This window comes from Taudactylus pleione, unplaced genomic scaffold (assembly GCF_031769625.1).
Source record: "Taudactylus pleione unplaced genomic scaffold, aTauple2 ptg000199l, whole genome shotgun sequence".
In the NCBI taxonomy this organism is placed as follows: domain Eukaryota; kingdom Metazoa; phylum Chordata; class Amphibia; order Anura; family Myobatrachidae; genus Taudactylus; species Taudactylus pleione.
In genome coordinates, this window is record NW_028284601.1 from 3,472,629 (window position 1) to 3,578,906 (window position 106,278).

General features: G+C 45.5%; 2 protein-coding genes across 5 annotated transcripts; both read left to right on the forward strand.

The window, feature by feature from the left end:
- The first annotated feature begins 16,238 nt into the window (after nucleotides 1–16,238).
- Nucleotides 16,239–56,380, forward strand: LOC148518712 (galectin-4-like). Of its 3 annotated transcripts, none has more exons than XM_088477165.1 (11): nucleotides 16,239–16,844; nucleotides 20,998–21,141; nucleotides 26,317–26,405; nucleotides 27,179–27,383; nucleotides 27,497–27,616; nucleotides 30,274–30,309; nucleotides 30,439–30,471; nucleotides 34,212–34,238; nucleotides 34,564–34,652; nucleotides 43,147–43,309; nucleotides 56,091–56,380. In XM_088477165.1, the coding sequence occupies exons 2-11, from the start codon at nucleotides 21,097–21,099 to the stop codon at nucleotides 56,235–56,237; spliced, it is 954 nt and encodes a 317-aa protein (XP_088333291.1). In that variant the 5' UTR covers nucleotides 16,239–16,844; nucleotides 20,998–21,096; the 3' UTR covers nucleotides 56,238–56,380. The 3 variants fall into 3 exon arrangements, with proteins under 3 accessions (XP_088333291.1, XP_088333292.1, XP_088333293.1); XM_088477166.1 differs by lacking the exon at nucleotides 16,239–16,844 and adding an exon at nucleotides 19,082–19,092; XM_088477167.1 differs by lacking the exons at nucleotides 16,239–16,844; nucleotides 20,998–21,141 and adding an exon at nucleotides 22,080–23,261.
- Nucleotides 56,381–67,084: 10,704 nt separating this feature from the next.
- On the forward strand, nucleotides 67,085–90,329 carry LOC148518713 (galectin-4-like). Of its 2 annotated transcripts, none has more exons than XM_088477169.1 (10): nucleotides 67,085–67,129; nucleotides 71,821–71,909; nucleotides 76,246–76,453; nucleotides 76,760–76,888; nucleotides 78,524–78,559; nucleotides 78,684–78,716; nucleotides 80,852–80,878; nucleotides 81,058–81,146; nucleotides 85,928–86,090; nucleotides 90,183–90,329. In XM_088477169.1, the coding sequence occupies exons 1-10, from the start codon at nucleotides 67,085–67,087 to the stop codon at nucleotides 90,327–90,329; spliced, it is 966 nt and encodes a 321-aa protein (XP_088333295.1). The 2 variants fall into 2 exon arrangements, with proteins under 2 accessions (XP_088333295.1, XP_088333294.1); XM_088477168.1 differs by having other exon boundaries at nucleotides 76,760–76,879.
- The last annotated feature ends 15,949 nt before the right edge of the window (nucleotides 90,330–106,278 follow it).

The following is a 106,278-nucleotide window of genomic DNA, read 5'->3' on the forward strand; positions in this document are numbered from 1 at the left end:
GGTTGTTGTGGTTCTAACCAGGGACAGACCTCGTTCACATAGTGGCTCTGACCCAGGTAATTCCCGGGTCGGGCCGTTTACGCTACACGTGGGTGCAGTGTTAACTTTTCTGACGGCGCTTAGCGATGACATCATCTCCAAGCCTCGGCAGAAATGTATAATAATCGCTGATTTACAAAGTATAATAATCTCAGATCTACAAAACGACGCTTCTGTGGATCCATATTACTTGCTCAAAGAACATATTATAACAATAGTATAAAACATGATTTTATACAATCCGCAAACCAATAATAGTAAAAGCAATATTTTGGTGGCAATAATCATGATAAATGAAAACGAAAAGTATCTTGCTCCAGCCATGATAAATTAAAGCTAAAAGTACTTTAAGTTACAACCCATATACAGACCATATAATCAGTAATGTAGTCCCAAGCCGTCCATAGAAAGGGTTTTGGGTAATCTATACAGAGGACGTTTTATTTCAAGGGAAGTCTGACTTCATATGGGTAGATTTAATGCTTGCATTTGATGCCCATTCTATTGTCCGCATTCTGTCATTGACCTTCCAGCAATCTCACACTGCAAAATGCTTCCTAATAAGTACGTTTTTAGTTCGGAAATAAAAGAATCCTGCCTTGTGAATAGTAAATGCTGATGCGTTTCATAGGGCATCCTCATATTAATTTGAACCACAAACATAGTTGCCCCCAGTGGGTACAGGCAGTGGTACACGTATAAGATTATTCAAGCACATAATGGATTTACGTTGGGGAGATTCAGCTGAGTATACACAACCCTAATACCAGTGGGGTCCTCTCTAGCTTATTTCACCGTTTGCCTATTGCATGAATCATCTGTAAAACAAATATAGGTTTGCTCAGAAGTCTGATGGTGCGGCCGATGTCCGATCAACGGTGCACCTTTGTACGCACCACAGCTTATTATAGCTTCAGCTGGTGACTCTCCCATGACCCTCTCTCCAGAACCAGCCGCTACATGTATAGTGATGCCGCCCTGTCGCCAGCCAGAAACATCCGACTCTGAAACACCCACTAACAGTGTTTTTATTGCTATATATACTCCACATAAATACATGAAAGCCACTGAAGTTATTCGCATGACCATCTAAAACCGTTCCAGATCTGTCTACTACAAAAAAGTAGTTCCACGGTGCTTTACCATCACTACTTAGCTGTTAATTACAGCACCTCTATACATATTCCGTTGCAGTTTAAGCTGCAATAAATCTTTAATACTATTTAATTTATGAACTGTTATGTTAACGTTATTAGATGATTATCTGCTCATGTAGCAAATATTAAGTTTTTCTTCAGTTGTAGCCTTTTAGGTCCAGATCTGTAATAAATGTTGCTAGAGCATATCTGCATACACTTCACTTTTATCTGTGTAGATGGGAGCTTCTGCTTGTCCTCAATTTTGAACAGACGTGTTTCATCTCTACATGAGGGGCCTGCTCGCAAGCTTATAAACTATAGGGGAATAAGCATGGATTCACAAGTGCTACATATTGCACATTGGCCCAGCCAAATTGCAGAGGTTCTTGGTGGGCTGTATGATCCAGTCACACAACAATGTTGGCCTGGGGTCAGTGGAATGTGTGAGTGCAGTAAGACAGCATATGTAAATTTTTGTGTGGACTGTATAGAGGGGATGCAATTGGGTAGGATATCTTATGCAGGTTATGTGGGTGGGTCTGGAATATGACAAGGTGAGTTTTCAGGGAACACTTGAATGTTTGGAGACTAGAGGAAAGTCTTATTGTGTTTGGAGAGCATTCCACAGAGTGTGTGCAATCCAGAAATGTCCTATAACCGTGAATGGGAGCAGATAATGAGTGTGGATGAGAGACGCAGATCTTGTGCAGAGAGCAGAGGGGTCTATCTTGGAGAAATTTTGAGATAAGAAAAGAGATTTGTTGGTGTGGCTTGGTTGATAGCCGTATTCATTTTGATAGCTCCATTTCATGTTTTTAAAGTAATTCTTTAATAGCGCTCCATAAAATCCCTTGGCATGGGTAAATAGTGGGAGGACATATGAGATCATCATGGAACAGTTCTAGTTCCCCTGCAGGTTTTGTACCTTTCCGACAAGCCTTCCATTACTTGTCCATTGTCTGAAAGTATTGCTGTAATAGAACAACATAATATGGCTAATGGTCTATACTGTATGTAAGTAATGTCCGGCTGCTGTAGCCTTTATTCGAATTTATGTATTCAAATGAATTACAGACTTGGGCCCTCATTCAGAGCCGTACGCTCTGAGCAGAGCGCACGCTTTGAATGAGGGCCGCCCTCCATGAAAATGGAGCGTCCTCCTGGACGCTCGTATAGCTGTGGGTCACCACCCACAGGCTATACGAGCGTGCATTTTGATGGCCGCGATGGTCGTGACCATCGCGACCATCGAATCTGCGTGCCGGAGCCTGCGGTTGAGGTTTTCAACCGCAAGCTCCGGAGTGATTTTGGCTCTATCAGAGCCAAAATCACTCCCACTGACATCACTAGTGATGTCAGTGGGCCGGCTTCTGACGGGAGGCGTTCCCGTGGGAACGCCCCCGGCACGCCTACCAAAGGGGGCGTGCTGTCAATCAACATCGACAGCACGCCCCCTTTGATCAGACACAACGAGCGAATGACTTTCCTTTGCTCGTCGCGTCTGGCGCATGCGCACGACGGAGCTCCCTCCGTCGTGCGCATGCTCAGTCCAGAACATCGACCCACTTGCGAGCGGACAGCCGCTCGCGAGTGGGTCTGAATCAGGCCCTTGGTCCTTTAAATGTCTGTATGGCCATGTGTATTATGGACTCCATTTTCTTGGAGTATATAACTAACCTAGTCACCATTTTGTTGGGGATTTTTTTTACTTAGGGAGTTATGGGCTCCATTTTTCTGGAGTCCTTCTCAAAGATGTAATGGATACTTCGTCAGAGGCCATCTTCTATAAATCAATACTGCCATAAATCGGGAAAAATTTTAAAATCTATATATACTATAAAACAATTATTTCTATTAAAAAATCCAACATCCAGGTCTAATATATATCAACCATGGTCCGATATTTATAATGAAATAAAACTGTGCACGCAAATTAATATTGAGATAAGATACATAAAAAAATGATGATAGAATATACTTTGAGGTAGACCACAGAATAAAAATAAATTAATTCCCAGAATATATAGTAATCCATTGTGAACCTTTCACTTCAACAATATATATTAAAGAAATTGGGCTATTTCATATCCCTCATTATGACCATTAGGTACTAATGTATTAAATTCGTAGATCCAGAACATCTCCCTTTGTGCCAGCATTTTCAACAAATCATCTCCTCTAAAGGGGGGTATCCACTAGACGATAAAGTTGAACGATTGAACGATAATGACAAAATCGTTCGATAATCGTTCAAACATCGTTTGAACATCGTTTGCAAATCGTGCAGTAATTGTTTCTAACGATGTACGATGCGCGCTCCCGCTGGTCGTTTGATCGTCTCCTCCATCGACTGAACATGCAGGTCAATTTCACTTGATTGCTTACAAATCGGTTACACATCGTTTACACATCGTTTACACATCGTTCATGCTGAACGATCAAACGATGAACCACTGTCTGCCCACTATAGCTGAAAGCTCTCAATTACAGATTAAAACAACATAGTTTATTGTTAGATCTTTTGCAAATCCTTTGCAAATTGTTCAGAGTGGAAGATCATATTTCAAGGGAAACTTCAAGGGAAAATCGTTAAGAGGTTGGACAGGGATAAAATCGTCTAGTGGATGCCCCCCATAGACCCAGAGTGACATGCTCAATGGCTTTGAATGAAAAGCTGTCTATAGATGAATTATGAACATCAGAAAAGTGTCTGGAGAGGGGATGACTTTCTACTTTGTTTTTGATATTGCGCAGATGGTCTTGAATTCTCAACTTCAATAACCTTTTTGTTTTCCCTATATACTTTAATTTACAACCACATTCTATCATGTATACGACCGACGTAGTAGTGCAGTTAGTAAACTGTTTCAGTTTATACTCTTTTGTATAATCCGAGTTAGAAAAGGTTCTGCGATTAGGGTTCACATATTTGCATAAGTTGCAGTGTCCACATTTGTAGGAACCCACACACTTGGGCATAATATGTCTATTGGGCTCACTCCTCTGTTTTAGTCTACTGGGGGCCAGAATCTCCTTCAGATTCCTCGCTTTTTTAAACAACAGCGGGTTTAGTTGGTAATATATCTCCTAAAATTGGATCCATCTTTAGAATATTCCAGTGTTTCGAAATTGTTTTCTTAATCTTTGCTATTGAATTGTGTGATGAACGGAATAAATTCTTCCTTCTTTCTTGGCTCCTCAGTTCTAGCTACTAGTAGTTCTTATCTATTTTTTTGTTCACTTTTGGATAGTGCTTGTTTTAGGATGGTTTCTAGATAACCTCTCTCTCTGAAACGATCCGTATATATTTCCACTTGCTCTTAGTAGGTTGCTCTTAGTAGGTATCATCTTTCCAACAGTTCAGCTTAATTCGATAGAACTGGGAGTAAGGCATATTATTTTTCCATGATTTAGCATGCCCACTTCTATAATGAAGAGAATAACATCATTGTATCCTTTCCCGGCTTCTGTATCTACTAAGCGGGAGGTACCTCCTACTGTGGATGCTCATGTGACTCATTTAATCAGAAATGCTACATTGCCTATTCCGTCAGCATCTTCCCTGAAGGATTCCATGGACAGAAAAATTGAAGCATGTCTTAAAACAATATTTTCAAGATCTGGAGCTGTAACTCGTCCAGCTATGGCTGGAGCCTGGGTACCCAAAGCTGTTGAAGAATGGATGGAAGCGTTGGAAGATTCTCTACCAAATGCTAATGATGTATATCTTCCACATACGAGAAGCGGCTTCCTATCTGGGAGGAGCTGCTGTAGATCCTGGAATTTTAACTTCTAAAGCATCAGCAGCTTCAATAGTGGCATGCAGGGCTCTTTGGTTAAGATCCTGGAAAGCTGATACAGGATCAGAGAAGGCGCTGGAAGTTTTACAGTTCAATGGAAAAGTACTTTTTGGAGCAGAGTTGGATAAAATTATAACTACTCTGGCGGCTTCAAAGTCAGAAGGTCTGCCATCTACGGCGACTATAAAGTCTAGGCAAGTTTCTTTTCGGTCCTTCCATCCTCAGGGATAAGCAAGGAACAGCCTTCCTCTAAGATGTCTAGTTTTCGCAAAATGTCAAGGCGACAAACTAAGAGGTCTGGCCCGGCAAGACGTCAAGCTTCCAAACTGGACGACAAATCCCCGGCCTGATGGGGCATGCCTCCTCCTGGGGGATCCCAGGGTAGGAGGCCGACTTCTTCAGTTTGCGGATTGTTGGCGTCAAACAACAACAGATGCCTGGGTTCGAGAAGTGGTCTGTCAGGGGTATGCCCTCACTTTCAGGAGGCATCCTCCCCAGAATTTTTTCTGCACAGATCCTCCATCAGATACAGTCAAGGCTTTGGCCCTTCAGGAAGCTATTCACTCCCTGCTGCAGGTGGGGGTAATAATCCCAGTTCCTGTGTCGCAACAGGGAAGCGGTTATTATTCCAATCTATTTCTGGTTCAGAAACCGAATAGGGCTTATTGCCCTATACTGAATTTAAAAACCCTCAACAGGTTTATCCATGTACCCAAGTTTGTATGGAAACTCTCCGATAAATTATTTTGTTAATGGAGCCAGGGGATTACATGGTTTCCCAGGACACACAGGATACATATCGGCATGTTCCTATTATACCATCCCACCAGCAATATTTACGGTTTGCTGTCCTTCTGCAACATTACCAATTTCAGGATTTACCCTTTGGCCTATCTACGGCTCCCCGGGTATTTACCAAAATAATGGCAGTCATGACGGCCTATCTCAGGCATCAGGGAGTCAGAATTCTGCCATACCTGGATGACCTTCTGATATTGGCGCAGACTCCGATTGTTTTATAAAACCATCTTCAACTGACCCATAGCCTGCTTACAAAAAGCACATCTGGATCATCAATTGGAAGAAATCACTTTCTCCAACACAGCAGATGGTACATCTGGCAGCTCTTCTGGATTCTCGGGCACAGACGGTGTTTCTGCCATAGGACAAAAAGTGGCCCTAGCGTTGCGGATACGCAAGCGAAGGGTATCCATTTTGCAATGCAGGTCCTGGGATCAATGGTATCCACCTTAACATGGTGGGGTATGCTCAGTTCCATTCCAGGCCTCTGCAAAGATAGATTCTTTCCAAGTGGAACGGACAGTATCATCTAATAAGGTCCCAGAGGATCCTTCTTACTGCAGAGGTTCATCACTCCCTCCTGTGGTGGCATTCTGGATTCCAAATTAGGTGCTTCTCACCACAGATGCCAGTCTTCGCGGATGGGGAGCAGTGACAGGTCATCACACCTTTCGGGGAAGATGGACAAATCCGGAAACTTGTCATGGCACAGGACCTGTTCCAGAGAAAGCCAGTCCAGATCCAGTCTGACAATGTGGCAACAGTGGTCTACCTCAATCATCAGGGAGGCACAAGAAGTTATGCAGCCATGAAAGAAGTGACAAGGGTTCTGATTTGTGCAGAACGTCATCTTCCGACCATCTCGGCAATATTCATACCGGGAGTACTCAATTGGGAAGCAGACTTCTTAAGTCGCCCGGACATACATGCCGGAGAGTGGTCTCTCCATCCGGGAGTGTTTCAGCTCCTGGTAAACAAATGTAGTCTACCAGAGAGAGATCTCATGGTGTCACGTCAGAACGGCAAGGTCCCCAGGTACGGGTCCAGGTCCAGAGACCCATCAGCAGCCTTCGTGGACACACTGGCAGTAAGATGGGACTTCAAACTGGGAGATCTCTGACCTCATCTCCCTACTTCCAAGAGTTCTCAGGAAATTCAAGCGGGAAGGCGGAACAGTAATACTGATGGCTCCAGCTTGGCCCAGACATCATTGGTTAACCAACATACAGAATATGTCAATACACAGTCCGTATCCTCTTCCTTTATGGCAGGATCTGCTAACACAGGGTCCCTGCCAGCATCCGGACTTACCTCGTCTGGCTTTGACGCCATGGCTCGTGAATCTTCCATCCTAAGAGCGAAGGGTTTTTCCAGTTCTGTCATTCAAACGATGCTTAGGGCACGAAAGCCTGCCTCTGCCTGCATCTATTACAGAGTTTGGCATTCTTTTGTCAATGGTGTTCCCATAGGAAGTATGATCCTAAGGTGTTTAAGATTTCCAGGGTACTGGCTTCTCTCCAGGCAGGTTTAGACCGTGGTCTCTGTCTGGCCACTTTGAGAGTGCAGGTTTCTGCACTGTCAGTCTGGTTCCAGAGGAAGATTGCCTCATTACGAGATGTTAGAATTTTTTTCCATGGAGTTCTGCGAGTTCAGCCTCCTTTTGTTCCCCCGGTAGCACCGAGGGATTTATCCTTGGTTCTTGAAGGGCTAGAAGCTCCCCCATTTGAACATCTGGATTCTGTAGATTTGAAATGGTAGACAGCGAAGACACTTTTTCTCCTTGCTATTTCTTCTGCATGCAGAGTCTCTGATTTGGCAGTGCTTTCTTGTCGCTCCCCAATTTTGATTTTTTACCAGTATAAAGCTGTTCTTAGGTCACTTTCCTAAGGTAGTGTCCCGTTTTCATGTGAATGAAGAAATTGTAGTTTCAGTTTTTCAGCCTCCAGATCTTTCTGTAGGTGAAGCCTCCCTGGATGTAGTTCGCGCTCTCCGTATTTATGTGGAGCATACAAATTCTGTTAGAAAATCAGATGCTCTTTTTGTATTATATGCAGTGGCGTAACTAGGGGGGGTCGGGCAGGGTGCGTGCCCTGGGCGCCGTGGGGCCGGTGGCGTGGGGGGGGCGCCGCTGGCCACAGTTTGGCCCGCCCCAGTTAGCCACCAGTGTAGCGCCGACCGCAATGAGTGCGGTCAGCGCTACACATTTACACAGGACCGGCGCTAGTCTTCCAGCACCGGTCCTGTGCTCAACAGCTGAGCCCGTTCCCTCCCCCTGAGCACTTGCCCAATAGCGCCAGGAGGCGGGCTCAGGCCGTGCATAACACGCATCGCCGCCAGCGCTGACGGAGATGTGTGTGTTAAACAGCAGCCAATGAGAGTCAGATAGACTCTCATTGACTGCCGCAGCACCCACTGCAAGAGCCGGGCTTCCGTCCGGCTCCTGCAGTGGGCAATGGGACAGACGTCATGACGTCTCTCCCATAATGCTGAGCACGCCAGCCTGGGAGGACTGGCGGGCGGCGGCGGAAGCGGTGTCGCGGACCGGCGCAGCAGCAGCATGGATTCAGGGAAGTATATTTTTATATATATATTTTTTAAACCTGTCTGCACTACTGGGGCACAATGGGGGAGGGGGGTGGCTACTACTGGAGGGACCTCTACTGGGGGTGGGGGCACAACGGGGGAGGGGGGTGGCTACTACTGGGGGGACCTCTACTGGGGGTGGGGGCACAACAGGGGAGGGGTGGCTACTACTGGGGGCACCATTATTGGGAGGACCTCTACTGGGGGCACTTAATCGGGAGGGGGAACCTCTACTGGGGACTACTACTTGGGGTTGGGGAACTACCACTGGGGGCATTATAAAAGGGGCCTACTACTAGAGGCACTGCACTCGGGTGACCACTACTGGGGGCAATAATAGGAAGGACCATTACAGGGGGCACTGGATAGGGGGGATCACTACTGGGTGCCTGCATAAGGGGGACCACTACTGGGAAAACTGCATGGGGGGGACTACTGCTGAGGGCACTATATAAAGGGCACTGCATAGGGGGGGGACTACTACTGGGGGCACTATATAAAGGGCACTGCATAAGGGGAAACCGCTACTGGGCGCACTGCATTGTGGGGACTGCTACTGGGGGCACTGCATAAGGGGGAACACTAAATGGGGCACTGCATTTGGGGGGCCACTACTGGGGGTACTGAGTAAGGGGAACTAATTGGGGGCTGTATAAGGGGGACCACTACTGGGGATACTGTATAAGGGGCACTACTATGGGCCTGCATAAGAGGGACCGCAACTGCATACTGGGGGTACTGTATAAGGGGTACTACTGGGGTTAAGGTGCATATGGATAGGAATGTTCAGCGTGAAAATAAAGGGGTGTGTCATGTTGACACGCCCCATTTGTAAGTGACCACGCCCATTTTTTTTTGCCGCAAGCGCACATTGGGCCCTGGGGTCCAAATACCCTAGTTATGCCACTGATTATATGGTTTCACAAACGAGGATGGCCAGCTAACAAACAGACTCTGGCGAGATGGTTACGTATGACTATATCTCAGATATACACACAGGTTATCTCCCTGTCCCAAGCACAGTGACAGCACATTCTACTCGGTCTGTAGGGCCATCGTGAGCATTTAGTCGTGGTGCCTCCACTGAACAGTTGTGTAAGGCAGCTACGTGGTCTTCTGTCCACACTTTTCTTAGGTTCTATGCCTTTGATACTTTTGCCTCTAGGATGCTATCTTTGGGCGACGAGTTCTCCTTTCTGCTCAGGAGCATCCCCCACCCTAGGGGAACTGCCTTAGGACATCCCCATGGTATCCTTGTGGATCCCTATGGACCCTGAACAAGAAAATTAGAGTTATGGTAGACTTACTTAGATAACTCCTTTTCTTCGAGGTCCACAGGACACCCACCCTGATGCACCTGGCAGCATGGGTAACGTTTTTTTCTTTCGGTCATGGATTCCTTCATTTTGTATAAGAGTGTTTCTGGTGTACGATTGCTCTTCCTTCTCCTGCCTTGAGGCTTGTTAACTCAACTGAAGGCCTGTGGCTAGGGGTGGGGTATATATATGGAGGAGGACCCGAGGCATGCTGGAAGCTGAAGATTTATCTGTTTGGTGCCTGAATCTCTCCAACCATAATATCCCCATGGTATCCCTGTGGACCCTAGGGACCTCAAAGAAAAGAAGTCATCTAGGTAAGTCTACCATAACTCTAATTTTCATCAACCTTGTATGTCGCTGCTGTTGTATGTATTGCAAGGATATTAAATTGTTTATCAACAGTATTGAGAAGCTAATTATTTGTTCTAGCTAATCTACAGTTCTGCTGCCCTACCCCAGTCCTATTGGGGTCCATTAGCAACAAAGGTTGGATACACACTAGAGCGATATAGGCGCCATATGTCTTTTTCAGGCAAATTCAAACGACATGTCGTGCAGGTCGCACAATGTGTACGACCGATTGTGCGCTACCACAGGTTGTATAGGACATCTTCTGGTTGGCAGTGCGGTATGGTCAATCAGAATATATTGTGTAGGACCCCATGATTCTGGATGCGGCCACTGAAGATATAGCATACTGTCGCATGCTATATCATTCAGTGTGTACGGCGACAGCAATGTCGTTCTGTCCGTCGGCCTGGAAACACATTGTTCTGAGATGTAGCCGGCCAAAGTATTATGGTGCGTATACAGGGGATGATCGATAACAATATCATTGTCCAATCTCCCGGGTGTGCTAGACGATCAATATCGATCATCCAGCACACCACCAATTCACCAACGACTATAGCGATCCGCGATCAACGATCGCAGGTCCCTATAGTAACCTGGTCAATATTGACCAGGTTGGCCTGCATGCACAGTCGATGGACAATATCGATATCGTCCATACATGCCCGCGCATCGCAGGTTGTTGGGCACCGAAAAATGAACGATATGATAGATATCGTTCATATCGTCCATTTTATTCGTACCTTGTGTATGCACCATTCACGGCCCCCACTGACAGGTCTATGTTCTTATAGTATATTTGCTGTTGCAGATATAGCTAATCCTATTGTTACCTGCTGGTGATAGGTAGGTAGATAGATATATCTATATATCTATATGTGTCTGCAAAGCTTGGGAGAGATGAAGACTGGAGTTGGGAGTTGACAGTTTGGATTTTGCTGTTGTCATACGAGATGTCTCGTGTACGTGGAGATGGTACGTTGTGGTACAGTTGTTCTCGTTTATAGATCACGTGTCATTCATCAGTTATATTTTGCACAGCTCAGTACTGGGCATGTTTATTACAGGGGATTTCCCTGCCTCTCCCCACTGATAAGTTTGTTTATTAGTAACTGATTTTACAACCCACATCCATACAGTACACCTAAGCAGCTATACAGTAATTACTATGTGGTCAAAGGGAACAGGAGCTTATCACCTGTGCGTTCTCTCCTTCAAGCCATCAGGTCTCCTAGGAATTCACAGCAGTACTAACATGAGAGTGACGTGAATCCTGCATAGTTTCCCTACCAGAGGGTAGGGGATAGACCTGTTGTGTTGGCATTATGTGCTGATTAGTGAAGGTTGCAGCTTATTGCTCTCTCAGCATTTGTGAGTGTACGTACATGTCCTATTAAAATGGTAGCGCCACTTAAGAACAGGACTTGGGCCTATTTATGGAATTTACCACCTGCGAAAATCATGCGTAGCAGCAGTCTCTGCATGATCTACCTACCTCAGCTATTTACCAAAAGCTGGAGTTATTGCAGATGTCGCCTGCTTTCAGCTAGGAAACGCAGGTTACCACAGTCCTCATTATTTTGTTTTAATGAGAGCTTCAGTCTTCTCCAATTATTAGGCTCTAAAAAGACCCCCCCCCATAGCTAACGCCATCTTGTTAACTATGGGCCCCTATTTTTCCAGAGTGGGACCCTCTTGCATGTACTGCTGGAACTCCTTGCTGGTGGTGTTAGACTGCTGGTGACGGGGAGAAAACTACAGATTGATAAATAGGTGAGAAAAAAAAAATCCATACAATATTCGGCGATGTAAAATAACTTTTCTCGGGACGCACTGTCATCCTTCATAAATAGACCCCTAAATCTCATATTGAAATGGAATAAATATATTTGCTCTTGGAAGTATTGGTGATGGTTTTAGCTTTTTGTGTTTTTCTTGTTGCTGTTGTTTTGGCTTTCTTATTGATGGGAATGACTGGGGTGGGATTTAAAGGCACACTAACCCTATTTTATTATAATGTTACTCGCGAACTTCTTGCCCAATCTGTGATGTTATCTTATGTAAACAGCCCATTTCATGCACCGCCATAGCTGTTGTCGTTTCAAATAACTGATCCTCTTATACTAAAGCTTTCCACCTCCGATCTGCATATGTTCCTGTCCCTGCATTTAAAATAGGTAGTTCTCACGCTCTCCCACTAAGGGTTGCATACACATGCAGTTTGTGGTCTTTAGCAAACATAGGGCTTCATTCATTATGAATTGCATCTGCGATTGCAATGGCGGTTACGCACACAGTCTCACTGCGATAGTATGCTAATCCATTGCGATTGCTATGCTGACATAACACAACATAAGGGCATACTTGCCAACTCTCCCTCATTGTCAGGGGGACTCCCTGAAATAGTAGCAAATCTCCCTGACTCCCTGAAGAGTCTAGCAATCTCCCTGATTGCACCTTACCCCCATATTAAGTAGCTGTTATATATATAAAAAAAGATATATACATTCAAATGGGATAATTAGTATAATTTCCCTGCATTGGTTATAAGTAGAGATATGCGCCGACCACAGTGTTTTTTTAATCTGGATCTCCCCTGGTTTTGGATCTGGATTGGTTTTGCCAAAACCTCACCTCCGTGTTTTGTTTTTGTGTTTTGGATCTGGATTTTTTTCTTAAAAAAATTAAAAAAAGCTAAAAATCACATAAAATGGGCCTTTTTTTGTTCCTACAGTATTAATTTTGACGACCTCACAGCTCACAATATTGATTTGTTCATCTAGTTTAGGCCCAAAATTTGCACCAAGATAGCTGGCTGACTAAGCTAAGCTGCAGCAGTGGGCGGCACAAACACATGGCAGTTCAACTTCAAACATGGCACATCAGGAAACACTTTTATTATTCAAGAGAGGCCTGAGGGAGTTGGAGTATGTATGTAGATGAAGGCAGGGCAGGGATAGGAAGGGTTGATTGGTAGTAAATTTTAATTTAGTTTTTTGATTCCAAAGAAAATTTATGAGTGAGAAGGGGAGGGGAGGAGGCATTTACAAAAAAAATGTGATACAGTACATTTACATCAGTCCTAGCCACAGAAGAATCCTTGAGCATGGCTGCTGCTGCTGGGAGTTGATTTTCTCATCCCAGAAGGGGACCAGGAAGAGTGCTTTCTAAAAAAAAACCTAAACAATTGACTTAAATAATGCTTTGCAAACCTTCTATAAAGGCATTTCCCAACCTGTACAGGGACATAAAAAAACATAGTTAGTTAGTGGCCTCAAAGTGCCACTTAACCAGCACAGATATGTGGACAAGTGTAAGATCTATGATTTAAGGACAGGGCTAGCCAACCCTGGTCCTCAAGAGCTACCAACAGTGCATGTTTTCCAGGCCTCACAGAATCAAAACTAAAATAATTAACTTCATCTGTGGATCTTTCTAAATATTTTGGTGAGTAATGAGTACACCTGTGCACCAGCTCGGTCATCTGGAAAACATGAGCTCTCGAGGACCGAGGTTAGCTACCCCTGATTTAAGGCCTTAAGTTGTGTCTTTCTTGAGAATCCTGTGCATGCTTCTGCAGCTAGGAGTGGATTTTCATCCCAGAAGGGGACCATGAAGAGTTCTTCCAAAAAACAATTGACAAATAATCTTTTGCAAACCTTCTGCAAAAACATTTTCCAACCTGTACTGGGACATTAAAAAAATCAGATTTAGTTAGTGGCCTTCAAACTGCCATTGTTCCCACTGTCCACTTAACCATATGAGATATGTGAACAAGTGTAACAGAGCATTAAATGCAACATTTCAGATTTAAGGTTTAAATCTTATGTTGTGTCTTTCTTGGGAATTCTATCTTGAGCTCCATGCCTGCTTGCTGGGAGTGGATTTTTTTCATCCCAGAAGGGGACCAGGAAGCGTGCTTTCCAAAAATAAATAAACAATTAACTTAAATAATCCTTTGCAAACCTTCTGTTCTGTAAAGGAATTTCCCAACCTATACAGGGGCATTAAAAAAAACAGTTAGTTAGTGGCCTTCAAATTTCCATTGTTCCCACTGTCCACTTCTTAGATATGTGAATATAATGTTAGAATGTAGAAGGCCAAAAATTGGGTGGACCACACATGGCTGTTTGATCAACCATGGCGACTGGATTAGTGTCATAAGGAAGAGGAGGCTGCAAACTGGGTGTCATGTTATGAGTTGGCCATATGGGGTATGTTGCTGTTAAGGGATCAGGCTGGTTATCATTATAATTTATCAGTGGACACATTATTATTATTATTATTATTATTATTATTATTATTATTATTATAGTTGTTATTTTGGGTTGCCATCTCCTGAAGGGTGTTTACCAACAGACAGAGACTACATTATCAAGACCTGGTCCCCCCAGTGGATGTAGTCTGGGAGGTAGCAGAATAACAAAAGCCTCCATGTTGTCTGTGCTTACTATTCCGTATTTCAGTTTTGATTCAGGTAGGAATAAAGGCCCTCATTCAGAGCCGTACGCTCTGAGCAGAGCGCACGCTCTGAATGAGGGCCGGGCTCCATTTTCATGGAGCGTCCTCCTGGACGCTCGCATAGCTGTGGGTCACCACCCACAGGCTATACGAGCGTGCTTTGTGATGGGCGCGATGGTCGAGACCATCGCGACCATCGAAATTGCGAGCCGGAGCCTGCGGTTGAGGTTTTCAACCGCAAGCTCCGGAGTGATTTTGGCTCTATCAGAGCCAAAATCACTCCCACTGACATCACTAGTGATGTCAGTGGGCCGGCTTCTGACGGGAGGCGTTCCCGTGGGAACGCCCCCGTCAGGGAGGCATGCCCCCGGCACGCCCACCAAAGGGGGCGTGCTGTCAATCAACATTGACAGCACGCCCCCTTTGATCAGACACAACGAGCGAAGGACTTTCCTTCGCTCGTCGCGTCTGGCGCATGCGCACGACGGAGCTCCCTCCGTCGTGCGCATGCTAGGTCCATAACATCGACCCACTTGCGAGCGGACAGCCGCTCGCGAGTGGGTCTGAATCAGGCCCAAAGTCGGCTACAGAACACAGTGACAGAATCACTGGATGTCTTAGTGCATTCAGGCCAAACACGATCCATGAATTCCCAGACAGATTCCGGGCAGATGAATCCTTTGCTTGTAATAATCTTTGGTAATTCCTGGCAGGTGTTAAAGCCAGACACTTTGAAGCCTGTAACTTTGAACTGCTTTATAGAAAACATGTGAATGAAACCTTTCCACACTGCAGAACATGATGGAGAAATCCCTTGAAGTTCAGCACCTAGAGCATCTTTTTTCATTTTCTCTGAGGCCTCTCCTGACTGTGAAGAAAGATTCTCCACACTGTAGTCTTCCATTGTGACTTTTTAATGGTGATTTCAATGTTGTCCACTGGCTGAGATCCATCTCATCTGAGGGTTGGGTTTTCCCCTTGCAAATGAGATAATTCACATCCAGATGGTGACTCTTATGTTTAGCCATGGTGTCAGTCTCTCTTTTGGCAGAATTTTCACAATCTTGGTCTTGGGGGCACCATGATGAATCAGACAGATCCTCCACGGTAAACATCTGATCTGGTGTTGTATCTATTTCTATTAAACCTTTGTGTGTGAGTTTAGTCATCTGCCACTTGTGGTGGAGCTCTTTTTCTGCTTTCTAAATGATCTCCAGACACAACGTAAAACTTAAACCTTAAAATGAAAAGTTGCATTTAATGCTCTGTTCCGCTTGGTCTAATAACACACTATAACCTACTAGACTTATAATCTTTGCTTTTGTTTAAATTTTTGAATAGAACAGTTTTAGAATTTAGGATGTCTATTCTATATAGGTATGTAAATAAATATAGGCTTTAGTTTTTTAGAGCATATAACTTTATAAGCTGTTAGGATAACATTTCTGCTGTGTTTAAGATAAAAAAAACGACTTTTTGTAACCCAATAATTTAAAAAACAAAGTTTTAATTGCAATATTCATGCAGCCCCTTGACAAACAGCAGCACAGCACCCCTGCGCAGCTATGCCAATGACAGGTGTGGCTAACATGCACACAATAAAATTGTTTATTTATTATTTTGGGCAGCAGTCCCTCGACAGACAGGAGCACAGCACCCCTGCGTACCTATGCCGATAACAGTGACAGCCAGGTGTGGCTGACATGCACACAATAAAAATTATTTATTATTTTGGGCAGCAGCCCCTCGACAGAGAGGAGCACAGCACCCCTGCACACCTACTCCGATGACAGTGACAGCCAGGTGTGGCTAATACGCACACAAAAAGAATTTGACAAAAAAATACAATATTTTTTTATTTTTTTCAGCTCCAGAACTTGGGCCCAGAGCACAGATTGATCACGACTGGAGCCGGGCAGCACTAGGTTGCAACTTGCGCTGCTGGCTGGATCTTCTGCTGTTAAGCCTAACACGCAACGCACGCACACTGAAAATTATTACACAATAAGACACTTTTATTGTTTTGGTTTATTTTGACCATTTTTTTTTTTTTTGTTAGAGTCCAGAACTTGGGCCCAGATGGACGCAGCAGAGCCCAGATGTATTCTGCACCAGCCCAGGCGGACACAGCAGACAGCACAGCAGCACCACCAGCCCAGGACACAGCAGACAGCACCAGCCCAGAATGGATCAGCAGTACACCAGCCCAGGACACAGCAGATAGCACAATACCAAACAACAGCAGCAACTCTCCCAGCCCTACACTACACACCCTCCCTGTTCAGTCTCCACAGCCGGAGTGAAATGGTGTCCGTCGCGTGGTCCCTATAGACTACATTGATCATAGAGACGTAAGCTCGCGAACCACGAGATTTCCGACTCTATGGTTTTGCCTCGGTTTTGAGATCCGAGTCAGGCGGGAAACCCCGAGCCTGCTTGGATCCAACTCGGAACTGCTAAATTCGTGGGTGTTCGGATTTCCGAAATCCGAACCCGCTCATCTCTAGCTCTAAGGCACAATGATCCCTATAGCTACATGCATTTTCTGAAAAGTATCAATGTTTTTTTTATCAACACATAGATCTTACTAACTGCTTTGGGGCTCATTTACATTTGGATGTAAGTAAATTTTATGACACGCCCACTTTAACGTACGCTCATAGGTGTTGCTTTCACAATCTACCTGAAAAGCTTTTCCAAAAGTAGGCAAGTATGTATAAGGGCATCCACTTTACATTACACACATCCGTAAATCTTAGAAAGACTGCGAAACCATTGGTAACATCGCAGCCTCACGCACACTTGCACAAGCTCTGGCCTTACTCAGGAATTGCTAACTTCATCGCACGCTATGAGGCCTCGGGCTGCGTATGGCATCGCAGTGGATAATTTCTGCATGCCGACCACCCTGTCACCTCCTACGAACGGCACTACCTGTCAATCACTCTGCGATGAGTCTGCGTAGTCACTGCGATCACAGTGGCCGGTTCGCGCACACGCACTGCGGTGCATGCGCAGAATGCAACAATCGGCTAATTGCGTGCGTAATCGTAGTTGCGATCGGTAGTGAATCAGGCCCAGAGTTCTTAGTCCTGCCTTATCAAAATCCAATGGTTTGCAAATAAATATTGATAGGGGAGATTGATTGTTTTGGGCTGATAGGCAATCTTTAGTGTGTTAGTCTGCGTGCAACACAAAGCTGGAATATGGCAATTGCTGTCCCTACCCTAGATGCAGAATGTTTCCTCTAACCTTTGATTTTATTACTTTATTGTCACTTGCTTGTAAACCTGTAAATATTACATTCCAAGCAATGGTTTTCCTATAATCATGTCCTTTAAAAAGTTTGCAAACACTCTGGGACTTACTATACAATTTTCTGTCAGATATCTGTTCAATCTGGTTGGTTGGGATGAAAACCTGGTAATTTATGGGAGCAAATGACAGCCGATCATATGGTTTTAAACACTGAAAAAAAGGACAAAATAAATTGTTCAAATTGGTTAATTTTGTGTGTTTTAACCAATTTATCTGAACAACCATTTTTGGTTATTTTCCAGTGTTTGTGCGCAAATGGACGACTGTCATTTGCTCCCATACATTGACAGGTTTTCATTCCAACCAGCCAGATTGGACAGATAATTGTATAGTGGATGCCCAGCTTTAGAGAAGGATAGGAGTTTGTATCATGTAAGACTATGTATTAAGGCAAATACAGAGGAAAAAAGGCACCTCACGCAGCCATCTATTGGCGGGAGAGAGAGATGGGCGGCGTTAAACTGGCCACACATCTAGAGATTATCTGTCCAACCAGCCAACTAGTTGATTGGTTGGATTGAAAATCTGGTAAGGGATGAAAGCAAATGACAATCAGCAATTTGCTCCCAATTGCCGGAAAATGGACAAAAACTGTTGCTTGAACAAATTGTTTAGATCAAACATTTAACAAACTTATCTGATGACCATTTTCATCTGTTTTCTGGCATTTAGGAGCAAATTGCTAATCATCATTTACTCCCATGCGTTACCAGATTTCCATTCCAACCAATCAACTAGTTTGCTGGTTGGACAGATAATCTTTGGATGTGTGGCCAGCTTTAGGATGCACACTAATGAGATAAATCAGTACCACGTGAAATACAGTATGCACTGTTGCCTCCCATCTTCGCTGTGCTAAATTATCTGCCAAATGTGGGTGCCGAAGGTCAATAATGCTCCGTTTTATGAGATAGTTGTGTTGCTTGTAGTAATAAAATATTATTCGTGAACCTTTTCTGCTCCAGAAACAGACCATAAATTACTATCATGCCTTTTTAGTGGCTTGCCCTACGTGACATTATGGGCCTGATGCAAAGATGTCATCTGTATGTGCTAACATATTGCATGCACAGTAATAATAGTGTATGTGCACCCATATAAAGAGTAGTACGCATCTTGCAGCGCACCCGCCTCCCCAATCCATACGCTTGGTATGCTACTCGCCATGATCATCAGTGCCGACTTGCACCAGCCTATACGTCATATGCCTGGAAACTACAGACGTCCAACCATGTGAAGCCCACAGCAGTGCTGAATATGCCCACGCTGAGCTTTGCCTATGTAAGAATGCCTCCTTATCTTCCATAATCATACGTGGAGATACAAAATGCACACAACGATTCATCGTATTCACTTGCGTGCATTTGTACTAGTGGGAAAATACGCTCTGAAAATGGGTGAATGGATGATTAACTCTGTGTCAGGCCCTAGGTGTCTGTTACTGCATATTATTTCCAACATGTCTAAAGGATTCTTCACCAAAAGTCACGACATAGCTGTGATTAACAGAAGAGAAACCATTAGTCTTGCATAAGATTTAGGGGTCTATTTACTAAGCAGTGTTAGGAGACAGAGTGAAAAGTGATAAGGTTCCAGCCAATCAGCTCCCAACTGTCATTTTTCAAACACAGCCTGTGAGATGACAGTTAGGAGCTGATTGGCTGGCACCTAATCACTTTCTTATCACTTTTCACTCTGTCTCCTAACACTGCTTAGTAAATACACCCCTAATAACGTTATGAACATAATTACTCCTACTCACTGTAGGCAGCCATTTTGTGGGCTAAACCATAATGTTGGGCCAGTGGTGTCAATTTGCAGGTCCCACCATAAGTTAAAAGGATGATGCTCAGAATAAACTAAAAAATGTGTTTTGGGTGAATTATGTGTGGAAAAAATAATATTATTATTATTATTATTATCCTTTATTTATATGGCGCCACAAAGGTTCCGCAGCGCCTTACACAGTACATAAATGAGCACACAAGAAAAACAGTTAATAGTAATACAAAACAATGCAGGACAAGGACAAGGTTATAAACTCAGCTGCAAAACACAAGCAGCAGGACATGAGCAACCAGGTGGTAGGTGCCATTGTAGGGAGTTAGGAGTAAATTATACTATAAGTAGGGGGAGGAGAAGCACGTGAGGATGAAGATCTCTCAAACCTGTGCTCTTCTGGTCCCACAACTTGGCAGACTCCATGCTTGTAGCGTTGTCAGAGCTTCTCGGTCATCCGAATGGGATATTACCATGGGGAGGAGCATTGACAACAGCACTGTCAGGCTCAGCCAGGAGAGAGGATCCCTCATTTAATCTCTCTACAATTCCGACAAGATTTCCCAGTCTGTTTCCTTCCTGTCACTTTGTGATAATAGCTGAGTGTTCTATTTATATTTAGGGGTAAATTTACTAAAGTCAGAGTTTTTAGAAGTGAGTTTTAAAAGTGATATTGCCCATAGCAACCAATCAGACTCTACTTAACATCATAGTTGCCGACTTTCTGGCTGCTCCTTCTGGGAGGAAGCAGCCAGATCGGCAGGGCAGCGGGGGGGCGTGGCCGAAAAAGGGGGCGTGTCCGGACGGGTGCATGACATTTGTAGGCGTCACGGGGCGGGGTCACGCGATCGCGTCATTTTGGCCCCGCCCTCGCTACACAATGCCGATAATACAGGCATTGTGAGGCAGGGGGCGGGGCCAAAATGACGCGAATCGCGTCACTGGCTGCCCTCGCAGCGGGGGTTAGCAGTACATTGCGGGGGATATCGGGGGGATCGGCGGCCACCGGGAGGCTTGCCTGCCTTTCCGGGGGGGCGGGAGCTGCACCCGATTATCGGGAGGCTCCCGCCCAAATCGGGAGGGTAGGCAACCCTGCTTAACATTTAGCTAGCACCTTCTAGAAAATAATAGTTAGAATCTGATTGGTTGCTATGGGCAGCATTACTTTTAAAACTCAATTCTAAAAACTCTCACTTTAGTAAATTTACCCCTTAGACTTTTCTGTAGGGCTTGCCACAGCGGGGCCCTATAATATATACAGTATATATATATATATATATATATATATATATATATATATATATATACATATATATATATATATATATATATATATATATATATATATGCGCCCTGTCGGACATTTACAAAGGTTCTGCACTTTAATGACTCCATTCTTGTGTACAGGACAAAGGTTGCCATACCCACATTACGGAAGTGTATAAAAGGCAATTGCTGTGTGTACAAAGCACTTCTACCAGTGGATGTGACCAGGAGGCAGCAGACATGGCATTTGTTTCAGCTGTGGGCTACCAGCCAGTCTACAACCCGGTAAGTGCCAGCTTCCCCTTTCTGTCCATGAGATGCACTCTCCACTACGTCACCCTGCTTTTCTCTTACTAGCTTATCATAGGGAAACCACACTTATCAGTGGAGATGACAAGGTTCCTACTGATAAAGCTATTTATAATCTATATGTTTTAACCTATGACAATTAGACATTCCCCATACCTCTTATCTCAGTACATGATGGCCCCTAGATTATGTCCGGAAATTCATTGGAAGAATGTTCATAAGGACATTTCTGCAAACTGTCATTTTTCTGAGGGGAAATTTATTAAATAGATTAAACTGTATATAGCAGTTAGGCACAAGATGCAGCGTTCTGTCACCAGTCATGAAATGCGTTCAGTTGTATTTCCTCCATCATACACTTGTGCTGTTTGTTATTGCAGACAAAGAACAGCGCAGTAACTGTATATAATCATATAGGGAAACGTTACACAGACAGCTACAGCAACCGTCGCTGATTTACCTTACTGAGAGTTTTTATAGCGTTTTCCAGGCAGAAAAGAAAAATCACTAGGGGGCATATGTATCAAAGTTTGATGTGAGATAAAATTGTGAGATATATATCACCAACCAATCAGCTCCTAACCAGAGCCGTAATTAGACTTTTTGGTGCCCTGTGCCAGAAAGAGTATTGGCGCCCCCTCATTTTTCAAAGGGACATAATGCACCCAAAAAGGGCTATGGCTTCATGGGGAAGGACCAGGGAAGAGATAGGAGAGGCCAGGAGATGCTGGGGATGAAATAAGAGGAAGCTACAAGCAAGAATGATAATAAACAGAAATTTGACAGGCCCAAACAGCGCCCCCTGCCCTGTGGAGGCCCTGTGCGATGGCACCGGCCGCACTACTCTAGCTACGGCCCTGCTCCTAACTATCATTTTTTTAAACACAGCCTGCAAAATATAAGTTAGAAGCTGATTGGTTGGTGATATACTGTATATTTCACAATTTTATCTCACACCAAACTTTGATACATATGCCCCTAAATCCCTTCCTAATAGTGACCCTGCCCCTCATTGTACTCAGCACTCACATTTAGGGGCTAATTTATCATTAAATATTTGCGGCTTATTCCTTGAAAACACCCATTTTCGGGGGCTAACAGCAAATATTTAGTATCACCCCCATGCATGAAGGAGGGATGGCAGCAGATATCTCCAATTCCTGCTGCAATCCTTCCATTCCCGCTGGCAGCCGCAGACCCCCATAGGATTTTTTTTCGGGGGATGGGATGCTGCCATTAGCCTGTTGTAGCCCATGAGCTACACTTCGCATTATTAGCCGGCAGAGTTCCCTCTGAACCCTCCCCGGCAATGGCGGCCACGCAGTAGCCCTGACAGCACTCTGGGCACATCGCAGGGACGGACTCTTTTTAAAGTTCCTGTCCCTGCAGGTGCTGGATAATACATTCCAGCGCTATGATGGCATCTTGCAATGCAATCATGGGTGGTCATATAATGCCTAGATCGCAAATGTGATCATTAATTAAACTCAGCTATCTCCATAGCAGGGAGTATCCAGCTGGTAATCCGTTTCTCTGTGTTGGATCTGCCCTGCTTCAGAGATATCTGAACAAAACAGCACTGACGCTGATGTACAGAGGTCCTGGCTATATGCAAGTGCCCGGGTCCTGCTATGTATAGTGAATGGTGATTAGTGAGGTTCCCCAGGAAGTGGCTGCACCCAAGGACTGCTATTGGAAAGGAAAGGATCAATTTCAAAAGTGCTGGCTATGCAGAGATCCATTTCCACTTGCTCACATAGGGGTTGAGGCAGAGCTTTACCCAATTAGGCTACCATTGCACCCCCCCTTCCCCCACTCAACCTATGTGCGAGCGCCACATAACCACCCAGTTACTCCATTTCAGTCACAAGTGGAGGTGCCACTCAAACAGGCAGGGCCGGATTAAGGGGGGGGCGACCGGGGCCCCCACCACTAGAGCACGGCACGCTGACAGTGACAGAACAATTTCCCCTGCTAGTGTGGCCGATGTGGGGGCGGAGCCAATACGACAAGCCCTGCCCCATATGATCAGCGAATTGCGGGATTTCAGCGCGAGTGGGCGGATCCTAATCAAGGGAACCACAGCTGTATAAAATGTAAGTGTATGTGTACTGGTTTATTGTTTATATATGTGTATGTATGTATATATGTGTTTATGTGTATGTGTGTGTTATTGTATATACAGTAGGTGTTTGTATACTGTGTGTGTATGTGTTATTGTATATACAGTATGTGTTTGTGTGTGTATACTGTGTATGTATGTGTTTGTGTATATATGTGTGTTATTGTATATACAGTATGTGTTTGTGTGTGTGTATATATATATATATATATATATATATATACACAGTCAGGTCCATAAATATTGGGACATTGACAGAATTTTCAGATTTTGGCCTCTATTCACCACCACAATGGTTTTGAAATGAAACAAACAAGATGTGCTTTAACTACAGACTTTCAGATTTAATTTGAGGGTAATTACATCCAAATCCGGTGAACGGTGTAGGAATTACAACAGTTTCAATATGTGCCTCCCACTTTTTAAGGGGCCAAAAGTAATGGGACTATCAACTCAAAAGCTGTTTCATGGACAGGTGTGGGCTATTCCCTCGTTATTTCATTATCACTTAAGCAGGTAAAAGGTCTGGAGTTGATTCTAGGTGTGACATTTGCATTTGGAATCAGTTGCTGTGAACTCTCAGTATGAGATCCAAAGAGCTGTCACTATCAGTGAAGCAAGCCATCATTAGGCTGAAAAATCAAAACAAACCCATCAGAGAGATAGCAAAAACATTAGGTGTGACCAAATCAACTGTTTGGAACATTCTTAAAAAGAAAGAATGCACCGGAGAGCTCAGCAACACCAAAAGACCCGGAAGACCACGGAAAACAACTGTGGTGGATGACAAAATAATTATTTCCCTGGTGAAGAAAAACCCCTTCACAACAGTTGGCCAAATCAAGAACACTCTCGAGGAGGTAGATGTATATGTGTCAAAGTCAACAATCAAGAGAAGACTTCACAAGAGTGAATATAGAGGGTTCACCACAAGATGCAAACCATTGGTGAGCCACAAAAACAGGAAGACCAGATTAGAGTTTGTCAAACAACATCTAAAAAAGCCATTACAGTTCTGGAACAACATCCTATTGACAGATGAGACAAAGATCAACTTGTACCAGAGTGATGGGAAGAGAAGAGAAGGAAAGGAACTGCTCATGATCCAAAACATACCACCTCATCAGTGAAGCATGGTGATGGTAGTGTCATGGCATGGGCATGTATGGCTGCCAATGGAACTGGTTCCCTTGTATTTATTGATGATGTGACTGCTGACAAAAGCAGCAGAATGAATTCTGAAGTGTTTCGGGCAATATTATATGCTCATATTCAGTCAAATGCTTCAGAACTCATTGGACAGCGCTTCACAGTGCAGATGGACAATGACCCGAAGCATACTGCAAAAGCAACCACAGAGTTTTTTAAGGCTAAAAAGTGGAATGTTATGCAATGGCCAACTCAATCCCCTGACCTGAATCCGATTGAGAATGCATTTCACTTGATGAAGACAAAGCTGAAGGGAAAATCCCCCAAGAACAAGCAGGAACTGAAGACATTTGCAGTGGAGGCCTGGCAGAGCATCACCAGGGATGAAACCCAGCGTCTGGTGATGTCTATGCGTTCCAGACTTCAGGCTGTAATTGCCTGCAAAGGATTTGCAACAAAGTATTAAAAAGTGAAAGTTAGATTTAGGATTGTTTAGTTTGTCCCATTACTTTTGGCCCCTTAAAAAGTGGGAGGCACATATAGAAACCGTTGTAATTCCTACACCGTTCACCTGATTTGGATGTAATTACCCTCAAATTAAAGTCTGCAGTTAAATCACATCTTGTTTGTTTCATTTCAAAGCCATTGTGGTGGTGAATAGAGGACAAAATATGAAAATTCTGTCAATGTCCCAATATTTATGGACCTGACTGTATATGTGTGTATGTGTTATTGTATATACAGTATGTATTAGTGTGTGTATACTGTGTATGTGTTATTGTATATACAGTATGTATTAGTGTGTGTATACTGTGTATGTGTTAGTGTGTATGTATGTGTTAATGGGTATATATGTGCTAGTGTGTGTATACTGTGTATGTATATGTGTTAGTGTGTATGAGTTTATGTGTGTGTATACTGTATATCAGACTTGCCGACTTTAAGCTCCCTCTTTCCGGGAGGGAGCTGTCGGGCTTACAGAGCAGGGGGGCGTGGCGCGTCAAAGGGGACGGGACCTGGCAGCGACTCGTCATTGGGGGCGGAGCATGGGGCGTGACAGCGCGATCACGTAATCATGGCTCCGCCCCCTCTTCACAATGCTGATATTAATGGCATTGTGGAGCAGGGGGCGGAGCCACGATGACGCGATTCAGCGTGAATCGCGTCACTGGCCCCCCGCAGCTGGGCTGTATACTTACAAGTTTGTGGGCTGCAGACACGTCGCCGGAGGTCGGGAGGCTGTATATGTGTGTGTTAGTGTGTAAGTTATATAAAATATATGTTTGCTACATATATATTATATGTGTGTGCATGCTTAATGTGTGGCAGGGGAGGGGGGTAGGAACCATGTGGCTTGGTGGGTGCCCCCACAACTTAGTTGCCCCAGGGCCCCCACAAGCCTTAATCCTTCCCTGCAAACAGGTATAACATTCGAGCGCCCGGAGATTCTCATAGCTGTGTACGCCCAGTCACGGAGGATACACAGGGCTAAATATCTCAAGATCTGTCCGGAAAACGGTCCTGCATGCAATTCTGCACCAGTCCCATAATGTTTGCATGATTATTAATGGAGGATGTTGCTGCATGTACTATGCACGTTCCTGCTTTCTGTGTTAAATTAATATAATTTGAAACTTACTTCAAACTTTTCCAAAAGTTACTTTCACCACTTTTATTGTTACTGAGGATTAAATTGTTGTCTTTTTTTTCTTTTGGGGGGGGGGGGGGGTGGTTCCGATGGGGGAGGGTCCTGCCACCAAGATGTGTTCCCCACTCTTTTATACATGAACCTCTTACTTGTCACATAATCACATTTGCCATGTGTGTGACTCTTTAATTGTTTTGCTTGATGTTTTTCTCACCCATTCATCACCCTGCAGCCTATCCCTTACAGAAGCCCCATCTATGGCGGCCTACAGCCCGGTATGTCGGTCTACATCCAGGGTTCAGTCCCGCAGCACGCTAAAGGGTAACCAGGATTGTAATTCTAATAACCCTATTTTGCCTTACCTGTGTTCAGTCTGTTTATACAGAGACTGACTGATCTCTCCAAGGAAGCTATATACAGCATTTGCTATATTTACAATGGGAGAAGTGAGATCACTCAGACAGACTTTATCTATTTATTTGCATAATATTATTATAATATAATAGTATAAAAATATACAGAGCAGAATTTCTATGTACAGTAAATACATTACACTACAAAAAAATTATCAATTTGTAATAACTTTGTAAAAGGTGTAAGGGTTTGTGACTCTTAACAATTCACTTGAGAGAGGTTGGCTTAAACATCCATCCCACAAGTAGATGGGTTAGAAACAATTTTAATATATGTATATTTTGTTTGGCTAGAAGGCAGCGGAAATGTTCATAATTAGCGGATCATTATTGTCAACTGGGAAATGTGTGTTTTTTTTTTTTCTTTAAATAAGTAAAAATTCTCTTTAAAAAGGTTTCCATGAACCAGTATATGGACAAGGAGGTGAGAAAGAAATGGGAATACATTGCGGCCGTAAAGAGAATGAAAGAGAAGGGTTTTGGTAAAATATATAAATAATGGGAATAGATATATTAGGTGGAAGGGGGAAGGAGTTTCAGCAGAAGGGGATGTAAATGGGAACAGATTTAAGGGTAAGGAAAAGGATAGAGTTTAACAGTGAGGAGACAGACGTAAGATGCTCATTATTGTGTTGTGTCCCCCCCCTTCCTTATTATATATTGCTTCTTTCTATCTGACAGATTCGCTGTAAACTTCTCCTGTGGTCACCATGACGGAACGGACATTGCCTTCCACTTTAATCCCCGGTTGAATGAAAAGACGGTTGTGCATAATACTTTCCAGTCAGGGTCCTGGGGAAGTGAGGAGAGAAGGAAAGATGGGTTCCCCTTTCACAAAGGAGGTAACTTTGAGGTGGTCTTTCTGGTCAATCATGCAAGCTTCCAGGTGAGCAAACAAATATTACCCCCCCACACCCAGTGCTGAGCAGAGATACTTACCCAAGCAGTACCCACACACCTCTCCTTTGGATTTAATAAGTGTTGTTTCTATCCATCCAGGTAAACGTGAATGGATCTCCATTCTATGAGTATCGTCACAGGATTCCTCTACAACGGGTGGAATGTCTACATGTTGTTGCAGACGTGTCCCTCCATTCGGTGACCATTGTTGGAGGAGGGGTGAGTGAAGTGCTGCTATATAGGCGGAATATTAAAGCACATTCCAATGAACAAGGTGGGCAGTACTTGGAATTACAAGTAAAATGCTGCCCACTGATGAAAGCATAATTGACAATAGTGGAACATTACTAGGGAGTACATACAGATGTGTCCTCATACACTGAGGGTTCAGTCACTCTCGGTGCTTCGGGTCCTGGGTGACTTGGCCACTTGCTCAAAATGTGCATCTTATTCGCTCAAATAAAACCACAAAATGACTTTGCTAGTTTACGCTGATCAATTGTGCGACATTTGTACATCTGTGTGTGACTGAGTTTGAGGGGTATATTTACTACAGTGAGAGTTTTTAGAAGTGGAGATGTTGCCTATAGAACAGGTAAGTACTGCTGCCTATAGCAACCAATCAGATTCTGCTTAACATCTAACTAGCACTTTCTAGAAGATAATAGCTAGAATCGGATTGGTGGCTATGGGCAACATCTCCACTTCTACAAACTCTTACTTTAGTAAATATACCCCTGAATCTGTATAGTATACACAGTGCTACCATGCAGCGGCTGTGACGTTTATTTCTAGGGGATAGATCAGGAGAGGAGATGTAGAGTTGAGTGTCATCAGCATAGAGGTGATACTGGGGGCCAAAGGAACTGATGAGTTCACCCAGTGAGGTGTACAGAGAAAAGAGTAGAGGGCCAAGGACAGAAGTCTGTGGGGCGCACACGGGAAGGAAGGATAGGGGGGAGGTGGAACCAGAGGTAAAGACAGAGATGAAGTAGTTGGCAAGGTAGAAAATGAACAAGAAAGGATGGTGTCAGAGAGGCCCATGGTCTGAAGGTTCCGCAGTAGGAGAGGGTGATCTATGGTATCAAAAACCGCAGAGAGTTCCAGGCGGATAAGTAGGGAGAAATGGCACCAACACTTGGCCAAGAGAAGATCGTTGGTGACTTTGGCCAGGGCAGCTTCAGTGGAGTGGAGGGAGCAGAAGCCAGATTGGAGAGGATCAAGGATAAAATTGTCAGAGAGATATCAGGTGAGATGGTTGTAGACAAGAGGGTGAGGAGGGATCAAGTGTTTTTTTTTTTAGAATGGGTGAGACAAGAGCAAGTTTGAATGGTGAGGGGTAGATGCCAGTGGAAAGGAACGTATTGAAGAGGTGAGCAAAGTGGGAGTGGGCAGTGGGGGAGAGAGAACGAAGGAGATGAGAGGGGATGGGATCCAGGGGGCAGGAAGTGGGGGGAGAGGATAAAATAAGGGAATGTAATTCATCTTGGGTGGGCGGATGGAGCACAAGGGTAGGTGGCTGCGGGGAGGAGAGGGTGGGGTGGTAGGGATGGCAGAAGAGTGATGAGAGGAGGAGATATTGTGATGGGTGGCAGTGAGGGAGAGTGGGAGGAGAGGAGGGGGTGGGCGAAAGAAGTGAATGAGGCAAAAAAGCAGTGTGGGTTGAAGAACAGAGAAGAGATGAAAGACTTGAAGAAAGTTTGCTTGGTAAGAGAGAGGGCAGAGCAGTAGGAAGAGAGGATGAACTTGAAGTGGAGGAAGTCAGCTAATTAGCGAGAGTTCCTCCATTGGCGTTCATCAGTGCATGAGCATTTTTGAAGGAATCAGGTAAATTTGGTATGCCAAGGATGGGGCTTAGAGCAGCAAAGTGGGACATGAGAGGTAGGAGCAACAGAGTCAAGAGCAAAGGTGAGGCTGAGATTGCAGAGGGAGGCCTACTGGTTGGGGCAAGCAAGGGTAGATGAGAGTATCAAGCGAAGATGAGGGAATGGCAGGATCAACAGCATCAAGATTGCATCTGCTGAAGGTAGATTTGGGCATTAGGAGGAGTGCAGGAGAAAAGGAGAGATTGAAGGAGAGGAGATGCTGGTCAGAGAGTGGGAAGAGATAGTTGGAGAAGTCAGATACAGTGCAGAGATGGTAGAACATGAGGTCAATGGAGTGGACGAGGCAGTGGGTGGGGGAGGAGGTACATTGAGAAAGGCCAAAAGAGGAAGAGAAAGCAAGAACTTTGGTGGAAGCTAGGTCAGTGGGGATGTTGAAGTCACCTAGGATCAGGGAGGGGAGGTCAGAGGAGAGGTAGTGGGGAAGCCAGGCAGCAAAGTAGTGGTCAAGGAATTGGGAAGTAGGACCAGTGGGACGGTAAATGATGCAGACATGGAGATGGATGGGGTAGAAAAGATGGATAGAATGGACTTCAAAGGAGGAGGAAGAAAGGGAGGCCTCAGGGGGATAACACGAAAGGTACAGCTGGGGAATAGAAGGATGCTCACTCCACTGCCCGGGCAGTCATCAGGGAGGAGACCGATATGGGAGGAGACAGATATAAAGGGGAATATGAGGATGACTGTGGGAGGAGAGACATGAAAAAGAAACATGCTAATGAGTGTGAAGATAGGTGGGAGAACTTGATTGAAGAAATTTATAGGATGACCATGATGGAGGATACACATGGAGGACTGATTGAGGACTGAGAGGAGATAGGTAGGAAGAAGCAGGAACTTGCCTGTGAATGTAGAAGGTGATAAGTGGAAAGAACAGGTAAGTACTGCAGCAAATTAAAATGTAGAAAATATAATGAGTTTGAAGCACAAGCCATTATTGTGAAAATAAAATAGTGCTGGACTTCTGTCTGACCATGCTCATTTATACTGCAGGCTCCGATGACTGGCCCTTCCTTCCCTACTGGAGGGGTAAGTGACATATAAGAGAGATACTAGGGGAGACAGACAGACCTCATATTGGGATATGGTTGCTGTGTCTTTAGTGTCACTGAACACATTGACATAGTAATTCATCTCTCTTTCTTTCCTTCTCTCAAGGCAATGCCAGGCTACCCATCCATGAACCTACCTGTGAGTACACTTTAACCAGCCTCTTTTTATATGTATGTAAATATGTTCCCTTAGCTCATTTTACAGTTAGAAGAAAAACTCTGGGCCTGATTCTGACCCGCTCGCGAGCGCTGTACGCTCGCAAGCAGGTCAATGGTGCCGAAGTGCGCATGCGCACGACGGAGGGAGCTCCGTCGTGCGCATGCGCGAGACCCGGCGAGCGACGGATTCCCCGTCGCTCGGGGTCTCGCACCAAAGGGGGCGTGCTGTCGATGGTGAGTGACAGCACGCCCCCTTTGGTGGGCGTGCCGGGGGCGTGGCTGCCAGACGGAGGCGTTCCCATGGGAACTCCTACCGTCTGGGTCCGGCCCCACTGACATCACTAGTGATGTCAGTGGGAGTGATTTTGGCTCTGATAGAGCCAAAATCACTCCAGGGCTTGCGGTCACCGAGGGTCTCATCGCAAGCCCGATAGTCGCGATGGTCTTGACCATCGCGACCATCATCATGGACGCTCGCATAAGCTGTGGATGGCAACCCACAGCTATGTGAGCGTCCAAGAGGCCGCTCCATTTTTAGGTAGGAGGGCACTGATTCAGAGCGAGCGCTCTGGTCAGAGCGTCCGGCTCTGAATCAGGCCCTCTGTCTTTGGTGTCTGACATAGGTGCTAGAACATGGACACCAGTCAATGCTATTGGGAGAGTAGCAATCTGCGCTGGCTCCGCCTCCATCGCATAGTAGTACAGAGCCGGCAGACATTAGGACCTGCCACGGCTCTCACAGCTGGTCCGTCCTGCAACATGTGCTACTGTACATGCGTGGCCACGCCGCGGGTTTCTTCCCTCCGGCATCCATTTGTTATGGATGTACCCCATGCTCCCTGGACCCTGCTACAGCCACAAGGGCTGTCCCCCTACACTGTACCACCACTGCTTAGGTGCCCAAGTACTCTATTACTGTCCTCACAGTGTGTTTAGAGCCTGATGGTGTATTCTGCACTAGAAGCACTACAATGCTCAGCAAACCCTGTACGCCACTATAATTCCTGCTGGTGAGATCCCAGCATTTACTATTGTTTAACCCCTGCAAAAAGTAGGTGGTGTGGCGGTTACTCCAGCTCCAGCTGCGCTGGTGGGAGCGACCTTCAGCGATTTAGGGGCACCGAAATGATATCTTGGCCTCCCATCCTAAAAACGTTGTGACGCCCCTGGTGTCTGTTATGTGATAGGCTGACACCTACTGTACGTGCACTATTCTCCTATCAGAATACAGCACATGGATAAAACACCGATCTCAGCTTTACCAAGCAGCGGCCATGTGATAATGGGTCTTTGAGAGACAAGCTCACACTTTTGCACATCTTCCGCGGCTGATAAAATTCTATGTTACACCTACATGTATAGAGGACATGGGAGTCTGCGTTATGCACATATGCATGTTTTTAGTGTATGTCTGGGTGTATTGGATAACTTTAGTAATATATTTTTCCCTTTCCTGACATTATTATTTCACACTTTGGGCTCTATTTACTACAATCCGCATATTGAATGCGGATTGTAGTGTGATATTACCGAGTGAATTCGCATTGTGAAAACAGGCAATATCACAGGGATTTACTATAAATCCCTTGCAGGGACAGAGCTTGCGATAAAGCTCTGTCCCTGCGGATCCCATCCGCACTCTAGTCGCGGTATTTTCGGAAAAAATACAGCGACTAAGAGCCCGCGCATGCGCCGACCCACCGTCGTTGCTACCCCCCACCGACGCAAAGCCCCGCCCCCCCCGCGATCGCGGACCCCCCCTCCCTTCATTACACTCACCTGCATCCTCCTGGCCTCCGGTGATCTTCTCCGGGCTTCTCGATCAGGTGATCTCCCATACCGCACTGGGGCCTGATCACCTGATGACCGGGCAGCAGGGCACTATGGGAGACCAGCTGACCGGAGAGGAGCCATCACCGAAGGCCCAATCACCGGTCCCTGGATTCAGGTAAGTAAAAAAAAAATGTTGAAATTTTTTTTTTCTTTTTTTTACAGCAATCAGCTTGCGGTCTGTTTAGACCACTGAGCTGATTACTAGGGGTGTGCACTGGCCACTTTTCGTGTTTTGTGTTTTGGTTTTGGATCTGGATCTTTCTTCGTGTTTTGGATCTGGATTGGTTTTGCCAAAACCACCCTTCCGTGTTTTGGGTTCTGGGTTTTGTGTTTTGGATCTGAATTTTATTTAAAAAAAAGCATAAAAACAGCTTAAATCACAGAATTTGTGGGTTTTTCTGCTCCTATGCAATTATTAACCTCAATAACCTTCATTTCCAGTCTATTCTGAATACCTCACACCTCACAATATTGTTTTTATATTGCTACTGCGGCTACGGCTAGTGCGCACACAATTCACAAACACAGAAAATATTTTTTTATTTTGTTTGGAGTGTACTTTGGGGGTTACAGCACCCTTTAACGATCAAGCCAGCCGGCCCTTTATTTATGGGACACAGGCGCATGCTTGGCACTACTTTGTTGATGCACGTGCGGCTACTGCGCACACAATTCACAAACACAAAAAAATAATTTTTTTTATATTGTTTGGAGTGCCCTTTGGGGGTTACAGCACCCTTTAACGGACAAGCCAGCCGGCCTTTTACTTATGGGACACAGGCGCACGCTTGGCGCTGCTCCTTTGTTGATGCACGTGCTGCCACAGTGCACACAATTCACAAACACAGAAAAAATATTTTTTTTTTAGCACTTGGGGGGAGCACCCCTGACGGACAGAGCACCCCCTGGACAACACTACAGCACCCCTTTAGGACTGGGACACTGCACAGGACTTTGGAGTGGACACAGCCCCTATGGACAACTGACTGCACAACACAGTCCAGCCAGCCCCTATGGACTTTGAAGTAGTGGACACAGCCCCTATGGACAACAGCAGCACAGCGCAGCACAACACAGCACTGCACTACACTACACTACAACACTACACTACACTACACAGCCCAGCCAGCCCTAACTCCCACCCTCCCTCTTCACTGTCCACAGCTGAGTGAGAAAATAGCGCCAACGCAGGTACCTTTTATAGGATCCAAAACCCGCGAGACCCGGAAGGCGGGATGATGACGTTTTGCCTCGATTTCAGATCCGAGTCAGGCGGGAAAAGTCGAGCCTGACTCGGATCGGCCTCGGATCGGGGGGGGTTCGGATTTCAGAAATCCGAACCCGCTCACCCCTACTGATTACTGGTACCGGCTCCCGCCTCTGCTCTCCCCGTTAGAGCAGAGTGGGAGCCCGGTAACCGGGGGAGACCCTGGATAACGCCACCTCCGGGTGGTGTTATTATCACAGGGCTTCCCCCGGTATTTTTTTACAATTTATTTTTAGTAACTGTGGTCGGATCACATTTCCCATTACAATTATGGGAAATGCGATCTGCTTTACTAAAAATAAGTGATACTTAGGGGTTGGAGTAGAATTTTACTAATTCTACTCCAATTGCCCTGTAATAACTACAGGTGATACTAAAATAATGTGAAAAGGGGGTGAAAACCCCCTTTTTTCACTTTATTTTAATAAAAATTAATGTTAATAAATAGAGCCCTTTGATGAAAACATTTTTCTGTATCTTTTTTAACCAATATTTCGCTGATTTTGTTCAATATTTGGACATTTTTAACAAAAATTTTATAAAAGTTAGATATTATTATATGATATACTTCTGCCTGTGTGCCACATTAAGACAAAAACTTTCCTTCTTCTGCCATTCAGATAATGGGAGGACCCGTCTATAACCCGGTCAGTAGACAAAGGTCATGTGTGTCTGTCCCACACTGTCCTGTCTCTGTGTGTCTCTGTTTGTGTCTCTGTGTACATGTGCAGCTCTGTGACTGTCTCTCGGTGGAGGTGTGTCTGTGTCATTGTGTCTCTCTGTACGAGTTTGTGTAAGTGAACAGAGATAAAGTACCAGCCAATTAGCTTCTAACTGCCATGTCACAGGCTGTGTTTGAAAAATGACAAGAGCTGGGTGGCTGGTACTTTATCTCCGTCCACTTTATCTCCATATAATGCTTAGTAAATAGAGCTATGTCTCCTGACACATCCTGTATATTACCTCTCACAGCCAGTTCCTTACTTTGGAAACATACATGGTGGCGTTTCACCTAAGAAAACATTTGTGGTGAGAGGGTTTATACCACAGGGGGGAAATAGGTAAGTGAGCCTCCAAATATTTTCCCTACTCTCTTGCAAGATACTATGCAACCCTATCAATAAGCTCTGTTATATTCAGTACAAGCCTTCAGTATTCATTAATAATTAGATTATCATCTCTATCATTCCCTGCACAGTGGTACATTATTACCCAGCTCTATCATCCCCTGCACAATGGCACATTATTACCCAGCTCTATCATCCCCTGTACAATGGCACATTATTAGTCACCGCTATCATCCTTTGCACAATGGCACATTATTACCCAGCTCTATCATCCCCTGTACAATGGCACATTATTAGTCACCGCTATCATCCTTTGCACAATGGTACATTATTAGTCACCTCTATCATTCCCTGCACAATGGCACATTACGTATTACCCATCTATATCATCCTCTGCACAATGGTACATTATTAGTCACCGCTATCATCCCCTGCACAATGGTACATTATTAGTTACCTCTCTCATTCTCTGCACAATGGCACATTATTATAGTCACCTCTATCTTCCCCTGCACAATGGCACATTATTATAGTCACCTCTATCATTCCCTGCACAATGGCACATTATTAGTCACCTCTATCATCCCCTGCACAATGGCACATTACGTATTACCCATCTATATCATCCTCTGCACAATGGTACATTATTAGTCACCGCTATCATCCCCTGCACAATGGCACATTATTAGTTACCTCTCTCATTCTCTGCACAATGGCACATTATTAGTCACCTCTATCATCCTCTGCACAATGGCACATTATTAGTCACCTCTATCATCCCCTGCACAATGGTACATTATTAGTCACCTCTATCTTCCCCTGCACAATGGTACATTATTATAGTCACCTCTATCACCCCCTGCACAATGGCACATTATTAGTCACCTCTATCATCCCCTGCACAATGGCACATTATTAGTCACCTCTATCATCCCCTGCACAATGGTACATTATTAGTCACCTCCATCATCCCCTGCACAATTACACAAGATTAGACACCTCTATCATCCCCTGCACAATGACACATTATTAGTCACCTCTATCATCCCCTGCGCAATGGTACATTGTTTTCCAGCTCTATCATCCCCCACCTCTATCATCCCCTGCACGATGGTGCATTATTAGTCACCTCACATTATAACCCAGCTCTATTATCCCTTGCACAATGGCACATTACCCAGGTCTATCATTGTCTGCCCAATGGCACATTATTACCCAGAAATAAATGAGGGGGGCGGTCTGCGCTTCACAATTGTGGTGTGGTGGTGGGGTTAGGGTGGGGGGACTGGGAGGGAGGTGGGATGAGGAAATGCTAGGTGCAGCAGCGTAAAAACAGGAGTACCTGTGCCTATTGGTTCAAATGGAGGAATATGTGGTACTCGTGCGCTCCTAAGGGTGTGTGTGGGAGAAAGGGAAGGTGAAAAAAAACAAAACACACCTCCTTGAAGAAGGCACCAGTGCCGAAATGCGTCGGGGAATCAGCACCCCCCACCGACCACCAGAACTCTGACCATTGTACTCATTGCCACACCACAAAGAAAGGCTGCAGAGGATCCAGCACCGCGCCGCAAGGCAGACCCTGCGTCCCCCCCACCAGCCTCATCACTGTGCCCAATACCACCTATTGACTCCACGGGACCGTGGTTCAACGCCACCACGCGGCTCTCCGCATCACATCACACCCCCAAACAACGTCGACGGGCGCACGGCTGGCAGACACCCCGTGGGCTTGCGGAGGTGTCACGTAACATCCAGCTAACACCTGGGATCACAGCCAAAGCTGCAAAGAACCATAGGACAATCCACACTTACCGGTAGGTACAAAGATCCCAGAGACAGTGCAGTAACGGCGTCCCGCTCTAAATACTGGACTTTATTCACACCCCACATCCCGGTTCTGTAAGACTGTAGACCAAAGATCCAGCAGGGGAACGTGCAGGAGTAAGGACCGCATGGAAAGGAGCCCCCTGAAAGGGTACACCCACTCCCCAACCGAGGATCACAATACTTATCTGCTGATCCCCTCACCATATAACGGAACTGCCTAGGGAAGCATTGTGCCTTACCCAATAAAAGGTTGGATCCTACACTTATTGTCTGCCTCATTTGTATTCACCCACGTACACCCACAAACATTATCTACACAACAGCCACATACCCACACTTCCATATCCCCAACAGCCCCACATTTCCACTCCCATCCTATCCCACAACCCCCCCTTTTTTTCCAACTTCCCTTTCTCCCACACACACACCCTTAGGAGTGCACGTGTACCACAGATTCCTCCGTGTGAGCCAACATTATTACCCAGGTCTATCATTGTCTGCACAACGGCACATTTTTATTCACCTCTATCATCCCCTGCACAACTGTACATTATTACTCACCTCTATCATCCCCTGCACAATGATACATTATTATTCAGCTCTATCGTCCCCTGCACAACTGTACATTATTACTCACCTCTATCACCCCCTGCACAATGGTACATTATTACTCACCTCTATCATCTCCTGCACAATGGTACATTATTATTCAGCTTTATCGTACCCTGCACAATGACACATTATTATCTACCTCTATCATCTCCTGCACAATGACGCATTATTATTCAACCCTATTATTGTCTGCACAGTGGCACATTATTACCCAGCTCTATCATCCCCTGCATGATGGAATATGACCCAGGTCTATTAATCCCCTGCACAATTGTACATTATTACCCAGCTATATTATCCCCTGCACAATGGCACATTATTAGTCACCTCTATCATCCCCTGCATAATGGTACATTATTATTCACCTCTATCATCCCCTGCTCAATGGTACATTATTATTCAGCTCTATCGTCCCCTGCACAATGGCACATTATTAGTCACCTCTATTATTGTCTGCACAGTGGCACATTATTACCCAGCTCTATCATCCCCTGCATGATGGCACAGTATTACCCCAACTCTATCATTGTCTGCACAATGGCACCATTGACGTGCGGAGAGGTAAATAGCTGGGGAGGCACTGGCTAGTTTCAGAGCCACATTTACAGATAGAAAGGTGCAGCAGTACATAGTATAGTATTGGAAATTTAATGTGTTTTGATCAGGGATGTTCATAAAAGGTAGACAGGGGAGGCAGAGCCTCTCCTGACATACACTTTTTTTCTCCAGAGTTTTGACTATAAAAATTATAGTCTATCATCCCCTGCACAATGGCACATTATTAGTCACCTCTATCATCCCCTGCACAATGGCACATTATTAGTCACCTCTATCATCCCCTGCACAATGGCACATTATTACCCACCTCTATCATCCCCTGCACAATGGCACATTATTACCCACCTCTATCACCCCCTGCACAATGGCACATTATTAGTCACCTCTATCATCCCCTGCACAATGGCACATTATTAGTCACCTCTATCATCCCCTGCACAATGGCACATTATTAGTCACCTCTATCTTCCCCTGCACAATGGCACATTATTATAGTCACCTCTATCATCCCCTGCACAATGGCACATTATTATAGTCACCTCTATCATCCCCTGCACAATGGCACATTATTAGTCACCTCTATCATCCCCTGCACAATTGTACAATTTTAGTCACCTCTATCATCCCCTGCACAATGGCACATTATTAGTGACCTCTATCACCCCCTGCATAATGGCTCATTATTAGTCTCCTCTATCATCCCCTAATAATGTGCCATTGTGCAGGAGGTGATAGAGGAGACTAATAATGTTCCATTGTGCAGGGGATGATAGAGGAGACTAATAATGAGCCATTATGCAGGGGGTGATAGAGGTCACTAATAATGTGCCATTGTGCAGGGGATGATAGAGGTGACTAAAATTGTACAATTGTGCAGGGGATGATAGAGGTGACTAATAATGTGCCATTGTGCAGGGGATGATAGAGGTGACTATAATAATGTGCCATTGTGCAGGGGATGATAGAGGTGACTATAATAATGTGCCATTGTGCAGGGGAAGATAGAGGTGACTAATAATGTGCCATTGTGCAGGGGATGATAGAGGTGTAAAAAGTGATAAAGTGCCAGGCAATCAGCTCCCAACTGTCATCTCACAGGCTGTGTTTGAAAAATGACAGTTGGGAGCTGATTGGCTGGCACCTTATCACTTTTCACTCTATCTCCTAACACTGCTTAGTAAATAGACCCACAAATTTGCAGGAGACAATAGAGCAGGTTAATAACATGTAATCATGCAGAGGATGATAGCGTTACTTTAAAATATGCCACTATGCATGAGATGATAGTTGGTTAATAATGTGCTATAGTTCAAAAGATAAAAGTGCAGATTAACAATGTGCAATTATGCATAAAAAAACTGTCATGGTGACTAGCATTTTAATTCTCATAAACCTCTATCATCCCCTGCACAATGGCACATTATTAGTCACCTCTATTATCCCCTGCACAATGGCACATTATTAGTCACCTCTATCATCCCCTGCACAATATCACATTATTAGTCACCTCTATTATCCCCTGCACAATGGCACATTATTAGTCACCTCTATTATCCCATGCACAATGGCACATTATTAGTCACCTCTATCATCCCCTGCACAATGGTACATTATTAGTCACCTCTATCATCTCCTGCACAATGGCACATTATTAGTCACCTCTATCATCCCCTGCACAATGGCACATTATTAGTCACCTCTATCATCCCCTGCACAATGGCACATTATTAGTCACCTCTATCATCCCCTGCACAATGGCACATTATTAGTCACCACTATTATCCCCTGCACAATGGCACATTATTTGTCACCTCTATCATCCCCTGCACAATGGCACATTATTATAGTCACCTCTATCATCCCCTGCACAATGGCAAATTATTAGTCACCTCTATCATCGGCACATAATTAGTCACCTCACCTCTATTATCCCCTGCACAATGGCTCATTATTAATAATGTGCCATTGTGCAGGGGATAATAGCGTTTATGAGAATTAAAATGCTAGTCACCATGACAGTTTTTTTATGCATAATTGCACATTGTTAATCTGCACTTTTATCTTTTGAACTATAGCACATTATTAACCAACTATCATCTCATGCATAGTGGCATATTTTAAAGTAACGCTATCATCCTCTGCATGATTACATGTTATTAACCTGCTCTATTGTCTCCTGCAAATTTGTGGGTCTATTTACTAAGCAGTGTTAGGAGATAGAGTGAAAAGTGATAAGGTGCCAGCCAATCAGCTCCCAACTGTCATTTTTCAAACACAGCCTGTGAGATGACAGTTGGGAGCTGATTGCCTGGCACTTTATCACTTTTTACACTGTCTCCTAGCACTGCTTAGTAAATAGACCCCTTGCACATAGACATAGAAACATTTTGACAGCAGATAAGAACCTCTTGGCCCATCTAGTCTGCCCTATTTAACCTTTTGGTAACCTCAACCCCATGTGATCCTCAGTTCTTTGTAAGGATATCCGTATGCCTATCCCAAGCATGTTTAAATTGTTCTACTGTCTTAGCCTCTACCACCTCTGATGGGAGGCTATTCTACTTATCTTCTACCCTTTCTGTGAAGTAATTTTTTCTCAAATTTCCTTTGAATCTACCTTCCTCCAGTCTCCGTGCATGTCCTCGTGTTTTAGTACTTCTCTTCTTTTGAAGCAGCCCTTTAAGCTCTTTTAGCATCCTTGGATGCAGTGATGTGCGGTCAGGTGAGGCAGGTTTGCAGAGCCTTTCCTGTCATACTTAGGTATACGTTAATTTTTTCTTATAATTTTTATAGTCAAAACTTTGAAGAAAATATAAATATCTTCTTTGTATCATTCTAATCATTTTAATAGTCAAGACTTTGGAGTTAAATGTCTGTGGCAGGTGAGGCACTGCCTCCCCTGTTAATATTTTCCGCACATCCCTGATCAAAACTCTCCAAATATTCTGCACTATATACACCTTTGTATAATGCCCACATGGACCCTCAGGTTCATATATGTATGTGTATATCTGGCTCGGATACTAGCCAGTGCCTCCCCAGCTATTTTCCTCACCGCACATCACTGCTTGGATGTATCCCAACTGGCCCCATTAATTTGTCCACTTTCAGTTTAGTCAGTTCTGTTAGGACCTTTTCCTCTGTAAATATACTTGTATCTACCTCATGTATATCTTTGCAAATTAACTGTGGCCCCCAGGGCCGGTGCAAGGTTTCAGGGCGCCCTAGGCAAAGGTTCACAATGCCGCCCCTGTTTTCCCCCAAATCCTCCGCCCAGCTCACAGACACATGCACAGCATCCTAATAATATTCACATGACCTGAATTAAAGGGATAATTCCCCCTGCAGTGCCCCGTGTAATAAGGGCCCCTGTAGTACCCCCAGTTGGAATGCCCTTGTAGTGCCCCCAGTTGTAATGCTCCATGCAGTGACCCCAGTAGTAATGCTCCTTGCAGTGCCCCCAGTAGTAATGCCCTTGCAGTACCCCCCAGTAGTAATGCCCCTTTAGTGCCCCCAGTAGTAATGCTCCCTTCAGTGCCCCCAGTAGTAATGCCCTTGTAGTACCCCCAGTAGTAATGCTCCCTGCAGTGCCCCAGTAGTAATGTTCCCTGCAGTGCCCCCAGTGGTAATGCTCCCTGCAGTGCCCCCAGTAGTAATGCCCTTTCAGTGCCCCCCTGTAGTAATGCCCTTGTAGTGCCCCCAGTAGTAATGCCCTTGCAGTGCCCCCCATTAGCAATGCCCTTGTAGTACCCCCAGTAGTAATGCCCTTGTAGAGCCCCCAGTAGTAGTTCCCTGCAGTGCCCCCAGTAGTAATGCCCTTGCAGTGTCCCCCAGTAGTAATGCCCTTGTAGAGCCACCAGTAGTAATGCTCCCTTCAGTGCCCCCAGTAGTAATGCCCTTGTAGTGCCCCCAGTAGTAATGTTCTGTGCAGTGCCCCCAGTAGTAAGGGCCCCTGTAGTGCCCCCAGTTGTAGTGCTCCCAATAGTGCCTCCATATGATGCCCCCAGTAGTGTCCCCTGTAGTTACCCCCCCACGTGCGCACACACACACGCATACCTTAACCACTTGCCTGGCACGGTCGTATCAGATACGACCGCACCAGGCTCGGCTTTCCCTGACATGATCGTATCTGATACGACCAGTCAGAAATGCCCACTAGGCGGCTGTGGGAAGCTAATGGGGGTCATTCAGACCCGCTCGCGAGCGAAGGTCGCTCGCTAGCGGGTCGATGTTACCCCAATGCGCACGCGCACGACGGAGGGAGCTCCATCGTGTGCATGCGCGAGACCCGGACTGCGACAGCCAAGCTGTCGCTCCGGGTCTCGCACCAAAGGGGGCGTGCTGTCGATGGTGACTGACAGCACGCCCCCTTTGGTGGGCGTGCTGGGGGCGTGGCTGCCAGATGGAGGCGTTCCCATGGGAACGCCTACCGTCTGAAACCGGCCCCACTGACATCAGTAATGATGTCAGTGGGAGTGATTTGGGCTCTGATAGAGCCAAATCACTGCTGGGCTTGCGGCAGCGAGACCCTACCACAGGGTCTCGTCGCAAGCCCGATGGTCGCGATGGTCAAAGACCATCGCGACCATCTTTTTGGCCGCTCGCATATGCTGTGGGTGGTCACCCACAGCTATATGAGCGGCCAGGAGGCCGCTCCATTTTCAGATAGGAGGGCCCTGATTCAGAGCGAGCGCTCTGGTCAGAGCGTTCAGCTCTGAATCAGGCCCTATGAACATAATTGTAACCAGCTCTAACATTCCATGCACAGTGGCATGTTTATAAACCTTAGAATCTCATGTACAATAACACATTATTATTATTATTATTATTTATTATTACTACCCAGCTCTATCATCTCCGGTACAATCATCCATTATCTTCTGCAGTATAGCATATTACTAGCCAGCTTTATCATCCCCTGAACAATCATTCACTATATTCTATTGTATAGCATATTACTAACCAGCTCTATCATCCATTTCATGATGGCAAATTACCCAGCTCTATCATACCCTGCACAATCATCCATTATCTTCTAGTGTATAGCACATTGCTAACCAGCTCTATCATCACCTGCACAATGACATTATTACCCAGCTCTATCATCTCCTGCACAATCATCCATTGTCTTCTACTGTATAGCACATTACTAACCAGCTCTATCATCACCTGCACAATAGCACATTAACCAGCTCCATCATCTCATGCACAATCATCCATTATCTTCTACCGTATAGCACATTACCAACCAGCTCTATCATCCCCTGCACAATGGCACTTTGCTAACCAGCTCTATCATACTATACACAATCATCCATTTTATTCTACAGTATAGTACATTTCTAACAAACTCTATCATCTCCGCACAATCATCCATTATTTTCTGCACTATGGCACATTATTAAGTACTTCTGTCATTTCCTCCTTTACATCACATGATTAATAAGTGGCAATAATTGCTATGATGTGACAATGTGTGCTCACTTTCCAGGTTCCACATTAATTTTAAGGCCTCATCAGGTGAAACGGCTCTACATTTCAATGTCCGTATAAATGAGAATGCGGTGGTGAGGAACAGCAAGTTCGGGGGATCCTGGGGCCCTGAGGAGAGACACGCATCATTTAACCCCTTCGTACAAGGGCAGTACTTTGATGTAAGTAATATGTATCCACAGATGTGTAATGTGTATCCACAGATATAGACCAAGGACAGACACTGTTATTGGTTGGGGCTGCATATAGTAGTGGAACATACAGTACGCCACAACGTATTCAAATGTGGGTGTGGTCTAATTAGTTATGGGTGTGACCTTATTTAAATTAAGGACCAGATCAGCACTCCTAACTACATCTACATCAGCCATCCAATGAGGCCAAGACTTATATATAAAAAAAATATATATATATAGGAAAATGGTTGACTGGCACTCCTGTGTTACCTTGATATATAGCTGCGTCCAGTGCCTTCCTTTTACCTCTCACCGATGTGAGGGACAAATATGTAGCTGTACAAGCAGTCGGCACTCTGGGCGTCTTGTATAAATAAATGTCAGGACCCGCTCTTTCAGCAATCAACGTTTCAGAACTTCAATCGGTTCTTTCGTCAGGATATAAAAGACAGTGAATACATGGCTTACCTTATAAGCTTGTACACCACAAGTGAGAGTGCCATCCTCTCCTTAAACATTCACTCTGTTTTTCCTACATAACACTTACTGCAGGGACAATTAATGAGATATATCACAAATTTACTGGTACATGTTACATGATGTAAAATGTTAAGTATTTTGCCCGATTGAGGATGTGAAAAAGAATCTCCACTAATCATATAATTGCACATTGTGCAATTAATGCATTTAAAACAGGCCCTTTTTGTGGGTAAAAAACTAGTAGTTAAATTTGTGACGGATTACAGGTATCACTGTATCACACTATCTGTTTACTATAAACCAAAGAAACTTCCCCGTGGCTTCCGTATCAAAAATATTCCAACCATTCGACGTCAATTTCTGGAAAAATGGGTCGCCATTCTTAACAAATGTTTTCTGGACCTCATCTTACTTGTCATAGAGGTAGTACGAACTGGCTTGAAAAACTTAATAGTATTCACTGTCTTTTATATCCTGACGAAAGAACCAATTAAAGTTCTGAAACACAGTCAGGTCCATAAATATTGGGACATTGACAGAATTTTCATATTTTGGCCTCTATTCACCACCACAATGGCTTTGAAATGAAACAAACAAGATGTGATTTAACTGCAGACTTCCAGATTTAATTTGAGGGTAATTACATCCAAATCAGGTGAACGGTGTAGGAATTACAACGGTTTCTATATGTGCCTCCCACTTTTTAAGGGGCCAAAAGTATTGGGACAAACTAAACAATCCTAAATCTAACTTTCACTTTTTAATACTTTGTTGCAAATCCTTTGCAGGCAATTACAGCCTGAAGTCTGGAACGCATAGACATCACCAGACGCTGGGTTTCATCCCTGGTGATGCTCTGCCAGGCCTCTACTGCAAATGTCTTCAGTTCCTGCTTGTTCTTGGGGCATTTTCCCTTCAGTTTTGTCTTCATCAAGTGAAATGCATGCTCAATAGGATTCAGGTCAGGGGATTGACTTGGCCATTGCATAACATTCCACTTTTTAGCCTTAAAAAACTCTTTGGTTGCTTTTGCAGTATGCTTCGGGTGATTGTCCATCTGCACTGTGAAGAGCTGTCCAATGAGTTCTGAAGCATTTGACTGAATATGAGCATATAATATTGCCCGAAACACTTCAGAATTCATTCTGTTGCTTTTGTCAGCAGTCACATCATCAATAAATACAAGGGAACCAGTTCCATTGGCAGCCATACATGCCCACGCCATGACACTACCACCACCATGATTCAGTGATGAGGTGGTGTGTTTTGGATCATGAGCAGTTCCTTTCCTTCTCTTCTCTTCCCATCACTCTGGTACAAGTTGATCTTTGTCTCATCTGTCAATAGGATGTTGTTCCAGAACTGTAATGGCTTTTTTAGATGTTGTTGGGCAAACTCTAATCTGGTCTTCCTGTTTTTGTGGCTCACCAATGGTTTGCATCTTGTGGTGAACCCTCTATATTCACTCTTGTGAAGTCTTCTCTTGATTGTTGACTTTGACACATATACATCTACCTCCTGGAGAGTGTTCTTGATTTGGCCAACTGTTGTGAAGGGGTTTTTCTTCACCAGGGAAATAATTCTTTTGTCATCCACCACAGTTGTTTTCCATGGTCTTCCGGGTCTTTTGGTGTTGCTGAGCTCTCCGGTGCGTTCTTTCTTTTTAAGAATGTCCCAAACAGTTGATTTGGCCACACCTAATGTTTTTGCTATCTCTCTGATGGGTTTGTTTTCATTTTTCAGCCTAATGATGGCTTGCTTCACTGATAGTGACAGCTCTTTGGATCTCATACTGAGAGTTCACAGCAACTGATTCCAAATGCAAATGTCACACCTAGAATCAACTCCAGACCTTTTACCTGCTTAATTCATAATGAAATAACGATGGAATAGCCCACACCTGTCCATGAAATAGCTTTTGAGTTGATAGTCCCATTACTTTTGGCCCCTTAAAAAGTGGGAGGCACATATTGAAACTGTTGTAATTCCTACACCGTTCACCGGATTTGGATGTAATTACCCTCAAATTAAATCTGAAAGTCTGCAGTTAAAGCACATCTTGTTTGTTTCATTTCAAAACCATTGTGGTGGTGAATAGAGGCCAAAATCTGAAAATTCTGTCAATGTCCCAATATTTATGGACCTGACTATATATATGTTAAATGGATGGCGGCACTCAAATGCAGAAATAAAGATACTTGCAGCGGTGTTTACAGAAACCAACGTTTCAATGCGTTGAAACGTTGGTATCTGTAAACACAGCTGTAAGTGTCTTTATTTCTGCATTTGAGTGCTGCTGTCACAAGCCACCACACTGCAAATGCTGTGCAAGGTGAACATCGGGCAAGTGTTCGCTGAATCTCCGCCTACCTCCTGTCCATTATTCTGTGGATCAGTCCAAATTGGCTCCTGCATCTATATCCTGCTGGCGCTAACGCTGCTCCGATGCCGGTGATAGAGTTTTCGTGTTTCCGGTTCTGGCTTTGTCTTCTGTCTCCAGTTGAGCTCCAGTTTCCTGCCTCCTATATTGTTGTTATGCCGTTAGTGTCATCCAGGCGGCACGGTCCGCATATCTGTCCCCATGCCGTTTGTGTCATCCAGGCGGCACGGACAGTACTCTGTGTCCAGAGTACGCTCCAAAACATCAGCTGCTTGTGTCAACTCGACGGCACAGGCCGCACTATAGTGTCAGCTGCTTGTGTCAACCAGGCGGCACAGGCCGCATTACAACGTCAGCCACTTGTGTCAACCTGGCGGCACAGGCCGCATTACAGAGTCAGCCACTTGTGTCAACCTGGCGGCACAGGCCACACTCTAGTGACTGTAGTGCGCAGTCCTGCGCATCAACACCAGTGACTTTGTTACAGCTATATCCGGCTACTGCCGCATCAAGCCAAGGTACTCCAGCCCTCAAGGCTGCTGCATGGCCCACAGGCCGCTTCATATTCTACGGCCCACTGGCCACAGCTAGCCAAGTCATACCAGCCCTCAAGGCTGCTGCACGGCCCGAAAGGCCGCCTCATAATCTATGGTTTTCCGGCCCACCTAGCCAGGTTTCTACCAGCCCTCAAACCTGTTGCACGCCCGCATCCAGGCAAGAGTTCCAGCCCTCAAGGCTGTTGCAGGACTATACTCAAAAGTCACACACGTGCCCTAACAGCCGCCTTCCATTTGTCTATTTATATGTTTACCTGATTGCTGAAGGCTAACCAGGAGGGCTCCTGCATTTTGCTGTCTTAGTCTATTCATTGAGGAGTGCTGCTTGCCACTGGATTACTTATATATATATATATATATATACATATATATATATATATATATATATATATACACATACACAAACACATATATATATTCCATAGACAAAAAACCTTACGGTTTCACATGTCTCATTAAGGCCCGTGTTCAATTTGAGCCGAGCTGCGATAATTTAACACGGCCCGGACTTAACGCTTCCTTCGCCTGTTTTGTAGGCGTTAAAGTATCGCACGCGTGCCCGCATATCCCCGTATTCAATTTGAAGGTAGGCGAAAACGGGACCTGGCGATACTTGGATCGGCGTTAAAAAAAAACGGGAATTTTCGGGAAATAATCCTAGGACCCCCCTAAAGATGTCTAGACATGGGGGATCACTATGGGTACCCCCATTTTTGGCTGCAAAAGAAAGTCGGGTTTTGAAATAGCCGCGGCAGGTGTTGTTTTTTTTCCCCGACTTTGAAGAAGTGATGCAGAAGAGCATTTAGTTTTTTTCGTTTTTAAAAATGGTCCCGTCAAATTTGGGGTACATGAAAATGCTTACTAGCATATTTTTAAGTCCCAAAACGCATTTTTTTTAAATTCTGCAAAAATGCACCTGCCACAGCTATTTGAAACTCCGACTTCCTTCAGGAGTTAAAAATGGGGGTACCCATAGTGATCCCCCATGTCTACACATCTTTAGGGGAGTCCCTAGAATATTTCCTGAAAATTCCCATTGTGTTGTACCTGTAAAAAAAAGAGGTAAAAATGTAAAAAAAAAAATTACATAAGGTTCCCCCCCAAAAGCCAAACCAGCCCCAGGCTTGCCAGCCAATGGTGGTTTCTAAAAATATGGGGAACAAAAAGTGTAGGGTTCCACCGTATTTTAGAAACCAACCCAAGGCTGCAGGGACCAGTTCTGGCTTTAAATATAGGGGTAAAAAAAACATGACACAGCCCGGAGACTTAATCACCGGGGCTCCAGGTCCAAAGCATTAGCACCCCAAATCAGTCAGCACAAGCCGGTGATCTCTGGGGAGTCGGGGACCCCCCAAAGAAGGGTCCCCCCCCCCCGAGCACCACAGGCTTACACGGAAGCCCGGGGCTCTTCCCCATACCCCTTGCTTGGTGGGTATGGAGGTAATGGGGGGGCCAAATAATGTAAAACTATTGTGTTTTACAGTGGAACTACAAGTGCCAGCATGCCTGCCATTTTGCACTTGTGGAACAACAAGTGCCAGCAGACATGCGGCACCTGTAATTTCACTGTAAAATAAATAGTTAAAAAAAGACAAAAACACACACACCATGACAGTATAACTTTATTACACACACCTACCCATTCACACATACTTACCTATACCAGAAGTATCTGTCCCCTTCTCCAGTAGAATATCCTTAAAACATGGCTCTGCAAAGAAAAACTCATACTTACCTATATCGTGGCGCTGGTCTCCGCAGTAATCCAAGTACTTGGCAAAACAAAAAAACTAGTATACACGACACATGCAACAGCTATCAGTATGTGTGTTGCCACACATACTCATAGCTCCCGAATGCCAGCTGATGGAACATACACAGAGCTGGCAGACTCGAGAGCCAATCAGCAGCCACGCTGACTGTAGAGCGGCCGCTGATTGGCTCCGGCTACTGACAGTTCCCACGTGGGCGAGTCACACCTTATGTAATTTTTTTTTTACATTTTTACCCCGTTTTTTTTACAGGTTAAACAAAACGGGAATTTTCAGGAAATATTCTAGGGACCCCCCTAAAGAAGTTTATACATAGGGGAGGACAAAGGGTACTCCCATTTTTAACTCCTGAAGGAAGTCGGGGTTTCTAATAGCCGCGGCAGGTGCATAAATGCGGCTTTGAATTAGGTGATGCAGAAGAGCATTTAGAAGTTTTTTTCAGGCAAAACAACTATGCACTTCAAATTTGGGGTACTTGAAAATGGGGTTCAGCATATTTTAAAGTAGCTAAAGTGACTTAAAAAAATCATGAAAAATCCACCTGCCGCAAACACCTGCAATAAAAAAAAAACACTTGGGGCATACTTGGGGACCCCCCAGAGTCAAGTTTGATATTTTTTAAGTTTGTACTACAACTTTTTTTTTTTTCGCTCCATTTTTCAAATTAAATTTTTGGGGTGTCCTTAATTTTTTTTTTTTTTTTTTTTACACAGCTTACCTTTGGGGGACAGTCTGAAGGCTGCAAGGGGGTTCCCAAAACGTTGCACCCCAAAACCCCAATTCTGCACTTTTTAACGCCTGCCATTCATAGGCGATACTTTACCGCCTCTACATTGCATTGACTTTCCGCCTAGGCAGAAAGTCTTTCAAATTGAATATGGGATAAAAATTAAACAGGCGATAATGACTTCATCGGCGGTAAATTACCGCGAATCCGGACTTAACTCCTCAAATTGAATACGGCCCTAAGGCTGCTTAGACATGATCTGAAAATTCACAAAACCTATTGAATTTCTGCCACTCAAACTCCAAAAAGCAATAAAATTGCAATCATTAAGTCTGACGCCTTAATGCAGTGGTCAGGGAACAGGGGTAAATTACCCCACATGGGGTAAAAATGAAATTCCTGGGGGTAATGGATGGACAGCTGGGCATGCATATGAATCATTCTATAATATGGAATGATTTATATGCATGCCCAGCTGTGCCGCAGGGAGGCTCTAAGCCGGACGCCCACTGAGATGTTATTACCAGCGGGCGTCCGGCTCCTTCCCTGCAGCGCCGCGTTACCCGGAGGCTGGATTTCTCTTCTGAACTCCAGCTTCCGCCTCTCTCCATGCGCACTATGGAAGAGATGTCATGACGTCTCTACCATAGTTCCGAGGAGCAGCCGGGCGGACAGGATGGCCGATGCAGGAGCAGGGATTAAGGTAAGTGTTTTTTGGGAGTTTTTTTGTACAAGCGGCACTACAGGGGCATTATATGGGGGCACTACTACAGGGGCATTATATGGGGGCACTACTACCGGGGCACTATATTGGACACTACTACAGGGGCATTATATGGGGCACTACTACAGGGGCACTATATTGGACACTACTACAGGGGCATTATATGGGGCACTACTACAGGGGCACTACTACAGGGGCATTATATGGGGGCACTACTATATGATTTCCTTCCTTTCAAATCAAGGGGGTAACATCAGCGTATCTACATATATTTTGGGGTAAAAGGTAAAAAAGTTCCCTGACCCCTGCATTAATGGAAGTGTTCCTTGCGTAATACAGATATGGTATGCCATGACACCATGTGGTTAACTGCAGATTCAGCACTCTCTCTCACAGAGTGAGATTGCTGTCACTCACACAATGGTGGAGCTGCTAATTCACAGAATTGTGTGCTCATTGGAATACACACATGCAGTCTATGCAACTGAGGTCTGAGCAGTTATGTGGCTCACACATCTCATTCAGTGCCCACAATCTTCCCATTCAGTCACCACAAAAATTTCACTGAGTTCCAACATCCTTCTCATTCATTATACACATTCAGCTCCCTAATTGCTAAAACTATCATACTCTGTCTATACATGTACACAATCTTCGCCTCCATGCTGCTATAACTTCCCCAATCCCTACAGCTGTGTGTTCTCCCAGCTGTGCTAGTCTGCATCCCTTCATCCACACCAATATGTCTTTCCCCATGTGCACCGCCCTGTCTTCCTGCATCCGTGCCTCTGTTTCCTTCCATCTGCACCACGTTACTCTGTCTTCCCCTTATCTCTGCCACTCTTTATTCCTCCATCTGCATCACTCTGTCCCTCCCAACAGTGCCACTCTGTCTTTCCCCTCCCACCCATACCATTCTGTCTTCCCATCCATTTGCACCAATCTGTCTTCCCCAATCCCTTCTGTTGTGTGTTCTCCCATTGTGCTATTCTGTATTCCTCATCCACACCAATCTGGGTTTACCCATCTGTGCTGCTCTCTCTTCCCGCATCCATGGCACTCTGTACCCCCTATTCATGGCGCTTTGTTCCCCCAAACTGAGCCACTCTGTCTCCCCCCAAGTGCACCATTTTCCACCAATCTGCATCACTTTGGCTTGCCCCCATCTGTACTGCCTAATCTTCCCCTCTACATGCCATTCTGTCTGCCCCATCCACACCACTATGTCTCCTTCCCCCACAGTGGTGTAAATTCATTCCAGATGCCCAGAGGCAAGTTTTAATTTGGTGCCCCCCCTAACAAAAAGATAAAATATATATTGTGCATATCTATCTATCTATCTATCTATCTATCTATCTATCTATGTATTACATATGCACAAAAACACTAATATAAAATAGCCTTAAGCGGGGTGAATATATTATGGGCCCCTTCAGTGCTGGCACCCGACGGCAGGTGCCTACATTGTCTCCCATAGTTCTGCCCCTGTTCCCCCATCCACCATACTCTTATCCCATCTGCGCAGCTGTATGTTCTGCTCATACCTCAGTTGCATAGAATGCATGTGTGTGTTCCAATGAGCACACAATTCTGTGAATTAGCAGCTCCACCATTTGTGAGTGACAGCAATCTCACTCTGTGAGAGTGCTGAATCTGCAGTTAACCACATGGTGTCATGGCATACCATATCTGTATTACGCAAGGAACACGTCCATTAAGGAGTTGGCCTTAATGATCGTAATTTCATTACATTTTGGAGTTTGAGTGGCAGAAATTCAATAGGTTTTGTGAATTTTAAGATCACGTCTAAGCAGCCTTAATGGGACATGTGAAACCTTAAGGTTTTTTGTCTATGGAATTTCATATCTTTTTTAAAATTTGTTAACTATTAGGGTTTGGATATGCAAACCGGGCCATTTGCAGGGGAGAAAGGCAACAAAATGGTACACTAGCGCAGGTGGAAGAGGGGACAGCACACAGGAGGTGGTTTGGGAGGTGCATAGTGCGAGACGGCTGTAGGCATGCGCGGTAGCAGTAGCAGCGGTGCAGTGCAATGGGGGGCATCAGTGGGCAACAGTAAAGTCAATAAGTCACAGATGCATGAACGCAGCAGTGAGATCCATCTATGCATCTATGTTAAAAATTGAATGTGTAAAATAAAAAAAGGTACCCCCCCAAAACACAACCAGCACTGGGGTTTTTACAGCCAGTCCTGGTTGTGTTTAAATACAGGGGAAAAAATTACTTAGGGGTCCCCTGTACATAAGCACAACCAGCACTGGGCCAGTCAGAACCAGCCCTGGTTGCCAAAATATGGGGGGACAAATGATGTAGGGGTCCCCTGTATTTAGCGCAACCAGCACTGGGCTCTGACCCGGCCCTGGTTCTGGAAATGCAGGGGGAAAAATGCGTAAGGTCTCCCCATATTTACAAGAACCAGCACCGGACCCTTTCTAGCGGGGGGGAGTAATTCCACAGCCAGGGGAGCCCTTTCACCTTGGCCCCCCAACCGAAGCATCAACCCTGGTCGCTAGTCAGGCCCCCCCCCAAAAAAAGGGGTCCCCCTCTCCAGGGCACCCCAGGCCCAGGCTGATAGGGTGAGGCTATCCCCGGCACCCCTGGCCAGTTGATTATGTATAGTGTGGTGCAAGTAAAGTTTGAATATTGGCTTTTGCTGTGGAACTACAGTTCCCAGCAAGCCTCCCCCACATGCTGGTACTTGGAGAACCACAAATATCAGCATGCGGGACATTATGGGCCTGCTGGTACCTGTAGTTCCACAGCAAAAGCAATATTAAAAAAACACACAACACACACCATAGAAAAGTAAAATTGTATGAAAACATACATACACACACACGTGTACTCACACATGCACACACTATCTCACATACTCACCTATGTATCCCTGTAGCCAATATGTCCAATGGAGCACCTGTAAATATGGAAAAAAAAAGAATAATGCCCCGCCCCCAAAACCAAAAACCAGCACCAGGCTTTGAAGACCCAGTATTGGTTGTGCTAAATACAGGGGACAAATGATGTAGGGGTCCCCCGTATGAAGCACAACCAGTACCAGGCTTTTGAGAACCAGTCCTGGTTGCCAAAAAACGGGGGACAATTGACCCCGTATTCAGTTCAACCAGCACTGGGCTCTAAGCCGGCCCTGGTTCTGGAAATAGAGGGGAAAAAATGCATAGGGTGCCCCTGTATTTACCAGAACCAGCACCGGATCTCGGGCCTGGGTCGACTAGCGGTCAGAGGTGATGCTGCGGCTGGGGAACCTGGTGCATGTGCTCCCTTGGCTGTGGCATCACCCCCCTGCTAGAAAGAGTTTGGTGCTGGTTCTGGTAAATACAGGGGCATCCTACGCATTTTTTCCCTCTATTTCCAGAACCAGGGCTGGTAACCCCTACCCCCTCTCCCCCGCATCCCGGCCGCAGCAAACGCTGGCTTCCTTCACCCCAGACCCGGCCCCCGCTACCACCGCCCCACCCTGCAACAATAGCTACCTAATAAAACATACCCCAAGTCTAAATTCACCCCCTACCCTGAGTTATGCCTTCCCAAAAAAACCATAGACCACAGCAGAAAAGTGGTCCGAATTGAGAATGTCAGAAAAATGTGACAGTTGGAAATTTAGATTTACTCCCAAGTCCTCATTTTTTATGTTTATGCCCTGAAATTTGGCATGCAGCACCGAGCGACAATTCTACCTGCCCGTGCTAAATTTCAGCTTGCTACCTCCAATAACTTTTGAGGTGTAGCCCCTTAAACACCTTGCCCCCCCTCTCTCTATGGGAGAATGGCAGTTTTTTACACGCAGCCTTAATATAAGGGCACGATGGTGCCCTTATAATATAAATATATATATATATAAAATCAAACCAAAAATGCTTTTATCCTGCGCTCACACAATGACACAACTATACACAATCAGATAGCTGAACCTTTATACCCGACCCCTGTTAGTGGGATCAACATACAAACAAATACAAAAAAAGGGCGCTCTAAGTGGAATACTCTTCACAGTTGCTATGGAGCATACGATGTAACTTTAGTATATGGAATGAATTGCCGACCAATATTTAGGAGGTGTAGACAGACCAATTGAAACTTCCAAATGTCTTTGTGTGAATTCTCCTTATGGTAATGTTTGGTTTACATGACCTTGGAAGCCATCAAATAGAAGAATTCTGTAACACGGACTAATCCGGCAGGTTCCTGAAAGTACACCCTCGCACCAGAAGAAAACACCCAAACAATGGCCAAATGGCCAACCGTTACAGTGTTACACATATTTTAAAAAGGGTTATTTCCACATTAAAACCAACAAAGCATAATAAAATGTGCTTACATGAAATGTATTTAATAAGGTGCTGTTTTTGTTTGCTGAACCACTGGTGGATGGCACCGAAAAATCTCTAACTCACCCAAAAGGGTGCAAGCTCGTGGTAGTGGACACAAGGAGTTCAGCCCTAACCAGACACCTTCAACCCAACACGTTTTTTCCCTTAATAGGACTTCATCAGGGGTAAATCTTAATATGTCCACAAGCCACTAACATAAGGAGCTTCAGAATATTTCTCCGGAGAAAATCCCGCAAGGCAAACTATTTAAACCCAGGGTGGTTTTTCAGTGCCATCCACCAGTGGTTCAGCAAACAAAAACAGCACCTTATTAAATAGATTCCATGTAAGCACATTTTATTATGCTTTGTTGATTTTAATGTGGAAATAAACTTTTTTAAAATATTGTGTACATTAGCCTTTATTTTAAACCCCACATTTCTTAGCAGTCATACCCAGGACTTGAACCCAGCACCTCTCACATTGACAAACAGGAATGCTCTACTAAGTTAGTACAGGAGAATATGTGCACCTTCGGTTAGACCCTCCTTTCTTTAAAACACATATTTCAAAATACTGTCAATACCTGGGAGTTTAACCCATTACCTCTCACATTGCAGTCAGACACCTTACACATGGAGCTATATGCTCCTGTAATGAAAGTCTGTGAATCTAACTACATGAAGCTACTTGCAATTGTCAGTTTAAAACCATTGCGACTAGGCAGATGTATATAGTGTGCAAAAATGTTTCTCATATAGTTACCTCTGACATGTCAGAGATGATGGGTTCGAGTCCTTGGAATGACAATATTTTGAAATGTGTGCCTTTAAATAAAGGAAGGGAGTGTCTGACTGCCATGTCAGAGGTGATGGGTTTGAGTCCTGGGTATGACAGTATTTGTACCTTAAATAAAGGAAGAGAAGGCCAGATGTTGGGAGGGGTGGCCAGGAGATGCCGGGGATCACAGAAGAGGAAGCTACAAGTGAGAATGATTATAAACAGCGCCCATTGCTCTGCGGTACACATGTTGTACCACCCTAGTTACGACCCTGAACCTCTATACATGGCTTGGAGAAGCAGACCCCATATAACGTGGAGAAGTCATGCATAGAGGCCACGGCCAACTAATAGTAGCTGACGTTGGACCACATTGTGCAGCAAGATGCACAGTGACGGGACTGCGCATGCGCGACCTACAGGTCACGCCTGCGCACAAGAGCCCTGACGTCCGGCGGAAGGAGCTGGACAGGGGGGGTGGAGGGATCCGAAAGGATCCCTCGTCGCAACCCGGACCTCCTCCTCATAGCAAAGCAGCAGGTTGCAATGCCGGAGCAGGAGCATTGGCCATCTGTAGATGGCGAATGCTCCCGCAGTCAAGCTCCAAAAATATTATATTTTTGGAACTTGATGAATTCTGTCACCATACCAGTGTATGGGGACAGCGGCCATTCCGCCAGAGGAAGGTAAGCAGGAGATATCTGTGATACTAGTGTATGGGGACAGCGGCCATTCCGCCAGAGGAAGGTAAGTAGGAGATATCTGTGATATTTCCTTGTTTACCTTTGTGATGAATGGCCTGATAACTTAATTTTTACAATTGCAGGTGAAAATGTGCATTTTCATCTGCTTTTGTGAAAATTAAATGATGATGAATAGGCCCCTGAATGAGAGACAGCAGAGTGAATAATATGCTACTCTGTATTTCCCATGAGGAGCTGCCCATAACAAATGTACTTGCACCTCTCTAGATGATGATTATTTTCTCTCCTTCTAGATCTCCATCCGCTGCGGCAATGGCCGTTACAAGATATTTGTGAATGGACAACCGTTCTGTGAATATGTTCATCGGTTCAAAAATCTGCAGTATATTACTACTCTGGAGATAGCAGGAGATGTGGTGTTGTCACTTGTACAGTTCTAAGCAACCTCCAATACGCTCTTAGGTGATGAGTAAGACCAAGGAAACCTGGCCGGTGCTCTGCATTAGGATAGCCTGGATGGGCAGGCACACAGGCCTCGGAGTCTAGAGCTCTGGTCTTGTGCTAATCACCAATAAAATCTGTTTTACAAAAAAGGAAATGGTTCTTTATGTGTAATCCATTGTAAGTGCTTAGATTCAACAGAGTAGAAACTTCGGACAAGATAGTCGTCTCTCATTGTCTGGTAAAATGCCACGACCACCACACTTTTGAAGCATCTACCAGCGTTTCCAGTACTGACTGTTATAGCTATATCATACGCCACAAGAAAAAGATTGGTCAAGGTTTATGGAAACATATAACATCAGGGGAAGTTCACTTACACTATTATTATTATCTCTAAAGAAAGTAGTATTACATAGTACTGAGCACAATACATTGGTGGGGAGGGGGGTACAAGTAAAAAAAAAAAAAAAATCCACTGAGGTCTTTAAATATTTTGTTAATATTTTGTTAAAAATAACAGAATTCCACATTAAATCATAAACACTGCAGACTACTTTCTTGAATTTGGAGATAAAAACATCAGTTTTAAATTAAATATTTCTTACAGTACTTGGGGATATTTTTTATCAATTTCAAAAACACCATTTAACCGTAGTTATATTAGGTCATCAGAAAATCATTGCGGACTTAGGGCCTGATTCAAACCCGCTCGCAAGAGCTATGCGCTCACAAGTAGGTCGATGGTTATGCATTGCGCACGCGTGGCGTGCGCAATGCACGTGTGCAAGCCCCGTAGTGAGTGAGAACTTCACTCGCTCCGGGGGTCGCTACAAACGGGACGGCTGTTGATGTTGATCGACAGCTCACCCCGTTTTGTAGGCGGGGTTGGGGGGTGGCTGGACAAACGGAGGCGTTCCTGAAGGAACGCCTGCCGTTGTGGGCGGCCCTACTGACATCACCAGTGATTTCAGTAGTGAGCTTCCGGCTCTATTAGAGCCAGAAGCTCACTGGGGCTTGCGGCAGATGAGACCCTACCACAAGGGTCTCGTCGCAAGCCAGATGGTTGCGACCATCACCTGGCCGCTCGCAAAAGCTATGGCTGATCACCCACAGCTCAGCGAGCGGCCAGGAGGCCGGCTTTAAAAAAAAAAAAAAAGAAGCCGCCCTCATTCAGAGCGAGCGCTCGCTTTTTGCGAGCGGCTCTGAATGAGGTCCTTCAGGAACACCTCCGTTTGTCCAGCCACCCCCCCACCCCGCCTACAAAATGGGACGAGCTGTCGATCAACATCGACAGCCGCCCCGTTTGTAGTGAGCCCTGGAGCAAGTGAATTTCTCACTCGCTATGGGGCTTGCGCACGCGCGCAATGCACAACCATTGACCTGCTTGTAAGCGGGTCCGTATCAGGCCCTTACATCAGATGGAGTAAATCGCTTTTTGCCTATGGAGGCATTCTCGCAGGAAAGGAATCTTATGACCCCACCCCCACAGCCTTTGGAAGCTGACACTGTGCACATGAGCAGTGTCAGATTCCGCCAGAGGAGTCTTTCACAAATGTAAAAGTACCAAAATGGCAGAGATGTAATTCATAGGGACAGCGACTATCGCTTCTGCTGTCCCTATGAGTTACACTTAGTACATAGCAGGGATATTATCAATAAAAATGAAAATATCCATCATATCACTGACCGTTCTTTTTACACCCCCAGCTCTCTTTTAAAGTTTTAAAACACATTGCGTAAGATAATGGTGCTCCAGCCAATCCGCTCCTAACTGTCATCTGTTTTAAAACTCGGTGCATATGATAAAAATCGTTGATAAATGGGCCCCATAATTGTAAGTGGGAGCTCAGAGAACCTGCCAGGCAGAGACCAAAGAGGCAAATATGGGGATTAAGTAGGGGCACTCATATCATGGTGTCCTTTATTTAAGTAGTAACCCAAGACCAGAAAGAGGCGATCCGCTGCCAGTACTAGAGCAGATGTCAGAAACCAGCTGAGGGAGCCGCACACACTTGGGACAGACATCTGAAGAGGAGTCCAATGAACCGCATGGAGAAGGTAAAGTTGGATTTGCTGATATCTGGTATACGCCATGGCGGCTCCAGGTGAACCCAGTGGGAACGCCCAATCCTCATCTGACAAAATACCTAGATCTGCATTCCAGTGGTGACAAGAGGGAGGAGTATGCATGAGAGATGGACTTCTGGATTCCGACTAGCAAAGGAACCAGAGCCTCAAAGAGAACAGGGGCATCCCTCCCCTACTGTGCACAGAGGGCATGTCTAAGCTGCAGATACCAAAAAGCAAGTGAGATGGAAGGCCATGAGTAGAGGACAGATAAGTGAAGGCGTGTAAGGTCCCATTGTGATATAAATGACCTACAGCATCAATTCCATATGACATCCACACTGATCTACCGTCGAGTTTACGTACCTCTAGGAGAGCAGAGTTTCCCCAATGTGAAGAACAGGGATCAAGCACAGAATCACCCAGAATATTAGCTGCAGCAGTCCATACCCTACGTGCCTCTTGTAGTATAGGGGGCAATGAGATAGCGAAGACATAGCGTTAAGAAATGGTAACAGAGAAAATGCCAACCTAGCCCTTTCTAGGGGAGCCGGAGGTGCATCCCCTGCTCCAATGGAGTAACCCATTCATGCAGGTACACTAATTGGACAGTTAGATAATAGAGCCGTATATTTGGCAGGGCCAAGCCCCCTCCCTCTTATTTGGCAGCAATGTGGTGGTACAGCTATTCTCACAGTTATAAAGACACTAGTCATGGCAGAGCTTCAGCGGAGTGGGACATACAGCTCTCCAGCTGGTGACTGTATGTTGGTAGCGTTGCAGCATTAAACCAGGCTGTCTGGCAGGTGTGGGTAGCTTTATATCACAGGTCTCACAGAGCTAAGTGGTAGACATCTGTTCATCACTGTGGCGCTCTAACACAGTGACAAGATGGTGCCATGCATCACTGGATGATCCAATATAGAGTATGCACAGTAGTGCTCTCCATCATCAACACAGACCAGCCTCAGTGGCAGCGGCTGCCCTCCGCATAAAATTAGAACATTTGGGCATCCCGAAGGCTGTCTTTCAGATCCTGGCACACATCTAATTTCCACTACAATCACAGAAAAACCGGGACAGATAGCAACCCTAGTTTGGTCTTCTTTGAGTTCAATGAATCTTAAGTGGATCTTGATGGATAATATCTTATTTATTGGATAAGATTGGCAGTCTCTATGTCATGTTGGCTAACACGTATGCTCCCAACTCAGGCTAGGTGCATTCTTCAGAATTTTTATGCCCTTTTGCATACAGGACCTCATTCAGAGCCGCTCGCAAAAAGCGAGCGCTTCCTCTGAATGAGGGTGGCCGATTTTCTTTTGAAAGGCGGCCTCCTGGCTGCTCGCTAAGCTGTGGGTCACCACCCGCAGCTTTAGCAAGTGACTAGGTGATGGTCACGATGGTCGACCAGTTGAATAACGGCCATGGGCAGTGCTGCCTGCTTTCGCCATTGATATGCACTGTGTGTATCGAACCACTTGCTGCTACAATTCATGGATGCTTGGATTTGGAGGGGGGTTCAGGTGGGTCCTTTTCAATATAAGATTTCACTCTTTGCTGATGACGCCCCACTGACTCTAACGAACCCCTTAGTATCCCTTCCTAATTTGTCCAGAAGTTTGGATTGTTATGGTCTGGTTTCTCGCTGTAAGATCAACAATTCAAAATAGTTATTTGTAGCATTAGCGCTACACATCCCCCTACATACTTCTCAGGAGCTTGTCTTTAAGTTCCAACAAAGGCCTTCCACCTTTCATTACTTGGGAGTTCAAATAAGGAACATTGGGGTAGTTGCATTAATAAAATCCCCCTGTCAATATGGTGGAGCAGTGGTATCAGCGCATGTTATGAGCTGCTTCTCCCCCATGTATTAAAGTGTGGTTCGGTGGTAAATGACAGGGGTGCTATGCCATTACCTACAAGACAGCAGCACCGATATGCTAGGCAATGTATAAAAGGTAAGTGGCACTGACCATTCCGACAGCTGCAGCTATCGTTATCGACAGGGGTTAAAGTGGGTCAGAAAGGGGCGGAACTGCGTTCTGTCACTTCTATTTGGAGACGTAACCAGTTCCGCCTCCTCCGACCCACCTTAGACCGACACCGCTGGGAGGTTCCTTTGCCAGACGCCCGTTGAGATTTTGTTACCAGTGGTCGCCCGGCTCCCTCCCCGCAGCACCAGCGGCAGATGGAGGCTGGAGCTCACTCATGAGCTCCGGCTTCCAGGTCCCGCTGTGTGCAGTGCACTATGGCAGATACGTCTCTCCCATAGTTCAGACTGAGGATCAGCCAGGCGGACCAGTTGGACCAGACTGCAGTGGGAGCGGGGCTTAAGGTAAGTATTCGTTTTTGTTGTTGTGTAAGCGGCTTCACAATAGGGGACATTACTTCAGGGGGCACTACTACTGGGGGCATTACTCAGGGGGCACTACTACTGGGGGCATTACTCTGGGGACATTACTCAGGGGCACTACTACTGGGGGCATTAATCAGGGGGCACTACTACTGGGGCATTACTATTGGGGGCATTACTACTAGGGGTACTACTATTGGGAGCACTATTATAGGGGCGTTACTAATAGGGACATTGCATAGGGGGCACTGCATAAGGGGCACCACTCCTGGGGGCACTGCATAAGGGGGGCGCTGCATAAGGGGCACCACTACTGTGGGCTATGCATAAGGGGCACTACCACTACTGGGGGCACTGCATAAGGGGCACTACCACTACTGTGGGCTCTGCATAAAGGGCACTACCACTACTGTGGGCACTGCACAAAGGGCACTACCACTACTGGGGCACTGCATAAGGGGCACCACTACAGAGGGCACTGCATAAGGGCCACTACTACTACTGTGGGCTCTGCAAAATGGGCTCTACCATTGTGGGCACTGCATAAGGGGCACTATCACTACTGGGGGCACTGCATAAGGGGCACCACTACAGTGGGTATTATGTGTATGGGGAACCACTACAGTGGGCATTAAGTGTAAGGGGCACCACTACAGTGGGCATTCTATGTAAGGGGCACTACTACTGTGGGCATTGTATAAGAGGCACTACTACTGTGGGCATTGTGTAAAAGAGGCACTGCTGTGTGTCATACATGAATAAGAAACACTACTATGTGTTATGTAATGTGAATCAAGAATGTGCTACTGTGTGGCGTAATTTGTATTGGGAATACTATTATGTGACCACACCCCTTTTTTTTGGCGCACGCTGTCCCTTTATTGATATTGCACTGAGGAGGGGCGGCGAGTTCCACCACTTCTCTAGGACCACTTTAAGCACTGGTTATCGACAGCTGCAGCTATCGTTGCCCTATCTCCACAGCAGGGGCAGCACTGTCCCTGCTGCAGTGACTGCCGGCTCCGGGATGCACGCGAGATCTCACAAAGCTTGCGACATCTTGCGCACGCCCAGTTGAGCTGGTCGGGAAGGGAAACCACGCACATCAGCACTAGGCTGATGCCCTGTGTGCTCTACCGGGGATCGCCGGAGGGGGGGAGTTTTTACTCCCCCACTCCGGCAGATGAGATGTTAATACATTTCATCGGTGCTGCTTCCTGCTTTGCCTCGGTAAATACATGAAGCAGGAAGAGTTATAGCAGCACGATCAGTGCCACTAAAATACATCTCCCCCAATGTGATCAGCTACTTAAATCTAACTATCCCTCCCTTTTGGCCTCTATTAAGAAAAACCTTGTCACCTGGGATCCCATTCTCATCTTCTTATTCGGATGGGTCCAAAGAAACTGCGAAATTGAAAGTGTTTACTTGTTTGCTATATCTTTTTCAGACTTTGGGCAGAATTTACGAAGCAGCGGCTTCTGTAATCCGCTGCTTTCCGGCGGGTTACAGGTACATATTTAGGGGTCTATTTACTAAGCAGTGTTAGGAGACAGAGTGAAAAGTGATAAGGTACCAGCCAATAGCTCCCAACTGACATTTTTCAAACACAGCCTGTGAGATGGCAGCTAGGAGCTGATTGGCTGGCACCTTATCACTTTTCACTCTGTCTCCTAACACTGCTTAGTAAATAGATCCCTTAAAGCGTAACCCGGAGTCATTGTAAAGCTTGGCGTGCTTTACACGGTCTCCGAGTGCTGTTTAAAATAATCACCTGCAACCTGCCGGGAAGCAGCGGCTTACAGAAGCCGCTGCTTCGTAACTTCTGCCCTTTGTGTCATTCCCAGGGTCATTTCATTCCTCTTTGCAGACGCTTTGCAATAAGTTTATATGTAATGGTAAGAAACTTAGGGGTAAATTTACTAAAGTGATAGTTTGTACAGATGTTGCCTATAGCAACCAATCAGATTCTAATTAACATATAACTAGCACCTTCTAGATTAGATAATAGCTAGAATCTGATAGGTTGCTATTGGCAACATCTCCACTTCTAAAAACTCTCACTTTAGTAAATTTGCGCCTTAGAATCAATCGATTCAGCTGAGCCATTTCCTTTCTTGCCACGTTACAACTATGGGTCTTCGGAATCAGTCATTATTGAGAATTATAACGTTGGTAGCAATGGTATGTAGTTATGTGACCGGCGACCGTAAGGCCGCTGGTCACAATCCTGACGCCAGAATGTCGGCTAGGGATTTATGACAGGCATCAAAATAACGACACCTGTCATAATCCTGATGCCCAAATGCAGAAGACAGGGGCCCGAATGAGGTAAGTACAAGCGCCATCGGCTGTGCTGCATCGTGCTGTGTGTACGGGCGATCAGCTGACCGTCCGTACAGATTGAAGGCACGGGACACGCGGACAGATGAACAGATGGAAGATGATGATTGTTCAGTGTGTATGAACAACCATCATCTGCAGATATATCTGCTTGGTGTGAACATTCAAGGGGCGGCTCCAAGTCCCAAACAGGTATGTTTAGTACGAAATGGGTGCAGTTAGGTTTTGCTGCAAATTTAAATGAGAGGATTCCATCTCAATAACACAGCACTAAGGTTGGTGATGTTACTCAGAATGTCTGATTCTTGTTGTGCAGAATGAATGATCCACTTATATCCAGTATAGCCTCTTTCACATATTCAGCAGGCACCATCCATACATAGCGTATTTAAATGGCAGAATTTTGGAAGCCTGTCCTCACTGCGCCATGCTCAAGCTTCCCCTCTTTTTGTAGATAGATTAAGTCCCTCTCCTGGTGATCTAGAAAACAGCCTTGCAGCTCTGTTAAACTGCAGTCCAGGGGCGTATTTATAATGGGTGCAAGGTGCACACTGGCCCCTAGGTCGAGGGGGGCCTACACACAGAACACCCAATTAAATATACTTACTGCTCCGTCGGTCCAGCACTGGCTGCAGCACTGCAGAAATCACCGGGAAACTGGCCACCGCGGCGGGCGCCATGTTCCTGGAGCAGGGATGCCATCAGGGGGGGACTGCCGGGCCTGTAGTCCTGGGCCTGGAGAGAGAGGAGCCGCTCGCGGATTCACAGCCAATTAGCAGCGGCCGCTCTTGATTGGCTGTTGGTACGTGAGCTGTGATTGGCTCACGGCCGAACCATATTCAAAATGCCGCCAGCACTGTTTCTTTTCCCTGGCTGTACACATTGCTGACATCCTTGCCCAGTTTTCTCCATGCCTGACTGGCTGCCAGTGACAGGTAAGTACAGTGACCCTTCTCTGCACCCCCTTTCAAGTCTAGCCAGCCTTCTCTGTGCTTCTCCCCCTAGTACAGCAATCCTTCCCAGCCCTGTGCCCCCCCCATAGTCAGCCTTCCCAGCCCTGTGCCCCCCATAGTCAGCCTTCCCAGCCCTGTGCTCCACGGGAGGTTTCTGTCCTCCCTGAGCTCGCCTTAGGACCCTGCGTTACGGTTTGACAGGTGTACCGCCCCAGTCAAACTCCCCACCTGCCACTGTCCCCGGAGCGGGTCGCGCGCCGGCCGGGTGAAGGGCCGGGCGCTTGGAGCCAGAAGAGCCAGGTAGTTTTCTCAGCCCTATGCCCCCCCTAGTCCAGCTAGTTTTCCCAGCCCTGTGCCCCCCTAGTAAAGCCAGCCTTACCAGCCCTGTGCCCCCCAGTACAGCCTACCTTCCCAGCCCTGTGCCACCCAGTCCATTTTTCCCAGCCTTGTGCCCCTGATGTCCAGCCTTCCCTGCCCTGTTCCTCCCCTCCTCTTCCATTCGAGGTCCACCTCTCCCAATTGATGCCCCACCCCCCATGAAGCTCCACCCATATTATTTACAGCTCTGCCTACCTATGTCCCATCCCCCAACAAAGGGGGCCCTGCCTATTTTGTCAGTAGAGGGCCCCACAATTATTGATGGCAGCCCTGTCCTGGATACTAGCGCATGCGCAGTAGACTCTGTCGCAATATCAGGGTCTACTCCACCGCCAGAGAGGAGGGGGCCCGTTCAGAGCCTGCACACAGGCCCCCTCCTCTCTTAAAGTTCCCCTGCTGCAGTCATATGAACAAACAGCCGGGAAACCCCTGCAGGCTCTTACCGCACTGATTTGATATAGTTCACAAGGCTGGTCACACACCTCTGGGCAAGCTGTGGGGTAAGGAGCTTGAGATGTATGCAGGCAATCCGCTTCCCTTTCCTTGACAAGTGTATATAACATCAAAATGGAGGTGCCACTGATAGAATAAGCTTCTGACCGGTTTCTCTGCTGTGCATTGTAGCAGTTTCTTCAATGGAAAGTAGCAGCATCCTACTACTACAAGATTTCCCAGCCTTTATTTCCTTCCTGCCAGTTTGTGATAAAAACTGTTTGTTCTACCTGCTCTAGATATACAGTGTATTATGTATACAGTATATATAATATATATACATATATATATGTATATATATATATATATATATTATACAGTGCTCGAAGTGGGGCGGTATACAAGGGTATGGTATGCCGCTCTTCATTCCCCCACTGAATTTTAGGTACTGGCTGCTCTCCCTGCTTAGTTGTGAATCTGACTCACAGCTGTGCAGACTTGGCAGCTCCACTCAGTGCTTTCATTTCTGTACTGAGCGTCCGCCGCAGATCATACTGACAATCAGCCTTCTCATTGGTGGATAGTGAGGAAGGGGGTGTGCAACAATTTTAAAGCAGCAGCATGCAGCTGGAGAGGAGGAGCCAATGAGTATCGGGCAGAGACCAATATGGCCGAAACAACCTAGCACCCGCAGCCCCCAAGCCTCTCCTCTGGCTGCATGTAAAAAGGTCGACTGGTACAAATGGTCAACAGGATCGAAAGGTCCACACAAAAATGGTCGACACTTTTTTTGTTTTCTAAGGGTTAGGGTTAGGCACTTACCCGATGGTTAGGGCTAGGCCCCAGGAGGGAGGGTTAGGATTAGGCCATTAATGGAGGGTTAGGATTAGGCACTAGAAGGGATGGTTAGGGTCAGGCACCTACCCTGGCGGTTAGGGTTAGGCACCAGGATGGAGGGTTAAGGTGAAGATTAGGGTTAAAAAAAAAAATGTCGACCATTTTTGTGTCGACCATTTTATGTTGACTGTTTGACCCTTTGGACCATTTGTACCCATTGACCTTCTTACATGTCAACTTTAGTGTCAACCTTTTGTCCCTGTCGACCTATTGAGTGTCTAACATCTGGTGTTTATATAGACATTGTCAACCTTTTTACTGTAGATCTTTCAATCCACACCCGAGTGCAGCAGACGAGCATTGATGCAATAAAGCCCTGTTTCTAGTTCGCCTGCATTTTCCCAGCAGGAAGGAAAAGTTGTGTTACTCTGGGAGGTGAGATGGGTTTGTGAGTCTCATTCACTCTCTGGATCTTACCCATTCTTGCCAACTCTCCCTAATTGTCACGGAGACTCCCTGAAATAGTAGCAATCTCCCTGTCTCCCTGAAAATTCTAGTAATCTCCCTGATTGTGCCTTACCCCCATTATGAAGCTGTTATATTTAAAAACAAAAACAGAGATACATACATTCAAATGGGATCATTAGTATAATTCCCCTGCATTGGTTATAAGGTTATAATGATCCCTACGGCTACATGTATTTTCTGAAAAGTATCAGTGTGTTTTCATCAACAAATAGATCTTACTGACTTCTTTGGGGCTCATTTACATGTGGATATAAGTCAGGTTTATGACACGCCTCTCAGATGTAGTAGTACACGCCCACTTTACAGCCACGCTCATAGGTGCTGCTTTCACAATCTCCCTGAAATGCTTTTTCAAAAGCAGGTAAGTACCTGCGATATACAATCAGCCCATAAAGCACCACACAGTGTAAGTTGGAGCTGATTTATAGAAACACAGGTGGGGCAGCACATACATACTGTCTCTTGGGGGGCAATTCGATACAACATGATGGCCATGATGTGCAGTTCTGTAACGGCACACTGCACCCGTCCACATCACATTTGTGGTGAGAAGGAGACCTCGGGGTGCAGTAACTGGCTGATGCTAGCAGCTGAGTGTTGCAGGCTCGCAGCAATGGTCAGGGGCACATCGGCAGTAGTTGAATTGACACATTTTTTTTTTTTTTCTCGGAGTAGAAAAAGTTTCCTCCACAACAAAACTGTAAATTATATATATATATATATATATATATATATATATACTCCCACACCCCTTGCAAATCCTGCGTTTGTCCCTGATAATAAGTAAATATATATGTTATCAGACATTTACAAAGGTTCTGCACTTTAATGACTCCATCCTTGTGTAAAGGACAAAGGTTGCCATCTCCACATTACTGATGTATATAAAAGGCAATTGCTGTGTGTACAGAGCACTTCTACCAGTGTATGTTACCAGGAGGAAGCAGACATGGCATATGTTCCAGCTGCGGGCTACCAGCCAGTCTACAACCCGGTAAGTGCCAGCTTCCCCTTTCTGTCCATGAGATGCACTCTCCTCTTACTAGCTTATCATAGGGAAACCACACTCATCAGTCAAGGGTCCTGATTCATTACGGATCGCAAATGTGATTCCGTACGCAGACGGTCGATTGTTGTGCACTGCACATGCATATGCATCGCAGAGTGCGTGCGCAAAGAGACCAATCAGACCCATTGCAGAGTGATTGACAGAAAGTGAGCATTTGGGGGTGATGATGGGGGGGATGGTCGGTGAAACACAGGCGTGCTAGTGTGTTTTAATGCCAATACAGGGGTGTGCATAAATTAGTCATTGCAATGCATACACAGCTTGCGTGCAACGAGGTTAGCTATTTCTGAGTAAGGTCCGACCTTGTGCAAGTGTGCGTGAGGCTCCGATGTTACTTGATGGTACCGATGGTTTTGCAGGCTTGCAAAGTATTACGGATGTTTGTAAGAGGAGGTGGGCATCCTTATGTTGGCCTGCAACGGCATAGCGATGGCAGGCATTAGCATATTTTTGCAGTGGGACTGCGTGCGTAATCGCAGCTGTGATTGCAATAGCGATCCGTAATGAAGCAGGCCCAAGGTTCCTTCTGAGACAGCTATATTATATAGCAAAATAGTCTTATATTAGAAATGTTATAGCATGCACCTCTGACAATTAGACATTCCCCATAGTTCTTATCTCAGTACATGATGGCCCCTAGATAATGTCTGGAAAATTAATTGGAAGAATGTTCATAAGGACATTTCTGCAAACTATCATTTTTCTGAGGATTCTTTCATTAAATAGATCAAGGGGTCTATTTACTAAGCAGTGTTAGGAGACAGAGTGAAAAGTGATAATGTGCCAGCCAATCAGCTCCTAACTGCCATCTCACAGGCTGTGTTTGAAAACAGTTGGGAGCTGATTGGCTGGTACCTTATCACTTTTTACTCTGTCTCCCAACACTGTTTAGTAAATAGACCTCCAAACCTTATATAGCAGTTAGGCACAAGATGCAGCTTTCTGTTACCAGTCATGAAACGCGTTCAGTTGTATTCCCTCCATCATACACTTGCACTCACTTTCAGATGTGGACGCTAATGCATTAGGTGATGCGATTTTGTATGTTGAGTGCAAATATGCTAATGCTACAGCCGCCTGGAAATGTATTGAGATGCCCCCGGAAGTCTCGCAGATCCAAGCAACTGCGTACGAGTATGCAGTGGTGATCGCAGATCCTTCGATTATTAATCGACCAAGTGAATAGCCCTATGGTCAGGCAGAATGGCAGCAGGAACTAAGACACTGGCGCCATGTTTTCTGCATAAGGAATGGCAGATGTAGGCAGATATACGCCATGAAAATATTCACAACACTCTGGCACTCCCTGTTACCTTCCACAAAACAGCTCCTGTCTGTCAGTCACTTGCAAATAAATCCTATCTACAACCGTAGTGGCATGTGAACACAATCCAGTTGCCAAGGGTGCACATTGTGGCACTGACGATGATGTGCAGAGGTCCTGGCTATATACAGGGGCCAGGGTCCTGCTATGCGTAGTGAATGGTGAGGGTCCCAGGGAGAGTGACTGCACCAAAGGACTGTTATTGGGAAGGGAAGACATTTAGCAAAATCGGCTATGCAGAGATCCATTTTCACTTTTGCGCACATAGGTGCTGGCGCAGCATTACACGCAAGTCGGCTGCAGCTGCACTCGTACTCTGTGCACGTAACCATATGCATCCGCACTGCCCCTGTCCATCGGTCTGTGGGAGCAGCCATCATTACTATCAGTGCGCATTTCCACCAACTAATCAGATGGATCACTGCATAACCCACAATTCCGCCTGCACGCCCACCAGCTGCACTCGCTCAACCCCATTACCAACCAGTTACACCCTGCCTGCCATAGGTAGAGCTGTAACAGATTTGTACAACACTGGGTCATCCGTAGTAGCTCATAGTTGTGTACACTTGGTCAGGGATCATGCGCAGAGCTAAAAGACTCAAGATCCCTCCGCACAATGGACTTGAGTGCATTAGAATCTTTGCTTGATTATTAGTGGATGATGTTATTGCATTTATAGTGTCACATTTTTCCAAAAGTCACTTTCACCACCTTTATAGAGTAAAAATATTGGGGTGCACATCATGGTGGCCGAATCCTCCTACCAAAAAACCCCCAAAAAACAACTTATGGTGCATACACATGGTCAGATTTTTCTTCAGATCTGAACGATAATGGTGCATACACACGATCAGATTTTTTCTTCAGATATGGACGATAACGATTTAAAAATCGTTCAGTCGTTCATATCTGATGGAAAATCGTTCATATCTGACATGCCTGAACGATGGACGATCAACGATGCGCGTTCCCGTTTGTCAGATAACGATATCTGACATCTGATGGGTTTGCAGTCAGACTTGGACGATTCCATTCATTTTAATGCAGTCAAAAATCGTTCAATCGTTCAAATCGTTTAGTCGTTCAGTCGTTCATCTGACAAATCTGACAAGTCTGACAAATCTGACCGTGTGTACGCTCCATAACTATTTAAAAAAACGTTCATATCTGAAGGAAAATCTGACATATCTGACATGTCTGAACGATGAACGATGCGCGTTCCCGATGGTCAGATAACAATATCTGACATCTGATGTGCTTGCAGTCAGTTTTGGATGATTTCAGTCATTTTAATGAAGTCAAAAATCGTTCGTAGTTCAAATCGTTCAAATCGTTGGTCAAATCGTTTAATCGTTCATCTGACACATCTGACCGTGTGTATGCTCCATTAGTAAGTACAGTAGTATTGTTTTGTTTTATGGGGGGAGGGGGGGGGCTGCCATCAAGGTGTGCTCCCCACTTTTTTATGCATTGACCCCTTACTTTACTGACTCTTTACTTGTTTTAAAGGAAAAAGAGCAAAAAAATCAGTTATATTGGTGCACTCTACCTCCAAAAAGAGTTAACGCATAAAGGGGGTCATTCAGACCCACTCGCGAGCGGCAGTACGCTCGCAAGTGGGTCGATGTTCCCCACTGCGCATGCGCACGACGGAGGGAGCTCCGTCGTGCGCATGCACGAGACCCGGCGAGCGAAGGACTTTCCTTCGCTCGGAGTGTCTCATCAAAGGGGGCGTGCTGTCGATGGTGACTGACAGCCCCTTTGGTGGGTGTGCCGGGGGCGTGCCTGCCAGACGGAGGCGTTCCCAAGGGAACGCCTACCGTCTGAAGCCGGCCCCACTGACATCACTAGTGTCCGGCTCTGAATCAGGGCCAAAATCTTTATTTTTTGGATATGCTTTAAAAATTATACTGGCAAGCAATGATAAAGTTACATATATAGATGTCAAGATAAATACATAAAATAGAAATCGAGCGAAACATAAGGTAAAAAAATATAGAAAGATGGTGTTTATAGAAATGAAATAAAGGGATTAAAATTGCTGAGCACTGCTGTCAATTATTCTATCTATATTATGTTTATTCAAGTGTCAATATACTCACAAATGGATGCGATTCTGTGATTTCAAAAGAAGGTTCCACTGTTGTATTATAGGTATAAATAATTATAAGATCATTCAATGTAAGAATATAAATATCACAGATATATAGTAGACTGAATGCTTCCTATTAATGGTGCATACACACGGTCAGATTTTTCCTTCAGATATGAACGATAACGATTTAAAAATCGTTCAGTCGTTCTGAACATGTATCTGACATGCCTGAACGATGGACGATGAGCGATGCGCGTTCCCGTTTGTCAGATAACGATATCTGACATCTGATGTGTTTGCAGTCAGACTTGGACGATTCCATTCATTTTAATGCAGTCAAAAATCGTTCAAATCGTTCAAATCATTCAAAACTTTGGTAAAATCGTTCAAATCATTCAATCGTTCATCTGACAAATCTGACCGTGTGTATGCTCCATAATCGTGTACTGAATACTGATTCACGAAGAGTGGAATTTCCTATAATACTGGCTCATGTAGGAATGATACTTTTTATAGTTGTTACATAACACATTCAAATTGTTCTAATTGTATCAATTGATGTCAGTGTGTGTTCATATTACATAATGTAACAACTTTCTCTTTGGTGTTAAGTGAGAGGAATCCTATTACATAGATGTTAGTTTTGTGAATTAATGTGAATTAATTCAGACAAATATATGCACATGCGTGTGTTCAATAGCACATGGACACAATCATTCAAATCTTATTAGATTGTGTCCTGGCTTGTACTAGACCACTGTATAAAATATAATGTCTTATTTGGCAGTTAACGCACGCACGGCTTTTATCTTGACATCTATATATGAAACTTTATCATTGTTTGCCAGTATAATTTTTAAAGCATATCCAATAAATTAAGATTTTATGCGTTTATTCTTTTTGGAGATAGAGTGCACCAATATAACTAATTTTCTTCTATTTTCCTTTTGAACATATGTATTTAATCAGTTGGTAGCACCGCCATATTTCCTGACTATACTTAGAGTGGTAATTACTCTTTACTTGTAGTATTTTGGGTGAAAAAAATCTCCTATTTGCTAACATTATAAGCATAATACTATCTAGTGTGGGAAGATCTTTCTTTCTTTTGTGTTCTTTACTCGTTTTGCTTGATGTTCTTTTTCTTCTGTGCCCCCTTTATTAAACGTTTCTCGCCCATCCATCTCCCTGCAGTCTGTCCCTTACAGGAGCCCCATCCATGGTGGCTTACGCCCCGGTATGTCGGTCTACATCCAAGGTTCAATCCCGAATCACGCTAACAGGTAACCAGGATTCTATCAAAGTCTAATAACCTCTGGGTCACAAAGTCACATGATCCAAGTCTGAATGCGCTGCTTGAACACAGGTGACTCGATTCTAATAAGCCTTTTTTGCCTTAACTGTGTTCATTCTGTTTATTCAGAGACTGACTGATCTCTCCAAGGAAGCTATATATTTGCTATATTTCTAATGGGAGAAGTGAGAACACACAGGTTTAACCATATCTTTGCATAATAATATTAATAATAATATAATATAATAGTATAATAATATCCAGAGAAGTCTGTGTACAGTAAATACATTACACTACATAGGAGACTGTATTGGGGTCAGTATAAATCATTTTATACACTTTATATGATATTGTATTGGCTTCAGTGTAAATGGTTTTATACACTTTATATGATACTGTATTGGGTGTAGTATAAATCCTTTTATACACTTTATATGATACTATTGGGTTCTGTATAAATCCTTTATATACTTTATATGAGACTGTATTGTGTTCAGTAGAAATCCTATTATAAACTTCAATATGATACTGTATTGGGTTCAGTATAAATCCTTGTATACACTTAATATGAGGCTGTATTGTATTCAGTAGAGAACCTTTTATACACTTTATATGATATTGTATTGGGTCTATCAATATATGATACTGTGTTGGGTCCAGTTTAAATAATTGTATACACTTTATATTATCTGAAAACAAAAAGAAATGGAAAACTAAGTCCCCCAAAAGGAAGCACCATTCCACTAATTTAATTTTTTTATCAATATAAAGGATCTCTTCAATTATAAAAAAAACTTTCCTGACCTTAGTGAATAAAAAATTCTAAACACTCTTTTATATTCTATTCGAACTTTATCTGCTACAGCCTATCAAGAGATGTTTTATAATTTTTTTTTATAGAAGATCATTTCCCCCCTCTCGTAGTCATTTAATTGGGCTTTCCTCTTTGCCTCCAATTATATTGTTTATATTAGGGATGTGCAGGCTCGGTTCTACACATCCCTAGTTTATATATATATATATATATATATATAATTTAAGAGATCTGTTATATTGATATATAATTTAAAACAAATATATATTATTTTTTACATTAGTTGAATAGCGCTTCCATTTCGGAGGACTTGGTTCTCCAATTCATTTTGTTTTCTGCACCTTGAGGTTAAGCAATTCCTCTTATTAGTAAGCTGCAGTCCAACTAATCTGCCATCAAGTCAGACCAGCGCCCAGGTGTGTATTCTTTGTGTCTTTGTGATACTGTATTGGGGTCAGTATAAATCATTTTATACACTTTATATGATACTGTATTGGGGTCGGTATAAATCCTTTTATACACTTTATATGATACTGTATTGGGGTCGGTATAAATCCTTTTATACACTTTATATGATACTGTATTAGGTGCAATATAAATCCTTTTATACACTTTATATGATACTGTATTGGGGTCAGTATAAATCATTTTATATTCTTTATATGATACTGTATTAGGTGCAATATAAATCCTTTTATACACTTTATATAAGACTGTACTGGGTTTAGTATAAATTATTTTATACACTTTATATGATACTGTATTGGGGTCAGTATAAATCGTTTTATACACTTTATATGATACTGTATTGGGGTCAGTATAAATCATTTTATATTCTTTATATGATACTGTATTAGGTGCAATATAAATCCTTTTATACACTTTATATAAGACCTGGGTTTAGTATAAATTATTTTATACACTTTATATGATACTGTATTGGGGTCAGTATAAATCGTTTTATACACTTTATATGATACTGTATTGGGGTCAGTATAAATCATTTTATATTCTTTATATGATACTGTATTAGGTGCAATATAAATCCTTTTATACACTTTATATGATACTGTATTGGGTTTAGTATAAATTATTTTATACACTTTATATGATACTGTATTGGGGTCAGTATAAATCGTTTTATACACTTTCTATGATATTGTGTTGGGTCAGTACTCTCTCAGCAACACTAACTCAAGGTTTCAGTAATTTAAAACGAATGTTTTACCTGAAAGATAATTCCCCTCTGTCAGAGGAAGTTTTATAATTTTTATTTTAAAAATGGACATATCCAGTAATTTATATTAAAGTCATCACACAACAGATTATATGATATGCAACATTGTTCTTCTTGGTTTATGGTTGAGAAATAATATTTAACTCTCCAGCTCCTTGCAGTATTGACGAAGTGAAAGATTTTTTTGGTTCTATTGTAGTGACAATGCTTTTAAAATTGCATGATAGAGGCTGGCTTAAATATCCATCTTATAAGTAGATAGGTAACACAAGGTAATATATGCATTTTATTTGCTGGAAAGCAGCAAAAACTTTGATAATTTGCAAGTCATTATTGGCAAATGGGAGATGTGAGTTTAATAAAAAATATTAAAACATATACAAGATTCTCTTTTAAAGGTTTCCATGCACTTTATATATATAGATGGGGAGAAATTAAAGAAATGGGAATACATTTCAGCGGTATGCAGTCACGATGTCGGCATTCAGCATGTCGACATTTACAATATCGGTAGCAGAAGGTCGACATTGATGATGTTAACAAGGTTAAAATGTCAACATCATTAATGTGAAAACCTGGAAAATGTCGACATTATTTCCACATTGTGAGGAGGCTTGGAGTTAGGATTATGGTTGCTAACATGGTTAAGGACCGAATTAGGTCAAAACGACAATATTGACATGCTAACAATGTCCACATACCATCAGAGGCGGCCCTAAGCATAGACAAACTAGGCAAACATTTTTAATGCTTTCCGGCAAATAAAATGCATATATTACAGTGTTATCTAACCTATCTACTTATGAGATGGATATTTAAGCCAACCTCTATCGCGCAAATTTTAAAAGCATTAGAACAAAAAAAAGCATTGTCCAAGGGCATCCAAGCCCACCTGGGGCCGGTGAAGGTTTGGTGCAGGCACGGCCGGGGCACCTGCTGCCGACTGGGCAGAGACTGTGCAGCATCCACGATCAGAACTCACCTAACAGCTCCGATCAGGCCTGGCAGCAGCAAATAGTGAGCGGACAGCAGCGTAACAGCCGGCGGCAGTTTGCTGGGGTGGGGCATCAGGATGGCAGCTAGTGTTTAGCGCCAGCCTGCTCTGGCACGTCACAAGATCAGAATGAGCTTCTGCACATGAGCAGAGGCTCATTCAGGACTTTAAGTAAATGGTCGCTGGAGGACTGCTGCGCCATGGGCCTTTGTGGGGCTCGGAGTAGTGTCACACATCACGGCTCTGTGCTCTGCCTCCAGCAATCATAACACATAGCTGCAGCCTGCCAGCCTGATACAGAAAAAGCAGGTCCGCCTAACGCGGCTTGCTGTACCTTGAGTCAGACAGCTCTGCAGGCTGTGCTCAAATAAAGTAAGTTTGGAACTGGGAGAGGGGGCAGGGTGTTGTGGTGCTCACTGCTGGGAGAGGAGTGCTCTGCTGGGATTGGGGTGGTGGGATAAGGGTGGGTGCTGACCAGGGGCGTATCTATAATGGGTGCAGGGTGTGCGATGCACATGGGCCCCCGAGTCCAGGGGGGGCCCGCACCGCACACCCTGCACCCATATTATTTAAAACTTACCTCTCAGAGGTCCCGCGCCGGGTGTCAGCGCTGTACAAAAAGCCGAAAAAAATGGCCACCATGGCCATTTTTTCCAGCGTTTTGCATATGCGCAGTAGACTCCGGGCACACTCTAGTGCCCAGAGCCTACTAATGCTCCGGTGGCCGGCCAGCCACGTCTGTTAGCTGCCAGCCGCCGGGAAGAGAGGAGGGGGTTCCGGACGGGGAAGGCACACGGGCCCCCTCCTCTCTAAAAACACCCCTGGTGCTGACACTGTGCTGTGATGGCATAGGGGGGTGCTGTATTGGTTGAGGGCCCCTTATGTGAGGTCACACCCCTTTTTCGGATCCCACGTGGAAGGGGGCACCACTCAAAATCTCGCTTAGGGCAGTAATTTGGCTCTGCATACCATCTGTGTTGACATGCAGAATATCGACATGTTAAATGTTGACATTCTGGCCGTCGAACATATATTCCGAACCCATTTCAGCAGGATGGTGAATGAAAGAGAAAGAGGTTTTGACAAAAATGTAAATAACGGGAGCAGATATCAGCCGGAGATGGGGTGGAAAGGGGAAGGAATTTCAGCAGACGCGGAAGTAAATGGGAACAGATTTCAGGGTGAGGAAGAGGTGATAGAGTTTAGCAGAAGTGAGGAGACGTAGGATGATCATTATTGTGATTCCCCCTTATTATCTATTGCTTCATTCTATCTGACAGATTCAGTGTAAACCTCTCCTGTGGTCAGTATGATGGATCAGACATTGCCCTCCACTTTAATCCCCGGTTTGATGGAAAGGACAATGTCGTGTTTAATTCTTTCCAGTCGGGGTCTTGGGGAAGTGAGGAGAAAAAGAAACATGGTTTCCCCTTTCGCAAAGGAGGTCACTTTGAGGTGGTCTTTCTGGTCAATCTATCAGGTATCCAGGTGAGTAAATAAATGACTGACACACACACACACACACACACACACACACACACACACACACACACACACACACACACACACACACACACACACACACACTTTAACCCAAAACAGTACACTTTAACCCAAAACAGTACACTTTAACCCAAAACAGTACACTTTAACCCAAAACAGTACACTTTAAATATTGCAGGGTTTTTTTTTCCTTTCCTGACTATGAGTATGAAGTTTCCAGAGTTGTTCAAGAACGTTCCAGGATAGACTCCTCTCCTTTGGTTATAATGACTGTTGCTTCTATCCATCCAGGTAAACGTGAATGGCTCTGCATTCTTTGAGTATCGCCACAGGATTCCTCTACAACGGGTGGAATGTCTGCATGTAGCTGGAGATGTTTCCCTCCGTTCCGTGACCATAGTTGGAGGAGGGGTGAGTGAAGTGCTGGTATATAGGTGGAAAATTAAAGAACATTCAAACATGCTGGTGACTGTGCCCCCCTGTCGCTGGGCCTGGGTGGCTGTGGAATGGAGATAGATGAAAGGGGAATTTGATGGTGACTGTGGGAGGAGATAGATGGCATGGGAACATGCTGGTGTCTGAGGGAGGAGATAGATGGAAGGGGAACATGCTGGTGACTATGGGAGGAGATAGATGGAAGGAGAACATGCTGGTGACTTTGGGAGGAGATAGATGGAAGGGGAACTTGATAATGACTGTGAAAGGAGATAGGTGGAAGGGGAACATGCTGGTGACTGTGGAAGGAGATATATGGTAAGGGAACATGCTGGTGACTGTGGGATGAGATAGGTGGAAGGGGAACATGCTGGTGACTGTGGGATGAGATAGGTGGAAGGGGAACATGCTGGTGACTGTGGAAGGAGATAGATGGAAAGGGAACATGCTGGTGACTTTGGGAGAAGATAGATGGAAGGTTAACTTGATGATGACTGTGAAAGAAGATAGGTGGAAGGGGAACATGCTGTTGACTGTGGGTGGAGGTAAATGGAAGGGGAACATACTGGTGACTAAGGGAGGAGATAGATGGAAGGGGACCATGCTGGTGATTTTGGGAGGAGACAGATGAAGGGGATCTTGATGATGACTGTGAAAGGAGATAGGTGGAAGGGGAACATGTGACTGTGGGTGAAGATAAATTGAAGGGGAACACACTGGTGTCTGAGCGATGAGATAGATGGAAGGGGAACATGCTGGTGACTGTGGGACGAGATTGATGGAGTAGTTACATGCTGGTGACTTTGGAAGGAGTTAGGCAGAAGGGGAACATGTTGGTGACTATGGGAGGAAATAAATGGAAGGGAAACATGCTGGTGGCTGGCTGTGGGACAGAGATAGATGGAAGGGGAACATGCTGGTGACTGTAGGAGAAGATAGAAGGAAGGGGAACATGCTGGTGACTGTGGGAGGAGATAGATGGTAGGGTAACATGCTGGTGACTGTGGAATGAGGAAGATGGAATGGGAGCATGCTGGTGACTGTAGGAGGAGATAGATGGAAGGGGAACATGCTGGTGACTGTGGGAGGAGATGGAAGGAAGGGGATTATGCTGGTGACTGTGGTAGGAGATAGATGGAAGAGAAAGATGCTGGTGACTGTGATAGGAGATAGATGGTAAGGGAACATGCTGGTGACTGTGGTAGGAGATAGATGGAAGGGGAACATGCTGGTGACTGTGGGAGGAGATAGAAGGAAGGGGATTATGCTGGTGACTGTGGTAGGAGATAGATGGAAGAGAAAGATGCTGGTGAATGAAGGAAGAGGGGCATGAAAATGAAACATGCTAATGACTGAGTGAGAAGATAGGTGGGAGAAGTACATGCTGTTTTTTTGAAAAAATATATAAGATGACTGTGATGGAGGATACATGTGGAAATGATTATGTTGAGGACTGACTGGAGATAGGTAGCTAGAGGCAGACACTTGCCTGTGAATGTAGAAGGTGATAAGTTGAAGAGAACAGGAAAGTAAAATATAGAGAATATCATGAGTATGAGAAAAGTGTGGAAATCACAATACTGATGGACTTCTGTCTGACCATGCTCATTTATATTACAGGGTCCGATGACTGGCCCTTCCTTCCCTACTGGAGGGGTAAGTGACATATAAGAGAGATACTAGAGGAGACAGACAGACCTCATATTGTGATATGGTTGCTTCTGGTATCACTGAACACATTGACATATTGGTTCATCTCCCTTTCTTTCCTTCTCTCAAGGCAATGCCAGGCTACCCACCCGTGAACCTGCCTGTGAGTACACTTTAACCAGCCTCTTGTTATATGTATGTAAATATGGGGTGTGATATGTATTACCGCCGGGCGCATTCAATTTCCGACAGGGGCTGGCCGTCAAAGGAGGAAATCCCGATCGTTCTAAAGGTAAGTATTTACTAACCTAAGCTAACCCCCCCTAACCCTAACTCTCCTTAGGAGTGCCTAACCCTAACCTCCCCCCCTGTGCCTAACCCTAACCTCCCCCCCGGGGGTGCCTAACCCTCCCTCCCTCCCCCTAACCTAACCCTAACCTCCCGGGGGGGTGCCTAACTCTAAGTCCCCCCCGTGAGCCCTAAACCTAACCCTCCCTCCCCCCGCGGCTGTCTGCTGCGGTGCCCGGAATCCGCTCGATCGGGATGCCGGACGCCGGTCTCCCGACGTCAGGCAAATTACAGGCGTCTACATTTAGACACCTGTCATTCGTCCCTAGTCGGGATAAAGCAGTCTGGAAGCCGGCGGTCGGCATTTAGACCGTCGGGTTCCAGACTACATCCCGTAAATATGTTCCCTTAGCTCATTTTACAGTTAGAAGAAAAACTCTGTCTTTGGTGTCTGGTATGTGATAGGCTGATGCCTAGAGCACAACATGCACTATTCTCCCATCAGGACACACACATGGATAAAATATAGTTCACTGCTTTATCTTTTTTGAAATGAGTAATTTTTATTGATTTTCACCAAAAAGTGCAAAGAAACAAAGATAACAAAGTCAATGGTGAGGCGCAGGGTTACTAAAGTTGATTCTGCGGTTCCCACCATTGACTTCAATAGAGGGAGCCGTTCATTGGCTGAGAGGAGGGGACTGACCTCTCTCAGCCAATGAATGCTCAGACACGGCCCTACAAAGGGAAAAGCTGCGTCTGAGCTCTTCATTCGGGAGGTAACAACCATCGTGATTGTTACCTAATTTGTGGGTTGCGTTTCTCGTTTTTTTATTTTACGAAGATGCCTACACGGAGAAGGGGACCGGTCCAGGTAATGTAGGTGAGTATGTGTGAGTGAGTGTCCTTAATGCCCCACATGCTGGTACTTGTGGTTCTCCAAGTACCAGCATGCGGGGGAGGCTTGCTGGGATCTGCAGTTCTGCTCGTAAAGAAAATGTTTACACTTATCTTTTGTTACACTACACTTACACTATCAATCCGCTACCCAGGGGTGGCGGGATAGCCCGAGCTTTCAGCCTAGGCCTGGGGTGTCCTGGAGAGGGGGACCCCTTCATTGGGGGGATCCCCAACTCCCCAGGGATCCCTTGCCTGGGCTGACTAGCGGTCAGGAGTAATGTTTCGGCTGGGGAACCCGGTGATAGGGTTTCCCTGGCTGTGACATTACCCCCCCACTAGAAAGGGTCCAGTGCTGGTTCTGGAAATTACAGGGGAACCCTACGCATTTTTTCCCCTGTAATTCCAGAACCGGATCAGAGCGTGCTTAGTACAGTGGAACCCTACACATTTTTTTTCCTGTACTTACACAACCAGGACTGGCTATCAAAACCGGGGCTGGTTGTGTATTTAGGGAGGGACCCCATGTCATTTGTTTTTAAACTTTAACTCTTTCTAAGCTCTTTACAGTAAGATACATGCATACATCTCACTGATGTATGCATGTATCTGTGTCAAACGAACTGCTCATACTGAAAATTAAAGCATGAAGCAGTTCTATTCAGTCGGGGCTTTGAAATTCGTTTTGAAGTTTGATTTGTACATGAACATGCACAATCGAACATCAAATCACTGTACAAAAATGAACCAAATCGACTTCGATTTAGAAAAGGCTTCTAAAATCGAATTTTAGTAAATGTGGGATTTGAAGAGGAATTTGTACTTTCTATTTGAGGTGAGCTAAATCAATCATCAAAACGAAAGTAGAAAACGAACTTTGATAAATACAGTATACCCCCAAATCTTTACCAAGCAGCGGCCATGTGATAATGAATTTTTACGATACAAGGGCCCACTTTGGTATATCTGCCAGGGCTGATAAAACTCTATGTTACACCTATATGTAGTGAGAATACAGGAGTCCCAGGTCTGCGTTATATATATATGCATGCTATTAATGTATGTTTGGGTGTATTGGCTACCTTAGTAATATATCTTTCCCTATCCTGACAGGTAATGGGAGGACCTATCTATAACCCGGTTAGTAGACAAAAGTCATGTGTGACTGTCTCACACTGTCCTGTCTGTGTGTCTCTGTCTGTTTCTTTGTGTACAGCTCCATGACTGTCTCTCGGTGGAGGTGTCTCTGTCATTGTCTGTCTCTCTGTACGTGTTTGCGCCTATGTCTCCTGACACTTCCTGTATTTTGTCCCTCACAGCCAGTTCCGTACTTTGGAAACATACCTGGTGGGGTGTCACCTAATAGAACGTTTGTGGTGAGAGGACTTATACCACAGGGGGGGAAGAAGTAAGTGAGCATCCAAATATTTTACTCTTACCAGGTACTATATAACCCTATCAACCACTCGACTGCTGTTGTCACATCTGATGGGATCACGCCAGACTGGACTTTTATGGACATGGTACTCTACCAGGAGCTGCCATGCTCTGCTTAGACTGCTGGCGCCTTTGTTGCCTTGACAACCTTCCCTCATCCCCTCCTCCCACGCCGGACGCAGTGAAGGGTGAGCCTAAAAGGACAGTCTTCCTGCAGTCAGAGCCCAAGGAACTCAGAACTGCCACATACTGGTCTCCACGGCCACGCAGACTGAGATGGGCGATCCTAACAAGATCGCCCACAGGAGCTCCCTAGTGCAGCTGCACCTCGGAGCCAGGCAGCGCCACAGCAGTGACCGGAGATCCTCAGGAACGCCCACCCCCTGCTACTAGCCTCTTTTTTTTTTACTGTATAAAACAACTCTTTCAAAAAAAAAAAAGTCCCAAATTTGTTGATTTTATTTCCTAAATATGTAAATAATAGCTATGTAAACTTTATTCAGTATAATTTCATTAACAAATATGCATATTTGTTAAAATAATATATACTGCATTCGGTTTAAATTAGAGATGGACCATTTCTGCTGGTTTCGGTTCTAATTCGTCGGGCCAGTTTTGGTTTTGCTAAACTGCGTGACCGGTTTTGGTTTTGGATTTTTTGCCAAAAATTTGCAGAAAAAGCTAAAATCACATAATTTGAGCATTTGAGAGTACAACAATATCAGAAAGGTCAGGCTCACACATAGCACTCGTGGACACACTTAGGGGTAAATTTACTAAAGTGAGAGTTTTTAGAAGTGAGTTTTAGAAGAGATGTTTCCCATAGCAACCAATCAGATTCTAGCTATTATCTTCTAGAAGGTGCTAGTTAACCACTTTTAACCAGGCTTTCCCTGACATGGTCGTATCTGATACAACCAGTCAGAAGTGCCCACTAGACGGCTGCGGGAAGCTAATCTTCCAGCAGCCGCCTACATCAGACCTACTGGTCCCTCTGCAACTGTGGCTGCCCCTCCAGCATTTCTCGATCACTGCTGGCCACAGTGATCGGATATATATATATATATATATATACACTGTATATGTGTATATACAGTATATATGTATATATATATGTGTGTACATATATATATGTGTGTGTATATATATTTGTGTATATATATATGTGTATATATACAGATATAGATATCACAGTGCCTCTGATTAGGGACAGCAACCGACCATTGTTGATTTGCAAATCATCGATGGTCTGACTGAAAACAAGTGGTTTGCCATTGCTGGTAACCATCAACGTTGCACCATCGATGGCAACCCTTAATCGATGTTTAGGAAATATCGGCAGTTGTGGTCTACACAGATCTCGACCAATCGCTAAACAATTGATGGTTTCTAACGATGGTTGAACCATCGATGGTACAGCTGTCAATGGCCATCACTACAGTATAGCATAAAAATTGCTATTTTTATGGTATACTGTATTCTAAAAAATTTTTTTTTTAAATAAAATAGTGATGGATAAGTTTAATTTAAGTTCTTGACCTAATTCAATCATAAGAGAAACCGACAATTTTGGAGCGGTTTTTGGAAAACTAATTAATCAGTTAATAGGTTAAATGTTAAGTAGAATCTGATTGGTTGCTATGGGCAACATCTCTTCTACAACTCACTTCTAAAAAAAAATCTCACTTTAGTAAATTGACCCCTTAGACTCTCCTCAGAGTTTTGTGACATTTCTGTTTCTGAACACATAGGGCCCAATTCAGACCCTGTCGCAAGCGCTGAGCGCTCTCAACCGGGTCAATGGTGGCCCACAGCGCATGCGCATGATGGAGCCGGCTTCGTCGTGCGCATGCACAAGACCCGGATAGCGACGGGCAATCCGTTGCTCCAGGTCTCGTACCAAAGGGGGCGTGCTATCGATGTTGAGTGACAGCACTCCCCCTTTGGTGGGCGGGCCGGGGGAGTGGCTGCCCAGACGGAGGCATTCCCATGTGAACGCCTCCATTTGGGGCCGGCCCCACTGACATCACGAGTGATGTCAGTGGGAGAGATTTTGGCTCTGTTAGAGCCGAAATCTCTCTGGGGCTTGCGGCAATGAGACCCTACCACAAGGGTCTCGTCGCAAGCCCGATGGTCGCGATGGTCTTGACCATCGCGACCATCTTCCTGGTCGCTTGCTATAGCTGTGTGTGGTCACCCACAGCTATGCGAGCGGCCAGGAGGTCGTTCTAAAAAAAAAAAAGGACCGGCCCTGATTCAGAGCGAGCGCTCTATCAGAGCGACCGGATCTGATTCAGGGCCATAGTTTGTTCTACTGCCTTTGTGGTTTTAATTTTTGTACACCTCTTCTACACAAATATCCCCCTCATCCTCTTGCACTTCCTCGGTGGCATCCTCAATTTCTATGTCATCAGCTATATTTGTGCTGCTCATCCCCACATTTGCAGAGGGAGCAGAAATGATGGAAGGCGGCTTTTCTGCGAGTACAACAGTATCAGAAAGGTCAGGCTCACACATTGCACTCGTGGACACACTTGGGGGTATATTTATCAAAGTTTGTTTTTACTTTTGTTTTGATGTTCAATTTAGCTCACCTCAAATCGAATCAAAACGTATGTACAAAACCCTCTTCAAATCCCACATAAAATTTGATTTTAAAAGCCTTTTCTAATTCAAATTCGATTAGGTTCGATTTTGAACAGTGATTTGTTGTTTGATTTTGCATGTTCATGTACAAATTGAACAGCAAATCCCACTTCAGAACGAACTTCAAAGCCCCAACTGATTAGAACTGCTTCATGCTTTCATTTTCAGCATGAGCTGTTAGTTTTGACACAGATAAATGCATACATCAGTGAGATGCATGCATGTATCTTACTGTAAAACAATTAAATTATTTAATAATTTTTTTTGGAATGCACAGCTCTATTCCTGCGTGGACTGGAGCCACAGGGCTTATATATGCACATGAACTAAGCGCACCAAACAGTACAAACAATGCAATTATTTAATTAAATTTTTTGATGGCGCAGGTCTAATCAAACAGCATGGAGTGGAGTCACAGGGCTTATATATGCACGTGAATGTCTTACTGATGGACACACCACTGCCAATACAACAGAATACAGCACAGCATACAGCAGCATGACTAAGCAGCATAGCCACTTGTGACTTGTGAGCCTGGACACAGCCTATACAGCAGAGTACAGCACAGCATACAAAAGCGTGCACCCTCCCCCCCTATACACATTGACTTAGCAGCACAGCCACTTGTGACTTGTGAGTCTGGACACAGCCTATACAGCAGAGTACAGCACAGCATACAAAAGCGTGCACCCTCCCCCCCTATACACATTCACTAAGCAGCACAGCCACTTGTGAGACTGGACACAGCACAGCCTACACAGCAGAGTTAAGCACAGCATACAGTACATCAGCGTGCCTGACAAAGAAATGGCACAGAGTCCCGTCCACTGCGCCTTATATAGAATCCAAAACCCATGAGAATCTGACGCTGCGAGGATGACATTTTGCCTCGAAGTGTCTTCCATGTGGGAAGACCTGAGCGGCTGCTGGGATTGATTTGGATTTGCAATGTTCGGGTGGGTTCGGATTTCAAGACATTGCGAACTGCTCATCTCTAGTTTAACAACCTGTAGCTACTATTTACATAATTTGATCATTTAAAAAAAGCAAGTTATGTGGTCAATTAGCTCTGTTATATCCAGTACACACCCCACTATTCCTTATTAATAGCTATCTTATCATCTCTATCATCTCCTGCTTATATTGACTAAGTGTTATTCTTTCGCATGAGGCATATCATTACCCAGCTCTATTATTTTACATACAATGACACATTATTACCCACCTCTATCACCCCCTGCACAATGGCACATTATTAGTCACCTCTATTATCTCCTGCACAATGGTACATTATTAGTCACCTCTATCATCTCCTGCACAATGACACATTATTAGTCACCTCTATCATCCACTGCACAATGGTACATTAGTCACCTCTATCATCCCCTGCACAATGGCACATTATTAGTCACCTCTATCATCCCCTGCACAATGGCACATTATTAGTCACCTCTATCATCCCCTGCACAATGGCACATTATTAGTCACCTCTATCATCCCCTGCACAATGGCATATTATTAGTCACCTCTATCATCTCCTGCACAATGGCACATTATTAGTCACCTCTATCACCCCCTGCACAATTATTAGTCACCTCTATCATCCCCTGCACAATTATTAGTCACCTCTATCATCCCCTGCACAATGGCACATTATTAGTCACATCTATCATCCACTGCACAATTATTAGTCACCTCTATCATCCCCTGCACAATGGCACATTATTAGTCACCTCTATCACCCCCTGCACAATTATTAGTCACCTCTATCATCCCCTGCACAATTATTAGTCACCTCTATCATCCCCTGCACAATGGCACATTATTAGTCACATCTATCACCCCCTGCACAATTATTAGTCACCTCTATCATCCCCTGCACAATGGCACATTACGTATTACCCATCTATATCATCCTCTGCACTATGGCACATTATTAACCAGCTCTATCATCTGCTCCACAATCATCTACTTTATTCTGAGCTGTTGCACATTACTAAATTATCTTCTGAACTTTGGCACGTTATTAGTTACTTTTGTTCTTTCCTAAGTTTAAATCACATATAAGTGGAAATTATGCGGTGACAATCTGCTCTCGCTTTCCAGGTTCCATATTAATTTTAACACCTCATCAGGTGAAACAGCTCTACATTTCAATGTCCGTATAAATGAGAAAACAGTGGTGAGGAACAGCAAGCTCGGGGGGTCCTGGGGCCCTGAGGAGAAACACATGTCATTTAACCCCTTCATGCAAGGGCAGTACTTTGATGTGAGTATATGTGTAATGTGTATCCACATCATAGATCAAGGACAGACTTTGTGATTGGTTGGGGCTGCATACAATAGTGGCCACAAGGTATAATATGGATGTGGTCTATTTAGTTTTTGGTGTTACCTCAATTTAAGCAAGGCCACTTATGCCAGACCGGCATCCGGTCATTAGATAAACAGTAAAAAGTTAGACAGGCAATAGGTCGACAGGGTCATTAGGTCGACACAGAAATGGTCAACACTTTTTTTTTTTTTTAGAATTAGGGATAGGCACTTACAGGATGGTTAAGCACTAGAAGGGATGGTTAGGGTCAGCCACCAACCCCGACGGTTAGGGTTAGGTACCAAAGGGAGGGTTAGGGTAAAGATTAGGGCTACAAAACAAAACATGTGTCGACCATTTCTGTGTCAACCTAATGACCCTGTTGACCTTCTGTGCCGGTCGACCTATTTATCAATCGACCTTTAATGTATCGACTTTCAGACCCTGTTGACCTGCAGTCCCCGACACGGGCCCCCTCCTCTCTGTCCGGCAGCTGGCCGTGCACTAGAGTGCGCCCAGAGTCTATAGCGCATACACAGGTCACCAGGAAAAATGGCCGCAGCGGCCATATTCCCTGTACTGAGCATGTGCAAACGATGGGAAAATGGCCGTGGCGGCCATTTTCCAGCCGTTTTTACAGGTGCAGACACCGAAGCCGATGTGGAACTCCGGAGAGGTAAGTTTAATGGGTGCACCCATTATAGATACGCCCCTGCTTCAGACCCTGTCGACCTATTGCCTGTTTAACTAGTATTGTCTACCTAAATATTGTCCCCTAATTATACCAGCCATCCACTAAGGCTAAGGGGAAGATTTATCAAAGCTTGGAGAGAGATAAAGTGGAGAGAGTACCAAACAATCAACTCCTAAGTGTCACTTTACAGACTGTGTTTGAAAAACGACAGTTAGGAGCTGATTGGTTGGTACTTGATCTCTCTCCAAATTTTGATAAATCTGCTCCCAAGTCTGAAGAATGCCCCAGCCATTGTCCCCTCAATAATTCAGCCTGTAATCCTTCAGTACCATCCTCCCCTGTATCCCTGTCTTCCTGAGTCCCTGCACTACTGACTCATGGCTGTTGTAATGTACAATTTCCAGGGACATGTTGTGTTAGAGGTGCATCTGAGCTCGTCACAGGTGGTGTAATCTCCCCCAAACATGCTTCAGAAACATCTAAAGCCCATCTGTCTTCACCCCGACTTGTGTCCTTCGTCTACTTGAAGCTGCTGCACTTTAATACATGCATTTAACCACAAAACATAGTTCTACATAGTAAAACCAAAAAGTGTAATCGCTGTGCTGGAGACTGAGGGCCTGATTCTGACCCGCTCGTGAGCGCTGAGCGCTCGCAAGCGGGTCGATGGTGCCTTAGTGCGCATGCGCACGACGGAGGGAGCTCCATCGTGCGCATGCGCGAGACCCAAATAACGACAGGGTAGCCGTCGTTATGGGTCTCGCACCAAAGGGGGCGTGCTGTCGATGGTGATTGATGGTAACCCACAGCTATGCGAGCGTCCAAGAGGCCGCTCCAATGTTAAGTAGGAGGGCCCTGATTCAGAGCGAGTGCTCTGGTTAGAGTGTCCGGCTCTGAATCAGGCCCTGAGATCAAAAGTGCACTCGGATCTGCAAGGCTGGCAAGAAGCGTCTTTTGTCCTCAGACGCATCCTGCTGCATTACCATATTTTAGCATCGCTGGTATTGGCGTCCATCACTGAATGGACCCCTTGGTCCTATATAAAAGGAGGCTTCTATAAAGTTCTGAATACCTCTGCCAAGAACAGGCGAATGGTCACCTGCAGGTGGGCAATCAATTTCAAGTCCCCCCCCAACCCCCCAGTTTAGAACTTCTAAACTAGAGGACCTTGCTTCATCATAACTAAAATTTCTCTGGAGGTAATTAGGTTTAGAACTCGCATGGAGGATAGGAGGATTCCATCATTCCTCCTCTCCTTAACTATCTATTTTGAAAGCTGTCATTTTTGCGATGACAGCTTTTTGGGAAATAGATAGTTTTCCCTCTCTACACTAACTTACCGCCGCTGTAATCAGTGCTGCGCATGTGCTGTTACATCCGTAAAAGCAGCGCATGCGCAGCACTGCCTACAGCTGCGGTAATTGTGTGCCCCACTCCTCCCTCCCCCCTCCACTCACCTCCCCCCCATCCCAGGGGCGCCGCGAGGGGGGGGAGTGGGTACAAATTACTTGGGCCTGGGCTTCCTGAGGGGCCCGGGTCCGACACCACCCCCAACTACCTCACAGCAGCCCAGCACAAAGCGTGTGCTGAGCTGCAGTGGAGACTGCTCGTGGCTGCTGAGCAGCAGCCACAAGCAGTCTCCTATGCCTGTGAGGGGAGCGATCACACTGATCGTCCCCCCCACGGCTTTGCGCCAGGCTTAGGGGGCTCAGAGCGCCCCCCTCGCCAGCGCCGTGAAAATATATATTTTTTTCTTTCAGAAGGGTACATGGCCACGCCTCCCGTGATTAGGCCATGACCCCTGTTACCCGGGCCCGCCACGGCTCTTGGCGGGCCTGCCCATCCCGACTTAACTGCCCGCTGCAGCCGCCTCTGCCTGCTGTTCTGACACGTGTTCTCCAGGCAGAACACAGTAAAGTTTAGAAAAGAAAAAAAACTTTTTTTTTTTTTCTAAACTTTACTGTGGGCCTGATTCAGAGCCGGACGCAGCGCTCGCTCTGAATCATGGCCCTCCTACCTCAACTTGGAGCGGCCTCATGGACGCTCGCATAGCTGTGGGTTACCACCCACAGCTATAACGAGCGTCCATGATGATGGTCGCGATGGTCAAGACCATTGCGACCATCGGGCTTACGACGAGACCCTGCGGTAGGGTCTCGCTGCCGCAAGCCCTAGAATGATTTTGGCTCTATCAGAGCCAAAATCACTCCCACTGACATCACTACTGATGTCAGTGGGGCCGGCCCCAGACGGTAGGCGTTCCCATGGGAACGCCTCCGTCTGGCAGCCACGCCCCCGGCACGCCCACCAAAGGGGGTGTGCTGTCACTCACCATCGACAGCACGCCCCCTTTGGTGCGAGACCCCGAGCGACGGATTCCTCGCCGCTCGCCGGGTCTCGCGCATGCGCACGACAGAGCTCCCTCCGTCGTGCGCATGCGCATTCGGGCACCATCGACCCTCTTGTGAGCGTCCTTCGCTCGCGAGCAGGTCTGAATTAGGCCCTGTGTTCTGTCTGGAGAACACGTGTCAGATCAGCCACTGGAGCCAGAGGAGAGACCAGGAAGCGCCGGAGGGAGCGGAGGAGAACCTGCCCACGCTGATACAGGTAAGTGTTACCTACTATACTCCACCTCACAGTGGTGGATAGCAACTATCAAATTCCGCAAATACATAATTTTCGGAATTTGATGAATACCATAATTTCCATATCCCCATACTAATGTACTAATGTATGGGGAGTGTGGAAATTAACGCAGGCGGACTTAACCAGGAGATATCAGTGATATCTTCTGTGTTAAGTGTCTTCATGAATACTAAAATAACGGTAATTAAGGAAAATGTCCTTAAAAACTTTATTTTAGTGTTGATGAATAGGCCCCTTAGTCCTAACATATAAAACTGCAAATGCAGGATAAAATTGCCCCTGATCTATCCAAACACTACCCCTTCTCACCAGCAATACCCACTTTGCTTACGGCACAAACCACTTTCAAGTAAGCTCCATCTCTTTTGGAGCCAGGGATTAGGTATAGTATAAAACAAATTGGTGACTGGCTCTTGTGTTCTCTAAGCAACTCATAGCGTCTAGCTTAGTTCTGACTCGTGTATACATGACTTGGAGAAGCAGACCCCATATCATGCATAGAGGCCATGGCCAACTAATGGTAGCTGGCATTACACTTTGCTGTGCAGCAAGATTCATAGAGATGACGATCGAAGTGCTGAGGACCCCAGTTTATGAATGAGAGACAGCAGAGTGATGAATAAGTTTCTCTATACTGCCCACAAGCAGTTGCCCATAACAAATGTACTTGCACCTCTCTAGATGATGTTTATTTTCTCTCCTTCCAGGTCTCCATCCGCAATGGCAATGGCCGTTACAAGATATTTGTGAATGGACAACCGTTCTGTGAATATGTTCATCGGTTCCAGAACCTGCCGTTTATTACTACTCTGGAGGTTGCAGGAGATGTGGTGTTGTCACTTGTACAGTTCTAAGCAACTTCCAATACGCTCCTAGGTGATGAGTAAGAAACCTGGCCGGTGCTCTGCATTAGTGTAGTCGGGATGGGCAGGCACACAGGCCTCAGAGTCTGGAGCTCTGCTCTTGTGCTAATCACCAATAAAATCTGTTTGTTTTACAAATGAGGAAATGGTTCTTTATGTGTAATCCATTGTAAGTGCTTAGATTCAATAGAGAAGAAACTTCGGACAAGATAGTCATTGTAAAATGCCGCGACCACCATGCTTTTGAAACATCTACCAGTGTCTCCAGCGCTGACTGTTATAGCTATATCATACGCCACAAGAAAAAGATTGGTCAAGGTTTAGCACATCACATATAGTATCACATCAGAAGAAGTTCACTTACATTAATATTATTATCGCTAATGAAAATAGTATTACATAGTATTGTGCACTGTACATTGGAGAGGTGTAATAGTAAAAAAAAAAATGTACCCGAAAAATTTTTCCTCTACTAGAGTAAAACACATAAACAATGTTACTGAGGTCTTATTATTTTGTTAAAATTAACAAAATTCCACATGAAATCTTAAACACTGCAGACTACTTTCGTGAATTTGGAGTTAAAAACATCAGTTATAAAGTAAATCATTCTAACAATACATGCGGATATTTTTATCAATTTCAAAAACACCAACATTTAACTGTAGTTATTTTATGTCATCAGATAATCATTGCGGACTTCTTTAGCTTCCAGCCCAACACAGTTTTATTAACTGCGGTGACCGGCGTAATTCACTTTCTTTTTTTTTTTTTTTTTTCTCTCCTCCAGCTCTTTCTTTTCTCTTTTAGGGGCCTATTTATCAAAGCTTTTTTTCTGAAAATAATGCAGAATATTATTTACTAATAGCCTAATGAAGGAGATTTCACAGAAATATCCTGCAAAAGGCTAATTAGCGCTGCAGATCACAGTCCCCATTATTATCTGACTTTGCTTTTTGGAGTTTGGCCCTGCTGGTTTAAGCCATCCTCAGATGGCGTAAACCACTTTATGCCTATGGGGGCATTCTTGCAGGAGAGGGATCTTACGAACAGTAGGAGGGTCTTACGCTTGCTCAGATGATTGCCAGAGGGCCCAAACTTGAGAAGGCACTTTCTCTTAACCACTTGCCTGGTGTAGTTGCATCATTTGTGAACACACCAGGCAGTGCGTTAACTGACATGGTCGCAAACTATGCGACCTGTCAGAAGTGCAGACTGGATGGCTGCCAGAAGATAATAATCCAGCAGCCACCAATGGCAGAGGGACCTCCCCGACACTCCGCATCCATCCCTGCGCCGTCCCCCAGTGACTGCCGTTCGGCTAATCACTGCTGATTGGTCAGTCCGGCAAGACCCCCTACCCGGCTGGTGCAAAGAGCAGCAACCACCAAGGAAATGTAAATTAGCCCCACCAGCCCCTCAGTGTGTACCTGGCTTAGAGGAGCAGCCACTGGAGAAATCAAAGATGTGATGTTCGGAACATTGATGGTTAGATATATTGATGACCTTATATAATAAAAAATCCATGTTAATGTTATGCATTTCAAAAAAATATATATTTTTTTATAAATAAATTGTGTGGGATAAGGTAGAAATAGATGTTCTTAAACTAATTCAATCATTAAAAAAAATGACAATTTCAGAAGGGTTTTTGGAAAAACATTTTTGTCAGTTAAGCGGTTAAGGTACATGAAGTGTTCATGTAAGATGGTAGCATTGACTAGAGCCACCGAGGAGGGAAAAGGGAAAGGACTAAGGGCCTGAATCAGACCCGGTCGCAAGCGCTGAGCGCTCGCAACAGGGTCGATGGTGGCCCACAGCGCATGTGCACGATGGAGCCGGCCCCGTTGTGCGCATGCGCGAGACCCGGCTAGCGACGGGCACTCCGTCACTCCGGGTCTCGCACCAAAGGGGGCGAGTTGTCGATGTTGAGTGACTGCTCGCCCCGTTTGTTGGGCGGGCCGGGTGGTGGCTGCCCAAATGGAGGCGTTCCCATGTTAGAGCTGAAAGCTCTCTGGGGCTTGCGATGGGCGAGACCCTACCACTAGGGTCTCATCGCAAGCCCGATGGTTGCGATGGTCTTGACCATCGCGACCATCATCCTGGCCGCTCGCAATACCTGTGGGTGGCCACCCACAGCTATGCGAGCGGCCAAGAGGCTGCTCCAAAAAAAAAAAAAAGCCCGGCCCTGATTCAGAGCGAGCGCTTTGTCAGAGCGAGCAGATCTGAATCAGGCCCTAAGAGCCGTCCAGGGTCATGCAATACAGAAGGTTGAATACTAGAAGATTGTTGACATATAATTGTAAGTGGGAGCTCAGAGAATCTGCCAGGCTGAGACCAAAGAAGAAAATATGGGCATTAAGTCGGGGAAGTCGTATCATGGTGTTCTTTATACAAGTGACAACCTGTAACCATAAAGAGGTGATCCGAGGGCAGGAGCAGAGCAGATGCCAGACACCAGCTGGGGGGACAGCACAATTGAGACGGAATCGGTATGATTTACGGCCGGTCCCCTGCCCGGCGGTTGGAATCCCGACACCACTAGGCCGGCAGAGGAGGAAATCCCGATCGTCGAAGGTAAGTATTCACTAACCTATTTTTAAGCCCCTAACCCTAACCTTCCCCCACAGTGCCTAACCCCCCCTCTAAGTGCCTAAACCTAACCCCCCCTTCCCCGCCGCCTAAACCTAAGTCCCCCGGGGGGGTGCCTAACCCTAAGTCCCTCCCCGGGGCTGCCTAACCCTAACCCTCCCTTCCCCTAGCCTGACCCTAACCTCCCGGGGGGGGGTGCGTAACCCTAAGTCCCCCCCGGGAACCTTAAACCTAACCCTCCCTCCCCATGGCTGTCCACAGCGGCGCCCGGCATCACTTCGATCGGGATGCCGGTTGCCGGTCTTACGGCATTGGTAAAAATGACAGACGTCTAGATTTAGACGGCCGTCATTTAACCCTCGCCGAGATAAAGCAGTCGGGAAGCCAGCGGTCGGGATTACGTCAGCCGGCATCCCGACTGCATATCCTTGAGACAGACATCCGAAGAAAATCACCAAAACAATGAAGTCAAAGTGGAGTCCAGTGAACTCTATGAAGAAGGTAAAGCTGGATTTGCTTATATCTGGCATGCGTGGCCCGAGGGGAACCCAGCAGGAACACCCAATCCTCATCTGACAAAACTCTTAGATCTACATCCCATTGAGATCTAAGGGAGCACAGCCTAGAAGTTCCCAGTGGTAACCAAAGGGAGGAGTATGCATGAGAGATGGACTTCCGGCTAGAGAGTCCGGACTAGCAAACGAACCGGGAGCCTCAGGGAGAACAGGGGCATCCCTCCGCCACTGTGCATAGAGGATATGTACCAAAACACAGGTGAGATGGAAGGCCATGAGTAGAGGACAAATAAGCAAAGGAGTGTAAGGTCCCATTGTGATAAAAATGACCTACAGCGTTAATTCCATATGACCTCCACACTGATCTACCGTCGAGTTTACGCACCTCTAGGAGAGCAGAGCTTCCCCAATGTGGAGAACAGGGATCAAGCTCAGACTCACCCAGGATCTTAGTGCAGCGTACGCACCTGTTATATTATAGTGGGCAGCGAGATAGCAAAGACCTAGGGGTAAATTTACTAAGATGGGAGTTCTAATAAGAAGTGATGTTGCCCATAGCAACCAATCAGATTCCAGGTGATATCTTCTACAAGGTGCTAGATAAATGAGAAGTAGAATCTGCTTGGTTGCTATGGGCAACATCACTTCTTTTTTGTAATCTTCATATTTATAATATTGAAAATGTATACATCACAAATATTAACATACACAAAAAATATTTGAATAATCAGCAATACAAATATATCAAATAATGTAACCAAAAAGTAAAACTTTGCAGAAATCCACATCAAAGTTTTTGATTTGTTACAATAAAACAAACAACATTTTTTATAATATATATATATATATATATATATATAAATAAATAAATAAATAAATAACCATCAACAAGGTACAGCACACTCTTTCCCTTAAACATCAACTGCCGAGGTGCCAGCTGCAAACATTAATACAGTCACCCCAGCGCTGCACTTGACGGTCTTAGAAATAAATAGTCCAATCACGAAGTCATTGCTGCAACGTTTCGGGCTTTATTGCCCGTCGGCAGGCTGATGTATGTGCAGCCTGACGACGGGCAATAAAGCCCGAAACGTTGCAGCAATGACTTCGTGATTGGACTATTTATTTCTAAGACCGTCGAGTGCAGCGCTTTATATATATATATATATAATATATATATATACACACACACACACACACACACACACACACACACACACACACACACACACACACACACACACACACACACACACACACACACACACACACACCTATACAGTAAAAGAATAAAAATAAAAGAAAAGAGGGGGGGGGGAATTAAAAAAAAGCAGGGCAACATCACTTCTTAATAGAACTCCCATCTCAGTAAATTTACCCCCTACTGTAGCCGAAAGAAATTGTAACTGAGAAAATGTGAACCTGGCCCTCTCTAGGAGAGTCAGAGGCAGGGGAGTAGCGAGGGTGGTTCCAGTGGAGCATGAGCTCGGGCCGCCAAAATGGACAGAGGGCGCCGTTCAGGTTTCCGGAATTCATGGGGCGCTGCACAGTATGACGGCCGCCTGTTAGTTTTATCTCAGTTTGTTTGCTCTATATCCTAAATTTTAAAAAAAGTTACTACATTTCATGCTCCTCAAGCTGCCCAGATTGCCTCCCCTCCAGCCCCCCCTCCTCTATGATCATCTTCTGTCACCTCCCCTTTCCTGTCAGATGATTACATTCACTTCTCACCTCTTTAATTCCCTCCCCTATCTACCATGGGATCAACTCTTTGCCCCTGTCCACTCCTTTCTTATTGGCTTCTGTCACCTCCCCTCTCCTCTCCCTTTCTTATTGGTTTCTGTCACCTCCCCTCTCCTCTCCCATTCTTATTGGCAGGTATGAGTTAAAAAAAAAAAGTCACTGCTTTGCTATGTAAAGTAATGAGGTGTTCCCAGGCATGACCACAAAGTGTTATTTGAAAGGTCTTTTTAAAAATACTGTATTAGGAGACGTGATATAATAATAATGGTGGTAGACAGAACATGACATGGTTACTAGTAATCACATTAATATAGGTACGTACAATGTATATTTGCTAAATAGGAGCATAGCTGAGAACGGAGATTCCCATAGGTGTCCCCACTCCAGTGATTGCTGCTTGGGGCAGTAATTGCAGTAATAATCTGTGCACCCTGTGTAATCTCACTCTAGCACATGTACTTTAAGTTAAATGATCAGAATATATAATACAATCTGCTCTTCAAATGAAATAAAAGCTAGATCCTAGGTGCTATACATAAATAAAGCAGTGCCAAAGCAGCTACCCCTTAATGTCAGATAGTGCATCACTAAAGCATTCTATTCCCCCAATGGGACCTCAATGCCCAGTGTGATACTGCCACTGTTTGCTGTTTTTCTCTTCATTTCAGTATTCTCCCGCAGGCTGGCCATACCCCACTGGCACAGTTGAGTACAGGGAGGGGGCGCTAGGACATGCACTTTCTCCGGGCGCCATGGTTCCATGCTACTCCTCTGGTCAGAGGTGCATCCCCTTGCCCCAGTATCCCATTCACTCAGGTACACTAATTGGGCAGCAAGAAAATATAGCCGCATATCTGGCAGGGCCAAGCCCCCTCCCTCTTATATGGTAACAATGTGGTAGTACAGCCGTACTCACAGTTATACAGATAATAATCATGGCAGAGGTTGAGCAGAGTGGGACATATAGCTCTCCAGGTAGTGACTGTATGTTGGTAGCAGTGCAGTATTAAACCAGGCTGTCTGGCAGGCAGGGGCAGAACTATGGGAGACAATGGAGGCGCTAGCTCCATTGCCCACAATATATTCACCCCACTTAGGGCTGTAAATATGTACCCAGAGTGAACAGTCGTGGCCGCCCAATACATGCACCTCTTCCCGGCACAAGAGAAGCTACCGTAACCATGTACTAGTGGAGGGCTCTGTGTCAGACCATCAGATGCCGCTTACGTCTATCTATAGCCTGTCCCCGCTCATTGATGTCACTGCTCCTCAGCAGCTTCTTATGCCAGTCTGACACATACGATGCCCCCTTCACCCACAACTCCGCATTCAACAGCTTCCTGGCGGCAGCTCTAACCGCGGACCTGTGCTGTGAGGTCAAGCATAAGCGTGGCTGCATATGTTCCAGGAGCTGGATGTCAAGAAGGATGAACCAGAGGGATCTGCGGGTAAGAAGGATTGGGAGGCTGGGGGCCTGGGGCACCAGCGACTGAATCTGCGGGAAGATCTTTGGTGGAGCAACTTCCCGGCATTTATTTTCCCTTTTTTTTTAGGTGGGGTGGGGGTGTCACCAAATTATAACTTTGCCTCATGGTGTCTGGGATGAATTTATGCCACTGCTGGCAGGTGTGGGTGGCAGTATACAGCTGTTGGAGGGTCAATTGTTTAGTAAAAGTAGTGGTGTTCCTACTTCCTCTCTGGGATGATGAACGACTCCCAGCAGCAACAGCAGCAGCGGCAGCAGTAGGCGTAGCAATGCAGGATCCTCCGGAGGAATCCCGGATAGGAGAGTCAGTCATGCCAGTGACATGGCCTGCAGGACTACTTCCGATCCTGACTAAGGAGGAAATTGACGAGGAGGGAGTTGACGGTGTGGTTTGCAGGCGCTTGGATACAACAGGACAAAGGGATTTAGGTGTCCCTGGACTGCTTACAGTCTTAGCCAAAGTTTCTGAACTTGACAGTAACTTTTTATGAACGCGCTGCAGGTGACGTATAAGGGAGGATGTTCCTAGGTGGTTAACGTCCCTACCCCTACTTATTTCACCTTTACATATGGTACATATGGCAAGACAGTTGTTGTCCGGATTTGGATAGAAATATTGCCAGACCAAAGAGGTGGAATGTTTGGTCTTCTGCCCAGGCATGACCACGATGGGCTTTTTTATCCCACGGACAACAACTGTCTCCCCCGGAGCCTGATTTAAACAAACCACATCACCATCAGAATCCTCCTCGCCAACTTCCTCCTCAGCGCCAGCTACACCAGTATCCTCATCCTGTTGTACTTCAACAGTGACATCTTCAATTTGCATATCAGCAAGTGGACTGTGGGTGCTCCTTTCAGCACTTGCAGAGGGCGTGCAAATGGTGGAAAGAGCCAGTCCCAGTGCTGGGAAGGTCAGGCATCGCAACCGCCACCATACTTGGACTCTCCTTGGGGATTTGTGATATCTTCTTAGAACGCACAGTTCTTCGCTGTGCTTTTGCCAGCTTAACTCGTTTGATTTTTTAGCGGGATGAGGGCTTCCATCGTCATGCGAAGCTGAACCACTAGTCATAAACATAGGGATAGACCTTAGCCGTTCCTTGCCACTCCGTGTCGTAAATGGCATATTGGCAAGTTTACGTTTCTCCTCAGATGATTTAAATGTTTTTTTTAAAGTCATTTTCCTGAACTTTGTCATTTGGGATTGTATATGCCCTCTACTATGACATTGGGCATCAGCCTTGGCAGACGACATTGATGGCATGTTATCGTCTATGTCATGACTAGTGGCAGCAGCTTCAGCACTAGGAGGAAGTGGTTCTTGATCTTTCCCTATTTTATTTTTATCGGAGAAAGTTTGGTCCTTCATTTATGTTATATTGATATATACGTGCAGCTAAGGCGCACACAAACACAGAAAATTATTTTTTATTATTGTTGGAGACTAGTGCACTTTGTGGGTTACACCACCCCTTAAGAAATGAGCCAGCCAGCTCTTTACTTATGGGACACAGGCGCACGCTTGGCGCTGCTCCTTTGTTGATGCACGTGCAGCTACAGTGCACACAATTCACAAAGACAGAAAAAAAAATAATTTTTTATTTCTTGTGGAGCACACTTTGAGAGTTACACCACCCTTTAACAGACAGACGCACGCTTGGCGCTGCTGCTTTGAGGATGCACGTACAGTGCAGACATTTCACAAACACAGAAGAAAATATTTTATTTTTGTTGGAGTGTGTTGATAACCGTGCGGCCACAGTGCACACAATTCACAAACACAGAAAATTATTTTTAAATTTTTTTGGAGTGCACTTTTGGGGTTACTGCACCCTTTAATGGACAAGCCATCCGGCGCTTTACTTATGGGACACAGGCGCACGCTTGGTGCTGCTCCTTTGTTGATGCACGTGCAGCCACAGTGCACAAAATTCACAAACACAGAAAATAATTTTTTATTTTGTTTGGAGTGCACTTTGGGGGATACAGCACCCTTTAACGGTCAAGCCAGCTGGCCCTTTACGTATGACACAGGCGCACACTTGGCACTACTTTGTTGATAACCGTGCGGCCACAGTGCACACAATTCACAAACACAGAAAATATTTTTTTATTTAGTTTGGAGTGCACTTTGGGGGTTACAGCACCATTTAACGGTCAAGCCAGCCGGCCCTTTACTTATGACACAGGCGCACGCTTGGCGCTACTTTGTTGATGCACATGCGGCTACTGCGCACACAATTCACAAACACAGAAAAAATATTTATTTTTTTTGCACTTGGGGGAGCACCCCTGATGACAGAGCACCCCCTGGACAACACTACAGCACCCCTTTAGGACTGGGACACTACACAGGACTTTGGAGTGGACACAGCCCCTATGGACAACTGACTGCACAACACAGTCCAGCCAGCCCCTATGGACTTTGGAGGAGTGGACACAACCCCTATGGACAACAGCAGCACAGCACAACACAGCCAGCCCCTATGGACTTTGGAGGAGTGGACACAGCCCCTATGGACAACAGCAGCACAGCACAGCACAACACTACACTACACTACACTACACAGCCCAGCCAGCCCTAACTCCCACCTTCCCTCTTCATTGTCCACAGCCGAGTGAGAAAATGGCGCCGACGCGGGTACCTTATTTAGAATCCAAAACCCGCGAGACCCGTAAGGCGGGATGATGATGTTTTGCCTCGATTTCAGATCCGAGTCAGGCGGGAAAAGTCGAGCCTGACTCGGATCGGCCTCAGATCGGGGGGGCTCGGGGGGGTTCGGATTTCAGAAATCCGAACCCGCTCACCCCTAGTTTTTACCCAAATGCAACATAACTTTTTGTTTTGTTTTTTGTTCCCAACTCAGAATCAGCCTCTTGAACTCCACCCTCACCTAAATGAAGGAGAGGTCTACTTTCTCACTCTTGCTTCCAAAAATTCTAACCCCCTTTCTTTTTCCGTCATCATGACTCAAACAATACTAAATTAGCATTATTATCTAAAGGGACATTCATATCAAGTAAATATATTCCTCTTTGCTCTTCTTCTTCTTCCTCTTTTATTGTAGTTGTGACCTTCTCACGATGGCTATAACTATCAGCTCAGGTAATCTCCTGGTTTGTAGCTCTCACAGTACAGAACAGGAGACCCATAGGCCAGTCTATTAGCAGTTCATTAGTTTAATCCACAGGTTCTCAAATTCGATCCTCAGAACCCCAAACAGCACATGTTTTCCAGGTCTCCTCACAGAATCACTGGTGAAATAATTACTCCACCTGTCGATCTTATAAAATATGTCAGTGAGTAATGAATACACTTGTTCACCTGCTAGGTAACCTGGAAAACAGGAACTGTGTGGGGTCCTGAGGACCGAATTTGAGAACCACTGTTTTAATCTGTTGCTTGGCTGGATTAAGGACCACAAGGGAATGGGGCTGAAAATGATTATGGGACTACTATGAGAAACGGAAGAGGTGTGACCAGTGCTGTGTGGGTGTGGCCAGGAGCACATGGGCGTGTATACCACCTACACTCTCAGCCCCAATGTTTCCCTAAATATGTAAAAGTAGAAAATTTGCATCATTTTCTGAGGAAAATAGAAATACTATTTTAATATTCATGGCCGACCATGTGGCCAACTGGTGTCTGGTTGTCTTGATGCTGTCATGATGATGGGCCTATTTGTATGTGGAGAACTGGAGCTGTAGTCCCATCTGCCCCATTGTTAATCTGGCCTTGCTTTGATGTTGCCGGGTCGGTAGATTGTTTGCTACTAAAATATAAAAGTAATATTTGCCAGGTATCTTTATGTAAGGGGCACTTTCTCTGCAGCACATTCTGTGTCAAAACCACCCACATCTTCTTACCCTGTCGTCTTCGTTCTATGCCCAGGGCACAGGGCCGGTACTTCCACTAGGCAAGCTTAGGCAGCTTCCGAGGGGAGCCGGCCACTGGAGGGTGCTTTTGAGTCTGCCCTAACTACGAAGGGTGTAAGGGGTGCGATCGCTATGGCGGAATCGCACCCCCTGTACCCTCCTTTTGCCGGGTGCCCGCTGAGATTGTCTTACCAGCGGGCGCCCGGCTCCTCTCTCCCCCCGGCGCCAGCGCCAGCCAGAGGACGGAGCTCACTCCTGAGCTCCGGCTTCCGGGTCCCGCAGTGCACTATGGGAGTGACGTCATGACGTCACTCCCATAGTCCCAAGGAGCGGGCGCCAGGGAAGACGGCAGCAGGCAATGGAACGGGGTTTAAGGTGTGTGTTTGTGTGTGCGCGCGCGGGGTGGACTTACTACAGGGGACACTACCGGTAGCCTTACTACTAGGGGCATCATATGGGGGCACTATTGGGAGCACTACAACTGGGAGCACTTCAAGGGGCCCTTACTACTGGGGGCACTGCAGGGAACATTACTACTGGGGGCATTATTGGAAGCACTACAACTGGGGGCACTACAGGGCCCCTCTACTGGGGGCACTTCAGGGTCCCTTACTACTGGGGGCACTTCAAGGGGCATTACTACTGGGGGCACTACAAGGGCATTACAACTGGGTGCACTGCAGGAAACATTACTACTGGGAGCACTGCAGGGAACATTACTACTGGAGGCACTGCAGGGAGCATTACTACTGGGGGCACTACAAGGGCATTACTACTAGGAGCACTGCAGGGAGCATTACTACTGGGGGCACTGCAGGGAGCATTACTACAGGGGACACTACTGGGGGCATCATATGGGGGCACTACAGGGACCTTACTACTGGGGGCATCATATGGGGGCACTATTGGGAGCACTACTACTGGGGGCACTACAGAGGCCCTTACTACTGGGGGCACTTCAAGGGGCCCTTACTACTGTGGGCACTGCAGGGAACAATACTACTGGGGGCATCATATGGGGCACTATTGGGAGCACTACAACTGGCCCCCTTACTACTGGGGGCACTGCATGGAACATTACTACTGGGGGAACTACAAGGGCATTACAACTGGGGGCACTGCTGGGAGCATTACTACTGGAGGCATTGCAGAGAGCATTACTACTGGGGGTACTGCAGGGAGCATTACTACTGGGGGCACTGCTGGGAGCATTACTACTGGAGGCATTGCAGAGAGCATTACTACTGGGGGTACTGCAGGGAGCATTACTACTGGGGGTACTGCAGGGAGCATTACTACTGGGGGTACTGCAGGGAGCATTACTACTGGGGGTACTGCAGGGAGCATTACTACTGGGGGCACTACATGGGCCCTTACTACTGGGGGAACTGCAGGGGGAATCATCCCTTTATTTCGGGTCATGTGAATATTATTAGGGCGCTGTGTATGTGTCTGTGAGCTGGGCGGAGGGTTTGGGGGAAAACAGGGGCGACATTGTGAACCTTTGCCTAGGGCGCCCTGAAACATTGCACCGGCCCTGCCAGGGCAAGTATGGTGTGACCGGCTACCAATCACCTATGCCTGGCCTCAGAAGCCCTTGTCGCTACCTCAGCAGGGTTATGCCAGCAATGCCCAGGTGCCAGGAGGGGATCATTCATTCTGAGCACTGAATCTGGCTCTTCTATAGGGATGGTAACTAAAACAAAACATAGCTGTGTAGTCATTAATAATTAACCATACACTCAGAATGAAGCAGGTATGATACCAGTCTATACATGGCCTCTAAAAGCACCCTGATAAGTCACTGCACAGCAACATAGGGCATGTTCTATGAGAGATCGCAACTGATAGCATTTGCGTACGTCTCTGAATCAGTCCTACATGCAGTAACTGACATGCACAATATGTTGATATGTGTGTACTATTTTGTGGTGTATACAGTTGATAAATAGTAGACACCAGCGGAAAGAAGTGGTGGAGACACATCGGCCAGATAGCTTTAACCAGGAGCTTGGGTTTATTGCAGTGCACAGACTTTGTACAGGTAGCAAAGAAAGAGCGGAGCATAGAGCAGACTGTCCAGTCATGTATGTGCCGCAGTAATGCAGGATATCGCAGGGTCACACTGGAAGTGACAAAAGTCATGGGATAACAGTATGTAAAGGTAAGGGTAGGTGGCAGCCAGGGGCGTATCTACAATGGGTGCAAGGTGTGTGGGGCACACGGGCCCCTGGGTCCAGGGGGGCCCCGCACCACACACCCTGCACCCATAAGGTTACTTACCTCTCCGGAGTCCCATGTCGGCGCTGAAAAAACGACTGGAAAATGGCTGCGGCGGCCATTTCCCCATCGTTTGCGCATGCGCAGTACAGGAAAAATGGCCACCGTGGCCATTTTCCCATTGACCTGCGCATAGTCTATAGACTCTGGGCGCACTCTAGTGCCCAGAGTCTATAACTCCGGCGCTGGCCGCGCACAGCTCAGTGCGCTGCCGGCTGCCGGGCAGAGAGGAGGGGGCCCGTGTCGGAGACTGCACACGTGCCCCCTCCTCTCTAGAAACGCCCCTGGTGGCAGCATCGTTCTGTGATGTCTTGGAAATGCCCAGACCTGCATCAGTTGTAATCTGAAATCTCATGAATCAGTTTGAACGCTGGCTAGGCTGCTCATGGCAAGGCGATGTGAATTATCGGAGCTCAAATGGGGCATGATAGTGGGTGCCCGATGGATGTGACATTCCATTTCCGAAGTTGTGCGGACATTCAACATTACTTGATCTATGGTGTCACGTGTGTACCAGAAATACCTCATGTAAGGCATTACCACCCACCGCGGACAGCGCAGTGGCCGACCACAGGTGCTTAATCATTGCAACCAGTGATGTCTAGCCAGAATTGTCTGTGGTAACTCAAGTGACATCCACATTCACTGCAGGAGGTACCAGATGCATATCAGTGCAGCATTCTTTAGCTTTCATGGGATATGGGAGCAGAAGACCCACTACAGTGCCCCTGTTTACACTATGACACCAGACAGAGTGCCTCACCTGGGCTTGTGACATTGCTAATTGGACCCTGGAGGACTGGTAACATGTGGCGTGGTCCAATGAGCACATGGACCCCAGTTGTCAACAAGGCACCATGCAGGCTGGTGGTGGTTCCATAATGGTGTGGGGTGTGTTCACATGGCATGAGTTGAGTCTGCTTGAACATGTCATTGACTGGTAACTGCTATGTTGCAATGGTTAATGACCATTTGCAGCCCTTCATGGACTTCATGTACTTCATGTACCTCCACAACGATGGAATATTCCAGCAGGTTAATGCACCGTGTCATCGGTCCCAAGTTGTCCAGAATTGGTTAGAGGAGCATTCTGGAGAGTTCCAATGAATGGTGTGGCCACCACATTCACCAGACATAAACCCAATCGAGCATTTATGGGACATGGTGGAGAAGTCCATTCGCAACCAAGACCCTGCACCTACAAATATCGGGGAGCTGTGGAAACCTATCCAGATGGAATGGGTTAACATCTCTCCAAAGGTCTTTCATGCACTTGTGGAATCAATGCCACATTGGTTGCTGCACTCTGCCAGACTAGAGGGGGTCCGAGACAATACTAGGCATCTATCCCATGACTTTTGGTACTTCAATGTACTGTAGTATGCAGGGGCATTTCTAGAGAGGAGGGGGCCCATGTGCAGTCTCCGTCACGGGCCCCTTCCTCTCTGTCCGGCAGCACACTGAGCGGTGCACGGCCAGCGCCGCACTTATAGACTCTGGGCACTAGAGTGTGCCCAGAGTCTATAGCGCATGCACAGGTCACCGGGAAAATGGCCGCGGCAGCCATTTACCCTGTACTGCGCATGTGCAAATGATGGGAAAATGGCCGCAGTGGCCATTTTCCATTCGTTTTTACAAGCGCCGACATGGGACTCCGCAAAGGTAAGTATAATATGGGTGCAGGGAGTGCGGTGCGTGCCCCCCTGGACCCAGGGGCCCGTGTGCCCCGCACACCCTGCACCCATTATAAATACGCCCCTGGTGGTATGTATCTCAAACACAGTGGGCAAGATGGTGCCAGACAAGACTGGGCCCCAGGGTAGATTTTGTTACTTTTCTGGTTTTGTAAACATTATACAAAGTGTAATACTAAGGCGGGTACACATCAGAACGATGTGTTTCCAGCCGGCCGACATATCGCACCATGCGTACACACTGCACAATGCTGTGGTACGATGGCGCGATGTACCATGCCATGCTACATTTATATATATAATATATATATATATATATGGGAGCAGGGCCGCAACTAGGGGGGGCTAGAGGTGCACGTGCACCGGGTGCCGGAATGCAGGGGGTGAAAAAAAGCATACTCACGTGGCTTGGGGGCTGCAGATTCAGAAAACGGCCATCCAAAAATGGCCGCCGCCAAGGAGGAGACAGATGCTAGAGGTCCTTACTGGTCCTCTAGTGTCTGTCTCCTCCTTGGCGGTGGCCATTTTTGGATGGCCATTTTCAGCAGAGTCCATGCGGACTAGCCGTCCGCATGGACTCTGCTGAAAACGGCCATTCAAAAATGGCCACCGCCGAGGAGGAGACAGACACTAGAGGTCCTACTGGACCTCTAGTGTCTGTTAGGCCAGCGCAAGTGTCAGGAAAAGATGCTGAAAGCTGCATCTTCTCCCGTGAAACCCCCTGGCAACGAGCATAAACCTCATGGTAACGCGCATGTAACCCCTGGCAACGAGCATAAACCCCATGGCAACGAGCATAAACCCCATGGCAACGAGCATAAACCCCATGGCAACGAGCATGTAACCCCTGGCAATGAGCATAAACCCCATGGCAACGAGCATGTAACCCCTGGCAACGAGCATTTAACCCCTGGCAACGAGCATAAACCCCATGGCAATGAGCATAAAGCCCATTGCAATGAGCATGTAACCCCTGGCAACGAGCATGTAACCCCTGGCAATGAGCATAAACCCCATAGCAACAAGCGTGAAACCCTCTGGCAATGAGCATGAAACCCCCTGGCAACGAGCATGAAACCCCCTGGCAATGAGCATGGAACCAACGGGCAATGAGTATAAAACCCCTGACAACGAGCAGGTAATTTTAAAGTAATTAGAAGCCTTACTGTGGGACACAAAATGGTGTCGGGCAAATATGTAAGTGGCACTTTGCTAATAGGCATTACAGTGTGTGGCATAATGTGCAATGGGCATTATGGTGTGTGGAATAATGTAAGTCGCTATACTAGGGATATTTGACTAGTGTACTGCCTTATGGAGGAGCAAGGACAAAATCCAGGTACAGGAAGGGAGGGGGCGCAAAATTGCTGTCTTGCACCGGGTGACAGATATCCTAGTTTCGGCCCTGATGGGAGTAGCAGTCTCTTATCCCATGAACTTTGACTCTTTTTTACTCAGATAAGCTGACATCCTCTTTTTATCCGTTTATTTATTTATTTATTATTTATTTATTTATCCATTTCCCTTATTGAATTGTGGATTATTGTATTATCTTATAATGTGATCATCCTCTATGCATTTATTTGTTTTATTACCTTTATAGAATAAATTATACATATTTTATATTTCACCGTTGCACTTTATCCTTTTACCATTGGCTTATCACATATTTATTGATGCTATATGTGACTTATTAGCTTATTTATTATCCGCACTAGCACTTTTTTGCAAACTTTTCGTCTATCTGTCAA

Excerpts from the sequence above, each read along its gene's own strand:
- LOC148518713 (XM_088477169.1), top strand. The coding sequence starts at position 67,085 with ATGGCATATGTTCCAGCTGCGGGCTACCAGCCAGTCTACAACCCG. Across the intron at positions 76,889-78,523 it reads TTGGAGGAGGGGTGAGTGAA|GGTCCGATGACTGGCCCTTC; the intron begins GTGCTGGTATAT and ends TTTATATTACAG. Across the intron at positions 80,879-81,057 it reads GAGGACCTATCTATAACCCG|CCAGTTCCGTACTTTGGAAA; the intron begins GTTAGTAGACAA and ends TGTCCCTCACAG.
- LOC148518712 (XM_088477165.1), top strand. The coding sequence starts at position 21,097 with ATGGCATTTGTTTCAGCTGTGGGCTACCAGCCAGTCTACAACCCG. Across the intron at positions 27,617-30,273 it reads TGACCATTGTTGGAGGAGGG|GCTCCGATGACTGGCCCTTC; the intron begins GTGAGTGAAGTG and ends TTTATACTGCAG. Across the intron at positions 34,653-43,146 it reads ATACCACAGGGGGGAAATAG|GTTCCACATTAATTTTAAGG; the intron begins GTAAGTGAGCCT and ends CTCACTTTCCAG.